General features: G+C 45.9%; 1 protein-coding gene and 1 long non-coding RNA gene across 6 annotated transcripts in view; one reads left to right on the top strand and one right to left on the bottom strand.

Annotated features, from left to right (window-relative positions):
* The window catches only part of LOC126545192 (uncharacterized), a 63,318-nt gene extending 6,671 nt beyond the window's left edge, over positions 1 to 56,647 (top strand). The window contains exons 2-3 of the long non-coding RNA XR_008615165.2: positions 27,737 to 27,854; positions 56,047 to 56,647. This is a non-coding gene — a long non-coding RNA (uncharacterized lncRNA). The remainder of the gene's footprint in view (positions 1 to 27,736; positions 27,855 to 56,046) is intronic.
* Positions 56,648 to 81,299: 24,652 nt separating this feature from the next.
* LOC126545188 (aldehyde dehydrogenase 1A1-like) lies at positions 81,300 to 141,095 on the bottom strand. 5 transcript variants are annotated; one of them, XM_055078289.2, is made up of 13 exons: positions 140,864 to 141,095; positions 140,733 to 140,798; positions 117,524 to 117,628; positions 115,602 to 115,742; positions 113,040 to 113,178; positions 109,090 to 109,151; positions 108,100 to 108,342; positions 107,402 to 107,504; positions 103,196 to 103,380; positions 99,999 to 100,321; positions 86,088 to 86,162; positions 85,927 to 85,966; positions 81,300 to 81,514 (listed from the first exon to the last, which is right to left on the bottom strand). In XM_055078289.2, the coding sequence occupies exons 2-13, from the start codon at positions 140,769 to 140,771 to the stop codon at positions 81,482 to 81,484; spliced, it is 1,488 nt and encodes a 495-aa protein (XP_054934264.2). In that variant the 5' UTR covers positions 140,772 to 140,798; positions 140,864 to 141,095; the 3' UTR covers positions 81,300 to 81,481. The 5 variants fall into 5 exon arrangements, with proteins under 5 accessions (XP_054934264.2, XP_054934263.2, XP_072141186.1 ...); XM_055078288.2 differs by having other exon boundaries at positions 140,929 to 141,095; XM_072285085.1 differs by lacking the exons at positions 140,733 to 140,798; positions 140,864 to 141,095 and adding an exon at positions 131,315 to 131,608.
* Between the last annotated feature and the right edge of the window lie 3,084 nt (positions 141,096 to 144,179).

Here is a 144,179-nt window from a genome sequence, read left to right as displayed (position 1 = left end):
GAAGCTTTGAGCCGTCGTCGCCGAGCGGCGTCTGACCACCTTGCGCATATCGCCCGGCGACCTGCCTCACTGGAAAGGGTCCGGAATGCAACAGGCGTCGCCCCGTCGAGATCAATGTAGCCACTGCGTTCGTGCCCTGTCCGTTTGTGCTTCGACGCTGCGCATGTTCGCGGCGTCTCATTGCATGTCTAGCACTTTCGCTTTCCCTGTGGCACAGCAGGCGTCGCACCGTCTAACGATGCGTGTCTATCCAAGCATAACCACAGTCATGCCTAGCCACCGACCTAGACACAGCCGTCATGTCTGGCTTAACGATGATTGTATTCCTGAGTATAGCAATTACAGCTAAATCAAAGGTTAATCAAGTGAAACCAAGACTTACCCAGGCTAAACCAAGCTTTTGCTTCATTTCCCGATTTATTATTTCACTTAGCGACGGTTTCCCGTCGGTCTTCTGCGCCATCGACGCGCGACGCTGCAACTCCACTGGTGACTATCCTGATCACGCCATTGTGAGTCGTCTGGCAGCTGCTAGGGCGGGCTTCGCTCTGCCTAGCATGGGAGCTGCCTTACGTTCCACTAACATATCGGTGTATTGCTAACTATATCTAACTATACACATGCCTGCGTATAGTTAGAACACCGTTTGAGCAGTTGAAGCGCAAACTTACACCTAGCTACCGCTGTTAAATGGAAGCTTTAGCTCGGGCCCAACTCCGATGCCGCCTACTCAAATACACGTAAAACGCAGAAACGATTTTAAATTAGTTGCATTCGAGAGAGAAAGTAACAAAAAAATTACAGTGCCCTTCCGCTCTTTGAAGAAGGACCAGCGAAGCTGTGTATGTGGGCCCCTTAATGGCGAACAGCACCATCGCCGCGGGTCGTCCCGGCATTGCACTATCTGCGGGATCGGCTCACGTATGAGAGTGCTTGATGCCTGCTTGACCTACGCCGCCGGTCGGGCCGGTATTGCACTAACTTCGGGATCAGTCCACGTATGGGGAGTGCGTAGCGCCTGCTCCACCTCCACCGTGGGTCGGCCCGGCATTGCGCTATCTTCGGGATCGGCCCACGTATGGGGATTGCTTAGCGTCTGCTTCACCTCCGCCGCGGGTCGGGCCGGTATTGCACTATCTTCCGGATCGGCCCACGTATGGGGAGTATTTTTCTTACAACGACACGAAAATTTCCTTGGACGGTAGAGGCAGACAGCGTCGCTGTAATTCTATTGCCTGTTTAAAGCGTAGTTTTGATTTAGGCCCTGAAATTTTTTAAAGGAATTCTCAAAAATGGGTATCTTTGAAAACAACAATGGAATAACGAAGTTTACAAATCTGTAGCTCTGCACCTAAAACAAATATCGCAGTTCTGTAAAGTGCATCCATTAGAGGATCCAAAGCGGAGAAATTCAGCATGTCAATTAATACCTTAGGTGAACTTTTTCTATTACTTAAAAGGGTTTTCAAAAATTGCACTCACCAATTATTACTCTCAGGGCGACGTATAATGTATCAACTTTGTCCGCTTTAGATGTACTATTAGGCACAGTTTGCAGAAATGTGATATCATTGTTCATTACTGAGTTACAGAGTTGTAGGCTTGGTAGTTTCGGTTTATGAAAATTTGCGATATTTGTAAACTTTTAATAAAAAATTGACAGCCTAAGTCAAAAATTCGCAACCAAGCGTCATTAAATTCTACCGTTTTCACTTAAATGCAAAAAAAACTTTTTATTGGTGCAGTGGTTTCCGAGGAAAATTTCTCCTTTCACGCGTATTTAGATAGGAGGCTCTGAGCAAAAGTTTCCTCTTAATGGTTCGCACGGGGTGAAACTTCAAATTTCCGCATGGAGCAGCTTACCATACGGAATATGTGTCTACTTAGATGTAAAGGCGAGAGAAACGTCATAGCTTTACATTGCACCTCCATGAGGTGCCGGATCCATGACGATTTAAACCGTGTTCACGACATGTTCAGTTTTGTTCACTAGCTCACTCGACCCACGTACTACCCCGGCCAACGTCAGTAACAACACACATACATACACACACACACACACACACACACACACACTATATATATATATATATATATATATATATATATATATATATATATATATATATATATATATATATATTATAAGATCGAGACCTACCAAGCTGTCAAGCGCTTTTTATGCCATAAAAAGGCAACGACCCAGCTCATGCGCGAAGAAGTTGAAGAACAGGGAAGATGATGATGGCTATGAACAAATGAAAACGACGAAATACTTTAATAGTGTTCACACTAACTTTCCCCCGTCATGGAAGCGGCCAGCCTGGCCGCAGATTAGAGATTATCTAAACGGGGAGTGAAGGGCTTCATGCGCGAGACGTGAACAATTTCGGCATTCCGGCGGCACCGGTCAGTGACGGAGTGTACTGGGCGGACGAGATAGTTCACTGCAGATGTTTGCTGCACAACGGTGTATGGCCCAATCTAGCGTTGAAGGAACTTCTCACAGAGGCCTGGAGTGCGGACTGGAGTAAGAAGTAGGACTTGGTCTCCAGGGTGAAAACGGTGGTCCCGACGTTTGTTGTCGCAGCGACGTTTGCGCTCAGCTTGGGTAGCTTCCGGGCTTTGCCGGGCGATTTGATGGCAATGTGCAACTCGGGCAGCAAAATCTTCTGGAAGGGACGCGTTAGGCGAAGAAGGTGCTAAAAAGAATTCTCTGTCGAATATGGTGGAAGGAGATCGTCCATACACAAGGAAGAAAGGGCTGTAGCCGGCAGTCCGTTGAATAGCAGTCTGATATGCGAATGTCACAAAAGGAAGAATTTTATCCCAGTCAATGTGGTCAGGATGGATGTACATGGAAATTATGTCAGACAGCGTACGGTGGAAGCGCTCAGTAAGGCCATTGGTTTGCGGATGATAGGTAGAAGTAGATTTGTAGACGGTATCAGCGGCCCGAAGAACTTCCTTGAGAACTTGGGAAATAAACGCCTTGCTACGGTCACTCAGAAGAAGGCGAGGAGCCACGTGGTGCAAGACGATGGAGCGCAAGAAAAAGTCGGCGACCTCAGCAGCGGTACCGGATAGCAGAGGGGCAGTCTCGGCATATCGTGTTAAATTGTCGACCAAAGTGACAATCCAAAGGTGACCGGAGGGTGTCAAAGGCAAGGGACCATAAAAATCAATGCCAACAAATTCAAAAGGTGCGTCCGGACAAGAGAGAGGTTGTAGTAAACCGGCACGAGGGGATGTCGAGCGTTTGCGGTGCTGACATGACGCACAAGAGGCAATGTATTTGGCCACCGTTGTGGATAGGCCAGGCCAGAAGCAGCGGGTCTTGATGGGGTCGTAATCGTAAGTCTTGTGGAAGCCTAGGTGGCCAGCCGATACGTCGTCGTGAAGTGCCTCTAATACTCGCAGGCGAAGGCAGCGAGGTAGAACTGGGACCCACCGGTGACCTGTTGGGTGGTAAACGTGACGGTGTAGCACGCCATCTTGAAGGCGGAATTGTCTAAGTTGGCGTCGCAAGCGGCTGTTGGGTGGTTTCGCGAAGCCACTAAGGCGATCCATGAGAGTTCGGCAGTAGGAATCGGCACGCTGAAGTAAGACGAAATCAGAGCGTGATGAAAGCGTAACTTGGTCCAAGGGCGTTGTCGAGAGCTGATGTGAGGCAGCCGTAGCATCGGAACGACGTTGTGGGGAAGACGACGGCGCGTTACCGGGAGAGAGCGAGAGTGGGCAGCGAGACAATGCGTCTGCATAATGATGACTTTTTCCAGACTTGTACTTTATTGTAAAGTCATATTCCTGCAAGCGGAGTATCCAGCGTCTTAAGTGTCCTGACATGTTTTTCATTGATGACAGTCAACACTGAGCATGATAGTCGGTGACGATGGTGAAGTGGCGGCCGTAAAGGTATGGGAGAAATTTCTGGATCGACCAAACGATAGCCAGGCACTCTTGCTCTGTAAGGGTGTAGTTCCGCTCAGCTGGACAAAGTGTGCGGCTGGCATATGCTATGATTTGTTCTTTAGAGATATGCATTACGTTGCAGAGGTACTGCGCCAATACCTTGTGCGCTTGCGTCCGTATGGAGTATGGTACGGTATGGTGGCTCGATCATCGAAGTGGTGAAGCACTGGTCCGGAAGTAAAATGTTGCTTAAGAGCCTGAAAAGACGACTCGCACTCGTTAGTCCATGTGAAAGAGGCACCGGTAACCAGTAGCTTGTGTAGATGAGCTGCTATTGCGGCGAAGCTGCGTTTAAATCGACGAAAATATGACGCCAAGCCGAGGAAACTACGTAGATCTTTCTCTTGCTGGGGGCGAGGAAACTGGAGAACAGCACTAATCTTTTCGGGGTCTTGCTGGATGCTATCTTCTGAGACGACGTGGTCCAATAATTTTGTTGTTTTGCTTGCAAATTTGCATTTTTTGTATTGATCTGGAGACCAGCATTTGCAAGGCACTTGAGAATTCGTCTATTCGATGAAGATGTTGGCTGAAGTTGGACGAAAAAAAAATATCGTCGAGATAACAGAGGCAGGTCTTCCATTTTAGTCCACGAAGTACTTTATCTATCATGCGCTCAAATGTGGCGGGAGCGTTACAAACGCCAAAAGGCATCACGTTAAATTCATAAAGTACATCTGGTGTAGCGAATGCGGTCTTCTTTTTTTGTCAGTCTCGTTCATCGGAATTTGCCAATATCCTGATCGAAGGTCAAGGCTGGAGAAATACTCCGCCCCTTCTATTGTGTCCAAAGCGGCGTCAATTCGAGGCATTGGATATACGTCCTTGCGTGTGATCTTAATGAGCGCTCGATAATCGACGCAAAAGGGAACGGAGCCATCTTTTTTTCTTGACCAGAACCACGGGAGAAGGCCAGGGGCTAGATGAAGGTGGTATTATCTTCCGCGCAAGCATGTCAGCAACCTGTCGTTCAATGACCTTTCGTTCGGACGGCAGTACGCGAGAGGAGCGTCGTCGTATTATAGCGGAACCATCGGTTTCGATGCGGTGTGTAGCCGCAGAAGTTTGGCTCAACACAGAGGAACAGCTATCGAAACAGGCTTTGTGCTTCGCCAAGACCACCAGTAAGGCTTCGGAGGGCGCGGCTGTTACGTCATAACCAGGAACGGCTGGGGGAGGGAAAGAATCATCCAAACCTGAGGTTGGTGCTGGTGATGAAGGGCAAAGCGGGACTACAGAGATAGATTGAGTGTCGGCGAGGGTTGCCACAGTCATCCCTTTGGGCAGCATCACAGAATCTGGGATCGTGTTGCAAGCAGGCAGAAGGGCGCAGTCACGGGAAAACCGGATGAGAAAGGCGGCAATGAGAATTCCGCGAGAAGTACAGCGGAAATAAGGGGCGACTAGAGCGTCTCCGTCGGCGATATGACCGGATGTTATGGCTACAGCGTCTTCGTGACCAGGACGCAGGACGTAGTCTACAGCGATGGCCAAGATCACGCATGAAGGTGAAGAAGTCCGTAACAGGTGCAAGCTCTGTATCCGTGGTATGGACAACTTCCTCTCTACATGAAATGACGGCTGAAGCAGAATGTAGGAAGTACCAACCCAGTATAAGTTCATGGATACATGTTGGAAGGATGATAAACTCAATATGGTGGCAAATTCCGTCGACGAGAACACGAGCAGTACACTGTCCGTCGGGGTGACTGAATGCATTATTAGCACCACGCAAAATAGGTCCAAGATAAGGCGTTTTTACTTTCCGGAGCCTTGAACACAGATCACTACGAAGAACAGAAACGGCGGCACCGGAATCAATCAGAGCTGACGCGGGAACACCTTCAACAGTTACATAAAGCATGTCGGCCGGGCGAACAGCAGGAATTTCTGAAGACCGATAGGAAGCAGTTTCCCCTCCACAAACTGCAACAGTTTTCCGAGTGCTGGTCGCCAAGATGGGAAGTAGGGCGAAGCGGTGATGAAGAGAGCCGGCAAGGCGAAGGAGAACGACGTCTGGCCGAACTGGAACTATGAGGCAGATTGGGAGCAGCTGGAGGAGACGGAGAACGCTGCTGAGGGAACGAGTACGATCCTGGATAGTAGGCGTCTGGTCGTCGAGTGCGGTCTTTCTCGTGCTCAGCATAGCCTCGTATTTCATCCTGCTATCGACGGCGGCAGAAGCGAGATATATGGTCGCGTATACCACTGTAAAAACAAACTGGACGAGGTGGACGCCACTCAGAGTAGGATGGCGCAGCAAGTGCTCTGGTTCCTATTGAAGCCAAATGGTCATAGGTAACGTCAGTAGGCACCGAAATCACGGTAGGGGTGGGCAGCGAAGCACCATCCGCGTAGGTAGGTGTGGGGCGCGCTACCGGAGCAAGATGCGTCGTGAGGGTAGTCATTGCTGTCAATTAACTCTTGCTTTACGACCTCTCGCAAGTCGAAGGGGGGGGGGGGGGGTTGGGGTACAGGCAGCAGGTGAACTCCTCAGGTCTTGTAATTGAAGCTCTTCGCGGATGATGGTGCGGCTAAGAGCACGTAGATCTGAAGAATGGGGACCCTGAGGATCGCTGCTGTCATGTGGAAGACGAAGAGACTGCAGCTCGTCTAGGCGCGGACATGTGGAAGTGATGTCTTGGACAGAAGCCCGATGTTGCACGATTAAGTCGTTGAACGCGAGAGACCCAGTGCCTTTTGATATGTGTCGAACACGTTCGGCTTCCGTCATGCTAGGATTCGCACGGCGACACAGAGCCAAGACATCTCCTACTCCAGGCTCCTCCAAGGCCTCCTCCAGGCTCCCTCTTGAGACCTTCTTTATCAAAAAGAAGAGAGTTAGGTGTATAAGTGAGCCTTCAATCTCATTAAGATGCCGAATTTGACTTCTTACGCAAGCGCCTTTGATGTGCATGTGCTGGTTCTCTTCTGCATGGTATGCGCATGCGTGACAAGAGGATATATATGTACTATCCTTCCTTCCATTGAACAGTTGTGAGTAGCGCTTGTCCTTGTCCACCTTTCTTGTTTCCGTGTTTTTATCGCGCTAAGTTACTACTTCAATTATGGACAACCATCTAGCCCAACAATCAACTCTTCTATAACTCAGTACAGCAGCCCCAAGGGACATAATTACTGAAAGTATCAAATTCAAGCCAAAGTGTTGGAAGCCTTCTTCTAAAGAGCTTTTCCTTTGAATAATGAACCGGCGGTATGTGAAAAAGAAGTGTTGCAGAGATTCACTATCATTGCATGAAAGACACAAAGGCGATATAGCCAGACCAGACCTGTGGCCGTAAAGGCTCAAAGGTGGGACTCGGCACCGTAGTCTCGTAATCTTTACTTCAATTTTTCTAGTGCAGCACCACCTGTTATTCCAAGGAAAATTGATATGCAGGAAATCAGATGCTGACAACGATGACTTCCCAAGTTATTTGTGGTAGTATATTTTCTGAATAGCGCCGTACTGATGAAAGCTGACGTAGCTAAAATGGAGATTATAGGATCATCGTGATATGCTACTGCGAGTGCATCTGAATTCTGAATACTCAATGCTAGACCTTTATGACTTGGCACTCACACTAAACGAACGAGTCGTAAATGTCTGAGGAACAGAGAATAGAAAGTTTTTAATGAATTTGAGAATTTGGACTTGGTTAGTGATGAACAGACCGGCAGACCATCGGTTAAAATTACGGCTGGTGACAGAGATGATGGCAATTTGCGTAAAGCTAAGACGATTGCCAATAATTCTGCCTGAAAGATGTCTTCAGGAAGCGTCAGAATTGCAACATGAGTGGTTGTTCATATTGGTGCTAATGATGATGATGATCCTAGACAGTGACAAATACCCGTATGAGCGGATGGACCGAGACGCGGGTGGTGAAATATTACCAGAGCCGCGGTGGCGCAATGCCTAAGAAATTATGCTCCTGAACATGACGTCGCAGGTTCGATTCAAAGTCCGATTAGCCTGATTTCAGCGCGCGACAAAATACAAAAAACACTCCTATTTGTATGTGCATGTTATTTGGGTGTTTGTTCTTTAGTCGCTCGTGTACTCTATGGTGTCTCTATAATGGCTGAGTGTTGCTTTGGGAGGGTAAAGCTCATGAATGGTGCATCAGTTAATCATTCAGTCAATAAGGAGAGTTTTATTGGTGGAAATTATTGACAAGCTCATCATCATCATCAGCCTGGTTACGCCCACTGACGCGCAAAGGCCTCTCCCATACTTCACCAAAAACCCCGGTCATGTACTAATTGTGGCCATGTTGTGCCCGAAAACTTCTTAATCTCATCCATCCACCTAACTTTCTCCCGCCCCCTGTTACGCTTCCCTTCCCTTGGAAACCATTCCGTAGCCCTTAATGACCATTGGTTATCTTCCCTCCTCATTACATGTCCTCACCATGCCCATTTCATTTTCTTCATTTCAACTAAGATGTCATTAACTCGCGTTTGTTCCCTAACCCAATCTGCTCTTTTCTTATCCCGTTAACGTTACACCCATCATTCTTCTTTCCATAGCTCCTTGCGTCGTCCTCAATTTAAGTAGAACCCTTTTCGTAAGCCTCCAGCTTTCTGCCCCGTACGTGAGTAGTGGTAAGACACAGCTGTTATACACTTTTCTCTTGAGGAATAATGGTAACGTGCTGTTCATGATCTGAGGATGCCTGCCAAACGCACCCCAGCCCATTCTTATTCTTCTGATTATTTCAGTCTCCTGATCCGGATCTGCAGTCACTACCTGTCTTAAGTAGATGTATTGCCTTACCACTTCCAGTGCCTCGCTACCTATTGTAAACTGCTGTTTTCTTCCGAGACTGTTAAACATTACTTTAGTTTTCTGCAGATTAATTTTTAGACCCACCCTTCGGCTTTGCCTCTCCAGGTCAGTGAGCATACATTGCAGTTGGTCCCCTGAGTTACTAACCAAGGCAATATCATCAGCGAATCGCAAGTTACTAAGGTATTCTCCGTTAACTCTTATCCCCAGTTCTTCCCACTCCAAGCCTCTGTATACCTCCAGCAAACACGCTGTGAATAGCTTTGGAGAGATCGTATCTCCCTGTCTGACGCCTTTCTTTATTGGGATTTTGTCACTTTCTTTATGGAGGACTACGGTGGCTGTGAATCCGCTATAGATAGCTTTCAGTATTTTTACATATGGCTCAGCTACACCCTGACTCCGTAATGCATCCATGACTGCTGAGGTTTCGACTGAATCAAGCGCTTTTTCGTAATGAATGAAAGCTATATATAAGAGTTGGTTATATTCCGCACATTTTTCTATCACCTGATTGATAGTGTGAATATGGTCTATTGTTGAGTAGCCTTTACGGAATCCTGCCTGATCCCTTGGTTTACGTAAGTCTAAGGTGTTCTTGACTCTATTTGCAATTACTTAGTAAATACTTCGTAGGTAACGGACAGTAAGCTGATCGGTCTATAATTTTTCAAGTCTTTGGCGTCCCCTTTCTTATTGATTAGGATTATGCTAGTGTTTTTCCAAGATTCCGGTACGCTCGAGGTCATGAGGCATTGCGTATACAGCGTGGCCAGTTTTTCTAGAACAATCTGCCCACCATCCTTTAACAAATCTGCTGTTGCCTGATCCTCCCCAGCTGCCTTCCCCCTTTGCATAGCTCCCAAGGCCCTTCTTTACTTCTTTCGGCGTTACTTGTGGGATTTCAAATTCCTCTAGACTATTCTCACTTCCATTATCATCGTGGGTGCCACTGGTACTGTATAGATCTCTATAGAACTCCTCAGCCACTTCGTCTCATCCATATTAGTAATGATATTGCCGGCTTTGTCTCTTAACGCATACATCTGGTTCTTGCCTATTCCTAGTTTCTTGTTCACTGCTTTAAGGCTTCCTCCGTTCCTGAGAGCATGTTCAATTGTATCCATATTATATTTCCTTATGTCAGCTCTCTTACGCTTGTTGATTAACTTGGAAAGTTCTGCCAGTTCTATTCTAGCTGTAGGGTGAGAGGCTTTCATACATTGGCGTTTCTTGATCAGGTCTTTCGTCTCCTGCGATAGCTTACTGGCATCCTGTCTAACGGAGTTACCACCGACTTCTATTGCACATTCCTTAATGTTACCCATAAGATTGTCGTTCATATCATCAACACTAAGGTGATTTTCCTGAGCTAAGGCCGAATACCTGTTCTGTAGCTTGATCCGGAATTCCTCTATTTTCCCTTTTACCGCTAACTCATTGATCGGCTTCTTATGTACCAGTTTCTTCCGTTACCTCCTCAAGTCTAGGCTAATTCGAGTTCTTACCATCCTGTGGTCACTACAGCGCACCTTGCCGAGCACGTCCACATCTTGTATGATGACAGGGACATTGCCAAGCTATAATTACAATACTATTAGCTCAGGAATGGTCACGCGCAGGCACGGCGCTTCTCCGGCGGCTAAGAGCAGGAACTCGCTCACATTTCCATGCGGCGCTGAACACCTTCCGATGTTTAGGGTTGGAATGGCCTAAACGAGGTCGCCTTGACCCGCCATGGTCTTTTTCGGACGTTACCTGCAGCTTCAATGTACCCCACCTACCGACGAAACGCACCATTTCAACTGCCGAAGCAAAATTTATTGTGCTGGACCACTTGAGCACTGTGTTTCAAAGCCATCTACAAGTGTACACAGACGGTTCGGTGTGCGCACAAACAGAAAGCTGCGCAGCGTCATTCTGCATACCATCCCTTGATGTGTCATGGTCTGGCCGTCTGGATCGCGTAGTTTCCTCTAGAACAGTAAAAAGCGCCGCAATCACCGCGGCTTTGCGGAAACTACGGGCCTTTTCTGCACGAGATAACGTGGTGCTGACGGATTCCACGTCAGCATGAAAGAGATTACATCGGGGCCTACCTCTAGAAAAATTTACAAGGCAGTCTCTGGCACTGATTAAGGACCTAACGAGCAAAGGACTTAACATAAGGTTTCAATGGATTCCATCACACGTAGGAATTGATGGAAACGAGAAAGCTGATGCCCTTGCACGCCTAGCGCTGACACGTGTCCCAAAAGTGAAAGCTCCAAAAGCTTTTCAAAACCCTAAGGGTGCAATCCGCCTTCACTTTCGAGAGATGCACAAGAGTCCACACGAATCCTGTGTGACTCATGGATCTACACGCGAACAAGCGACGCTTTTATACCGCATCAGGACTGACTTCGCGTACACCCCAGCTTGGTTATTTAAGACTGGGCTTCGCGCTTCCCCACTCTGTGTTTTCTGTGGTGACATTGACGACATCGAACATTTCATTTGGCTATGCCCGCAGTTTGACACAGAAAGAAAAGCGATGGTCGACAACCTACAAAAGTGCGGTCTCACGCACAGGACCTTTGAAGACGTTGTTAACCCCGGAGGGCCCGCGGCATTCAGGAAGAGTGCGCAACGACTGCTGATAGCCTTCCTGCGAGACACGGGGCTCATCGACACCTGGTGACACGCCCCTGATCTCAACTGGAAGGAGGATCAGGCGGAACAATTGCCGGCTATGTATTCCAGGCTAACCCCGCCTGCTTCAACATCATCACCACCACCACCACCACCTAGAGGAATACAAGAATGTATCATTTAGTAGTTATGTTACTAAGCAAAAGAGACGGCATACAAGGCTGAAAAAAAAAAGCAAGGAAATCTTGGGCACGCGATGGACCTTGTTCTGGTTTTCCAGCTACGGTACGTACCCACTTCAGGTGATTAGGCAATGCGCAGGGAGATTTAAAATAATATTAGAGATATCAAAAAGAGAACTTATGAACTGTATTCTAAAGGTGTCTCGATATACAGCTTTGGATAATGTAAGGAATGGTTGCGCATAGCTGCCAGTGAGACCTTAAAAAGAAAACAAGTTACGTAGATCCAACACATATCTTGGATTCTATGCGAAACCAAAACTTTGTGGCGCGAACGAACAAATGCTTTAAATTTTTTCATTTCTTTCCTGCATCTTTCGAGTAGACAAAACTGACGCACGATGGCGCACACGTGCTGCGCGAGACGGGGCGATCATCTTGAAGCGCTCACTGGCGTTGGCACGGTAGGAGTGGACGTGCGAGCGTACTTTTGTAATAAATACCGTAAAGGGAAAAAAATCGCAGTTTGCCCGAAAGGCGAAGCACCGAGTGCGATAGCAAATTAGTAGATAGCTGTACTACACTAAACATTCGCTTATTGAATAAATTAACAATCATAGAATATATGTAAGCGTGGCTCAAAGAGGGCGTCAGAGAAAGCGCTTTCTTTGTGCGTCGGCTTCTTTCTACGTCCTTGTTCAGTCGCGCTTACTCATTCCATCATGGATTTAAACCAACTAGCCCGCCGACGTGTTCTAACTAAATTAACCAGCACGGTGTCACGCGCGCACAGGTAAACATGAACACATCTCGCTCGATGATAGCCTTTCCATCCAACCCAACAAACCCAGCGATCTGTTTTTGTGCTTACAAACCGACTCGACCCGACTTGATTGGATTAATGTAAACGTAACTTACGTACGCCTTAAAAGTAATTACCGGGAACTGTTCCGTCATGTGATTCCCAATCACGGTTTGGAAGAAGAAAGGGTCATCTGTAACTCTTGCGCACGGCAGTAGATGACCCTTTTTCTTCACCTCCATTTGTACTGTTTTTTTACTCGGAAAGCGATTTAGTTTTTTTTTTTCTCATCTAAGTATGTGTCCGCTTACGTTAAAGCACACGGAGAATCCAACCGAGCGTTAACGATCTGTTACCCACAACGCCGATTTTGTGTGTCACTTCAAATGCCTTCTTGGGCAATTGTGCACAACTGCACACATAGGTAACTCAATGGTTTGGCAATTCGCACTTTCCAGCGACTATAGGGGCCGCGGAGAACGTTTCAATATGGCGGGGATAGAGGTGATGGAGCCGACACGAAAGCGTGCGCGTCTCCAGGTGCAGGCGGCTCACGGGCCTCTAGTGTCTCTAAGCGCGATCCTTGACCTTGCTAAGGAAACGCAGAGATGTGTTATAGAAGGAGAGGCTGCGTTTAACGCTGGCCATATTATGCTGCGGTATACGAGCGACGACAAGCGCGGCTGTCCAGGTCGAGTCACTATGCCTGCAGACAAGCGCCGTGAGAGGCCCCCCGCATACTATAAAAGTTCAAGTCTGCAATGAAACCGGCGCCGTAAAGGTCAGTATTTCACCTTACGTTTTTTTAAGATATACGTGATGTACGAGAATTGACACCAAGCAGTTAATTGACAAAAAAGCAGCGCTCGGATGTAAACAAAGCGCAGTACCCCTCATGCCGCTGCATAAAATAAACGTTGTGTGCATTGATGACGTTATGAGCATTCATGGCTCCCTGCAATGGCTTATTTGTGGAATGCTTGTTAAAAATGCCAGGTAACAAGGAAACATTTCAGTAGTGCCGATTTAGAAGCTATGAGCGAGACAATGAGGTGTGCCAGCGCGCCCCGTTTCCAGCATGATTAGCGTTTTCGCGTGCTGTACGGCGATTTCGCCAAAGTGCAACGCGTTAAATGCAATTTTTTTTTTACTTACTTCTTGGGCTTAAACGCGCAACTTTGTCGTTCTAGTGTCATAAAAGCACCAATGTGTTGTTTTCGGCTTCCAGAATTCAATGTGCATGTGGGAGCCTACGCATTTACCCTGTAAATAATTAGCGCGGTTTTAAGGTTGTTTGCGTGCTTAACATTGGTTTGATGGTTTTCAGGGAGAATGCACGTGCAAGGCCGGTCTCTCTGGTCAATGCAAACATTTGTTTGCCACTTTGATATATTTGAACAGGTAAAACTTTATACATCATGTGTTTATTTATTTTCATTAGTTGGCTTGCCTGTAATGTGCACCAAGTGACAGTGAATGTGTTTACCTTATGTCGAACTAAGAGCCACATTGTAAAAGGCGAACATAGAAGTCAGTGGCAATGATGCCTTTTCAATGCCATCTGGGGCTTGTTGTTGCACTCGGAACTGAGTTTCAAGTACATGTTTCTACATAGCAATCAATTGAGTATGTGTTGCTTCAGTCACTTCAGGTGGGCACAGGCTGTATTAATAACCACAGAATGCCCAGAAATGTTTTAAACGTTCTGGGCTTTTTTCTTTGTTCACTGTAGAATTTTGATTCTGAATCTGCTGTAAAATATTGTTGATGTAACTTACTAACACGGAAACAAAGGATGAAACAAAATGGAACCAATGTACACAAGCGCTAACTCAAAACTGAAATGGTTCCCGTCTGTCTCATTTTTTTTTCCGCACTACCAAGTTACATCATAGAATTCCAACTAGCCACATCGCGACACTGTTAGGAAACATTTTCTTGAATCATATGAAAGATGCAGAAAAAAGCCAAAACACAGAGTATTTCACCAAGGTATGTTTATTTTTATGTACAGGACAAGTGCCACTTCCCTGGATTCATTGTCATGCACGGATGTGCAACAACAGTGGGGACGTGCCAGTGCCGCCAGCATCTACAAACCAAGGCCAATTAGTTTGTTTTGCCACGTCGAGCAGCTTCAACCAATAAGTGTCCCTGAAGATGTTCAAGCCCTGATTAGGAAAGAACTTATTGATGCAGTACCAAATTCTGCACTGGCAAAACAGAAAACTCGTGCAAGAAAGTCAATCCCTTTCACTAGCAATTTGAACATAGTCCGCGCCATCGACACAATTTTCACACAAGGTTGCTACTTGAGAGAGCACACAAAATTTTCATTTTTTGAATCGGTGCTAGATGGTGAAAAAACAGTACCGAAAAGGTTTACTCTTGAACATCTCAATGAAAATGAAAAGAGTTTCTATCTTCAAAATGTGTGCCTCTCCTATGCCAAAGCTAGGGAAATATGCCGCGAGACAACTGATCAGTCATCCACTCTGTGGCACAGCGAAAGAAAAAAAAGAATTACTGGAAGCATCTGCAGAGAACTCTACACGCTTGAAGAAAGAGGTACACGCAGTTGGGAAGCAAAGCTGGACAGGCTGTACTGCAGGGAGCCTTTCAAGGGAAATGAAGCCACAATGTATGGAAAAGACAACGAGCCTCTTGCACTTGAAGAGTACGAGAAGACTCATAACGAACGCGTGAGCAAGCTGGGACTCGTCGTCATTCCAGATGTTCCTTGGCTTGGCTACAGCCCGGATGGAATAAGTGAGCAGAGGGGAACGAACATCTTGCTGGAAGTGAAGTGTCCTGTTCTAGGCAAGCACTCTAGCATACAAGACCTTGTAAATGCTAAGAAGCTGGCATTTATTGTGTGTGGTGGAGAAAAGTATTCATTGAGACGTGCTCACAAGTATTATTCCCAGGTTCAACTGGGCATGCTCCTCCTTAACATGAATCTGTGTCATTTTATAGTATATTCGAAAGTCGAGAGCCTTGTCATTCATGTGCCGAAAGACACCGAGCATATTCAGGCACTTGTAGACAGGCTGCAGTATGTCTACTTCAAAAGGGTACTACCTAAGCTTGTGCAGATTAGCAAGGCTTGAAAGTATGTTGGTGTTCATACGTTTCTTTCCTTGTTGATCACTTCCATTCAGTGGGAGGGGGATACATAGAAGAAAAGCTATACAGTACTTTGTAATATTTATGAATTGCAATATATTAAAAAATTAAATATGGGGTTTCACGTGTCAAAACCACTTTCTGATTACGAGGCACGCCGTAGTGGAGGACTCCGGAAATTTCAACCACCTGGGGTTCTTTAACGTGCACGTAAATCTAAGTACACGGGTGCTTTCGCATTTCGCTTCCATCGAAATGCGGCCGCCGTGAATTGCAATATATGTAGCAGCAATTAAGCAATTGTTAATTTATATTACTGTTCAATGTCTGCTAAGGAAAGTATAGCAAATTGTGAGAACTGAAATGGCAAGAGTTTTTGAAGCATCGAAGAAGCAAAATGAAGAGTTCAAGTTTGGTTCTAGGTTTTGCAGCATATGCATAAATGGCCACCTGCAAATTTTGCTTGTATTCTGTCATTTAGTGCTTTTGGATGTCTAGTCATGGAGTTTCGTTTTTTACTCTACAACCTGTGATGTTTTCTCTGCAAATGACACCTTTACAAGTGTCTGCAGTGCACATGTTGCAAAAAAGAGAAGAAAGCTGTTGATCTTTCTTTTTTTTAAGCAACTATTTATTTTGCATTCTTCGGAAAGCTAGTCACACAGCAGCTCATAATTCCTGAAGAGCTTGTTTGTAGTCACTCTAAAGTACTTGAGCGAATATAAGTAGTTTTTTACTTGAAAATTAGTGCTTCTGTGTTTAGAACTGGTCCTTTGTACCTGATATACTTGGCTGCTTTTTTTTTACTTGTCAGTACACGTATCACACCTATAAACATACCACAATAAACATTCCTCCTGTAAATGTGTCTGTGTTTTGCTATCTGATATTCAATATTTACTATTTGTTAGAAAATGTTGATATTCGCCCTCCTCTCAACTTTCATATGTCTCTTAACTGAATGTGTACACATCACTTCCATTTGTATTGGTTGTCTGAAAATAAATGTATGCCACATGCGAGGCTCTCGCATGCTCGTATATTTGCCACCTGCTCTCGGTTCACATTCTTCACGTCTTTGTGGTTGCAATGCCCACAAGTTCACAGCTGTACTTAGTCACACATTGCAATGTACACGACAAAGTGATGAAAAAATAAAAAAAAAATAACCATCACGCCTATTTGACCCAACAGCGCATACTATAGACAGTATGTATAATTGAACAGCTGATGATGTCGCACAAATTAAGTGGAAAATACACCAAAAGAGATTGTTCTGTTAAAGTAACATTAACATTCGCCAGTTTGTGTTCTGTTAACCATAGCAATATGTGTCTGATCAACACTGATAGGTTAGTGAGTGCTAGGATTCACCTCAATTTGAACAGGGAAAGATAAAAATTGGTCAAGAAGAAACAAGCCAATCTGGATGCAGTAAGGGTAAAAGCAGACCAATTGAGGCTGGTAGTTGCAAACAAATATGCAGCCTTAGAACAGAGATGAAGATGACATAGAGGTAATGAATGAAACTGTAACGAGGATTGCTTCAGAGGCAGCAATTGAAGTAGGAGGCAAGGCACCAAGGCAACCAGTAGGCAAGCTCTCCCAAGTAACAAAGGACCTAATAAAGAAGCGACAAAGAATGAAAGTGTCCAACTCAAGAGATAAGATAGAATTTGCGAAACTGTCAAAACTGATCAACAAGGCGAAAATAAGTGATTCGAAATTATAACGCCATAAAGACTGAAAAAAGCCGTAAAAGATGGATGCAGCATGAAATCAGTGAAGGAAGCTTGGCGTAGGTCAAACCAAAATGTATGCACTAAAAGATAAGCAGGGTAATAGCACCAGCAATCTTGAAGTTATAGTAAAAGCAGCAAAAGAATACAAATGGGTGGGAGCACATGCCAGATCCTGGCTGGAAGCTTACCATTATCATTAAAAAGAAAGGTGTACAATCAGCGCATTCCACCGCTGCTAACATATGGGCAGAAACGTGAAGACTGACAAAGAAGCTTGCGAACAAGTTGAGGAACGCGCAAAGAGCGTTGGAACGAAGAATGTTAGGCATATAGTTAAGAGACAGGAAGATAGTGGTGTGGATCAGAGAGCAAACAGAGATACCGAATATACTTATTGACATTATTAAAAAAAATGGAGCTGGGCACATCATGTAATGCGTAGGTTAGAAAACCGGTAGACCATTAGGGTTGCAGAATGGGTGCGAAGAGAAAGGAAGCGCACTCGAGTACGGGAGAAGTCTAGCTGGGGTGATGAAATTAAGAAATTCGCAGGCACTAGTTGAAATCGGCTGGCACAGGACAGGGATAATTGGAAGTCGCAGGGATAGACCTTCGTCCTGCAGTGGACATAAAATAGGATTGCAATGATGATGATGAATTGTGTCAGCTTTGCAAGCGTGCTTACTGAAATTTATCATCAGCCAGTATTGGTGCGCACAAGTTAGCCCACACGCAACTGTGAACAGCTCATTCATATAAGGCAGCATTTCCCAGGACAGAGTGGAGTTGAAGAGCTTAAATATTTTAACTCGTAGTATTGCTCGTTTCACATGAACCCGTGTCCTAGCAATATCAGCTGTCCTAAAGGCATCATTGCGGTCAAACTGGCAGTCCTTTTTAGCAAAAGGTGGCCGAATTACTCCAATTGCACGGGCAGTGCACAAGTCATCAATGAAAAAACCCCTATCGACCATAATGTCATCTGTGAATGACTCGAACTTCTCCAATATTGCGCACTCAGCTGTAATGGCTTTGTCTGAGGCTCGTCCACCAAATGCTTCACTGATGAATGTTATTGTGCCAGCTGGACTTACACATATGAGAAATTTTACAGTGTAAGTCGACTTGTATTGTGAATATGTCAGTAGCTGACATTTCACACAGCGAGACCTTTCAACTGGGATTTCTGTGCAATCTACAACACCTCGCACTCTTGGATACTGTTTAAAGTGCAAAGGCATATTGTTTAAAATTTCCTCCTTTGAAGGCTACTCAATGGCAGCTTTCAGTACTGCAGCAACAAGAGGCAGTGTGTGCACAAAATATCTGTGTATGGACGAAATGCTGCATTGAAAAAGTACACTGAGACAGGAAAATGACATAGCCTGTTGCAGAACTATGAACACCAAAATAACTCTGTCCCTCACAGAAGCTTCCATCCTATTTGCCGCCTCATACTTCTCTACGAGTGAAACAATCTTGTTTAGAAGTGCATGAGAAGGTACGCCAGTCAAAGTGTTTAGGTGAGCATCAGAAAGAAGCACGTCCGAAATCCTAAATTTTTGTGTCAAGTCCAGTGAGTTCACTTGAACGGATTTGTTTAGCTCAGGTGTGTGGCCCAGCTCTTGAAGTTCAACAAGTGCCCTTGCAGCGTCTTGTTCTGTAACGCAAGAAAAAATTTAGAGCGAAATTCGTACAGTTTTAAGCAAAAAGTTACCTGCTGTTGTTCGTGAGCAAGAGCTTGAAAGGGGGGGAAGCCAATCCTGCACAGGTGGGTCTGCAATACAATGATGGTGAACTAAATCCTTCATAAAACCATGTGAAGTGTCCTACAACACGGTGTATTCAGTCCTACGGCAAAATAAATCAAGATGCATTGCACTGGCTTGCCTTTGCTCTAAAATTCAAGAGCAGAGAGAGAAAGAATCAGATGCGAAAGGCGGGGAGGTTGGCAGGGAGGTTACCTGGAAGGTAAACATCCACTTTGCTAACCTGGTGCACAGGTGAAAGGGTAAGGGGGGTGCCGAAATATTACAAAGAAAAGCACAAAAAGTGAGAAAGATCATAGAAAAAAACACATTCACACACACAGAACACTATTGCATCAGAGTCACTCCAGTAGGTTACTTGCCTAAGGTGACATTAGAAAAGCCTTAGTCTCTTAAGAGTAGAACGTGTATTTATCTAGGTGCCCAAAATCTTTCGGCGATACCACTCTCGATATATTGCCCTTTACAGTTGCACAACCGGACTCGCCTTGTTTAGGTGAAACGGCAAACTTAAACCTGCAGTAACGCCTATGCATCATCAAAACTTGGGCGCGAGGGTCGGAAAAAAATTCTCACCATTGTATTCACTTTCTTCCAAATTATCAGGAAGCTCGCATGCGCAATCTTCATTAATGACCACTTCAGATACGTCGTCCTGTTGGCCCTCGTTTCCTGCAACATTGTTAGGTCAATAGAAGAGATGATTTAAGACCAAGCAAAACAAATACAAAATCACAAACGCTTGCGCAGTACCTCCGATCGGTACACAACTTTCACTACAGCCAAAAAAAGTAGCGAACGCCTTGCGCATTGACCGCCTGTTTGATTTTCACACAGTACAGATGCAGAATACGTTCCCTAGTGTGAAATGCTCACTACGCAGCGTCAGGCACCGTCGAGGAATATTTACCGAAACAGCGCGAGTGCAGGCAGAACATTTAATAAACGGTGACACTTGCGTACTTAAACTTACCTTGATAATCTGTGGGGGGCTTTCTTCGGGGAACCCTAGGCCTCACACTTGCTTCGTGGGAGCGCAGAGGGATCTTTTGCGAAGGCACGGCGTTTCTTTTCAGCCGCTTTCGTAAGGGCTTCAACCCGTCTTTAAGGCAAAATTTCACAATCAGCTCGCCACAAGAATAAAATGAAATCATTGAGAGCATCGCAACCGTCAATTACTCACCAAGGTGGCCCCAAAAGAAGTCGTCTTTGTTAAAATGATCGCTACATACGACCATTTCTTCGCTTACTTCCTTCCCGATGCGGAGCTTGATCGCCCACAACTTCCTCCGTTTTTTATCTTTTGGAAAGTGGTGCAGGCTCACTTTTCCGGAAATTGCACGATTTGTGCATTGCGGCACACTGCACATGCGGTTGCTCTTCGCTCGTCGACTGTTTTTTTCCATAACGAAGAGCACAAGTACGCCAACGCAGCTGCAGAAACCGCGTGAGCGAGAAATCCATCACCCCCTCCCGGCTTCCGAAAAGATCCGCGCGGCGGCGCTAGCGTTTCTGAAAAGCGCGAATAAACAAGTATCTCCCCCGTCTCGCTTCCCAACGAAGGTAATGCAGGCGGAAGAACGTGTTGTTAGTCTCCTTTCCTCTCTTTGTTTCCTCAGTATGGGTGTGTTTTCTGTTGGTCTGCACGAAGTCATTTACTGCACCCACTTAAAATGTTGTCATTGCTGCAGCCACGGCATTTAAAGAACAGGAAATTTTATTGGTAAAACAAGTAGTGTACCTAAGTGTGAAGTTAATTGAAAAAATGGAATTAAAATGCACACCTGTGGATGTGGAGCTACGTTGACGTTCTAGAAATCGAAGAAATATTCTTCAGACTGAGCATACTGTTCGCGTCTGTTTACATAGATAATCTCCCAGAGATTACCACTGAGTCTGTACTTCCACATGTGTTCCGCTTACGCTGCATTTCCAGTACGCACATGAACGCGCTCATAAATGCCTGTAAGCGCAAATGTTAATACTCACGCGCTTTATCAAGCACGTGGTAGATTGATTCTCGTCTCTAGCATGACCTTCCACACTCCAGATCAAAAATATTTTCCCGTGCACTAACCTATGTTTCTGTGTTTCTTTACACAACAGCCGGAGTTCTGGAAAATCTGCCTGCAACAGTTTACACACTTTGGCGATATCGGAAAAGTAAAGGACACTGGATTATTACGGCACTAGAAGTTGCGGGAGTGGTGACAAAATTTTGGTGCTGCCAGCAGAGAAAAGAGCTTTGATCAGAGAAAACCTGACTGGCGTTGTAAAGGATGTTGACAAATGGCATGGATGCTGAGAGGTAATTTCGCCCCAGAATTGTGGGAGATCGCCGTTTTCGGGCTTCGCCGAGAGTAAAACCAGCTGAGCGCTTGGGTAGTGAGTCAGGGGGCGCTCTTTGGCGGCAGATAGCCCGCGTCGCCACCTCGGGACATCTTAACCTGTCGCGCGTGCGGTCCGGAAACCTAGGAAAGGCTGTGATGGTGGGGCTCTTTGGCCCGGAAGCGCAGACGGAGGCGCCCTGCCTGGGACAAATCACTGGCAAAGCGTCATTAGGGTGCCAATGGGCATGCCTGGGGTACAAAGGGGCAACTTAAAGCCAGAGGGATCGGTGACCCGATGCGCGGTCTCTTGAAAGGCAGGCTGGTACCCTAGACATAATCCATCTCTGCACTTAGCTTTATGGGCCCGCCGGAAGAGACGAACCATGCACAAGACGGCATGGTGAATCGGTGGGTTCGCTTCGGCAGGGGTGCCCTTTGTGGCACGCAGTGCGCGACGGTTTTAATTAAGGTGCGAGGACGGGGCGACGCAGATGGTCGTTCCCCGTAAGTGTTCTTCAAAGTGTCGGAAGACTTTCCCATACTTGTCGCAGAGCAGGACGGTTGGGATGTTGTTTGTTTATTGGTTGTTTGGTGGTTTCTTTCTCTCCCTCTATCTCTCTGAATGTTCCGAGGAACGCAGGGAGAGGGTGAGAGAGAGTGTGTCCAATGAGTGACAGCCCAGTTGACCCAAACAGGTCAGTGGGGTGTCGCGATTGGCCGTGAGGGGATTCGGGAGGAGCAACTGAATGGTTAAAACCTAGCTCCCGACCTCTCACGGAGGGTCCGGGTGCAGGAAAGGTGCTCTGCACTTTCGGCTCTGCCGAGTTAAGGCGCCGGTCCCAGTGTAACCGAAGGGTCTTGATGTACGAACGGTATTATGCACTATCGGCTATGTTGAGTTGATACGTCAGACCCACTGTAAATAGCTGTCGATGTAAATATTGTGTACATAAAGTCTTTTCTCTAAATGCAAACGTCTATGGCGTCCCATCTCTGATGGAAGAGAGAAACGACGACAGCTGAAGAAAAGTTTCTCTACCAAGTAAGCTGGTTACGCCAGCTTGGAGCACTCTGTGCTACGAGAGTAGGAAGGTAGAAAATTTGATCGCGTAAAGTAATGTCGACCTCCATTGCAGGCACCCAACTGACTGAGTTTATCTCTGAAGTAACAGCGATGTTTGCACAGCAAAGAACTGCGAGCAAACCTTTTGTCAACACCCTTAACGAATAGACCGAGTTCGCGGTACGCGCCCGACTTGAGATAACAGGCGCTTACTTTCCGACGGTGCGCGACCAAACAGCTCGTGCTGCTTTGTGCCCCACCCACACGTGTTTACAGAGCGGGCCTCTTATTGGCGCCCACGCTTGTGGCCCAGCAATGCAGCTGAAGGGGCACGTGTGACACCGGCATTAGAAACATTGAAGCAACTTCAGTGGTGGGTTTGCGATAATCTATGTCTCGTATCGAGCTGAATGTGAATGCTGCACGACAAAACTGGACAGAAATTTTCACCATGCTCGGGCATGACGGTTCGAATACATGCTTATCTCAAATATTTTCTAAAAAATTATATTATGGGGTTTTACGTGCCAAAAGCACTTTCTGATTATGAGGCACGCCGTAGTGGAGGACTCCTGAAATTTTGACCACCTGGGGTTCTTTAACGTGCACCTAAATCTAAGTACACGGGAAATATTTTCTAGGCCTTATTTCCTTGAGTCTTGATTACGGTTAAGCAAATTCGGATGTGTTTTCCTACTCATAGCTCTTTCTGTGTGTTGTGCATCTGCTTTTGCACCTTTGTGCAACCAACGCATATGCTACCACCTCAGCGATAACTTGAGCATTGCCTTGCGAGCGCAATTTTGGCGATGTTGTGGAATTTATTTTATGGCAAGAAAAGCGACGTTGTGTCATTGCTGATCTGACTTGTTCAATACAGCAACGTATTAAGCTGATAGTGCTGACGTACACGTACGTGTTTGAAATCTGTTGTCCGAAGAAAACATTGTTGTCGTTGTGAAATTCTTGTCTGCATTCGAGCAAGTGGGCTGCGTCTGGAGAGGTTCCTCAGGTAATTAAACAGCAGCAACATAATTTTATGCCAGGCTCTTTTAGGCTTGATGCATTAAGCAGTGCACAGGACTAAGGTTTACATGAAGGCGCCGCCAAACCAGCGGGTACCGTGTTTGACGTTCTCATTGCTCGTTAGTGAACTCAGCCAACCTTTCCCACTCCATTGTCGGAAGAGTAAACGCTGTGACCAGACAGGAGCACAAGCCAAAGTAAATAAAAAGGTAGCAAGCACAACCGATGCCTTCACCTCGTACTGTCCTGGCATCGAAAGTTTGTCCCGAGAACAGAGCACGTAGTCGCAGGCATGGGTTGCCTCCGGGAGAACCATTCGCTTGACAAACATGTCGAGTGCATCGAATTTTGGCTCCAGATTACGATCGATCTGCCTTCCCGGCCGGCTTCTGGTGGCTCTGCTTGGCACAGTTCAGTTTTACGTTCACACACTGACCGAGCGATTCGCGAAAACTTTGGAGAGCAAGCTCATTGATTTGAATTTGAATATTTTACAGCATGTTCATGTCCGTGAAACCGTTTTACTGTGGAATCTGCGTTTCTCAGGACTATTTTGTTTTTATATATAAAAGCTGCTGGCATCCTTTCGACGCGGTGTTGGGCAATGTTGCAGTTTATAAGATCGACTGGCATATGTGATGATTTGTAAAGTCTGCGTGCAACCTGACCTGTGCACGCAGCTAGAGCACCCTTACTCTCTCCCTTTCTTTCTTTTACCCCATTCCACCATGCTTATGGTTTGACTCGCGGTGCTTCTGCACTGAAGGCAAAAAAGAGAAAGTAAAGAAAACCAAGAATGATACTTGACTATAAAAGTACAGAAGGTGGGAAGCACACGACGATTCAGAAGTCCCAACCTCTGCTTTTAAGAGGTTGCTTTACCTTGGGGCTAACTCCATTATATTTATTGCGATAGCAATTATATGGTCGCTCCAGGCGAATTTGTACCGTCTTCGTTGACGTCACCGTGAGGTTCCCTATATATTCAAGTGCATCAATTCTATATGCCACGCTATGCTATATGTCATGCGGTGTATGTGGGTTATATTGCCGCTCCATTCTATGCCTGTAGCTGCCCGTACCGAGTCTTACATTATTGACAACATAATTTCTGAGAACTTTGAGAATGGCATCGCGCAAACAAATATCATGAAACAAAACACCGATAGCGCATGTATTTTAAGTTAAATCTTCTCAGATTCAAATATTAAAGTTACGAAACAATCGCAGAGCGCAAGCCTGAAAACGATGTAATTTTATTGGTGCGACTATACAGAACCTCCGAGATCGACCCAGGAAAGAGGTTTGAAACATACCAGATACGGAAAAGTACCTAAGGAAGACGTTGACGTTGATTAATAAACATAAATGAAATTCGATAGCATGATTCAAACAAAAGACCCCTAGCACGACAGCTCGTCCTTACTTAGCTTACGTTTACTTCCATTCATACCGCCACTATAGCTACGAAAAAGAAAAAATTAAATTATGGGGTTTTACGTGCCAAAACCACTTTCTGATTATGAGGCACGCCGTAGTGGAGGACTCCGGAAATTTCGACCACCTGGGGTTCTTTAACGTGCACCTAAATCTAAGTACACGGGTGTTTTCGCATTTCGCCCCCATCGAAATGCGGCCGCCGTGGCCGGGATTCGATCCCGCGACCTCGTGCTCAGCAGCCCAACACCATAGCCACTGAGCAACCACGGCGGGTACTATAGCTACGAGTCTTACACTTTGTGTAATTTTCTAACATGTTGCAGTAGCATTTATTCCTTCACCCTTATGGCTAAACTGCGATATCTTTTTGTTGATATGCATGTGAAACGCACAAATTATCTCTTTAGACAACAGATAAATCAATTCAAATTATATTTGTTGCGTACAAGAAATAAGGGGAAATTACGTTGGTTGTAGCAAACGAAATTTTGCTTTAGAGCTTCAGATGTATTTCCTTGAATTTATGAAAAACAAGTTTAAATACATATATTGCACTTTTGTAAACTGCAGCTCTTAGAACGTCAAACGCGAACAAATGTGATGGATATGTGTAGCTTACTTGAAGTTGTCATAACACCTACAAAAATTATGCTAACTTTATTATCATCAGCTGCCAAAAGTTCTACTCACAGAATTGTGCGTTGCCCAACGAATGAGTTCCAGGGAGCCCACATTCCTGGGTATTATGTAGTACGTGCGGAAAATATAACACAGGTAGCGTTAACCAGCACCACTCCACTTTCAACGTATCATGAATACACTCGAATTGAAAGAACAAATAACTTCGCTTACGTGTTTCTTCTCTTCATTTACTAATAGCTTGAGAAAGTTGTAAACCTGATTATTGTTCTTTTTACTATGCAAATATTTTCCGAAAGAATGATGGCTTAATAATTAAACGCATACAACAGTCGATAAATCTGGAATTTTCATTTTAAAGGAAAATAAAACTTTTTTAAATGGTTGCTGCGGACAACCAAAAAAAATATTCGTATTCATGCATTTAGGTAGGAGCTCGTATGCTAATATCTGCTTTTAATAAATGCGACAAGGCGGCGGCCTTAGCACAGTATTTACGCTGCCCTTCAGCTGGCAAATCAACTTGCACTGACAAGTGAGGGTTGGCTACTGAGACAGGCAAAGGGAGGAGCTAATGTAGACTGTGGAAAGCACTGGCGGCAGATACACGGCGTTTTCAGGGACATTGGGCAGCCATCCTTCTGGAGACTCGGTACGTCAAATAAAGTGTCAATACCCGCGCGTAAACATCTCTTACAACTTTTTTTCCATCTTGCACGAAGCACAATATAGAGTGGAGCTATAGCTATTTGAATGTTCAGTTATGTGTCAAAGTAGCGGAGTCTAGACAAGAAAAATTACCTTTGATAACCCCCTCTTTTCACGTCATTTTTCTTGTGAATACAGCTTCAAATATTAAAGAGACCGGTGCACTATCGTTGTAGAAGCCAGGAAAAGCATCACCAGGGGCAACAGTGAGAACGCGTCGGTGTCGACATTAACATGGTATGTCCCAGATTGTGCAAACCGCTACGGGTGGCACATTATTTTACTTGCCGCAGGTGGCCGCTATTACCTGTGGTTATGCGACTACTGGCGTAAGCTTCTGCCGTGAACAAGGCATGCTTACTCTAACCGAAACTTATTAAGCGCTGTTGCCATTATGGTAACAAACGCGCCTGTCTAATTCGATTGTATTTGTGTTGGCAATAGTGCTGTTCAATCTCAAACGTACAACAGAAGCGACGATTGCTCTGCCATGTGCAGCCTTACATGTACATGCACGGATATGGTTTGAGCCACGCGATTAGATTCGACATGCGCCGATGGTCCTCGCCACTTTCATTGTTAATTCAGCGTTTGCTTTCTCGCATCAAGTGTGGACAATGAGAACATCTGTTCGTAGCAATAATAACTAAAGCTAAGCGAATTGGTTCGTCTTACTGACAGAGATATAACAGAGCAAATATTGAAGGCAGAAACCGACACAGCCGACAGCCGACAGGAAGCGCACAGTGCTTCGAGAAGCATTTATTTGAAACTAAGGGCTATTTTAGGTACTCAGCGCATCAACCACACAAAATATTTCGAAATTTAGATACATAAACTGATTTACAAGTACCTAGAAAAATGACGTAATAGTTGTATGGAAACCCGCAAGGTGGAGAGAGGTAATTTATTAAGGGAAAATGAGACATTCACCCAATCGTCGCCATTGCTACAAAAGAAACCCACACGGGTTCCTCGAAGGAAAAGCATCGCAGTTGCAGAAAAACTTGTCTTGGTACGGGATTCTAACCCGGAACCACCGCCCTACAGTGGCAGCCGCTCTCCCATCTGAGCAAACCAGGTGGCTAGCAGATGGCGGGGCGAAGTCGAATTTGTCAACAAATCGAAGCAAAGGCAAGAGTTTGACGTAATAGTTGTGCCGAAACCCGCCTCTTGCAGACGATGCCGTTGGTCTCTCCGCACTATCAATGACCATTCCGCCATTTTGAATCGAGGCGTTTGTGTATAGGTGCACTTTGTGTTGCTGTTGACAATTGCTTTCTCGTGGCGAACTATCGCACAATATCGTCGGCACTCGATGCCGGTGCCCATGTGGCGTGGCAGTGGGTGGTGGTTATGGGATTCCCCATGGAGGGAGAGGCAAGGAAGGTGGTTGGGTCATGTCACCAGGGGCATAAGCCACGCTGACAAAAATTACAAGAACTGGCATAATGCTGGTAAGAAGTTGCGTTCGGGCCTCGTTACCTCATAACAAGTCAAATTTTGTTTTCCAGAAACTTATGGATGGACTCCTGGGCTAAAAGCTGCAATCAGCAGCTTGAAAAATACGCAAGAGGCATGGTACATGGCAGAAGCAACAACAAGATCATTGCATTTGAAAGAATTACCAGAGTAAGTACACTCATGAACAAATGAGCACATTAACACAAGCATTTACAGAATGATTACCAATCTAAATGCTAAACCCCATGAGAGCGATTTTATACGCGACGTCGACGAGCGACGGCTTCGAGCGACAAAACGGGCCGTCGCTTGAACAGATCGCTCGGTCTTGTCGCTCGATCGCTTGGTTCAAGAAATCTAGAATTCGTCGCTTGTCGCCAGGAAGTGCTATGAGCAACTAGCCAATAGTGCGAAGCCGGAACTGAATGTACGTCACTCAAATACTACCGATTGTCGCACGGAATGAGCAAACTTGAATTTTATACCTGCAAGAAAAAACACCTACTGCAAACCCTCAGAAATATCTTAAGCTGCTGTTTACAGTTAAATACACCAACTTAAAGTAATAAAGCACACTGTCACGATAGTTTTGGCGCGTATGTTGCTGCCCTCATACCGGCAACACCGGGGAGACGTCGCTGACAATCGTCGATCGCATGTGGTACGGCTTGCAGGCGACGAGCGAACGCGACAGCCATCTCCATCGCATCACTTGTCGCTGTCACGTGCGCGATCGCTTGCATGGGGTTTATACTTACCACAATAAAATATGTCAAATGCATCACTTTGTTTCATCAGTTTCAAAAAAAGAAACACACCTGCCGGCACCAGACGAAGTACACTGGTTAGAAAAACAATACATCCAACGAAAACATATAAAATAATATTCCCAAGCAGGATAAATGACTTCTAACGCTGCCAGAAAACGCAGTGGTTACAAAGAAGTACATCAAACGGGGCACACAATGATAGCACGCTCAAGCAGCGACATTTGATAAAGAAAAAATTCATGCAGGAACTCCTCTGGTAGTTGTCTAAGTATGCGTAAGCATTGTGCCCCTTTCTCATTTCCACGCAGCCCGGTGTCATTATCCGTGTTATGTAACTTGATCGGTCAGTACAAACGACAGCGATGTGGCGATATGAACTCGTGCGAACGGTGGCACAAGGTGCATTGATAACGCCAGGAAAGTAATACAAGTGCACCTGCAGTACTTTGCAGCAGGTGCGCTGATGACGTTCAGGTCATCATAAGCAGCTATCGCTCTTTAGCACCTTATCCGTGTCGAACCATTACAAACCGTGATAAAACGTAAGCCGGTGGCGGCACGGACCGATCAAACGTACTCTGGCACGGCCGCGCGCACCGCATCTTGAAAGCGATCTGACATGCGGACAGACAATGTCGACTGCTGATATCTCCGCGCGCTGTGCTTTCGCCGCTTCGTGTTGGAGGGAAACGCGTGGTCCCATAACTTGAAAGCGATCTGCCAAAAGGTGCGACGTGTTCTGAGAGCTTCGTGAGCACTGTGTTCTCGCCGATTTGTTCACGTTGAAGCGACAAGCAGCACGAAGGTAAAGTATCTTGCAGTTGCAGGCTTTATATTGAAAGCGATCGTCTTACGGTATGGATGGACGGAAGGACGGACGGTTTTCGGGTTGGGTAAACATGAAAATGCTTACGCATTTAAAATACGGCCGTGGCTTAGCTTGGTTAAGCCTCATAATTGCGAAGGAATAGTGTGTTATTCTCGGATCAGCTGGTAGTAATTGAGTAAATATACTCAGTAATGCCTGAGAGGAGCGGGAGTTAGGCCGCTGTTGGTGGCTACCGCCTCGCCTCGCGACGGCGTGAGATGGGGCCCCGTTTTTACACAGCTGGTGTGACGTCACACCGACCGTAGAGCCCCTGGTGAGAGGAGCGGGAGTTAGGCCGCCGTTGGTGGCTACCACCTCGCCTCGCGACGGCGTGAGATGGGGCCCCGTTTTTACACAGCTGGTGTGACGTCACTCTAGGTCACGTGGTGTGACGTCACGCAGCGAGGTCACGCTAAAGGTCAATGGTGCCTACCACCGCCTCGCCACGGAACGGGCTGAAGTGCGACCTAAAGTAGTATTGCTTCGCAATAAAATAATCTATAGCTGAGTGAAATAGGTTTCTCATGGTTTCTTTTTGAAATATTCCCCATTTCTTGTTATATGTTTCACAAACTTCTTTCTTAGCATGGGTACTGAAATTTTAAACTGGGATGTCGATCTCTTCTGAGCAACCTTGATGATCGGGAAAGAATTCCTACATAAGTTTAACCCTAAGGTACTGTGTGTCCAAGAGGCATACCTTGCATCTACACATGCAGATAGTTGATGTTCGCCTCGATGTCAGTGAGGGAAACTTGAAGATGCTGTGGATGTCGCGAAGTCAGATTACAGTAGGCAAGTGAGTGACACTGATTGTAAAGGGGTTAACGGTTTATTAAGATAGAATAGGCAAGCCATAGAATGGAAACTATTTACATGGACATCAAACTAGGAGTCAAATATTGGAGGACGCTTAAGCTTCGCCTTCAAGAGTGGAACGCGACAGCGTTATCGCACCCCGTTCGCACCGCCTACTCAAATGATCTACGCGAGCCAAACGTCGCGATCGGCACGAACAGCCGGGCCGCGACGCGCCATGAAGGCGGACGCGATCATGGGGCGAGTGGCGCGCCACGTGTCGGGGCAGTGCCGTACATTGCGAGGAGAGGGTCTTCTGTGTTTGTCGCAAGATGGCTCTGCGTGTGCGCAGAGCGCACAAGAAGTGTAGCGGAAACGTACTTCGCTACTCGCGAAACTGCGACTTCTGTAATTTGCATGGCCATAATTACCGATTTACACCGCAGTATAACTTTCTACGGCACGTTTCTGAGGCAACACCGCATTCGCTAGAGGCGATTTTGTCCGGCTTTGAACGATCGAAGCCGTGGCTGAGTGGTAGCGTCTCCGTCTCACACACCGGAGACCCTGGTTCGATTCCCACCAGCCCATCTTGCAAGATGTTTTCTTATTTATGAAGTGCCTTCTGGGATTTATCGCTCACGGCTGACGCTGACACCGTCGCCGACGACACCGTCTTTTCTGCGACACAAGCTCCTTAACGCTGTCGCGTTAAAAGTTAGAATTTTGATCTTCTTTCTCTTATGCCCCAACCACTGGCACGCGCCGAAGCATGAAAAGCGTCAGTCGGAAACACGGCGAAGCGTGAGGACGCGCAGCGATTACGTCTACTGCCGATTCTGGAAGTTTACCGACGCGAGGCGACGCTGCGCCGGCGTGCACCAATGAGAGGCTGCGACGTGTCGCAAACGTCAACCAATCGGAGGCTGCGAATCCTCCGGTTGCTATGCCTATGATGGCCGCCCATTCGAAGGCGCCGGCACCAACGATCGTCCGAGTTCTTTGGACGCACGGCGCGTGCGACAGTGTTCCTGAAAGACAGTGTTGTAATAGTAGGCCGACAACGACACGACCGACGACCGTGGGTTGTGGCAGCGCGGCGTGGATCCGAAGCGACTTCGAACGACGCCGACTAATCCAACCTGCCCCACTGGGTTCCGCCGGGCTCGGTACGATCGTCTGCTAAAACAGCCAACCGAATCACGATTGGCGCAACGTCTGTGCTTGTTGTATGTGTATTTTCTTGTGCTCAAAACGAATGGAGACATGTTTACGAGCTCCGAAGTCTGGACAATCAGCACTCACCTATCGCCGATGTTGTTTACGTTAGGCGTAGACCTAGCGCGTCCATGGAGATCGTAACTGGCGAATGAACCAACCCAGCTGAGAAACTATGTCGAAGGAAATGAATTTTTCAGGTCCGTTTGGTGCCGCAGTGATTTAAAATATGGCACTCCTGACGTCGTGTGATGTGTGATGTGGTGAACGGACCGTGTGGAACTTGGGGTGGTCAACCGCGGCGTGTTTCGTGTGATGTCGGGTGACTCAAGTTTAACGGGCAAGCTCTGCGCTGTTTCCAGTCGCAAAGATAACTTCTGAAAGCGAAAGGCACTAGTAGCCGAACTATGGGAAGTATTTACATTATCAGCCGTGCCGCCCGTTTCAGCTGACACTGCGCTCTTCTATTCGGCATGTGAATCCAGTTCAGTACAAGTTCACTGTGCTCCTTCACTCACTTCTTTCAAGTGCATCCGCCTTTTGGGCTAGTTGGAGATAAATCGCTTGTGTAGCAACCAAGAACACTGACGCACTGAAGCATACGTGACAACGCAGTCATGTTTGAGTCAGGGTCTTTATACTTGAGCACTGCAAAAAGAAATCTGCTTGCAACGTGTGCCCTGTGTGCAGTGCACAGCGGGACCTGCATCATGCAAGACCTATGCATGTAGCAGCGTATACCATGATTGATTCGATGCCTGCTTCAGACGCAGCAAGTACTGAGTCAATGAAACTAATTGATTTTTATCTCACTTTTTGTTTATGGAAAGTATAGATGGTGTGAGTGCATTGTGTGAGTGCAGTCGGTATGCTTAAACTGCTGGAATCCCTTCAGCTTCTACTAAAATGTTTCTTGATGCGATACTATAAATTGTAGTCAGGACAAAGATCTACTCAAACCAAGTTACTAATGCATCTGTGGAGAATGTGTTTGATTAACAAGTTAAGACTTCCACAACAGCAATATGCCGATGCACAGCATATGTGCTTGCAATAAGTACATTCCGTAAAGGTGAATGACTGGGCCTACAATAACAAACTTTGGAGTAGCACTGCAAGAAGTGCTGCCATGCGTATCAGCGACAGCAAAACTGCTGCACGCCCAACCTACTTCCTTGAAGGCACCTCTATAAAGACGGTTCGGGCCCTTCACATTCTGTGTGTAACATTTAGCTCTTTTCTCAACATTTCCGCATATGTCACCAGCACTGTATCTAAGCATCGGCCCATTCTTGGGTTTGTGTCCCGTGTCTCCCTTCCTTGATGACGTAAGGTTTTCCGAGCACTCTACGCTTCTGTCATTATGTCACAACTTGAGTACTGCCCATCAGTATAGTTCCCGTACCAAACTCGCGATGCTAACAAACTTAAGCTTGTTCAACGCCGGACAACACGCACCCTCTACTCTCGTCTTTTCGGCTGTCGCAAGCTCATGCCAGCCTACGAGGATTGCCTCAAACCCCTCAAGTAATACACCCTGCAATACCAGCGCAACATTGCACTAGTCTATACGGCAGGGTGCTTGACGGCTCTCTGAACAGCACTAATCTTTCTTCAGTTCGTCTGAACAAGTGGTCAGCACAGCCCGAGCCCTCATCGTGCCTCAGTGCCCGACACCACAACTCCATGATTATATCTGGCATACAGAGCTTTCTTTTCACCCCCCATGGCCATTTGGATTCTCCTTCCTTGGAACCAGACTCAATTGGCACTCCTGTGTGTCGTGCACCCGCTGAATATGTGCGTGTGTGCCATGCTGTGTTATTGAGCAAGTGTGTGTGTGTGTGTGTATGTATGTGCGTGTGTGCGTGTGTGTGCACGTGGAGGGGAAGCAGGTGTCTTCTGCAACCTGCAAATTCCTGCTCTAGATGGCTGATTATCAGACGCTCTAACATACAGGCATCAGCCTTTTTTTAGTCTAGAGTGCCAAATTACCACTAAGACTATTATTATTATTATTACTATTATTATTAGAATCATCACTACGACCACATTGATTGTGTTGAAGCCAGCGTGACACATAATTCAAAATATTTCTGGAGCTTTGTGCGCTCTCACTCTTCTAAAAAGAGTGCCAAAGATTTACGTTTTCTTCATGAAAATAGTGGTGTTGTCTTGAACACTACTGATGCCTTTGCAGAACATTTCTGTTAGCTATATGGTGTGAAATATGCTTCAAGTAAGCTTCATTCTCAGTCTGGCACAGTGTGTACGCTATCAGTCAATGAAAACCTTGTTTTCAAGTGCATGAAGTGCCTTAAGCCTTCCCTTTCTTGTGATGTTGATGGTATTGCTTGCGCAGAGCTTAACCCTTTGAGACGCTGTCTACACAATTGTGCACAGCAGGAGAGTGCATCAATAGCAAAAGCACTGATGAAAGTAATGGTATTTAAAATGTGTTTCATACATCTTGAAACATTTATTATTGGAACTGTGCTAGGGGGGGGGGGGGGGGCAATTTCGAATAACATGCAGAATGTTTTAGCAAAATGAGTGGGAAGGTAGACGGCTGGGTGTTCTTACTCTGTGTCAGTATGTTGTATGTAGCGGGTTCACTTCTTTCATTGTTCTTTTACAACATCATGCACCAGGCATAATTTTCAAGTGGCTGGATAAGTGCTTTTCAAGCTTTTCAAAACACGAAATAGTACATGTTCTCATATCTTGTGTTCCTGTAGTGAGTTTTCGCATGGAGTTGAGATTTTGTAAACTTGACAAAAATCGCTAAACAATTGAAAATTCTTAATATTTTCTGCAGCTGTACACTATCTGCGATCCTGAAGATGCCAGAGATCTGGTGAAAGCAACTTTTCAATCAACGGGCTAAAGTGGCATCTGAAAGGGTTAAGACGTATGGAAGCATACTTGTTCCCTGTTCTCACAAACATCTTGAATAGTTCCCTAAAGTCTAGTACCTTTTCTAGCACTCGGAAGGTAGCATGGACATTGCCCATGCACAAATCAGGTGCTAGATGTGCAGTTACTAGAACACATTACTGCAAAAATTTCTGTGAACGTTAACTTTCTTGTGTGTCGCATGAAAAGTATTCCTTGACCGTTTCAAAGTTGTCATTTCTGCTTGTGCTCACTCTCTCTCTCTCTCTCTCTCTCTCTCTCTCTCTCTCTCTCTCTATATATATATATATATATATATATATATATATATATATATATATATATATATATATATAGATATATATATATACCAACCTTCGTCAGAGTACTCTGACGAAGTCCACCAGCCGAAAACGTTAAGAGGAATCTTTAGCTCGAGTGCTCCTATCTTAATACATGTAAAAGGAGAATTCGTTTTTCTCGGCAACCGCTGCATCAAATTTGACGAGGTTTGTTGCATTTAAAAGACAAACTTAAAATCTAGTGACTGTTGGTTTCGAATTTCTGAGTTAGGTTGTGAATTTTTTATTAAAAATTGCCAAACATTGAACATTTTCAAAAAACGAAACTATCAAGTTTACAGCTCTGTAACTCAACCACTAAAAATGATAATACAATTCTGTGAATTGCATCTAATAGTACATCTAAAGCGGACAAAATTGATATGTTACACGTGAATATAAAAAAAATTGCAAAACTTTTGCAAAACCGTTGTAACCAACGTAACAAATTCACGTAAGATGTAAAATGACATATTGCATTTGTCCGCTTTGAATGATCTAATGGATGCCGTTTACAGAACCGCGATATCAGTTCTTGATGCAGAGCTATGAATTTGTAAACTACGTGCTTCCATTTTTTTAAGACGGTCAAATATTTGAAAATCGATTTAAGAAAATTCAAGCCATAAATCGAAATTCCGCTTCCAACAGTCACTAGAATTTAACTTTCTCTTTCAAATGCAACAAATTTCATCAAAATCGGTCCAGGGGTTATCTCATAAAAACGTTTTTGCGTTTTACATGTATTTGAATAGGCGGCGTCGGAGTTGGGCCCGAGCTAAAGCTTCCTCTTAAGTAAACACGTCTTACTTCCTATAGGTAAGTCGATTCTTTCCTGCATATGTTGCGTCGGGTCCTGCGTGCTGAACTTTGAAGAAACCCGGAGGACGAATGTTCCAGTGTAATCACTGGTGCCCGCGTGCACTATATATATATATATATATATAGTCTTGCCACAAGCATGTACTACGAATATGGTGCCAAGATGCTGCCGGTTGTACACGGGGAGGTAGGACCAGTCAAGCTGCCGTTCTGCAACTTTTATCCTGCCATCTCCACCACTTACATCAGTGTAATTATGTGGTAAACAAACCAATTCAATTAAAAGAAAACATAAGGCGCTTTCATTTAGCAGGAATGTATATCGCCACGCTAAAGTTAAGGCAAGCTCAGTGGCGTGGGAGAAATATTACGCTGCTCAAGCTGCGACTTAATCGGAATTCTCGATGCCAAGCGAACCTTTTTTCACTATGACCTGCCAAACATTTTACTTACTAATCCAAGAAAATTCTGGCAGGGGATAAACCCCAAAGAAGCGCGTATTAATAATCTGACTAACGAGCTGGGAGAATCGGTGACAGATTTAACCTGCGCGAATATGTTCAACATAGCGTTTTCTTCAGTCTTCACTAATGAAATGGACACACTTCCTCCCCCGCCAACCACAAATATACAATGCAACATGTCAGCCATCACATTCACAGTACGTGGGCTCTCATCTGTGATAGAAAATATTAGGTTGTCTTCATTACCTGGCATCGATGACATTAACTTCGAACTACTAAAAAACACGAAACACATTTCTGCAGAGTTTCTCTATTTAATATTTTCGCAGTCGCTTTCCACAGGCACCATGCCAGACGAGTGGAAGATGGGGAAGGTTACTCCAGTCTGCAAATCGGGCAACAAGAATTCTCCCCTAAATTACCGCCCCATCTCATTGACAAGTGTTCCCTGCAGATCATGGATCATGTAATCTACTCTCATATTATGAACTTTCTAGACGCTAAAAACTTCTTTCATCCTTCACAGCATGGGTTCCGCAGGGGCCGTTCTTGCGAGATCCAGTTTGCACGATTTCTTCATGACGTTCATGCTAATGTTGACCGTACACTTTTAGAAAAATACCGAGAAAAACGGGAGTAACTGGGGCGTTAGTCCTAAAAAGGGTGCTTTCGTCCTTCAAAGGACTAACTGCTTGAATGTGCGTGCCGCGTGCAAATTTCGGAGGGTAAGTGTTTGGTCCCTGGTCGGAAAGAGAGCAATGGGAGGACGAACGACAACACTTACTCCCCATGCAGTTCGCTGTTTTCGTCCGTGTCATGGAGTATGCGGCGAAAACGGTATTGTCTATAAATCGTGAATATATAGTTCGAAGTTCGTGCACTGTCAATTGAACTACATGCAAAACAGCACCTTGCCTCTTCGTGAGAAAATTGCGTGACACTTAAAAGCCGGAATGCGAAGAGCCAGGCTCTTCGTGCGCGCAAAATTAAATGAGCGATACACATTAAACGCGCAACTCATTGATAGACGGCTAGCTTTTATTGGTAAATAGTACCTAAGTTCCTTCCGTTCCAAGGAGGTTGCGAACTGAAACGATGTGTAGCTCAAACGGGACACGCTAAGCAACAGAGAAATTGGCCTTCTCTGTCGTCTTCGGTGCCCCGTTTGAGCTCGCTACACGTATACATCGCGTAGTGCCTCAGTTTAAATTACCCTAAGAATACAAGGCCTGATTTCTTGTCGCAGTCGCTTATGGTTGCAAGTACACTCAACGTTACACTCTCATTGCATAGCTTGAACAAAATGCCAAGTAGCTTTTATATTGCAGCACTTGCGTTCCCATGCTTAACCTAGTCTAAATATACTGTCCTGTGTAAGAGTTGAGGAGGAGTTTGGGATGAAAACTGGAGGTTTATTTACATTATTTACAGTGAGACGACCAAGAAATTAACAGTCATAAAAGTCATTACGGGCCGGCAGCAACTCGGACCCTGCGGCCCGTGGCAAGAAGCTCGAAAGAGATCAATGAAGTAATGCTCCCTTGCTGCTCCCGGTCTCTGGCTTTTAAGCCCTTCGGTGTCTCGAAGTCACGTCACGTTCGGCCAGTCGGCGAGCCCGCTCAGGTGACGCCATTTTCGGCCAATCGGCGAGCCCGCTCAGGTGTCGTCATTTTCGGCCAATGGTAGGCGCCCGTGCGATTGTGTCACACCCGGCGGAGAGGGTCGCTCCTTGGGCCCCAATTGTCCGAGTGCTTACTTCTCTCTGCGGTATTGCCTTGCTGATTTGCAAACACCGTCACAATAAGCGGAAGGGGACGACGCTGTCAGGGCTTCAGGGTGCATTACAGCCGTCTTTCCTCGGGACCCACGTTACCTGGAACAGTGCCAGGCTCTCGCTTCACTTTCGGGAAGAGTCAAGCAGTGAATAGCTCCACCTGCGGCACACGAGGTGGGTGTCGCCAACTCGTTTGCACGTGCCGCGCCTCGGGAACGGGGTAGATGTGCTTCTGCGTTCCTTAATTAGCTGTGACGCGATTCGATGTGGTCTGGTGAACTCGAAGGAGGCTCAGGAAAAGGTCCCTATCTATGAGCTCGTCCTCGCCCCGGAAGTTCGGAATGGCCGGTGAAATCAATTCGCTGGCCATGAGGAACGCTGAAAGAACCTGCAGGGTACTGCTGTCGAGCCTCGTTTGACGAACTTCGGGATCCTGGGCCCTGGAGAACGTACGTCAAACAGACAAAACAACACAGCGCTGCACCACGCGTAAGCGCAGGCTCTTCACCCCTGACTCGCCAGGCTATTACTGAGTCAAAATATACCCTGATCTTTTATTTCCCCAATTTGGACAAAGCAGTTCCAACCACCTTTCCAAACCGCTATCCATTTCTCCCCGAATGCCGACAAGACCAGAATGGTATTGTTGTAGCAAAACAAAGGGTCGTTGTCGTTGCAAACAAATAATGAAAACAGCCGAACATACTTAAGTGGCCTAATTTCGCGAACAGCCTGTTCTTACCCTAGCGCAGTGGCGTACTTATCTCACGTATTGTTGCCGCTGAACAGTCTGGCCATCTTAACAGGTTCGTAATCACAAACGCGCTAGCTTTGTGGTCCCTATTCCGAACGTGTACTTACGTCGTACGTAAGCATTTCATCACGCTTACTCACATTTGTTCCTTTAGTCCCTACAAGACACGTTCCTTAAACGAACAACCAAACTTGCGTAACTTACGCAACACAGAGGAACCTTTGAACAAATGTGTTTTCTAATAACTAGCTCTACGCACGCGTACTAGAGAAGTCAGAATACGGCTGCCCTCAACACACACGAGCAACCCAGTCAAAAATCTGCTTCTTTCCGTCCGCACAGGACACGCGCTAATGGAGCTAAGAGCACTTCTCAGTGCAAGTCATGCACTTACTGAAAACCTACGCGCTTAAACTTAGAAAATAAAAACCCCACATGAAAAAAAGAAGGTTAACTAATACACACGCGCGTTACGATAGGCCTCTCAACGATAACCTTCGCACTCAGGTTATTCACACACACAAAAAAAGAAAGCCTCTATACTTATTAATGAACACCTCGCGATACTACGTGTTTACAAAAAAAACGCGTCTTTCAAATCTCGAGCTTCTCAAACAAAACATAAAAAAAGCTCATACCATACATACTGAAAGAAACTCTAGTCTAAAATCGCGAAAATTTGGAAATGTTCAAAAATAAAACAAAACAACACGTTTTCCTTCTACGGAAGTTCTCTTGGCTTCCCGTTTCAAATGTTTACGGCTGACTCATACTTTTGAGCCGTACTCGAGGTGGTCGCGGTTCAAAAGCTATTCTGGCTACCCAGGAGCAACAAAAGGGCTGATTCACTATCAGCTCCTCCAAGACGTTACAGTCTCCCACCAATTTGCGTCCTGGCGCCCCTCTTTTCTCACAAACTCGAGTGACCGCATGGCGATTCCCTACCACCTGGTTTCGTCTTGCCACCTTGCGCTTCCTCGCCCTGCACGCTGAGCTTGGAAAAGAACGACGGAACGACGAGGAATTTAACTGCCCCGTGCCCTTTTTCCGCGTCCGTGCCGAACATGCTTCTCGGTCTCTCTCTGACCGATGGCTCGAACGTGTTTGATGCGTCACCATCGTCAACGACAACCGCATCTTTCTTTTCCTCGCGCCCTGGCTTTTTGCGTCTTTTGCCGTCTTTGGCTGCGCTACCTTAGTCACCGCATTCCGATCTTTAGCGCGCTTCTTTCTGCGGCGTTTTTTCCTCGAACTCTCTTTCATGCCGTCATCTCGCGCCTCGTGCTGGCCGTTACACATCTCGTCGGCCCGGATCGGTCTCTTACCCGCACAGTCTGAGTGATTCCTAGCTAAATCACAACTCTTTTGGCTACCTAGACTGGCAGAGAGCCGCACCGATCCCTGAACAATGCAGCTGTTCTCTCGTGAGCTACGCAGCTCGCAATCCTGAGAGCTGCCCTCAACTGCTTCGTCCAGCTGGCACTTCACTTCGGCACGCAGATCTGACTCGACATGGGTGCTCGCGTCTGTCGCGTAGGCGGTATTCTGCACTTCGCTAACTACCCCGTTAACGTTACCTGCGACGCACACGCGCGGTGATTGTGCCAATTCATTCACAGCTGGCCTAGCTGTCTCTACAGTGCTCTGTTGGCATAGCACCTCGTCGCTCTCACTGCGGCCTTTAACGGCCTTTCTTGCCACTAAGGCATCGTTAGCAGCTAGCCTTTTCCCTTCACCTATGAATGTGCAGCCAATCTCACAGGCACTACTCTTCTCGTCGGCTTTTGGCGAAAATCTGCTAGATACTTCCTCATTCTATTGCTCTGTACTGCCTACAGAATTTTCAGACAGGCGTTGTCTTTGTTCCTTTAACTGCTGACAATATTGTATCTCTTTTTCCGATGCCGCCTTCTCTTTCTCGTACTTTTGCTTACGTTCATGACTCTCACGCTTCCGTTCACGACGCTCACGCTCCCGTGGTTCTTGTATCACCTCCCAAGCAATCTTAATGCTTTCATCATCATTGCCACTATCTTGAATCGCCTTTATAATAGCTGGAGTTTTCATCTGTTCGTCCGCCTCAACTCCCAAATCGTCACACACCAACAAGTCTAACCTCGTCAACCTCCTAAGATCCATGGCAGCTGCCCCAACTGGTGGTTAGAACTGTTTTTCTTAATTAATTTGTGCAAACACACAATATGCAACAAATTCCCGATTCCTAGAACTATCAAAATAAACTCAACATTTGAAGTCTGGCGAATCAGAAGAAAAAAAAATAAAAACGCGCTCACTTACGGCTGCAGCACCCTGCCATCTGGTTCATTGGTCCGCTGTTCCCGGTTCCTCACGACTCCCTGGGTCGAAGGCTCGCTCTTCTTCGCTACTCCCAGTTCCTCAGGACTACTTTGGACGAAGGCTATCTCTTCTTCGCTGTTCCAAGTTCCTCGGGACTCCTTTTTGGACGAAGGCTCTTTTTCGCTGTTCCGGGTTCCTCAGGATTTCTCTCGATGAAGGTTGATCCATAGCGCTGCCGCCAGTTGTTGCATTTGGAGGGGATCCCACCGCTGGCAACCAGTTGGGAGAGTTGAGGAGGACTTTGGGATGAAAACTGGAGGTTTATTTACATTATTTACAGTGAGACGACCAAGAAATTAAGTCATAAAAGTCATTACGGGCCGGCAGCAACTCGGACGCTGCGGCCTGTGGCAAGAAGGTCGAAAGAGATCAATGCAGGAATGCTCCCTTGCTGCTCCTGGTCTCTGGCTTTGAAGCCCTTCGGTGTCTCGAAGTCACGTCACGTTCGGCCAATCGGCGAGCCCGCTCAGGTGACGCCATTTTCGGCCAATCGGCGAGCCCGCTCAGGTGTCGTCATTTTCGGCCAATGGTAGGCGCCCGTGCGATTGTGTCACACCCGGCGGAGAGGGTCGCTCCTTGGGCCCCAATTGTCCGAGTGCTTACTTCTCTCTGCGGTATTGCCTTGCTGACTTGCAAGCACCGTCACAATAAGCGGAAGGGGGCGACGCTGTCAGGGCTTCACGGTGCATTACAGCCGTCTTTCCTCGGGACCCACGTTACCTGGAACAGTGCCCGGCTCTCGCTTCACTTTCGGGAAGAGTCAAGCAGTGAATAGCTCCACCTGCGGCACACGAGGTGGGGGACGCCAACTCGTTTGCACGTGCCCCGCCTCGGGAACGGGGTAGATGTGCTTCTGCGCTCCTTAATTAGCTGTGACGCGATTCGATGTGGTCTGGTGAACTCGAAGGAGGCTCTGGAAAAGGTCCCGTATCTAACATCTGTCAACCAAGTAGACGGCGTTCCGAACGGTCGCTTTTTTCATGTTCTCCGCTCCAAAGGATTTATCGGCCCCTGGCCGAGGTGCTGCTCAGGCTTCAGCCAGCAGCAATGACTACCGTGTTATGCTACCTCGTCTTCCTACCGGTAAGCTGGTTGTGGACTCCATTTTCCTGCATGCTGACTTGAGTGGTCGACCGTACAGAGCCCAAGACTTCAGAGACGCCCTTCGGAACATTATTGACTTGAACGAAATAAGTTCCATTGGTCAATTTCAGATGTCGCACGTGTGGATGGGGACGTGAAAATCAGCAATGACAAAATCAAAGCTAGTCACGTGCGCAGAATTATCCGTAAAAGGTAGCCGCTGTGTCGTTATTGACTCTGAGCCCACGGAAGTAAAAATGAAGCTTTTATGGCTTCCTGAGCGTTTGGAAGACGATTTCATTCGAGATGCGTTCCAGGCTAACGAGAAAGTGAAGTCTATATCAGCAGAAAGCTGGAGAGTATCGGAAATGGAACAAATGCGTACCCTAAATCGTGACATGGTGTTGACTCTTGCCGATGGAGTCGACGTGGGAGACGTTCCACATCTGCTACATGCTTATGGAGTGCAAAGCCTTGTACTGATTCCAGGCTGGCCCCCGCTTTATCTCTCCGCTGTAACAAGGTTGGGCACATTCGTCGAAACTGCAGAACCCCACGTTGTGAAGCCTGACTACGCTTTGGCCACACGGCTGAAGAATGTGTTGTGACATACGCCGACAAATTACGACACAGGACAAGGCCTCCGGATGAAAGCTTGCAAGTTCATATAGTGGATGTTACTGAGGTTCTCGACGCGGCTGGAGACGTTCCCTCCTCCGCGGATACCAGCTGTGCCAGTAAGGCTGCTCTACATGCTAAAGACAATGACATCGCAGAACTGCCCGTGGAAAAGGAAAGTAGTGAAGAGAAAGAAGCACCCGTTACCACGCAGCCAGTTGCTGCCCAGCCAGCGAATGAGGCAGCCGCTGATTACTAATCTGCTACACCGAAGCATCTTAACACGTGCGCTATGCTGGCAGAGGACAAACGAAATAGCGCGGATGCGTCAATTCCGAAGTGCCGTGCGACTAACAGATCGGAATCAAGCACAGAGAGCGAGACGGCCAGTACCACCAGAAAAGCACGTCGCCGCAGAACATCGACACACTCAGGAAAGAGCCGGCGATCACGGTCCAGGAGGCCTGGTGAGGGTTCGGAGGGAGCCTCACCGTTATCCTCTAGGACCGACCGCATAGAGAATTAAGTCTAAATAGTTGTTAGTCACCATGGCCCTGTCCCAGCAATAGTTGTTAGTCACCATGGCCCTGTCCCAGCAACTTCTCTTTGCAACTTTGAACGTACGAGACCTTAGGTCTTTGCAGAAACAGGCGCAGCTTCGCCGGCTTCTGTCTAGGAAGCGCCTCGACTTCGTCGCCGTGCAGGAGACCAAGATTGAGAGCGATGACGAGACAGAAAGGGCTTTGCGACCTTTTCTGTCTGAATATAATGTCTGCGTTTCACACGCTCTTGGTTTATCCGCGGGCTGCTTTCTGTTTCTGAAAAAGTGCCTACTTTATTCAGCATTTAGTTACCATGTAGGCACTGAAGGTCGATATATATGTTGTGATTTTGTGTTGCAGGGTGTGCCATGGCGAGTAGTCAACGTCTATGCAATTAATGACACTGCAAAAAGAATTCTTTTATTTGATACTAAATTAAATTATGGGGTTTTACGTGCCAAAACCACTTTCTGATTATGAGGCACGCCGTAGTGGAGGACTCCGGAAATTTCGACCACCTGGGGTTCTTTAACGTGCTCCTCAATCTAAATACACGGGTGTTTTCGCATTTCGCCTTATTTGATACTGTGCGTAGTCTAATTGACTGTGATCGTTGCACTGTGTTAATGGGAGATTTCAATTGTGTATGAGATCCGGGCGATCGAAGCGGCATGAACACCCAGCGGGACAGGAGTGGAAAATGCAGGGCTCATTGATATAGGAGTGTCGGGACAGGGAGCTTGCTCTTATACCCGAATTCAAGTTCGCTTTTACGCCCGCCTTGATTGGATTTATGTTTCTTGATGACTCCTTTCCCGAGGGCTGTCCTGTATTACTATCCCGGTTTCGTTCCTTGATCATTGCATGGTTATCGCAAAGATTGGTGAGAAATCTGTAACCAGTTTCCGACCACAGTGGGCACTCTGGAAGCTTAACTCGGAGCTCCTAAATGATCAGGCATTTATTAATCGCGTGCGCATGGCCCCAAAGAATTCTGTTTCTACAGACTTGCCTTTATTTGCAGCTTGGGAACTCTTTAAACAAGAGGTTCGTACAGTGGCTGTAGAAATTCGATCGCCGAAAGCATTCTATAGAAAGAATGAAGAAACAATACTTCTTAAGAGCCTACACAACCTTTATCAGATAGAATGCGAAATGCCAAACACTTGCATTGTTGACATAGAAAATGTTAAATGTGAGTTGCAAAAGTATGATGCACTGCGTTACAGAGGTGCGCGAGTTCGATCTTGAAATAGGCGAGCTCTGCAGTCTGAGCGGCCAACACGTCAAGCTTTACTTGACGAGCGACGTCACGCTGTTTGCAAAGTAATTCCGGAAATATACTCTGAAGGTAGTCTTCTACCAAATACGAATGACATAAATTCTAAGTTCGAAACGTACTACAGTGTGTTGTTTAGTGCCCGGCCCGATGATCACGATGCAAAAGTCTTAGACAGTTTTGTGTCTCTTGTAAAACGTTTACAGGATGATGACTGTGCATTAATTAGTGATACCCTTAGATACAATAAATTGAGCCAGCTATTGATCAGCTGCCTCCGTCGAATACTGTGAGCACTCTGCTCATTTAACACTCATACTGCCGACCTCTGATAATAGTGCACCTTTCAATATGCTCTTTCTCATCGGAATGCACAGTTTGTGGAAAACGCGAATGATGGACCGAAACGCTGAAACGGTTACCTACAAGGGTACATTTGATCCATACAGCTAAAGCAGGTTCATGATGGACTTGATACACAGCCGAACTGGTGCCCCATTTTGGTGAGGTGCCTATCCTTACCACCCTTCTAAAGTGATACCGACTTTTCTACCCACAGTATGAACGATGCCTTTTCACTGTGTGAGTTTCATTGTGCTCTCCATTCTCTGACTATGCACAACTGCTGACTGTCGGGTTGTTGGTGCTGTAATAAGTACCATGAAACAAAGAAAAAAGAGCTCCGTGGTGAAGTGGTTAGGAGGAGGGAGGAAAGAGAAAAGTAGAAGGCAGGCAGGTTAACCAGAATAACGTCCGGTTGGCTACCCTACACCGGGGGAATGGGAAAGGGGAAAACAAAGATCACAGGGAGAGAGAGGAGGGAAGGAAAGAAGGAAATTGCGGCAAGTTCGCTGACGCGTGTGGTTTTACAGAAAGTGCACACCCACATATACATCTTGCCACCAAGTCCGACGGCTTCTAACGTGCTAAGGATGGCTTCATGGGTGACATAATCATAAGCTCCTTTAATGTCTAGAAACAGAGCAGCATATAGTCGCTTACAGGCCTTTTGGTGTTGCACAAATGTTATCAAGTCAACAACGCTGTCTGTTGACGAACGGCCCCATCTGAATCCGGCCATAGCATGTGGATAGATTTCATAGTACTCTAAGTACCATTCTAGACGTGTTAAAATAATTCTTTATATTGTTTTTCCGACACAGCTGGCAAGTGCGATCGGACGGTATGAGAAAATGTCCAAGGGCGACTTGCCAGCTCCGAGAAGTGGAATGAGGCGAGTTGACTTCCACTCTTGCGGAACCGTACCCGTTCGAATCCTACTCTCGTGCACTTTTTTTTCAGCTGATTAATTATTTTATTACTGTATAAATGCCTAATTTAATTAACTCCACCTTTGCAGAGCACCGGAAAAAATTACCCTTACTCCCTTGAGAAGCATCGGAAAAGGGTAACTGTTAGTCCTCGAAGGAGTAAGCGCATGGGGAGTAATAGTTCATCGGATGTCAGTTAGTCCCAAAACGACTAATGGTTGTGGCAAATCAGTTAGTCCCCAAAAGGACCAACCTCCCTACTTCTTTTAGTCCTTTATTTCTTAGAGTGTAACATACAAACAGACGCCATATTTTTGGATTACGCGAAAGCGTTTGACAAAATAGCTCATCAACGCCTATTACTAAAACTTTTTCGTTTGCATTTGCATCCTGATATCCCAAAATGTCTTGAGCAATTTTTAGCTAACCGCTCACAGTATGCCTCATTTAATAACCACGCTTCAAATATTACACTCGTCACATCAGGCGTACCACAGGGGTCCGTCCTCCGCCCCCTTCTTTTCTTAATTTCAATTGCCGAATTACCCTTGCAGGTGTCCTGCCATATCCGTATGTTTGCCGATGACTGCGTTATTTACCGTGCAGTCAAAACCATCACTGACCAAATAACTCTTCAATCCGACCTTAACCGGGTACAAAAATGGTGGGATGTTTGGCTGATGACACTCAACTCTAATAAATGCAAACTTGTCTCATTTACCCGTCGTCATCACCCTCTTCGCTTTTCTTATCGGATTGGTGACGTCACCGTGGAATCATTGGAATCCTACAAATACCTAGGTATCACCTTGACTAATGATGTAACCTGGAATGCGCATGTTACTAATGTTATTTCATCGGCTAACAAAACATTGGGATTTCTAAGACGTCACCGTCGCCACGCTTCATTGCATGTAAAATTTTTAGCCGGTAGATCATTGGTAAGAACGAAGCTCGAATACGCACCTGTCATCTGGGATCCGCATCAAGCATATCTTACCAATGCCCTCGAGACAGTTCAAAATTGTGCCACCAGGTATATTCATTCCACATGCTCTTACAACGTCAGCATATCATCTTTAAAAAAAGAATCTTCCTTATCGCTTCTATCCCTTCGTCGCCGCATTGCCCCCCTTTCCCTCTTCCACAGGTGCTACTATTCGACACTTAATCGACCACCATACATTGTTCCCCCAACGCGCCTGTCACGGCGCATTGGCCATCCCCAGCAGGTAGCACAACCAGATTCACGCACAAATACATTTTGAGCCTCATTTTTCTACCGAGCATCTAAAGACTGGAATGGCCTTCCTCATGAAATCGCTGCCATTACCTGCTCTTCAAAATTTGTTCAAGATGTAACAACTTCTTATTTACAGAATTGAATGCATTATAACACTTGTTTGTATATGTTGTATTCGCGCCCCTTATGTAATACCCCTACTACGGGGTATTTAAGGAAATCAAATGAAATGAAAATGAAATATTTGGACGTGCCACAGCAACGCACGCATTTGTCAACCATTGCAGTTTGAGCCTGTGGTTAATTATTTAGGAACTGTATTTGATCAGCACCTTGCCTGGAATAATCATGTGATACACGTTTGTGGAAAGCTAGGGGCTGTCGCGGCCATTATGTACAGACTGCGCGGGAAAAGGGTTATCATCCTTAAGTTTACTGTATACAAGGCATTAGCGGAATCTGTAATTGCATATGGTATAACGTTAAATGCTACATGTTAATTCTGACCATAACAAGCAAGCTATTAACCTCGTAGTTGAAAGAATTGTCAATAGCATAAATTATGGAACCGAACTAGAACAAGCACACCGAGAAGGAAAGTATAGTATTATAGGTATACTTCCACTAAAGGAGCTGTTTGAGTGTGTGGTTGTAAGACGCTATTATTATTCAAATGCTTTTAAAGCATTGGTAAAAAAGACATTGCGTTTCGAAAAACAGAAAAATATTCAAGCCACGACCGTTATCAAACTATGGAGAGAAAGGAAATTATTACATCCCCGATATTTTTAATATACTTGATGAAACACTGTATGATATAAATTCAACATGTAAAATGATTAAACAAGTGAGGAAGTGGCATTTAACGTTTTATTGTAATATGTTATCTTTATTTGTATTCTTACGCGACTGGAAAGCTTAGTATTTATACCTTGTGTGTTGGAATATTTTCTTTGAAGTTGTACAATTTTGAACGTTAATTGTATAATGCTTCATATCTATTGAAAGATGTACCACCTGCTGCCTGGTCTTCGATCAAGCACGATGTGCTTAGATTAACCAGCAAACCTTCTCTGTGAATATGTATTGGAAATCAAGTCTGATTTGATTTGATCACAAACCAAATGGCCATATGTCAAACTAGTATTATAGAAGGCGTGGGACTATGACGATACGTTATTATGGACAAGCAGAGTGTACGCATTATTTTGTTATGAAAAGTGTGGTAAGCTACAGATATTTCTATACCTACTTGCACTGTCTTCAGCGGCAGAGAAACAACTACGCTTGTTCGGGACTGTTCTTGCTCTTCGCCTGTCTTTTACTGGCATGCGTTCAGAAACTTTTCCTGCTTTCAGTGTCCCTCCGCGAGTAGAGACGAATAAAAGGTTGAATATTTTAACGAAACGAGATAATTTTTGGTTGTCCATACAGGTAATTAGAATTAGCCCCTCTTGCTCGGACAACGTGTCTGCAACATTGACAAATACAAACATACAACAAGGCCCACTTATGTGCGCGTTTGACAAAGGAACTCATCCAAAGCACAACGCTAGCGTACGAAAGCGATAACAACAAAATCAACGATGAAGACGCCTGCAGCGGTTCTGCCACTTCTCTTGGGTCTCGTCATAAGTGAGGAGCCGCTAAGGCCACCCAGTCACATTCCATTCCGAACCATTTGTCTCGCGTGCATCAGACTGCGCGACGACAAAGGAAACAAGGGAACACCGTAAAATTTTTCGAGCTTTTTCGTCAACGCCTTTAGCTCCCCCCTTCTGCTTGAGGTTGGAAGGAAACGAGCACTCAGCGAACGTTGTCACACCCACTCTCGCCACGATGACACCTCGAGGCACCTGAAATATTGTATGTGCCGTCTTCTCGTGTGGACGTTGCTCTTTCTCCCTTTTATTCATTTTCTTTGGTTGTTGCAATGAAGGAAGCAGTCGCCTTTGGGAAGAAGTTGTCATTCTGGATTTCTCGCGCAAGGCGTCTTAGCAGTTTGCTGCTAACTACCAAGTATCAACATTAAACCCGAAATAAATGGTAGATGCCGCAGCTTCAATTGCATATATTAGCTGCAGTCCCGCAAGCGGGTACTTGCATCAAGTGGTTTCGACAGCTCTGAGCGGATCTCTCTGTGTCGTCATGTCGCTTCCGTTGCACTGCTGTATTGTGCACCTTAGCGTCGAACTTTTGTGATCGCTTCCCAGTGGAATCATGTTCCAGCAATGCAGCTGCCTCAATGTAGAGGTGAAAAGCGCTGTAAAATGTTCTGTTACAAAAGCGGGAATTAGTGCGTCTTATAGTGTTCACTTAAACTCTCACTATAATATGCGTTTTGATTAAAGAAGGTGCCAAGAGCAGATTTTGTGGCTCTGTAAACTGCTCTTGTGTTTCCTTTCGCTTTGAAGAACTTTAGCCCTTCTCTACTGAAGAAACGAGACGGCACGCCTTTGATAAAATCGGCAATAGAAAGCCTGCAGCATTTTGCAGACGGCAGAACTCCACGTGAAATGGAAGCTTGAAGTAATAGACGTAGACGTAGAAGTAATGCACTGACGAAGGGAAGTCTTCTTGTCAAAACGTTGAATCCAGTTATATAACTAGTTTACCCACTACTGATAAATGTATTACTTCCATGTAGAAAAGGCTGGATTGGGGATCAACAACTTTCCGAAGAAGGTGTATGCTTCAAGGCAATGAGGAATCCAAAAAGGCCACCACGGAAAACATGCATGACGAGTGCGCACAGGACGATGCCTTTCTGCGTTAGCAATAATACTGACACGTGTATTTGTTTATTCTTTTCTAGGGGACTGCGTTTCACCTGCTAACAAATTATAGTTAACGCTCAGCACAAGACGCGTCTGCATGATTGGAACTTAGTCGAAGGTTATCGTTGATTCTATCTGTTGTGTATCTTCTCGCCGAACCTTGTGTAATCAGATCGCATGCACGACGCGAATTGTGTAGTACTGTCTGGAACACACGCGGGCACAAGCGATTACGCTGGAACCTTTGACGAGTGATGCATAAAAGCTGACGCGCTTGACTCACAGGCCAGATTTCTACGTTCGCCGACTGCGCTCGCCGCTTTTGTTGCTTTGAGTGTCACTTGCTTTTGTGGGCACAGCCCAATAAAGTATTCATTTCGTTATTCACAGTTTTGCTACTGTGTTCTTCACAATCACTACAACGTGACATGTCGTGTAGGTGCTTGTTCGTTCATGTGCCGGATGCCCCAGCAAAGCCGTGAATCAAGGCCGAATCGCGAAGTAAACACCTACGCCACCCCGGACCATCAAGCAAGCCGCAGACTGCAAAACTTGCTCCCGGAGCACGACCTTCTACCCGAACAGAGCAGAAATATCAACACCAAGTCAGAAGCCACGATGACAACACTAGTGTCACCATCAACGGTCATGCTTCAGCAAACCAGGGAGCCGCCTACCTTCCGTGGAGCTTCATCAAAAGACCCGGAGACCTGGGTTGAGTTGTTCGAGAGGATGTCAGCCTACAACAAGTGGAACCCTGAAAATAAGTTATGTCATGTCTATTTTTAATTGAAAGAGCCCGCATGGACTTCGATCGAAAATAGAGAGTTTTCATCAAAGACGTGGTATCTGTTCCTAAAGACTTTCACAAGCGTCGTCAGAAGAAAAAGAGCCAAACTTCTACAGCAAGCCCGAGTGTAGCTCCCTAGACAGAACGTCACTGTATGCACGGAAGAGACGACCCGTCTTTTCCGTTATGCCGACCTGGAAATGTCTGAGGAGTAGAAAGTACGCCTTCTCATGCGCGGTATAGAAGAACTTTTCGCCATACTGATGCACTACCCGCTCAGGACTGTAGTAGAGTTTCTGTCAGAGGCAACGGTGATCTAGAACACGCTGGAAATGCCCACCAGACAATTCAATCGCCTCTCAATGCCAGACTCTGCAGAAGTTGAAGCTCTCTGTTCCGACGACTGGCGGGAGACAAGGCTTGTCTTCGTCGTTCTTTTTGTCCTTCGTCTATGTATGCGCTGTGACGATTGATACCATGGAATACCAACTAGCCCGTACCCAAACCTTGCTTCAGTATATTTCTAGTTCGTCGGACATCGTTAACACTGTTCGTCTTCACAGCGCTTGTCTTCGTCGTCCTTTTTGTCCTTCGTCTATGTATGCGCTGTAAGTGACGATTGATACCATGGAATATCAACTAGCTCGTACCCAAACCTTGCTTCAGTATATTTCTAGTTCATCGGGCATCGCTAACACTGTTTGTCTTCACAGCGCTTGTCTTCGTCGTCCTTTTTATCCTTCGTCTATGTATGCGCTGTAAGTGACGATTGATACCAGGAAGACAATAAAACCTGTTGTGCGCGAAGAACTACGAAAGATGTTCCCTGCGACTCAGCCCCAGGTGGATTCAATTCCCGACATCTTCTGCCAAGAGCTCTAGCAATCACGGCGAGTTCTTGAACCACCGCATCCTCAGCCAGTTTCTGTTTCCTATTGCGCGTGCGTGCGTGCGTGTTATACACTGAATCACAGCGGAGCTGTATATGGCTAGGGCACCATAGAATTTTCGTGTCTGCACACAAGAACTGTCACCATTAATGGCTCATGCCACCATAAGTAAGCAAAAAATGCAATGGTTCATATCCCCGTAAGGCAGAGGCTGCAGGCACTGAGCCAAATAAAGTGAACAGTGCTTACATTCCTTCTATTCACGCATACAACATACCGAACAACATGTCGAAAACTGTCATCATCAATGGCTCATACCGCCGTAAGCAAGCAAAAATACAATGGCTCATAGCCCCGTAAGGTTTATGGCTCTCAGTTAGGGTGGGTTACTTGCGATGACGCTACAGCTGTGGTCGTTGTCGGTGATTTGAATGTGGACGTGTCGGGATCAAAAAAGGAGCGTTTTACGCGTTTCGTGTTGCAGACATATCGCTTGCGGCGCCACACCGATCCGGCCCAACCGGTCGCCCAGTGGCGTTCATGCATAGATTTGACATTACCAAAAAACATGTCTGCAGTTGCGAGTTTGCCGATAAATGTATATCATAACGATTACAAAGAAATTGCAACCGTCGTTACTGACAGTGACTGATGTAATGAAGTCCTTTCCACAAGTTTTCTTACCACGATGTTGACAGCTCCGCTGGTCATCCACGTTCGCAGGGCGGAATGGCCTTGGATTTGTGGAGTTTGAGGGCGAAAATGTCTCGCCGATCGCATTTCTCGATGTATGTTTCTTTTCACAGGGTGTATTTTGCTTTCAATGAGCCACTGATCTGCACTGCGATGACAGGACAAACAACCAACACAGTAGACATTTTCCTAACTATGCTTGAAAATAAATATGACTTACTGGAGAAGGAAAGCATAAGGAAATTGGCAAATTGGCCACCTTCTCCGTGTTTTCACTGTGTCTGGGCGCGAAGGGCCAAGTCCCACAGCTGTGAACTCTATAGCTACACGTAGGCCTTCAAGGTGCTGACCAGCCATGGCAGATGATGTCGACTGCCATGAAGCTTTATTTCAGAACCACTAACTTCAATGGTGTTTCCCGTCTGCAATCGCAGACAGAAAACTTGATGACTAAGTGTTTGCTTCCATACTTTTGCGACTTCTGAGCATGAAATAATTATCCTCGTCATTCGGGAATAACACTGATTTAATTGCTTTGTCACTGCATCTTGAAATTAGACCCCTAAAAGAACTGACTTCTCTCTCTGTGGTCGACCACTTAGGTTTGTATTCGCCTCAACGCCAAGCTTTCACAACACACATAGGAAGGAAATATTTTGATACCAGAAATCGGGCGTTCCTCAATTTTCGTTTTTAGGCGACCTCTACAAGCAGACTTTTCTGATTTTTTAAAGCTATTTTCAAGCCACTTTAGCAGCCAGCCAATAAAGGCCGAATCGAAAGGAACCTATTTCACACTGGCTTTCAGCGTAAGCGTCGACCGGTCTCGACGCTCAGTGATTTCCCGTGACGTTTCACAACTACGAGATACTCCCGATTACGGCGCATTTAAAGCATGGAGCACCATACCTAGATCTTTCCACTACGTGAACGTTGAAAATCTACCAAATGAATCTTATGTAAGTGTTGCACGCACGTACACATAAACACACACGCGCGCGCGCCAGCACACACCATTATCATGATTATCATCATCAGCCTATTTTATGTCCACTGCAGGATGAAGGCCTCTCCCTGCGATGTTCAGTTACCCCTGTCTTGCGCTAGTTGGATCCAACTTGCGCCTACATATTTCCTCATTTAATTAGCCCACCTAGTTTTCTGCTGTCCTCCACTGCGCTTCCCTTCCCTTTATACCTATTGTGTAATTCTAATTATCGACCGGTTGTCTACCCTACGCATTGTACGACCTGCCTAGCTCTACGCAAGCGTAAATGGCCAGCTCGTGAATTCGGAAGTGTTCTTCTGAGCAAGCGAACGAGGAAGGCACCTGGGCCTCCGTGCTGGCTGCGGTTTGTCGGAAAATTTCGTCTGCGCATTTAAATAGCACTTTAGCCAACGACAATGCAGAAATTTTAGGATAAAATTGTTCAGCATCCTTCACACTCTTTAAACTAAAACTTTCAACAGAAAGTCTGACACGTATACGCCTGGAATTGCGGTGCTGAAATGTTTGCTGCTAATGGATAACGAAAAAAAATATGAAAGACTTCATGATGCCGCGAAGTAGGTTTATCTAGGCTAAATGTTCGCAGAAGACAGGAATCGTGCCAAGGAGGTCTCCAGCAAAAAAAAAAAAAAAAAAAAAAAAAGAAAAAGAAAATAACTGCTTGAGTGCACGTGGCAGGCACTCTCAAGTCATGGCCACCAGCTTGCCGAACACCGGGAAATAAGAGTATATAATATTTGAATTCGAACAGCGATGATCTATGGGAGTAAAACTTTGTTCATAAGAATGAAACTTGAGGAGCTACAAAGCTAAATAACGTACAACTTGTATGGAACGGGGAATGGTACACAGACGGAACTTCAGTGGACCGGCGATCACAGTGTGTAATAGCGAACGGGCATGGCATATATAGAGTTGAGTTTAAGCGCTGAAAGGGCACGTCACGCAATGCCATCATAACCAGTGGCCGGTTAGACCAACCAAATAGGTGCTAAATGAAGGCAAAGGTGGCCGAGGAGAGTGGGGGTTTATGTGGCATGGAGAAATTTCAAGGAATAGAGAGACAGAGAGACAACTTTTTTCTCCAAAGTGGGGGCTAATGGGCTCGTCAGGAAGGACAGATGGCCTTCAGGCGATGCGTGACGGCGACCTCTTCGGCTCGCTCCACGGCTCGGAGTTGCATGTTCGGGATGGGGCTAAGCAACGCTTTCTCCCACGATGAAGGTGAGGGAGAAGCCAGGGGATCGGGGGAAGGGGGTTCCTCTTAAGTCCGAGATGATGTGCCTAGGCGTAGCTAGGTCGCCGCACAGGTGACAGTGCGGATTTACTGTGTCCGGGTAAGTGTGCGAATATACGTAGGGGTTCGGGTGCGAGTGTGTCTGTAACCTGCGCTAGGTGATCCCCAGGTGATCGTTCTTGTTCCTTTGTGGTTGCATGTGTTAGCGCTTTTACATTTCTCAAATCAAGTATGCACCAACTCGCCCAGAAAGAAGGTTTAATGATCTCCGGGCGCTTGTCTAGTTTATTGTGTCGTGCGGGCCTAGCGTGTCGTGTAAGACGACAATATTGGGTTATGTCGTGATATGAGTGCAGGACATCGTTTGAGGTCTCCGGTTCCGGCAGGCCCTCTGCTCGGCTGACGAATCCTCGAGCATGTTGGTGGAGTAAAACTTTGATTTGGGCGAGTTGGTTCATGGCTATTCAAAAGGCGCAGCGCGACTGGGACGTAGACAAAGAAACCACAACACAAGCGCTGACTAACAACTGGTTTTATTTTATTGTTTTATTCCGTTGATCCTGTGTGACCATATCTGTGCTAACTGAGATGCTACATGGCAAGCCTTCTTGCGCATAAATAGGCCGGTTTCGGTGCAAATAAAACCAGTTGTTAGTCAGCCCTTGTGTTGTGGTTTGCATTTATTTGTCTCCGCCCCAGTCGCACTGCGCCTTTTGAGTAGCCTGTTGGTGGGCCGCTTTATTTCCTGGATTCCCCGCGTGAGCCGGGACCCATATCAACTCTACTGATCGTGGTTCTTCTCTGCTGTATAGTGACTGTAGGAGCTTTAGTGTGGTCTGCGCCACTAATCCTGGCGCAAGCTTTGTTATGGCGGTTTTGGAGTCTCTCATAACCATACAGGCGTCTTTTGAGGCCACGGCCAAGGCAACAGCGGCTTCTTTTGCTTCGGCAGCGCGTAGAGAGCTCGAAGCTGTCTGTGCCTTGAGTCCTGGAACGGCGCAAATGGCGTAGGTGTAGGGTCGATCAGAGTACTGGGCTGCGTCGACGCACGCCACGGCGAAGTTGGTCCCGTACGTCTTGTGTAGGGCCTGGGCTCTCGCTCTTCTAGTTCTTCTGGAACAGGGTAAGAGGCTAACGCAAGTAAATGGAAGAGGCGTTCGCCCTGCAGTGGACAGCAGTGGTAAATGCCCACAGTAATTTTGTTTTCGTAAACTTCGAAGCGCTATACGGGAGCGTTCTAGTGTTGTCAGTTAGATGCCACTAGATAAGACTGGCTCAGGTACTAGTTCACTGGCTCACGCAGTAATTCTGACTAGTTGATGCGCACAAAATATGTTTAGGCAACGTTATTCCATTCTAAATATCATCTGCATAACGTCATACTATGAAGTGCAAAAGAACACGAAAAGACCGTTTTCGCGTGGTTGTCGCAATACTGAATGTTTCTTTAACTCTTCAGCGCACATACTCTGACATCATGCGCAACAAAAGTTTGATTTCATTGTTCAGAGAAGTGTGCTACATATAAAGAATAATTATCTTATGGACGAAATGCCTTTTCTTGCCTCTTAAAGGTAACTGTATGCTAACGACTATAAGTTCTTAAATGCTTGTACAGGAGAGCCAGCCAAGAGAAGTTTGAGGCAGAGCCACCAAGACAAGTTAATTAGAGAAGTTGGGCATGGGATTAAGAGAAAAGAGAACACACTTCCCGAAAATTGAGCCTGGTCTGTCGCAGTTAGCCCGCATCGTGAAACGTGATTGCCAGAGAGAGACACGAACAGTTCTGTTCTGCGTCGAACACCCGTGGGACAAGGGTTACTTCCCTGCTTCGAGTGATGAATGAAGCACCCACTATCGTTCCAGGGCCAGCGCGGCACAACGGCGGATAAGCTAATGAAGCAGTTCCCGGCACTCCCGCGACGGAGAGACTCACGTTGGCGCTGTCTGTCGAATCCCACTGCAGAGCCCGCGCCGATTATCGAGCGCATTTGTTGCGATCCTGGTACGTGCTGCTGTTAGCTCGCTTCCAATCGTTCAGCCATCGTCGACGGCGACGCCGATTTTCGCCAGCGGCATCCTTTCGTGAATGGAAGCTTCATGTTTGTTGTCGCTCTGATTCTGCGAACGCAAGGTGGCCGGAGGTAGGGCCACACCACCAGGCGGACGTACAAACGACGTGAACAGTGTTTGTTGCACATATAAAGGACAAATTGCTTGTAGTGACTCCGAATACCGTTTTGTCAATCCGCACGAAGAAACCAGGTGTTTTGTTTGTGCTATACAAACTTTAACAAATCATGTCTGGTGCATAGCACAATTCTAGTTCTTGAGGTGGATTGCTCGAAAAGGCAGAAATTACTTGCACAACTCTGGGTCGTCCAGCGAGCCGAGGAAGCCGCTTCGAGACAAGGTGTCGGAACCGCATCCGCGGTGGGTGCCCAGACCCACTAAAAAGACGCCGGACACAAATCTTATTGATTTGAAAATAAAGTTTACGCTCTTTTGCATGAAAAATTCAAGTGCATATTTATTTTAACAATCGCTAATTAGTTTCCGGACTCCTTATAATGAGTCAGGAAACTAATTAGAGATTGCGACATAGGACGGAAAATATATTTTCCGTCACATATCGCAATTTACGACTTCTAGCAGCTTGGAACGCATTCTGAGCATTGCACCAATTTCAAAATACTCATTGCCAATGCATGCGACTAAATACATTGACATTCCAGTTATCTCGGGGCATCAATACATAATGCGATGATCTGTTTAGAAAGTAAGGGGATCAATCGGGCATCTTTGCTGCAAGTCTGACGGCGCATGACTTGAAACCAGACGCGAGTAAGCTGTCGGTTCTTGATCATGAATGCATGCGTGGTATCATGGATCCCGCAAGCACCTTTCGTGTGTGGTCGTGTTCTCTTCGTGTGTGTCCTCCTAGACCGCTACGGCCGATAAAGCCGAATAGGCGCAACTTCAAAGAATATGATATACCTGAGCAGGGCGAGAGATTCTCGTCCATTTCGTCTATAAGGCAACAATACGCGGCTTCCAAGTCTACGGCTCTTAGTTGCATGACCGGAATAGCCATCACTGATGGAAAATCTGAACTGCAAATTGTCGGAAAGAAAAACACAGCGAGAAGATGCTGAACGTCGAATGCCGGTCATGAGTGGGCATTCTTCTGCAACAATACCAGAGAATTCGGCATCAATTATGCGCAGACAGGACTAATAATTTCTCGCAAGCCGGGAAAGGTGCAGCAGTGGCACCGCGGGTGACGTGATCTAGAATCTTATTCGGCCAGAACAGGAAATTTGGTCAAGGACAGAAAGCCCACTTGTGGCATTGTGGCAGAAAGCCCACTAGCCTAAATTTCGTCTGTTCAGAAAGAGACAAGTGGGGCTGCATCTGCGCATCAGTAGAAACAAAGGTTGAAGGCCCTACGCAAGAGTGGCGCGAATGCAGCGTCATGACAGGTTAGGTGTGTGAGGCAAAGGAGTGGTGAATCACATTAATTTGTCCTGCGGAAACTCGGCATTTGATACCTTGCTTCCTCCAGCTGTACTGACTAGGACGTGTCGCAAGCTATCCATGGAGCCAGTGGACAGCTACAAAGATCATTTGAACTCGCATCGATAGTTCTGTTAGTTGCAAGTGGTCATCTGATAGTATGCAGTGAATATACATACGTTACCATGCTTTATAACGTATTCGGGAACTGCTAAAAGGAAAGAGCAGTAGCCACAGCAGTCGCGTAAACGATGAAACGCTCTAATTAAGAGCAGGAGCAGGAGCTTGAGCCTGAACAGCACGGAGTGCAGTCTCGAACCAAGTCTCAAACCAAGACATTCATTTCTTCCCCGATAAGAGCGGCGACTCTAGGAAGGCGTATTTAGAACAGCCCACAATAAGTTATTGCTGTGTTATGCAGATGCATAAGGACTCCAACTATAGCCATAAATTACCTTTCTTACAGTGGGGAAAACACGGGGAATGCGGGAGATGGAAATTCAAGACGATGAGCAAAACGTGAACAAGGTGAATGCAGGAGCCAACGTTTCGACCTTGTTTCACGATTCACCTTGTTTCACCTTGTTCACCTTGTTCACGTTGTTCACGTTTCACCTTGTTCACGTTTTGCTCATCGTCTTGAATTTTCACCTGCCGCATTCCCCGTGTTTTCCCTGGATTTCTACCGACGGAAGATGAAGGAACAAGGTGAGCGCCCTCTGCTTTCCTTGTCACACGTAGCACTAATTGGAGACAGTCACTAGAAGTACATGCACGAACACTTCCCACCAGGCCAACACTCACCACACATCAGCTTTAAGAGCGGCGCCACAACACACACCATCCGAGACCTCATTGCTGCAGCACCACAGCACATCACACATTTCGTCATTCACTGCGGGACTAATGACCTTAACCACGACACCGGTGACAACACGGTTGAGGCCATGAAAACGCTCATAAACAATTTGCACACCAACAGGCCAAACGCAGAAATCACCCTGACCACAGTACTTCCCAGGATCGCAAACAAATACAGGCCACTTATTCAACAATCAGCGACACTCCTAGCTCACGCACTAGGGACACGTAAGCTCAATGGTTTTCTTCTTGACATTGGAAACCAACACGAAAACGTCGATGTCATCCACCACGCTGAAATACACCAGGACCCCGACATCCTGCTCGCACGGACTACACCCCAATTTTTTTTGGCGTCAAGGTAGTGGCTAACAACTTCAAGTACAGGCTGAGGAACTCTTTTAAATTGACGCAACCTACAACACCAATAAATCCTGCGTCCCAGTTAGCTTCAACACAGAAACACACGCCCGAAATTTTCAACGCCAGCTCGCACACGCGTTGCACCGAAGCTAGAACCAAAGAAGCATCTACACAGACGGTGGACGCGGAACCAACACCACCTTTACAACATCCGCGCATACGGAAGCCCACAACCACCCGCGAATCCTTCACGCAAACAGCTACATACACTAATAAGCAAACCGATACGCAGACAGATACACATACAGACTTCGGTGCAGGCCTCGACAAGAAAATTAAGCGTAAAAAGACACCACCTGAAGATTTTTCGCCCCGGAGGTCTGCCTGAACCAAACAAAAATGACTACCACGCACTAGGGACAGCACACGCAACAACAAATCTCGCCCTTTCCTCCAATCCCACAAACTTGTCGCCAAACAAACAAATTACAGATTTCACCTAAAAACTTACACTAGCTGCATTAAACAGAGCAAATCCCAAAAGGTATCAGAATTAAGGTTAGATGCACCCTCGGTTCTTTGCCCTCCAGGCTATTATTAAAGTGGAATGCTGTCCTAGATAATGCATCGCTCTCCCTAATTGACATTCTCGAAGAACACTGCAAGGAACAACTTATGATAATTTCTGATCAACTCGACAGCATAAAGTTATCTGAACCGGAAGGAAGAGAACTTAAACAATTCGTCCAAACTAAGGAGGAAAAATTCCTAGATAAATACCAGCGCAAAGATAATAGAGCTGCAGATCAACCCAAAGAAACTAATGTAACCACTGCAGCACGTAGCTCCACCGACAGTCCTACAGGCGAGCATCCAGAGCACTGCAGCAATGTAGTATACATATCCCAGAGTCTAAGCCCCGAAGAAGTTGATCTCCTGTAACGTGGTCTAACGTTTTGTCCGACGAACAACGCAGTAAACGAATACAAACTCCACAAAGATATAACAGAGTTTTCACGACGCGTGCGCATCAAGGAGTTCTTTTTCGATAGACCAGATGTAGGAAAAGAAGATAGAGACTCTCTTAGACCACCTAGCACGTGGACACCGGAAAGCGAACAGTGCCCAGACCTCGATTTATACATAAAACTGATATCAAAGGAAATTCTAGAGCCACGCGGCATTGCCGGAAACGCAAAAATTTCACCCCCGCTCAACACCAAATCCTTAAAGAACTTGCGAAAAGGAATGATATTGTAATAAAACCAGCAGACAAAGGCGGCAGTATCGTAATCTGGCCTACAGAAAAGTATAAGAAGGAGGGCTTTTATAATATGGGCTTTTATAATTTATAATATGGGAACACGGCACAAGCGCCTTAACGGACTTAATTAGCCACTTCAATCACTTTCACCTGAGTATTAAATTTACTGCTCCCCACTCTCCTAGTCTGATCAACTTCCTGGACACGAAGGTCTACATACAAAACGGAAAACTGAGAACGACACTTTACCGGAAGCCTACAGATAGCCAGCAATATTTAGACTACAACAGTCATCACCCGCGACATTGCAAGCAAGGAATTTTTGTCGGACAAGCGAAATGTATAAGAAGAATCTGCAGCGAAGACCACGATTATATCCACCACCCTAATGACCTTAAAACAACGCTAGCAGAAAGGAACTATCCCCAAGTTGCTCTCGATAGAGCTTATGATGCCGCGTCAAGATTGGAGAGAGTCGGAATTGGCGAAGAGACAGCCCACCACCCTAGAATCTGACAGACCGCCGGCCTTTATAACAAAATATTCTAATGCACTCCCAAACATAAACAACATCCTAAGAAAATACCACCCAATATTACCAAGTAACGAGCGTCTGCGAGAAGCGCTGCCGGATGTACCTATGATTACCTATCGCCGAAACAGGAACGTTAAAGACGTTAGTGCACGCAAAAGTCAGCCAACATCATTCCCCCGTAATAAAAGCATGTTATCGCCCTAGGTGCAAAACCTGCAGGCACTTTCCAAGTGACATTAAAATTAAAAGCACCGCAAATAGTTATACATATGAAGTAAAATCTAGCTTCACTTGTACAAGTTAAATATGTGATTTATATGCTTGAATGTTCCTTCTGTAAGAAACAATATGTCGGTGAAACAGGACAATCAATGAGCGTCAGATTAAACGGACATCGCGCGGACACAGCTAAAAAGCTTCCCAAAGCCGTCGCCGAGCATTTCAACCAACCAGGTCATAACTTTGATGAACTTAAACTCTACAGCTCATGTGTCACTCTCTGGCAGAGGCGCATTTGTCGCTCCCCTTTAATGTTGATGAGAATTTTCGCGTGTGCGTCTCGCAGCTGGTTCCCTGTATTGTCAACTTATTCCACACCATTCGCGTCGATACAGGAATATTTTAACTGTTTAGCTAATGTCATAGACGACGCGCTACGCCTAAAATTTATTAGGCATTCCTCCTGAGCATTTTTATTGCAAGTCAATAGTTGTTACTCGCCTCCTTTCTGCGGGCCCACTTCGCACAATATGCATGACTTTGCAAGCGCTGTGTCATGTTGAGCGCCGTAACTTCCGGTCACGTGTCCATATCGTAGAACAATAGCACGTTTGACACTGTTTCACGAATTTTATTACCATTCCTCCCTTCACAGTAACTTCATTTCTCAACCTCATTACCTATCGAGCCGCATCGATCATCACCATAAGGTCAGACTTCAAACAGGCAACACCAACACTTTCAGTCAATCTTTCTTTCCCAGATCATCACGGCAGTGGAACCACCTTCCCTGTGAAATTGTATCTATTGTCGACAACAAACTGTTTCGTAAGGCTTTAGCTAACATTGTATAATTAGGAATTATTAACATGTTATTTCATTTACTTGCCGTACTTACAAGCGACTAAGGACGACACTGGTTAACATTGTAATAACAGGAATCATCATGATGCTACTTTTTTTACATTGTCTGTCGTACTTACAAATTTTGGGCAAGATATTACATAGTATTGTATAATTAGTAATTACTAGCACACTGTATTGTTTATTTTCCGTACTTTATTGTTATACTTCCCGTTTTCCCACTCCCCTCTGTAATGCCTTCGGGCCTTGAGGGTACCATAAATAAATAAATAAATAAATAAATAAAAAATAAATACATTACATTTTGCCGATAAAAGGTGTTTGCCCCCGCGTTCCAAGTAAGGGGCGCGCTCTCTTACGTGTTTAAATACAACAGCATGAATCATGCCTCAAACTATCTATACACTTTCACTTATTTCATGGCAAAATTAATTTATAATGTTCTCACTGTCTGCAAATGCCAATTTGTGAAGAATTGTGTGGTTCGGATTCTTGAACAATACTGAGGTTAGCCATATCCTTTATTGCTTGCGAAATATAGCGCAACCAGGTTTTATACACAGTTATTTGCATACAGTGGCTTGGGCCATTCTAACGCTTAAGGGAACCTAAATGGCTTCGACAACGTCTACTCGGACTCGGAGTCGTTATGAAATAACATTTCTCGGCCTCTGCAAGTTCTTCCGAACATATGAACCACGTTTTCTGATCCCTATGTTCACATTGGTGACCTGGCTAAGAAAAGGCGGATCTTTTTTATGCTTACCCCATGAGATATGATCAGCGTGCTTTTCCTGCTAGGCGCGTAACATCCTGCTACATTCCAAGCGTCTACGGGTGCGGAACACTTCGTCGGCCACTAACCGCAATTTTTGGCGGCGGGCACTACTTTCGTATGCAAATTGGATAGCGCTGTCCCAATTATCGCAGATCAGGCGCCATATTAGTCTAATTCATTTCTCCTCTTTTCTCTGCTCTCTACACTTTTGTTTCTCTGAGCTTTAACTTGAATCGCTATTCCAGTTGGCCATATTCCAAAAAAAGAAGAAAAATTGTGCCAATGCAACGGCGAGCTCCTTAAGTTTAGTTTGCCCCTTTTATGAGAATAGAAATGGAAATGATCCGCTTCCTGTAGTCGCATACTAGAAGCGCTTGCGATAATTTCGCAGTGAACCAGTGGAGATCTCGTTTATATATGTTTTCGTGTTTTTGTACAAAATAACTGAAATAGTTCTCAAAAGGGCGCTAAACGCCGTGTTATGCTTGGTTCCTTTTTTCATAAAATATTATGGCCCAATTTACAGATTTTACAACACAGATTTTAAGCGCGTTTAAAACCATATTCCTGAAGAAGACGGAGAGGAAGAAATGAGGCTTTGAATGTATGCTTGTACTTCTCATTACATCCAATGTGGACCATCCTCCTCATGTGTATGAGCCACATTTTTAGGCTACAGCAACATTTTCATATATGCTTTTGTTATAGTACCACCCAGTTCTCTCCCACTGTGGCTTTAACATTTTAAGAAATCAATATTGCAAAAAATCCCAATGTGCCTGGCACCTTTCCGATGAAGTTTAATGTCAAAGTGTGTATTGAGCAGCATCACACTGTGCGAGCGCTGCCTGCCACTTCGCTGAGGCCACGTTGGGCGGGCTCGCGTGGGCAGTCTTGATCAGAAATTGGTTTGGTTTGCCTCTAAATATACGCGCGTACCTAATAGAAACGACTGGCAAAAAAAAAAAAAAAAAAACTGTTGAGGTCATACTAATGAATAATTTTGATCAGATAAAAGCATGTAACGTAACACTTCAGCAAGGAAATGACCTTGAAATCGTCCTATATGGGGAGCTGCCAAAGGGAGTATATCAAAAATGGAAAGATACAGCCCAATGAAGTCGAGCATGCGACAGAAGCGTGTCTGGTCGGGACGAAACCTATTTAAAGGAGGAGGCTAGACACCAACCAAAAAACGATATCTCTTTTAGCGCCCACATTACGTGGGACTGCCAGAACAGGCCACGCAAAATTAATACACCAAAAATAGCCGGCAAACTTTCCGGAAGGGAGCAGTAGGAGACTTGGCTCGCCAGCGAGGATCGGGAGATGCAACTAGCGCTCCTCGACCAAGCACGGCGGACCGCTCAAGCCAGTGGGGCCCTGGACTAGGGGCTCCACCCACTCGCTTTCTGCATTTTTTTTCTTTTAAATAAACGTTTTGATATATATATATATATATATATATATATATATATATTTTAGCGTTTCAAACTCCCTCCAGGAGCCTTGTTCGCTATTGTGAACAAGGCTGTGTTACATCATATTGTATTGTATGTTTCTATTGTATTAACTGAAAGTTATTCTGAATAGCTTGATGCTGTTCGTTGTATAGTTCTTTTTCATTGATGTGAATATTGACTGGGCTTCCGCGTTCAGTCCTGCAACTATTAGATCCTCTGAATTTCTCTTCTTTGAAATGCATACTTCAGATTTACGAAAATAAAATAGAAATTGAAATTGAGGGCTCCCGTGGGTGAGCCTCACGGGGAGAGTCCATGGGGAGCCTCAAGAACAATTTAGATCCTTTTCTCTTTTTGTGTGTCCAGACCCCTCCTTTAAATATTCAGTCCAATACGGTGAAACAGTACTATTAAAATAATTTTACGTGATGATGAGGAATTTCGACATAATAACAAGTGAGGTATCGTCTCATCCTCATCAAATAATGGGCAAATGGGGGAGGACGCCAGGAACGGAGATGAAATTTAAAGCAGGTACTAGACAATCCAATTTAGCGTACAGGACCTCAATCCTTCGATTACAGCAACAAGTTGTTCTGCAAGGAAACATGAAGTGTAGACACTTGGACATATTTGCTAATGATGGGTTCAAAGAGCCTTTATTATTTGCCACCGTCTCAACCCAGCAGCAGTTATGTAAGCTGACGCAGGAAGTAGCGAGAGAATGGAACCACGCAGGGCCGCTCCCTCCAGACTATTTCCTTCACAGCCGATCGTTTATGACCACACACACAACTTCAGCTGAGGTAAGAGGCTCAGCGTAACGGGCAGTGCGGACAACAAAAACACAGGACGAGCGCTGTCTTCGCCCTCGACGCCCGTTACCACGAATCAACCCCAAGTCGACCAATTTTCCTTTCTTTTGAGTAAGAGTCTAGCAGATCATGGAATTACGTGAAAGTGAAAGTGAAAGTTTATTTTCTTTTCAACGAAAAGAGGGCGCCAAGACAAAAGGCAAGAGCTTGACAAGGTCCCGGTCACCCGTAAAACAGCTGGCATTGTGCACAAGCACTTCACAACAAATACACAATGAATTTCTAAAGTATTGGAAAAGCATGAAGCAGTAAGTTGACATGCACAAAATTTGTACAAGAAAAAAATAAATTGAATACAGAACTTATCGTATGAGCGGTATAAAGATACCAATATCTTTTTTACAAACATAAAAATATCACTCCTAAAACACACGAACAATATCACACAGCTTACAACATGTGCGTTATGGAAAAAACATTTGAAAGGTAGTGAAATAAATACAAATAAATACAAAACATGTCGACTAAATAAATATCATTCCGTTTGTTCCAATAGGTATTTTTTAATTGTAGATTTAAAACGTTTTTGTGGAAGGTAATATTCAGTTTCAAAGGGAAAGTTATTTATTACCGTGGGAATCTGGTAGCTTAGTGTTTGCTTGCCATAATTGGTGCGTGTGATAGGAACAAGCTTACGTTTCGTCCGAAATGCATAACGGCTGCTGGAATTATCTGGACAAGAAAAGAATAATCTATGATGATGGATGTACTTAAGTAGACAAAAGTTGTATACTTCTTTTACTTTAAGGATGCCATATTTCTGAAATAGCGATGACGTAGGTAAATCTGAAGGTCTGCCATGAAACCCCTCAATAGCACGCATAGCGCGTTTCTGAATTGAAATTAGTTTGATGTAATTGCTGGATGTTGTAGTTCCCCATACAAGGATACAGTAAGATAACCTTGAGTACAGAAGTGCGTAATACATGGATATCTTTAACCAGGGGGGCAACAAATGAGATATCTTATACAAACAGCCGACTGTTTTACTTAAATCAGACATTAATTTGGTGGTATGAAAATTCCAAGAAAGATTCTCATTGAACCAAACACCAAGAAATTTCTGGTTTGAAACACGCTTTAATTCAGTATGTTCGCAGAAAATTTTCAGAGTGATACTTTCTACTGTATTAATAGGATGAAAAATTATGTAGTTAGTCTTTGATAAATTGAGGCTTAGCGTATTCGTCAATAACCAGTTATGTAGCTTTCTTAAATATGCATTTGCCGTAGCCTCCATTTGGGACAAGGAGTGGGATGAAAAAAATATATTCGTATCGTCAGCGTACATGACCAGATTAGGCGATTCGGATATGCTAGCGATATAATTTATGTATACTAAAAACAATAACGGTCCTAATATAGATCCTTGAGGAACACCATGCTGACTTGCCAATTTCTCTGAGGGTATGCCATTAACTTGAACATACTGTAATCTGTTATTTAAATAGTTCTTTTTCAAGTCAGATGCAATACCACGTATGCCATAACTGTTGAGCTTGCGTAGCAGGGTGTTGTGATGAACGCAATCGACTGCCTTTCGGAAATCTAAGAAAAGACCAAGAGTGTACTGTTTCATTTCGATATTCTTAATAATTTTTTCTTTTACTGTTAAAAGCGCCTGCTCTGTTGATTTGTTTTTCAGAAATCCATACTGCGAGGAAGTAATAACACTGACCTTATGGAAAAAATTATCGAGACGAGTATTAATGACACCTTCAAAAACTTTTGATAAGACGGGTAGAACAGAAATGGGTCTATAATTCGATATGTCATTCTTTCCCCCACTTTTGTAAACTGGACATACACGTGCTATCTTCAGCTGATCTGGGTACACTCCGCTTTCTAACATACGATTTGCGATGTAACACAAGACGTCACATATTAAAGAAGCTACATGCTTCAAAGGTACCGCTAGTATACCATCATGCCCTGGTGAAACATGCTTTTTTACCTTATGTATTAATGAAGCTATTTCATGAGTAGTAGTTGGCATAAGCGCAATAGAATTTTTTAAGGGAGTGATTAGATTAGAAAGTGCGTCTGGTACTGATGACGTACATACAGAATCTGTTACATTAATGAAAAAATCATTGAAAGTGGTTGCGAGATCAGAGCCTGTAAGTTCGCCATTGACTGTCATAATAGTAAGGGGTGGGTCTGGATTACATTTATTAGTTAAAAAGGCAATTTCGCGCAAAACTTTTCTCCTGTCAAAATGTACTTTGGTAAACCGATCAATATAGTAAGTAGATTTAGCTATTTTAACATCCTGGTTAAGTTTATTTCTGTATTTTTTAAATTCGATGAGGGTGTTGGCATCACGGCTCTTGATAAAGTTGTGCTACAAATGGATTTTCGTTTTAATTTTTTTTATAGTTCCTGAGTCATCCATGGCTTTTAAAACTTTTTGCAAGTTTTAGTTTCCTTTAGTGGAAAGGCAGTGTCGTAGCACCAAAGAAACTGTTTAATAAATGCATTATATGCTTTGTATACGTCAGTTGTATCGTACACATTATCCCAATGTGAACTTTCTACTAATGTTTTGAACGTACTCATCGTGTTAGCATTAATTACTCTGTATAACCGTGGGACCTTCACATCTGTGTCGTGAATGACAGGCAGGAAGCAAAAGATTGGCAAATGATCGCTGATGTCAAGGGACAGGACACCAGAGATAATGTTGTTAGGCACCAGATTTGTAATACATACGTCTAGTAGACTACTTGTTTCAACAGTTACCCTTGTGGGTAAAGATATGCAATTCCAGTAGGCAAATGATGCAACGGTATCATTGAATTGCGTTGCACATGAATCATTCGACAATAAGTTAATATTTATGTCACCCATAATAATAAATACGCATCCGGTAGAAGTGAGATACACCAATAAATTTTCAAGGAAGTCGAAGAAGTGCCGTTTGTTACCGATGGGAGGTCTGTATATTGCAACGATCACTACATTTCTAGTAGATACAGTAATGCATTCCACATTAGAATCTAGTACGCAAAATTCATCTATTACAGTATGTTTGTACAATTTATTTACGTACACAGCAAGACCACCACCCTTGCAGTGAAGCCACGTAAAAAGTGAGACCCGCAATTTGCTGTGATAAGTGAACATAATGATAAAGATCACTACGACTGTCGAGATTAACTAACTAACTTTCAGTAGGGCCGAGACACCAGCAAGAAACTTAGCCAACAATTCTGGGTATGAAATCGAGAAGCCTTAGCGAAAAGGCTAATCAAGATACGGAGAGTGAGAGCAGATATACGATTATTCTTGTCTTTGTGAGACATCTGTCGCAATGGCAGTGATTTTTGTTGGCCCCATTAAGTGATGCCGAAATAGATTAGCTAATACATGGTAAGCAAGATAATTTGCGTTCTGCGGATACGTACAATCAAATATGATCCGAAGGCTCTCTTTTCTAACATCTTTCGCTGACATCTCTCATTTTCACATATTCGTAGAACCAAACGACCAACCATGACATGACAATAAAAAATGCGCAGCATTAAAATGACAATCACTATAGTAAAATAATCCTGTGTGCAGCTATGTTTGCGTGGAGTTGCCATCCATTTTATTCGTGTCGTCTCGTTTCACAAGGGCTGCTCTCGAGTCGCTGCCCACGATTCTCAAACCTATCAATTTCTGTTCTTTATTGAGTTTCTCGAAAACTGTGCATGCCTGTTGATAAGCGGTATTTGGCGTCTGTTATAGGCAAAGTTACCAAAACCATACATTTTGAGCGCAAAGTTTCTGTCACTCTGATCATTTAAGCTTGAAGTTGTGAGATATAATAGCCTTGGTCGTGCTTCAAAATGAAATATTAATTTGTTTCATTCAATGATTCTCATTCTGCTGCTGACTAGGCCTTTAAAATGAAAGTGCACGTTTCTTGGCGTATCACTGTCAAAGACGTCAGAAAGAGAAAGAGGCCTAGGTCGTAGTCTCACGAGTGCTACAGCGATATGTATTATGCTCGACCTAAAGGAAAAATGGTGATGAGAGTCTTATGGAGGCACAGCGAAGAACGACGCAGTGCACTGTGCACTTCATCAGTCAACATTTAGGGCTACACGCGTAATCTGTTGGGCGAGAAACTAGCTTGTTTACCCCAAATTCCAGCACCCCCCCCAAAAAAAAAAAAAAATTGGAAAGAGGGTAGGGGATAAGTGAACGAAGCTTTGCTCTAATATAAATGGAGAAAAGAAACTACATGGCAGCTCTCACTCTTGCGTCGTCTTGGTATCCGTTTACCGATTTAGTTGTACAGCCTCGTTTATATTCCTCCGCCAGTGCGATGATTCTGTTCATGCACTTTCATGCACGCGGGGCTTCCGACAAATATGCGACGGCTATAGTCAGGCGAAGAAAAATGGTCTGATATAGTCCAAGAAAAATAATCAAGAAGCACGTAGGCATAGTAGCTTATCTAGGTAATCAACTGCGCTGAGCTCTTCGCCAAAGCGCCGGGGCTTTCGGCAGGAACCAAGTGGCAAGAAGCTCGACTTGAGACTGAAAACAAAGTTCTTCTTTTTCTCCGAACTGCGAAAGTAAGAGAAATTATAAGGAAGAGCCATTCGGCTGCAGTCGCTCTGATTTCGACAAGCGAGATAATACTTTTTTTAAACAAAGGATTTGTTTTACTAGCAACCGTCGGAGAGAATTTGTATACAAGACTATAGGTCATAGTTCATGCCTCGGTTATAGTGGGCTTCCGTAAACTCTGTCGGGAGGACTGACCTTCGATTAGAACGCTTAAAGTGAAGTGCAGGCGACGCGACCCTTTGAATTAATCGTCCGCATTTTCACATTTGCTTATCGCCCTGAGAGGGGCGCATCGTAAGCCTACTCTAGCCTTCCGCTTTATACATCTTGGCTTTAACGCTTTGAAAATGTTGGAAGTACTGTACTTCTTTCTTGCGCGGTTGATTGTCACGTTGTAGCAATTAATTTTTTTTATTCTTAATGTACCATTGTTAAAGCAGCTCAGCTGAACCAGCGGTCTCCTTTACTACTCTGCATTTCCTTGTCACCTGTTCACCGTTCCTCATATATAAGCCTAGTTTGGCATCTCTGTGTCGTGCCTTGCTGCGACGATAGCATGACATGGATTTTGCATCTGGTTAGTGCTCGAAATAGAGCGTAAAGCTTGTTGAAATTCAAAGCTTGCATGTCAGAAACATCGCCGAGGAAAAGACAAGGGTACGAACTGGTGGATGGATGGATGGATGTTATGAGCGTCCCTTTTGGAACGGGGCGGTGGGTTGCGCCACCAAGCGCTTGCTATTATACTGACTAATGTCCTACCTAGGTTAAAGAAGTAATAAAGAAAAAAATATGAACTCGCACAACCAAATTTTCTGACCACCTATTATGAACTTTGCTTTGGTGTGAACCGTACCAGCTGCCATCTGTTTAGTCTGTGTCGGTTGTGGCGGCGTACCTTTTCGTTGATTTCGTGTGAACGTTGCCAATGCGTCGAATTAGGTAAATATGTTCATGTTCATATTGTAAACCAAAATGTGTGCCTAGCCACTTGCAGTGCCGGAAGAACGTACCGTCATCACGAGCTCCACCCATTTGGCTGCCTGTAGCAGGACGGAACTGTCTATACTATCGGACTGCTTTCTGTGGTAATCAAGAGAACGCTACAAGTGCGGAGGTTCTGCCCATGCTTACCTGCGCCAAGTAGTCCAGCAGAACTCGTCGGCATTTCGGTTTCTTCGTAGAGATACTGAGGAATCAGCGCAGATTCCATGTGCGACGGATCCTCATTTGGCTGGCCGCGGAATAGAAAAGCGGCAAAATAAGTCAAATTGAGTGGTTTACATTATGTCTTATATGAATATAAATGATGTACCGCTTTGTAAGATGTTTTCAGTTTCGCAGCTTAAAGTAACGCGAATGAGAATGTAAGATTATTTGAAGGAGCGCTCTCACTTGTGACCGCTTTGCTTCCATATGGCTTTTCCTTCACCGCCACATAAATTGGTGCGTCGATATAAGCGCTTCCTTTGCACGGTGTCCAAACACGCGATTTCTTTCCCGTTGGAGCTATGCGGGAGCCGCGGGTGTGGGCGTAGTGAAATGTTTCCATCACTGCTGTGCAATTTTTTCCCATTCAGGCAGCATGGAGTCAACCCCCCCCCCCAAAAAAAAGAGCTTCATTTTTGTTCAACGTACTTATCTGGAGCCTATATAAGAGGGCAGCTTATGAAAAAAACTTCCAATTCAGAAAAGAGTGACCGAGATTAGGATGGGGACGATCGGAATTCGGGAGAAGGGGAAAGTAGAATGTCATTTTCTGCGTTCGATTTCCCCGAATTGCATTACTGCACTGCATAATCAAGAGGCGAAGAGCACAGACAACGCAATCGGGCAAACAAGAATGGTTCTGTCGGAATGAACGCGCTGTGCGCATGGAGAGAAGATTCTCGCGTGCGGCATTCCACGCGTGGTAGTAGGATGGTGAATGAAATTCTCGGCGGAGTGCGCACGTTGAGAAGAAAAAAAAAGAAAGGCACACAGGGATCCGCCTTTGCACTACAATGAAGCTCATCTTATTCCTTCCCTAATTAGCCGCCTCGTAATTGTAGTTCATAATTAGGAAAAATGAGCCCCGCATCATTGCAGTCAGCGAGCTGCAAGTAGTGGCGCATTGCGAAGAAGTGAAGGGGCAGAAATGAAAATGGGGGAGGGCGAGAGATGAAGCGCTTCCGCATCTCCCGTCTGCTTGTTATGCCGTACTTTCTTTGTCGAAAGTGTTAAATGGCAATTTCGGAAGCCCACAATACTGTCATCTTTCGAAAAAAGAGCGATAACCAGCCAACGCTCTCTTCAAGTTTCTCGTGGATTCACCGGTGAGTATAAAAATTGTAAGCGTTCCGAGCCGTCCACCAATCAATGCTCTTTCAATTTCTTTTATCCTAAGTAATCTCTATATTCACTCTTCCGATATTTAGGATAAGGCACTCGACACCCCGCACATTCGATACAATTAGTCCTTTCTTATTTTTTTCATTAAAGAATTATTCCAAATAAGCCTCAAATTGAGGTTCCATTTTCTTCAAATTCTTCGCGATTATTGCCAGCAGCCATGCGCAAAATATAACACTGTTTAAATTTAACTTATTAGCTGTGATTTCGCCTTCAGCGGGGCTCGCCCCCTGCTGGACTGCGGAGTCAACGCGGCGCGCAACCGAGCAGCGATGTGGCAAGATCCGTGAGGAGAGTATATCGCTGTAGGAGAAAAAAAATTAAGAAAAGAGCACCAACTGGACACTGAGAGAAAAAAATGGCGCATCTGTCTTTCTCCAGTTGGTACGTCTTTATTCTTGATTATGCAATGCCAACTTGCCCAAACTGTCACGCTTGTGCCTTGGTATAGCTTAGTCTGCCATTATCGCATACTAACATCGCCATAATTTTTCCAAGCAGCTGGGTCTGTGGCTTTCTTGCTTTTTTCCCTTTTCCACAATGCAAACAAATAATCGAGGAGAATGGAAAGCAGAAAGAAAAATCAGTGGCACGCACGATTTTCTGTCCTGTGCAGACGGGTGCTAAATGCCCCCCTTAGGTACTTCGACTAATGATGGCATTTAGGTTGTTTTTTTTTCTGTATGTGTGTCGTTAGAGTACCTAATGTAGTCCCCTGTGGAAACAGGCAAAAGAAGAGACCTTTAGGTACATTTAAAGAAGGAAATTTCAGGAGTATTGTAATAATGAATCTTGCAATAACAAGTTGCCGGCTTTCTGATCATTGTTTTCCATAGTCGAAATATACTTCTCCCGGCCGACGTCAGGAAGTGTTGATCACATGGCGGTTAAATAAATTAAATTATGGACTTCTACGTACCGAAACCACGATCTGATTGTGAGGCACGCCGTAGTGGGGGACTCCGGAAATTCGGACTACCTGGGGTTCTTTGAAGAAAAGAGCGCTACGAAGACGCGGAATAAAAGAGGAACATGTACGACGGACAAGGCGCAAGATCCGTCGTACATGTTCCTCTTTTAGTCCGCGTCTTCGTAGCGCTCTTTTCTTCAAGTATGCAAAACCAACTCGCCCACATCAAGCTTCTGCTGCTGGGGTTCTTTAACGTCCACTTAAAGGGACACTAAAGGTTACTATGAAGTCAAGTTAAAGTTATCAAGCAATGCTCTAGAACGTCTAAGGCGTCAATATAATCGCGAACAGAGCTTTAGTAACCGAGAAATTGAGGTTAATGCATGACACGATTTGAGACCCCCCAGCGACATTCCGGTACTAGCCCGATGACGAAAGCACTCCTCATCATAATTTATGTCACTAGCGCTCAATTACTCGTATTAAAAAGATGGTTTCATTAGGTTATAAGGGGCAAAAAAATGCTACTTGTTTACTTCTGTTCGATTCTAAGAAAAAATAATATTTTGACGTTACCCTTCAGTAGTATGGGTGGTCGAGAGGTTTCGTTTTCGCTCGACTCTGCGCGCTCGACTCTGCGCCGCGCGCGCTTTGGAGTTTCAGTTGTTTCGTTATCGCGTCGTGCTGCACTTGTTTTGCTGGCTCGCGAAACTTGCATTTGGAAGAAGCAGCGAGGATGTCACGACCATGTGATGTCGTGGGATGCGCGAACGGTCCGCGGAACTTGGCCAAGGGAAGTTGCAGCGGCGAATCCAACCTTACTTATCACTGTGTGCCAACGAGTGAACATCTCCGTTCGAAGTGGTCAAGTGCCGTGCCTCTGCCACAGCGCATTGGCAAAGAGCCGAAAAATCGCATAGTGTGCTCGCAGCACTTTCGTCCAGAGGATTACGAGTTCAACGCCGACTTACTGAAGTCGTGTGAAGTGCCTTTCAAGCAATGCTTTCCCGTAGCGCTGTTCCGTCGGTCTTGCCTGCATTCTCCGAAGCGCAAGAACAACTGCAGGTCGAAGACGGGGCGGTGACTGCGGCATTTGGTTTTCACGAAGGAAAAGCTACAAATGTGCGAATATGTACAGCGATAACATACAGTTGCCGTCGTAGTAGCAAGCAACGACGCCGGTAGCGCGAGACCTCAGCAGCAGGTCACGTTCATCAGTGCTGAAATCGCTGAAGTCGAGCCCAGCATCGCGAGCCAATGTGTCGTTGTCAGGGTCGTCCATTGCTACGAGCGTCAAAGTTGGTGCCTTAAAATAAAGAACCAGCTTATCGTCGCCCGTTTTCTCTTCCGCTAGCCACCATAGTTCCGCTTTCGCGCTGCTGTCGGCTCTGTCTTGGCTGCTTCTGGCCACGCGTTTGGTTTTGCACAGGAAAGCCGTAGCGCCGTCTGCGGGCGCCGTTTCACTCACCGACGGCGCAATGTCACTATGAGACCATGATGTCACGACTCCTCGATCGGAGGGCGGGTGACTTGAACTGCGCTTGAAGTACGCGGACGCTTCAGAACGCGTTTTCTCTTAAAGTAAGTCTCTTCTTCGCATGAAACAACCATTTCGAGGTTTCTGGGATGGTATTTCAACCGTCCACGTTGACTTAATATTAACCTTTGGTGTCACTTTAATATAAGTACTACGGGTGTTTTCGCGTTTCGCCACCATCGAAATGCCGCTGCCTCGGTGGGGATTCGGTCCCGCGGCCTCGTGCTCAGCAACTCGACCCCGTAGCCGCCAAGCAACCACGGCGGGCAAACTCGATGGCGCGCCTGCGTGCGCATGTTGATCTCGCGCCCTCGGGCTGAGCAGCGCAACAACAAAGCCGCCACCACGGCTTTACCGGTTGTTCACAGTTCGGTTTATATGAACCTGTGATGGGGGCTTCAGTGCATTAGGCTCAAGTAGTACTTAGTGCTGATGTTCGAAGGATATGGTTTCCTTTTGTTGGCTGAGCCTTAGAAGGGGAGCATGTCAAAAAGTGTGTTTTTTATACGAACAAAAAGCATCGTCAATAACAGCTCTGATTGCTTCTTAATTTAGTGCATCACGGCCTTTGTTTTTTCAAGCGGGGAATAGGAGCCAGCCCGCACTAAACTTATATATGCATTTACTATAGGTGTTCCTATAAAGCGCAGTTGCATGTAGATAATCCATTCCTAGGGTGTGAATATACTGCATTCGTATTCGCCGTGACATCGTTCCGTACTGCATAAGCAAGGATTTTATTCAAAGATCGAGCCCTCAGTAGACCGAGCTTTAAGTCTATTTATTATATTTGCGTATTTTATGTTTGTTATGGGTGCACTTTCCACGTTTTTAAAGATACGCAGCGTGCTCGCATTTCGGAGCAGTTACCTGTCCCATTTATTATTTCACGCACGGCAATCCGACGCGTCTCGAACACGTATAGAGCCACGCTTTTTCACGAGTCCGCGCATCTGTTCGTGTAAGTCGACGCTCGCTCGCGCCCGCGTTCCGTCCGCCGCTGGCTGGAGCGGGCAACGAGATTTGTCGAGAACGCCGGCACCTGAAGGCAAGGATTATGCCTGCGAGTCGAGCCAACGCCACCTTTGGCTGCCTTCCCCGCACTGCTGTCTCCTGGTGAGCTTCCCACCGCATTCAGCCGCCGACACTAGAGCAGCACAGCTTGGCTCCCTTCGCTGCCACTTCATGTACCAGTATTTACTTGCGGACATAAATACAGCGCGCCTCTCAGCATCTGTGTCACCGCCAGTAGGGCTCTACATATGGCTGTAAAAGAATGGTTGCAGGGTGGGGGGGTCGAGTATTCTTAATTACTTGTGGCACGCATGCTTACGGGAGTGTGTACGTTTTAACAAGGTATGCACTAGCAATAATTACGAGCCGCAGAGCACACGAAGGAGCCCGTTGTCGTTGTCCGGGATGAAAGCAGACATGCATCTTAGTGGGCCTGTCCGTGCCAGTACTTTGTGGTTGCCTCGTTCGACCTATCATGGCACGTGCAATTTGCACGTCTGCACGTATGTGAAGCAGCCCAACTATCACGTGAACCTGCATACTGTGTTTTCAACCGCTTTCTGACCCTTTTGTGCAATGGCCGGCCCTGATTCCAACGCCTATGCTTGCTTTTCTTCTTGCGTTCCGTACAACCGTTTGCCGCACAGATGGCACTTTTCTTGTGAGTGAGATCTGCAGGCCGTGGCCTGGCACGTCCCCGTAGAACAAAGCTGCAAGAGCGACGCGGATATTTCCGGTTAATTGGGCTAACTGACCAACCTGTGGGTTGAATAACAACACACTTTCCCTGCGTTTCCAGTGTGCTTGAACACGCTGCCATTTGTTCTGTTCTGTTTTAAAGGAGTTGCCGGGGAGAGTATACCTCGCCTACTCCATTTTTCTATTTCATGCAGCAAAAGATATTGCAATAATCGATCATGCTACAATAGATAAACGAACATAAAATGAAATGGCACAGATAAATATAACATCGTAACGCAGAATTCCCTGACGTCTTTCCATGTCACTTCCTGAATAATATATGGACTTTGTAGTCTTTGCTTTCTACCTTGTTTTCATCTTCTCTCGCCGGGTGTATAGAGTAGACAACCAGGTACAGTTTTGATTAACCTACCGCCGCGTTCCTTATTTCGCTGTCAATTTCTTATAGTTTCATGTTTGACTTGCTTCCGCGATGTAACGTTTTCTTCATAGCGTTGATATTTCGGATTGCCACAATGACCGGCTCTGAAAATCGGAATGTGGGCGTCTACATTAAAAAAAAGTGACACTGATACGAACAAATAAGGGCGAATATAGAAACCTCGATTGCTGCTCTTGTTGACTACATGAGTGTTGACTACATGTGTGTTTCTCTTCTGTGTGTCTCGTCAAAATGTTGCGCAATCCAACCTCTAATAGACTACATATCGGTTCTGCGGTTTTATTTGCATGAACTCGACGCCAACGTTTCGAGTCAGAAGGCAGGCTGCCCCTGACCAACCTGATCGATTTTTACGTAAATTTCCTCAAGCGGGTCGAGCAAGTCAACCCGCCCCTCTTGGAAATTGGGCTGACTGTACCCGTCCCGACACTGGCTCGGCCCAAACCCAATAAGGTTTCCTGTTTCAGTCCGACAAGTAGAGTTTCCGGGACTTCGTTGGGTTGATGTAAATAAGCCTAATGTTTTGCTTTCTTGACTTTGGAGTAGTACGTCTGCGCTTGCTAATATTTAAGCGTTGTCCCTTTCTTTGTCCTTGGGGTAGCTCTTTTCGGAAGCCTTCCGCGTGATCTACCTGACCATTGTTATTTCAGCTCATATAGGCATTTGACTTCGTATACGGCTAGCTGCCCTGTTTTTTATCAATTTCTCTAAAAATAGTTCTTTGGAATCTTCGATGGAGAGTCGAACTTAATTTACCGTAGAGAAAATTGGATGACCAACGGAATGAGGCTATAACTTGCTACCCCTTTTTTCTCTTGGGGGTTTTTATTTAAAGCTGGCGCATGGTCAAGGCTAGAAGATTTTGCCCCACTGGTAATGGTCCTTGTTTTGCCTATTAGTATACAAGAGCAGAGCGGAAATAATTTAATCTGAAGCAGGCGACTGTCCCTGTCGTACGACAGCCGCTGTTTATAGTTTAGTTGTGGAACCTATGTAAAGTACGTAGTCACAAAAAGAAATATATAACTAAATAAATAAATAAACACCAAGTACGCAGCGCACGACCGTCTAGAATGTATGATAAACGTAAATCAATGTGATTTACAAGAGCTGCAAAGTAATACTTGATAAACTAATTCATAGAATAAGCTAATCGTGCTGTATGATTAATATATATTGGCCTAGTCGACCTTTCTTCGTGGCAGTCTTTTGACAATCCTAACGACCACACTAAGAGCACCTTTGTGTTGGTGCGTTGAGCTTCACCACGTGCACGTGGACCGTGGACAAGGGCCGCCTTAGTGGCCGTGGTATGCGAAGGCGGTTTTAAGTTTTCTGTGGGACACATGTAGTCTCAACGAGGTACTTTAAGCTTGTACGTTGTGTTGTGTGCGCATTTCCGTGGAAGTAGAATACTAGACGTGCCGTCACGGAAATCACATCTGCTTTCATTAGAGAACCTCTCTCCCTCTTTCTCGTTCCTGGTAGCGTTAGAGAAACCTGTCATACTTTCAGCATTATGGAATGTTCAAACACACATTCATTAAAGTAACGGAGGCGCTCAGGCTATAATTTTGGACATACTTTTGCAGGGCTATATCCTCATTTATGACTAACAGCTTCCTACTCCTCCTCGTCGTTGTCTTAATTTGCGATGAAACCACAGGTATACATGTAGATGTCATTACTGTTTCTTCAACAGCGCCTCCACCGTAATCGTTCTCATGTGGCGTAGCACGCTGGAAATACGCCGACAAATCTATCTAATTTTCATTAAATAATCCCTCTTTCTTTGTCGTGTCTATCTTATTAATAAGATGATGAAACATTTATTTTCAGCTAATTAGTCCTGTAAAGTTCAGTTTCAGTGCTCGACGTCTTCAATTTAACTAGTGAATTCCCCAGCGTTATTACACTTAAAATCCCCGCAGCAGTCCCCATGGTAGCAAGCGACGAAGTTTGCTGTGCCTGAGCGACATGAATAACTTGCATACTCACGAGCAAGTCTCAACCGAAAGGTCTTGCTCGAGTTCAGACAGTGCCGCCAGACTAGTCCAAAAAGTACTGTGGGGTTCAACAAAGGCCATTCGTTCACGCGAGTCCACTCATTCGAGCCTATTGTGAGCTCGCACTTCAGCACTCTCACCTGGGAATCGCTGATGAAGGATATCGAAGTGCAGTGATCCCATCTTCGGTAGACTGCATGAGCTAGGATGCCGACAATTTTTAGACGAAATGTCCAGTGGAGTAGAGTCGTGTGTAGCGCTGTTAGGTATAGCGTCACACCGCGTATATAAAAACTTAATGACAATGTTTACAACATCGCCCCTGAACGTATTCGCAACTAAAATGAACGTCGGCGGGCGTCGCGAAGTTTGGCTACCCTGTGCAACATGGCAAATGCACCAAGGTCTCCCGTCACGCAGCCGCTGCCTTTGATGAATTTCTTGCAGTGTGATGTCAGCTCGCGCTATTAGTGGAAGGAAAGCGAGTAGCTGGCGCCGAGCACCTCATTTTAGTAGGTAGACGAGAGTTACAGTGAGTAATGAGGCTGAAGTGGCTGCGCTGTGTGCGCGAACCTCCGGCGTTACAGCGTACCCGCACGAGATTAAGGTGAAAATCACCGATCTATTCCGGGACCCATTGGTTGTGGAGGCAAAGTACTGGTGTCCTGATAAATTGTCGGAAAAGCGCAAGCACCTGTCAGCTATTTTTACCTGCACTCGTCAGGCATTTGGAGCGCACGAGGCAGCGGCCGGCGTCGTCGGATGCGTCACGCAGGCGACGCCAGGGTTGATGCTGCAGTTTGGCGCGGCCCGCGGCAGCGCAGCGCTCCATCAGCTGTTGTCGCCATGCATGCGCGCACGAGCAGGGCCAGCGACCGCTTTTTCGTTGTTGTGGTTGCTTAAACACTGTTTCTTTTGGTGAAGGCACAATTTGCACGCTCAGTCTAAAGAGCGTGCGAAGCTGGAATGTAGCTTTGCACTTTATCGGGAGACCTAGTTCGGCTTTCGTGAAAAGTCTGTGGCGAAGCATTCCAGCTACTTTTGTGTATCTATGTTACATTCAAGATAGGCGCAAGGTGACTGCTGCTTCGCTTAGCCGTTGTTATCGCGTTATGTTGCCCATTGTTTCAGAGCATAGAACTTAGGCGGCCGTTCTTGCGGTGAGCGCCGGCGTCGGCGTTGTGCCTCCTAACCGAGCGACCGAGCACAGCGAAGGAGGAAAGCGAACGCGGAGCGTAGCGGGAAATGAAAGACGGCGACAGCGAAGAGAGTGCGACGAGAAAAGCGGAGGAGGAGGAGGGAAGAAAAGCATAGCACCGCGCAAGACGAGGTTTACGGTAATGATGGCTACGAGATGGCGCCAGAGTAGCGCGCGTCGTCTGTATGGAAACAAAGCGCTGGATCAGCGGAGGTCTGTCTGCGACAGCTGCTGTGAATCACGCCCACGCGTCACCTACGCCCTGCCTCTCGTGGCCTTCCGATTAGCGAGGCAATCGCACCCCACTTCGCTCCACTTGTAACGTGCTGCACAAGACAGATTGTCCACGCCAGCCAATATATCGTGAAATGAAACCGCCTATAGAGCTGCAGTCAAATTTCGCATCAGGGAGTATCGTAATCGCCGGTGAATTTTTTATCATAGAGAACAGAAACGAGAAAAAGGAAGACGAAGGGTCTGCTTACAATAAAAGCACTTTTGCACACCATGTGCAGGTTTGGCTTGTGATGCATGACCTAATCGTGACTGATTACTCCCCGCTCTCTTCGTACCACTGTCGATGGCTCCTGTGTAAACTAAGAGAAAAATCTGTTCTTGTGTGAATTATGTCAACTCGCCTCTTGCGTTAATCTAACTAATTTTGCATTTTTCTTTACAGTTGAAGCTACATTTCAAATGGCCAAAATTGCGCTCGCCTGTGAACTGCCCATTTCCTTCAGACGTTGACGTGATATACCATTGATTCGATAATTACATTTTCAAATGAGCGCCTGCTAATTTGCACTAACTAATCGAAGGGCGTGTCGACGTCGCAAAAGAAGCTTACTACTATGCCACCCTATACGCGGGGGGGGGGGGGGTATCCGACAGCTATGTTGCATGGTGGTGCGTACGTTTTCTGTTAAACACAACGGTTTACCGACGTTACTCAGGAGCACCTGAAATTCTGGTGTTCCGATTTGCGCCGATGTACCATACGCGATGGCCCCGCGCTGTGAGCTGCATGTATCCAATATAAGAGCCTCGTTCAAAGAAAGGTTCAGCACCGTGGAGACATTTGTATCACAAACTGCATTGTCACGCCCGCTATCACATGAAACTGTACGTTGCAACACGCATACGCTGAACGTTACGATGCCGCTAACAACCTCAGCGCAGCGCTTTACTGCAATTGTAGCACAAGGAACATGTTCGCGTTCTCTTCACACCACGAACAAACGGATTCTCGGGTGGACAAAAGAAAACTGTCTCGAGCAAAATGTCGAGAACAGAACCATTGCCGTCGTAATATGTCTTTGGGATGCGAAGATTCGCATTCCCTGTGGCTCTTTGGCGCCGATACTTTGATGAAAGGAAATACCCTTGTCTTTCCATGTGACTGATGAACGAGGCACAATGCAGCAAAATTACTTGGCCGTGAGCATTTTCTTAGGTGGGGGCTCCGTCGTTCTAGAAGCGATCGCAGATTCTACGACTACGGAGGCTACAGACCTTCCTGCGAGGTTTCCTGCTCTCACCGCTAAGTGTCACATGAATTGCTGTAGTCGCGAAAAGTGCTGAGCTTTCGCCGAGAATGCAGTTGAGCGTTTCAATCCAGTGCGTTTAGCTCGAAAAGCTTGCCTTCTTTATTATTTTTTTATAAACCTTGAATGGCATTCTATGTGTCGGCATTGTATGATAAGCCAAGAATTTATTTGTAACTTCAACTCTGCCCCTATAAGATGCAAAAGTAGCGCAAGGGAAGCTTCGAAGATCAGACCACGGCTTGTACCAGCTTGTTCACGAATTCTTTTCGGATATCTTCGTCACAATCTGTTGGAGTGAAAAGAGCACGCACATGTAGTCAGACCTTGGGGTAAAGTAAAAGAAAGGGCGTGTCTTGTTTATATTTTTAAGATGTGATGGCACAGATTTCCTCGAATCGTGTGGCATGCATTATAATATTGACTTTTTTCGAGTGCGTTTACGTAGCACTGTGGATTATATTCTGCTCCCGCATTAGTGCGCTATTCATGAGCATTGTATGCCAAAGTGCACGTCAACACATTGGAAAGAGTTTCGATAAGAGAAGGTGCGATAATACCTCTGAACCAAAAAATCACGTTGAAAAGAATATGAGATTGGCAGTTGTATGATAATCTGAACAACGGACATAATATACATCGAAACTGCGTAAGCGAGTTCTCACATCACACTGTCCGCTATGCCCGTCGCAATTCTTTCTCCATGCTTTTTCAAGCGCTTCGCTATAACCGACCTTTGCACTCCTATTAGCGGCGAGAAGTTGGTGTGGCGCCTTGTCGCGTGTGACGTCAGGCCAGGACGCCGCTCGCTCCGGCTCGCTTGGCTGCCGCGCGCGCTCGTTCCCTTCGTGCATGCTTGGGGTGTGGGTGGTTCGAGCCGTACTTAATGATGGATATGTCGGCTTCTTTCTCAGCACGACAGAAAGCTGAGCTAGTTGGTAAGGATTAATTAAGCAAAAAAGGTGAGGCGTGCAAAGCTTGCGCAAATGAGTTTTGTGTCTTCTTTCTTTTTTTCGCCTCAGTGCTCCCTTCAGTTGATAGTCGTCGTTCGTGTTGTCCACTTCTCTACTCTTGTGTCCTATCTGCACGCCTCACCTTTTTTGCATAACGGCTTCTTTCTGCTGCCATGCCTGAACCGAAGCTTCTTCTTCAAAACCACGTGAGTCGAGAAAATTTGCGGCTTGGATGTCGCAAGCTATGTAGCTTTGAAGGGGTCTACTGGCTTTGCAATGCATATATGCGCCTTCCCTGTCCATAAATTTTTCGTAAAAAGAATGCCCGCGAATTGAACACGCGAACATTTGTGTGATGCTTGGCTCAACGCTTATCATTCCCTTACTACTTAGCTATGAGGGATTGCATTTCACATGGAAGAAAAATCATGGTATTTGGCGTCGCTATTATAAATGCCTAGCAGAGGGCGGGTGCACTGCAGGCCAGTTGGATATTCATTATTTTAGGAAGTTACCGCAAAAAAAAAAAAACAAAAAAAAACACACGAGACTTGAAGAAAGGGACAACACAACACTGCTTGTGTTGTCCCTTTCTTCAAGTGTCGTGGCTTCTTGCGGTAACTTCCCAAAATAAAGAAAAAATGAAATCCGTATTAGGACACTGCCCAGCGAAGCTCTCATTATGATTTTGATTACACTGGTAAGTTGTTCTAGTCAAATATGGCCACTTTATTGATGAGTCAAAAGAAGAGTTAGACGCGTTTTGTATGAAAAAGTCTGCTACTATACTTTCACCGTTCTCTGAAACAGGCACCCAGAAAACGCGTTGCCCATGGCAGTTAACACGACTGTGGGTCATGTAAATGCTTCACGAATACCATAACAACAATCACCTGAAAAAAAAGTTTCGTGATTAAGGTCGAGAGCCAATCAAGTGGCGCTATGTATATCGTATCACAGTGACCTTCGTAGTGGTCCTCAGTAGCCTTTGTCGACAATATGGCACACCCCTCACGCAACGGAAGCAACCGACTGTCGTTATGGTGAGGCACGCATTGTTCGCGAAAGCCATCACCTCACTACAGCGTAGAAATCAAACCGTGATGCTGTTTTTACAGCGCCTATTGCAATGCCTAAATTATACTCGAGGCACTAAAGCGTTGTATAGGCTGCCTTGAAAACGAAAATTCAAATACCTTCTGCATCACCATGCCGCGATCTCGTGTTTTTGTAATTATACAAACTGGGAACTATTCGCTTCGTCAGTACATCAAAGAGAAACTCGCATAACAGCCTCATAACGAGGACACCACAAGCATCACATGAATTAACTTGATTTTCGATCTCCACGGCGAAATAATGATATCTTCAATATATCTCATACTACTAATAAATCAGGTTTCGGCTTCTTTCTGGCTGCAGCCATGCGGTCCAAAGGCATACTTCACTTAAAAATTCGGGCCGAGCAGCCTGTGTGAGTTCGCCAAACAGATTCGTCATGTCTGTTCCTCAAGAAACAAGCGCCAGTAAATTGTTCAACTGAATTGAACGCGTAGCACGGGAAATGAAATAAATATTGGTGCATTCCTTTCCGTATCCCGCAAAGAGCTTTAAGCCTCAATTAGCTTTACTTCAAGTTACCGCCGCTTAACTTTAACCAGTGAAGAGGGCCCTAATCTTGAGACGCAGTTAAAGAATGAACTTGTGCTGGTAGAATCTAAACTGCAGTGTTGCTATTGCAGTTAATAAACTAGAACAACGTCAACGTGATAAGTCTTCGTGTTTCTGCCGAGCGCTACTGCGAAGACATTCAAAAATTCGTTATTGTAGCATGAACTACTCGTCGTGAGCCAAAATAATTTAGCGGGTTAAAATAAGTTAAATGTTGTAGAAATCATATATCGCCAGCGTTTCTGATATGCCTGTTGCATCACGGTAGGTATGATTTTCTAATTGGAATCTTATGTGCTGTGTGTTTTGTTTATGTTCTTATTATTCACGTGAACTACCGCGGTAAAGTGTAGATCCGCGGATGAAAAACCCGCGGTTGGTTGGTCTGAGCTCCTTCGGCTGGCACTGCAGCGTTACCTTTGAGAAATATATGGTCGTAAAGGAAATAAGCTATTCGAATAAATTTACGCGAACGAAGACGTCATAAAAATATATTTGAGACGACCGTCATAAGCATACAAGCATAGGCAACGAGAGCGAACAAACGGAAACACTGCCCGAGCTGCAGCGGACGTCACGCGTGACGTCATGCGAGCGGCGCTTGCAGCGCCCCTGCAGGTCGTTCTCGGGGCTAATAGCCTGCGTTTGGGCTACGTTGCTGGCTGTTGTTGATTGTTAAGAATAATCCCCGAGTGCGCGTGCTTGCCGACGCTGTGGCCACGCGGATGCTTCCACGCAGCCTGCGGGCTCCTCGCATTTGATGCCGGCAACGGCGCCAGCTTTCATTTCCGCAGCCGTGCAAACTAACAGCAGACCTCCAGCGTGGAGCCAGTAAAACGCGACTTGGGAAACAAAAATAACGGTTTGCCGGCTAACATGATCCCTGCACAGAAGTTGTTGGGCTTTCAGTGGGGTATATCCAAGGTAACATTTATTTTAATACGTCAGCATTAGAGCGCGAAATTGGGAAAAAATGTATGTGTGAAGTCTTTGATACCAGTCATGTGGCAGAGGTGCTTAATAAGTTTAATGAAGTGCAAGCGCATGTTTAAAATCAAAAACAAACATTAAATTTCCACATTTCAGCCGCAGTCCAGCCTTGATCAAGAGCCCAGACTAGTTCATAGAGGACGGACCCCGGCCGAAACGTCGAAATTAAATATTCGTTCTTGCTTTTCGGCGTGCGCCTGCACTTTTTTCATCTTATTTATATAAGTGAACTCATCGAGTTAGCTCCTGAATAGCCCATTGCAATGTGATGAACGCAGTTTAAATCATAGATCCCGGACCTCAAAGAGGTACGACTTAATTCTAGGGCATTTCTCTTGCATTTACGGCTAATTTGCCACTCTATTTTTATAATCATTGATAACTACGTTTTAAAGAAACTTCGGGGCTCAAACTCAGTTTGCGATAATGTATGTTCTTTGTTACCGTAACAAGGAAACTTGAAGTCCTAGGGATCCGAAAAGCAGCGACCACGGACAGACACGGACATGCGCTCGTCTGTGCCTGCCCGTCGTCGCTTGCTTTTCCTTCGAGTTTGCAAGTTACGTAGTACAACTAGACCGTTCTCAATCCTGGCTTAATTGTTGCCATACCGACCAGGCTGCTGCGCACCGGTCTTCACCTTCGCAGCACGAGAATCATTGTGGAACTGCCGTATCTCGCGTGATGTAAAGAAGAAAGCTGGAGCCGTGCAGTAGCACGACCACAACAAAAATGCTAAGCGTCTGTACAACAGGAAATTGGGAGAGTTGGTGCAAGCTGACCACGTAGCGCAAGAAGACGGAGCACACGGAGAGGGGGAGACGCACACGATCGCTACACCTACAATTAAATTTTCATGAGAAAAAGATGGGCTTTAAATAAATCTCAGAAACGTAGGTGTATGCGCAGTACAACATTAATATAACATACGAGCTCTGGTTTGTACATAGGCTCATAGTTTCTTAATAACAGTTCACCTGTAAATGCAGCGATTGCGTTTGCGTCCTTCTCTTTTTCGCGCTACAGTTGAATGTTGTTGTGAAAGGCACACAAAGTATGCGGAGAAATTAATTTAAATTTTTCTCACCGTCTTCACTTCCGTGTACGTCAGGATGCCATCTTCGCCCCTGTAATACAGTACAAGTAGAAAACGGGTTATTCTTCATCATTGACTTGAATCTGTTTTCCGAGTTGATGACGGGAGCAAATACAGATTCACTTTTACAATGCCTCTTGCGCGAAACTTACATTTCACGTGAAAGTCCCGACATCTTGTAGCCTCCAAACGGAGTCTGCGGGCCCAATTCCATGAACGTGTTGATCCTGGGCGAGGCGAAGGAGTACATACAGGGCACACTCATTCGGCGCATTTCGTCGCCTTAAACAACTGCGACAAAAGATCTCGAAGGAGGCGCGACAGCTGCGTTTATTGCAAATGCTGGTGACTGTTAAAAGTCGATCAACGATTAACAGCGCTTGAAGTGAAGTCGACAGAAACAGAGGCTTAGTTTGAAGCGCGCGCAAGATATGCTGCTAGAAGGCACTCGAGGTCCACATTGCCTGCCACAAGCCCTTTCTCATTGCTTCGACCAGTTTACACCGACAACACTTGGGGAGCTCCCCTAGCCTTACCCGCCGTGTTTGCTTGGTGGCTATGTTGGTCTTCTGAGCACGAGGTTGCGAGATCGAATCCCGGACACGGCGGCCACATTTCAATGGGGGCAAAAACACCCGGGTACTTAGATTTAGTTGCACGTTAAACAACCCCAGGTGGTCTAAATATCCGGAGCCTCCCCCAACGGCATGCCTCCTAATCAGAAAGTGGTTTTGGCACGTAAAACCTTTACGTAAAATTTATTTCTCCCCTAAGCTCATAAATAAATAAATAAATAAATAAATAAATAAATAAATAAATAAATAAATAAATACGGAAGATAAAATGTACAGAGAACACAAATATGGCAGACGAAACAGCGTGAGATAGGGAAACATAAACAAATAGGGACGCAGAAAACAAGAAGGCGGGCGTAAAAGGGAGTAAATCGTGCAACATGATTGTTTAAATATATACAAGACACAGAAAACGAACTCTTAATAATATTAATATTAATACTTATTACATGCTTTCTGGAGTCGAGCCATACGAGAGTCTCTAATGCAACAAGGCCGCCTAGAAAACTCGGATACTGCTTGGTATACTATTGCGGCAAGGAAATTGCGCATGATGAAGCTTTGGGCAATGTATAACGTCATGAACCACCTTATAGAGAAACGGAAGATCTGATTTAATAGGTGATGACCTTAGAGGTGTGAGTTGAGGTATATTTGAGAAGGCTTGGATGTGGTCGGCAGAACGGCAAACGCGGCCGCTTGAAGATTGATATAAATTTATTCTGGAAGAATTCAATGATGTCAGAATTAGATTTGCAAGCTCCGCCCAAAATTACAGAGGCAAATTATTGTAGTGGAAGGCACACAGCAGAATACAAATTTAGAAAGGCAACAGACATATGGAAGTCATGCAGTATACGACAAACAATTCTAAGAGCACATAAGGCACATTGTTTCGTATATTTAGAGTGTGAAGAAAGCGCAGCGTTTTGTCAAAGTACAAACCAAGATATTGCAATTCCTCGACTCTGGGCGATAGAGCATCCCGAATGATGGATGAAAACTGCACATGATGTGTTTTCAGGCTATAACTTGATACTATAGCTTCTAAAGCATTCAAGAGCAGCTTATTGTCCCTGCACCAGTTAGAGAGTTAAAAAATGTCTTTTTTGGAGGTCAATGCAGTCGTGAACCCTGTTGGCGGTGTTAAGCAGCTTTAAGTCATCAGAATAGAAGGAACGATGACTGTTGAATTGCGGACGAAATGTAGTTTATGAACAATAGGAAGGAGAGGGGGACAGTAATGGGTCCTTGAGGAGCTCAGCTAGTGACCTCGCAGCTAAAAGAACTCTGTTCATTATTGCCATTACACAATTACATACCAGGCCAAGGAGAGGGAAATGCCCATTCGCGTGAGCTTTGTAGTGAGGTGGTTATGGCAAAGCACATCAAATGCTTTACTTCAAGTAAAGAGCGTCTAATTTACCTCTTCTATGTTGCACACTAGAAGCAGGGGTTATAATAATAATAATAATAATAATAATAATAATAATAATAATAATAATAATAATAATAATAAATCTTTTATTGCACATAACGTATACAGGGCAATGAAACGGGCCTGTCAAAGCCTCTAGGGGCTTGAGGGACTTGGCCCGGCAGAGTCGGCAGACGGACGTGCAGTAAAACATAAAATATGAACATAATATAAACGCAATATATCAACACAATACAAACATGCATCTCTTAACGTCGACGAGATGGTGCACCGCAAGAGTTGCACTTTAATTGCGCCCACGCGTAGCTGGGGATGTCCATCGTGTTCTGCGACAGTGCTCCCGCCATAAAAAAAACAAAAAAACTTTATGAGCAAAAACTGAGCCTCCATGACACCCTGTGAAAGTGGATGTACAGTGGTGCTCACGTTGGGCGACGTTACACAAGCGCCACCACCACAAGCGACGTACGTCACGAGCGCACGCAAGTGTGCGCAAGTGCAGCACACACATCCTCATTCTTCTAGACGGCCCGCCAAGCGCCTTGTTGGACTAAATTAATCTTTAAAACTAAATTGCGTCTGAAGTGCGACTTACACAAACACTGCAGACATGATAGCTTCGTATTGTAATAAAGATATACGAGAAAACATAATTCTGTTACGCGGAAACAGAGACAGAACCCTTTTCCATCTGCCGTTTGACTCCATTCTCATTCCTGCAGGCCCTCCGATTGGCGCAAATGTGTTATTGAACTAATGAATTTTTCAACGTAAAGCGTCTCACCAAATCCGTGATGTTCGACTTAAAACAGACAGGATGGCGTAGGATTGTAGTTTGAATACAGTTGAAACTCGATTTAAGAAAGTGATGACCACGCTCGAATTATTTCGTTAAATCGGGAAGTTCATAAAATCGAGAAAGGAATTTTTCGTTCCTTCGAAATGTAAAATTGTAACGCAGCAATGCGCAAACGCAACCATGGCATTGTATATGCCGCTAATCCAGCCACCTGTCGCAAAAATCATGAAATAACGAAAGCAACAACCGCCTCCCTTACCGAGGCGGTGTTCAGTCGGTTGTTCTGTGCATAGGTGCGGCGTGCAGCCTCGTCAAAATAAAGCTAGAGATGTGATCACGGCGCCTAGATGTTTTAACGCGATAGCTTTAGAGCGCACGCTCGGAGAATAACCCATCTGTGTCAAAATTAGAAAGAAATCCCCGCTTTTTTAAATCATTTATTTGAGGAAAAATTTCGTTAAATAGAGTTCAACCAAGTTTGCTTCGTTAATTCGGGTTGATGATAACATTGAACCTACGTGTACCTACCGGGGAATGTAAAGACCTTCGTTAGATTGGGAACTTCGCAAAATTGGCTTTTGTTAGATTGAGCTCTTACTGTATACGAGAACATAATTCGGTTACCTGGAAACTATAACACTAACCCCTTTTCCAGAGGCCTCGGCTGCACTGCTGTTGGACAGTGTTTGCCATAACGTCGAATATGGTCGCAGCACACGCTGGGCGACAAATGCAACGGGCAGAGTGCCCACGCATCAAGTACAGATACATTGTGTGCACACGTTTGTCAGGCGCGCACACGCGTGAGAGCAAGTGCAGCATACTCTTGTGGCTCCAGGTGGTGTTTGGGCCAGCAATCCACCAAGTCCATTGACGTGTACGTCCGGTGGTATGAATGAAGGAAAAAGAATTGGTTATACATTGTTCACACTGGCTCCAGACATGAAAGCCTACTCCATGTAGGAGCATATTGTCACGTGACGTTGAATAACACAGCAGCAGTACTGTGAACGACAAAACTAACTTTTATTGGGCGAACCTGTGCCCACAAAACAGGCTACACTTATAGCACAACGATAGCGGCGAACACGCTCGGCGATCGTCGAAAATCTGCCCAGCGGGTCAAGCGCGTCGGCTTTTATACAGCAGTCGTCGAATGTTCCAGACTAATCGCTGGGACCCGCGCGTATTCCACAATGTTCTACGCCATTCGCGCCAGGCGATGAAATCAGATAACATAAGGTTCGGCGACAACAGACAGCCGGGTAGGATCATCGATAACTTTCCAGAAACGTCGGATACATGCAGGCGCGTCCGTCGCTGTGCGATTACAGTTGTTAAGCGGCGAAACGTGGTCGCCCGATAAAGATAAGTACACGTGTCATTATTAAACGTCTCTGTTCACATCAGGACGCGCCAGCGCACCTCCCTTACTGCACCAAATGTTTCCTCTTTTAATATCATCGTCTTCCCTAGGAGACTGGACTAGGGAATCTTATGACTGTACCGCGGCCATTAACAGTCGTCGAATGAGTCGCGAAATCTCTCTCATGATGTCGCAGTGTTCCGCCGGACTCCTATGTTGCACCTTCGCCCCCGCATATGGTGCAAGCGTGTAGCAATCTGGGAATCCGGGGTCGACCCTGTCCCCACGATGGCCTTGGACGTCGGCACCTTTGATCACTTCGTTCAGCTTGTCAGGGTTCAGGTAGGGTGATCTTCGCGGTAATCACCGCTTCTCCGGAGCACGGCGGCTGTTGTCAACTCCGAGTGCGCCCCTGTGTTTGCGCGTCATAGTCTATGTCGGGCTGGCGTGCGTCTATTTGTCGTACAAAAATCCCTCACGTGACCTGATCCTAGGTGCCTAGGGACAGCATCATTTAGGGATTTTTGAGAAGGCGCGATGCTGGCGCCGAGCGACGCCGTGGCGTGTTCGTCCTCGGCGTGATCGTTCTTTGGACCGCGCGTTGTTCAACATTGCTCATGTAATCGTGCGTGCGTTGCTTGTGTGTTGGTTGTAGGTTCTGTGTTACTTGGCGGAAAGCCGTGAGTAGTGGCGGTGCGGCAATGCGGCTTTAGCCTCGATGAGCTCTGGTACTACAGAATCTGCGTTGTGTGACCCGTGCTTTCTTGAGAACCCGGCGGTGGTGACAATTGAAATATCGAAGTGGCCTAGCGCCTCGGCAGCGAAGTTCTGCGAACCGCGATGTGGCGTCGCCGTGTCCGACTTTGCTTAACGGACATCGAGGGATGTGCTGCTCGCTGCAAGTCATGTAAATGCAACTGCGTCGACCGCCCACTGTTCAGCGCTGAATGTGTGTTTGGTGTGCTGTGCATGAAACGATTGATGCAGCCGTGCAGCGGGGGTGGCGGAGGAGCAGAGTGGCTTAGGGTTTGCGCGTTCACAGACATGTGCTCCCGTCTTGGTCTCATTAGTGGCTGTCGCGGGATTGTGGTGTGCTAGCTCCTTAGCTCCTTGCCTAGTATGAAGTTTACGACGCTAACACACAGCATGTTCACGTTTTTCCGCGCTATATGTCATTTGCATGACGGCCGAGTTGAAAGCGAGACATATAGTGTTCTTTGCGTTTATGTGTTGTAAATTACTTTCTATTGTGGAAGTTCTGGGAGTCTTATTACGCAAGGAGTGCAAACGTAAACATAAACAGATATGTGTGTCTGAAATTTTGAATTACCCATAATGCCCTTTACGACTGATAAGTAGGCTACGCGGCCTGTGTGAATCAGCTACCGTATGTTGCGACGCTCTTTCGTGTGGTAGAATGATGCATGGTGCGCGTTTATTTCTGTACTGTTGTAAAAACCATTTGTTTATTCACTCAATACAAATGTACGGCCTCTTCGCCGCAGTACAGCTTAGTTGTGCGGCGAAGCATACTAAAAGTGGGAGGGGGCCGCTATCGGCCAGCATAGTATGTCCACATAGGCGACCTCAGAGGCGGCGGGTGCGCGAGTGTATAATTTAAGAAGTCTTATTATGTCCAGTGACAGTGGAGATCATTAACTGTAGCACCAAAGTAGTGGACCACTACCAGAACAAAGGCATGTAGTATGCCCATCTCAATTCCTGTGATTATGCCAGTCTTCTTTTTTACAGCAATAGCTGCTATGGGCTAACTCCCCTGGTTGTTCCGATGTCTACTGGTGTTGTTACTGGAATTCCCGAATTTCTTGCTAGAATATTGCAAATAAAGTTCTCATTGTGCTGTGAGGATTCAAACATACGATCAAAAGAGTGGCAGTCCACAATTCTACATTTCAGCCACTCTGCTGAAGGTACAATCGTGGTGAATACTGATACCGGATAGCGTGATATAGCCAACAGGTGCCTAGATTGGCTAACACCTGCTCAATGTCTGCGTACTGTATATAGAGCTGGCATCCACACCTTCAAGTTCTTACACATGACCTTCCCACTTGTGAAGCCAGTCCTATGTTAAGTTTTCTTGTTGCATGTGATGACAATGATTGAGTGCATCTGCTTCATTAATCTTCTTCTAGTGCTTGGCTTCTCAGATTTACTGGATGGAGCTGTTGGTGTCTTGTTTTCCTCAAGCAAAGTGAGAGGCCTAGCAATGGGTAGCCAAAATATAGATTTGAGAAAACCAAAACGAATTCAGCAGTAAGAAGCTAAAGGGTTGTTTTGGTGTGGATCAGTGGCTAAGTCCGGATATGAAAGAGGAGGAAGAAAAGCCAAGTATTTCCACTTCAACACTGAGGCACAACTCCCACAAATTAATACGACTCTTACTTATTTTACTTTTTTAAGGAGATTACCGACTTGCATTGGCAAGTGTTCGCGTCAACAAACACTGCATGAAGTAAGCTTCCTGCGCATATTTCACCAGCTACTGCATCATTGTTTCACATTATGAGTGAAACTGCAATTTTCTTTATGCCACAACTTGCCCAATTTTGTGTTTTGCAGTAGGATGTTAGCAGTGCTATTAAGGCACTTAAATACTCATGAATAGTAGTACAGAGAAAATAAAGAAAGCAGTGGCTTCTTGTGCGTAGACTATGCATACACCTGGTGTTCTTATGGTCATTTTTTCCCTATCCGCTAAACCATTCTAAACAAGAAAAGTGTATACACAATTAGTTTATACACAGACCACAACTAAACCACGGGTATCGTTGGTAAGCAAAGTATATTTATTCGGTGACATTTTCTGCAGCCCTGCTATTGGGCTTTCCTTCCTTCCTTTTCAGCTGTGCAGGTTCATTAAGAAGTGATAATACAGTTTGACAATTTTAATCATTGAAAGACTTAGCGAAACCTTTTTCGGGTTGTTTTTTCTTGGTTTCAGACTCTTCACATTGCATTTTAAGGCGTGCTTTCTGTGTTTGTTGCTTTTTCTTTACGGGTAGGGCATGTCAACATATTTTACACCATTTCAAGTATGTGGTACCATAGACTGTTCTTAGATGGAGTCTTGCCCTTTCATTCTGTACAATATGTCGGTTTTTTGTGTCCAAGGCCGTTTTACAGCGTGATTGTAGCATTTTGCTAAGTTTTGCCTCTGTCATTCAAGCTTGAAAGATTGCTACCCACTGGTGGTGGCATGACACATGTCGCGTTTCTTCTTCAATAAAAGGAAGTCTATCACTTATCCTGTGCACTGGTTGTCTTTTGTGTCTTTGAATTGCAATTTGTTGCCTATATTTGCTCTTTTGTTGCATTTCAGATTAGGAATGGCTATCATAATTGACATTTAACCATATTGCACACAATGTGGATATGTAATTGCAATATATGGCCACCATAAATATAATAGAAGTTAATAATTCAAGAATAGTGCCTTTGCATGGTGGTGCAGCCACGAATTGTGGCTATAAGGTACCAGCGCTGCAGATAGCACTGCTTGTGCAGAATGTAGTTCAACTCTACTACTTTCAAATATCATTGTTTTTATCTGCATTTGTATAGCTCCAGTTTCTGTGAACAACACACATCTGGTGGAAGAGTGGCTTGCACCTGCAGTTGGGTCCAATGAATAGCCAAATTTCTGCCTGTTTTCATGTTATTAGCATATAAGTAAAGGCAGTCGTTTTTATAGTAGCCTGTTTGCCCAGTGTAGAAGCCGCTGCAGGGTGTCAGGATCTCATACACATCTTCAGCTTTGCAGGGGACACAGCATCTGGCACATAGTTTGTCACAGGCCATGTATTCGGGGCAAGTTGAGTTCACTCACTAGCAAAGGGAGAACCAAGCTTCTCGGATATGAAGTAAACCGCCTGTATACTCAGTGGCCTTCATTTCGTGTGACATATGTGGTTATAGCGACCCTTGTTTTAAGCACTTCTTGTCCAGCAGCAGTCGTTTGCTTTTGAAACACTCAGGATAGCTTTCAGCAAGCTGGACAGGAATAACACTGAAAAACCAGCAGATGTTAATTGTCGCACTTATCATGCGAAGCTTCGTACAGTATGATGAGGGCGTAAATAAATGAGGGTGTTCCTCAAGGCCTTGTAGCACATGTCACGAGTTTGGAGCAACATGATGTATAGCACTTTTTTGATCGCATGCTATAGGTTTAGCAGGTGTGGCCATGGTTGAAGTGCAGTGCAAGGTCAAGAAAACAGATATCTATGAGCAGCACCCTGGTAAAGGAGACTCTGGGAAAACTAGTGCGAAGCCTGTTGAACATCTGGTTGACCCACTTGCTGGCTCCATCAGGCAAAGTATGATAAAGAAAAGGGAGTCATCAACACATCAGAAGGTTTTTACATATAAACACTGCTAAGGTCATAACATGCCAACAAGTCTTAGTGCGCAGGCTATGCACGACCAACTACATATGCCTTCTGTTCGGACATTGCTCATTGTAACTAACAAGGATGGAGTGGACAAAAAAAGAACAGCAGCTCCATTAATTTGGTTTCACTGGTATCAACAGTTTTTTTGTAAGTGTACATTGCCATACTCCCCCCAATGCCTTCTTGGGTGGCATCAGCAAGGACCAGCTTGAGGCAAGGGGTTAACAGACGTCTTTACAAGCTAAAAATGCATGCATGCATGGAGAGCACATTGTGTCCAAAAAGTAGGCACTTCACAGGGGCACTGGAGAAGGAACAGGTTATTAACAGTGGGCAAAGACAAGCTACTAAACACCCAACACTGTTGCCATGTAACAACCTCTGAAACAATCCCTCTTAAAGAGGAAATCATCTTTGTGTATCCATAAAGAGGGCAGATGGGCAAAGCCCCTTCAGTAATGCTGCCAGCTTCAAAAGCCCATTTTGCACATCCTGAATGCTTCCTTCTTAAGACTTTGCTGGGTGCAAGCATTCCACTGTCCAAAAGCTCTCATTGAGAGCACTGTTGGTTTGGTGGCAATAAAGTTCAGAAGCAATTGCAACAAACCTCCCTTCTTAGTTGGCCTGGATGCTCACGGTGCTTATGAAGCAGCACCATGAGGCAAGCAAGGTGAACCGATGCCTCCAAGCCCTTGTTCGTTTATCACACTGTTCTGTTAGTAATAACCATGAGACTTGAAACCAACAAGCTCAAGCTCAGCACTTGCATGGTTACTGCGGAGGATCCATAAAAAGCACAAAAACAAAGAAAACTCAAGGGAAAGGATAAAGCGCCATTTAACACTTAGTATTGCTACAGCCCACCCCCTTTTATTTTGTCTGGTCGTGCTACATCTTTTTACTATATATAGGCATGAACTTAGGTGATATTCCCAATCAGTGTCCAATTTTTATATACACTATGTGCTGGTTCAAAGAGGTTCGAAACACTGCAATGGAAGCTTCAAGTAGAAAAGGTGCCTGGAAGAAAAAAAAAAGCTGTGCTGCAACCATCTCGGCAACATCTTGTCCCTTTAATAAAAATTGTGCTTCCATATTAACTTGAGCCCTCCAGTTTAGAGTAAAGTACCAGTGCACTTATGAACAATGAATCAATTCTCAATGAGCATGTGCAGTCCAGCCAAAAGCAGGGGCAAGAATCTGCATTGTGCTCCTGCATTGAAGGTGAATAACACGTACCATAATGGCGAATGTGCTTTAGTAAGCTTCCCTGCAATATGAATTTATGATGTACAAAGAATTGTCAATGAAGCTTACCACGAGCACAGATGCACTTGCAAATTAGGTCACAATTGAAAATAATGAGCACAGTGTAAACCTATGTGCCCTTTCCACTCTTAGTATGCTTTACTGCATGACGCTAATTTTCACACCTGTATTGCGGTGTAGCAAGCTACAATAGAAATTTTGCATAATTAGGCTTTTTAGGATTATCTTTCTCGCAATACACTAATATTTCGCGGTGAAGCCTAAGCAATGTACGGTGAAGCATACTAAAAGTGAAAAGGGGCCACTGTCACTGCACATAATAAGAGTTCTTTAATCATACGCTTGCGAACCCGTCGCCTCTCAGGTCGCCTAAGTGGACATACTATGCTGGCTGATGGTGGCCCCCTCCCACTTTTAATATGCTTCACCGCGTAACTAAAATGTACTGCGGCAAAGAAGCCGTACATTTGTATTGAGTAAATAAACAAATGGTTTTTACAACAGTACAGAAAAAAACGCGCACCATGCATCAGTCTACCACACGGAAGAGTGTCGCAACATACGGTAGCTGATTCACACAGGCCGTGTAGACCACTTATCAGTCGTAAAGGGTACTATAGGTAATTCAAAATTTTAGACACACACATATGTGTTTATGTTTACGTTCGCACTCCTTGCGTAATAACACTTCCAGAACTTCCACAATAGAAAGTAATTTTATATGTCTCGTTTTCAACTCGGCCGTCATGCAAATGACATATAGCGCGGAAAAACGTGAACATGCTGTGTGTTAGCGTCGTAAACTTCATACTAGGCAAGGAGCTAGCACACGACAGTCCCGCAACAGGCGCTAATGAGAACAAGTCGGGACATGTCTGTGAACGCGCAAACGGAGCCCTTAAGCCACTCTGCTCCTCTGCCACCCCCGCTGCACGGCTGCACCACTCGTTTCAAGCACAGCACACCAAACACACATTCAGCGCTGAACAGTGGGCGGTCGACGCAGTTGCATTTACATGACTTGCAGCGAGCAGCACATCCCTCGATGTCCGTTAAGCAAAGTCGGACACTGCGACGCCACATCGCGGTTCGCAGAACTTCGCTGCCGAGGCGCTAGGCCACTTCGATATTTCAATTGTCACCACCGCCGGGTTCTCAAGAAAGCACGGGTCACACAACGTAGATTCTGTAGTGCCAGAGCTCATCGAGGCCAAAGCCGCACTGCCGCACCGCCACTACTCACGGCTTTCCGCCAAGTAACTCAGAACCTACAACCAACACACAAGCAACGCATGCACGATTACATGAGCAATGTTGAACAACGCGCGGTCCAGAGAACGATCACGCCGAGGACGAACTCATACGAACTCGCCACGGCGTCGCTCGGCGCCAGCATCGCGCCTTCTCAAAAATCTCTAAATGATGCTGTCCCTAGGCACCTAGGATCAGGTCACGTGAGGGATTTTTGTACGACAAATAGACGCACGCGTCGGGCTGCGCCGTCGTGTGGGCGCATGTTGACGACAGGACGGCATCATGGGAAACGTCCAAGAATGCTCATCGGCGTATTGAGACGTAACGATACATCCTTATTCTTCTTGGCGCAAGTCTGGCGCAAGTGCATTATTTAACTAACTGAATTTCTCAAAGTAAGCTGTCGCAAAATTCTTAAAGTACGACCTGCACACAACCTACAGACATGAAACGAATATCTGATACTATCGTGTGTCCGACTATCGTATATTCGAATATACGAGAAAACATAATTGTGTTAAGCGGAAACTCAAGCACAAACCCCTTTTCCACCTGCCGTTCTTGGGGTGAGCACGCCACTAAAAATCCCGACCAACTATTGGCTAACAGCTTCGCTGTAAAAAACTGCGCGCCAATTACATTCGACTCTAGTCCATCAACGAGATCGAGTGGCACCAAGACACACTTCAGCCTTCCAGCAGTGACTGTCGCTCCACACGAGGGCTTTGTGCATGCCATCGGCTGATGTTGCCCGTTTGCATTGCTGAACGTACTCATTACAAACTTCTCAGTGAAGCACAGACACGAGAGGTTTGGAAGTTAGAATACATTGCTTATGTGATGCGGTATCGCGCGCCTACATAAGCAACCCTATAAATAAAGAAAAAGCGTTTCTTTTTTTTCGGCCATCTAGCTGTAGACGTCTTGTGTTGTGTCCATGAAAGGCTGTGCAAGGTGGTGTCGATAGTTTGTTGATGGACTCGGTGTCCAAAATAATTAATGCTCAATTTTCGCTCATAAAGTACTCACCTAACAAGAACACTGCGGCTGCACTCTGAAACAGAACTTTCTCTGGAAGTTTCATCGGTGGACATCACTGAAGAAACTTCAATGTCAACATGCTCTGTAAAGGCATGACCATAAAACACATCTGTACACTCGTCTTTGTCGGCATTGCAAATACTTCTGAACGTCGTTTATTGTTTCGAAAATACTTTTAAGAATGGCATAATTGCGGACGAATCTAAACCAAGTGTAGGCAAGTGTGATGTTAGGAGAAAAACGGATAAGCTGCTTCACGAAACTAATTAGGAGTCATCGCCTGGCATCACCACCAAGAAGAAAAGAAACTGCACCCTGGAATCCGGCGTCGACTAACATAATTTTAACAGCGTAATGAAAAGGAGCGAATATCAACTCCTTAGAATCCATGACGCTCAGGCTGAACCGCGCTACCACAAACACATTTAGTCTGTGGATTTAAAGAATGTGTATGGGCCATTGAACTTGTCGGCGAAGTGGACCACAAAATATTTTCCTTTTTCTTTTGCTTTATTGCAATGCAAAGACATGCAGAAAGGCAGGCTCACCAAAAGTGACATGCGCCTGATGTGAGAAGAGGATATAGTTCTCGGGCACTTTATTGATGACGCCGACGGCGAAATTCTCCCCGACAGAATCACAAAAACGGACCTCATAGGTAAGTTGGTCTCGGTATGATGCAAACAACAGACTTGCGAAGGTTCAGAAAGGGCGCTTTGTGATCGTCAGCACCACGTCGAAGTTTTTCCAGCGCCTGCGAAGCATACCATCCGTGGTTGCAGGAGGCCTTGATGCCGTTTGTTGGGTGTTGACTTACAGGCAGCATCGTACGTGAAAGCCCGTCAGCATTTGATCTAACTATCATCAATATAAATCTGGAGAACAATTCGTGCTTCCAACTGCTGTACGCAAGCGTTTACTCATATAGCGGCTATGAACAAATGAATTGCCGATGGACGTGCAAGGTAATTCGCCACTTCGCGCCCGATTTATTCTACCCAAACATTATTTCAAGTGTTCTTATCTACATAAGCTCTATATTTTAAGTTTAAAATTTGGAGGACGCTTAAGCTTCGACATTAAGAGTGGTACGCGAATAGCATCCAAAGATCCCTGACAGCTTCTCACGCTACCCGGCAAACAGAGCGTATGTAACCGCAATGTTTACTGGGAAAGGCTGGTCGCGAACGCTATGCACGTAGGCGGGCTTTCTGGTAGAAACGCGGCCTTTTGAGTGGGCCGCGATGCGGCAGAGACGACCGCCATCTGGAGGTATTGCAAGGAATCGGGCGGGCTTCTCCGTGGCCCCCGAGATGCTCGCGCGCCGGCGCGCGCAAATGGCGGACGCCGTGGCTCGTGTATGTATGGTAGAAACGCTGGAGAAGGGGTTTCTTTGACTTCTCGCGTAACAGAATTACGTTTTCTCGTATTGTCAAAATATAATCCCACGCTATCATGCCTCTAGGTTGTGTGTAAGTCGTACTTTGCGATTTTTCTACGCATTTTAGCTTGAGAAATGCAAGTAGTTCGGTAATTTCTTTGCGCCGCATGGAGAGCTTGGGCATGGGTGCTTCGAAAATCTTATTTGGCAAAGCGACGTTGGAGACCGGATTTTCTGCGTCACGGAGCCCTTAACGCTATCGCTATATCAAATAAAGCTTTGCATAGCACCGGCCCAAGTAGTATTGGATTGTAACAACCTGCGGCCAAAGACAAATAGCGACAGGTAATGCTTCTGCCTTAAGGCCACAGCTGATAAAAAATTGGGTATAGGATAGCATCAGGAGTCATACGACGTTATACTATTCTGGATGACACTCTCGTTTTTCAAGGGGAAAGAACAACGTCCATGTAAGAACTGTTTTCCATGCCCTGATTTGCACCGGAATTTCGCGCACTGGCTTACCACACGACGCCTGCTTGGAGGGCGTGCGATACGGTGTGCGCCGTGTCTAGGTCTCGGGTGAAGAGTCCAGCGGCGAGTCCGTACGTGGTCCTGTTGGCGCGCTCGATGACCTCCTCCGTGGTGCTGAACTTGAAGAGGCTCTGCACGGGGCCGAAGATTTCCTCGCGGGCGATGGTCATGTCGTCGTGCACGTCAGAGAACACCGTGGGCTGGACGAAGTATCCACGGCTGCCGTGGCGCTGCCCTCCGCACTGCAGCCGGGCGCCTTCGCGCTTCCCGGCCTCGACGTAGCCCAGCACGCGCTCCATCTGTTCCTTGCTGACCTGCATAAGGCGAGGGGAAGACCCTTGAAGGAAGCGTGAAGGGAACCTACTTTGGCGGGTTAGCTCCTGAAGTATAATATGGTGCAGCGTCTTGAGAAAACCGTTGCAGCAGCTGTATGCGTCTCCAACGAGGTGAGCTGATCAAAAAGAGTGTCAAAACTTCTTAAAATGCATTCCACACAAGGCCTCATTGAGCTGAAACACGTTCCTTCGATGCCGAGAGTAGAGAGAGCGGATAAATATACATACTAAGGAAAATTGACTATCTGTATTTTTAGAACTCTCAGATTACAGCTGAAATTGATGTCCTAGCGTTTGTATGAGATGAAATTAACAGGACTACTTAGTCATTGATTAGGGTAAGAACTCACGGCCAAATTGGGTGAAATGTTAAAAACAGTTCTTTGTTGCTTCTCCGTTTCAAAAAGCCTGCCTGTGTGGGAATGTAATATAATTTAAACTGCCCTGCATTGCGTCGCAATCATTTGGCACAGTGGCCTGGCATGCGAGCCGAACTCGCGAGATCTGCACTCGCTCGTGGGGTCGATAATAACAATAATAATAATAGTAACAACAACAACAACAACAACAACAACAACAACAACAACAACAACAACAACAACAATAATAATAATAATAATAATAATAATAATAATAATAATAATAATAATAATCTTTATTTCACTCATGAAGTGAGGGAGTGCGGGAAAAAAGCTGACAGGTCAGCTTGACTAGTTCCCAGCTCCTCGGAGCACAAAATAGAAGAAACAGAACACTTTTCTCTTGGCAACATAAGAACCACAAACAAATTGTAATAGTAATGCAGCAATAACTTGTCGATAACAGTGAGAATAAGTAAATATAGAAATAAAAAGCTTGTTCACTGCGTGATAGGCCAATGTTAAAGGAAACGTACAAACATGTAAACACTGCAAGTAAAAAGCGCTACATAATGAAGAAAAAGACGAAATATAAGACAGCACACATTTGTGTAGTATGAAACAGTACATTGGTACATTGCAATGCGTATAGCGTACATGCGCAGAGATGAAAAAACTACATGAAATTCTGTCATGGGAAAGGAGCTATGCCACAGAAGAACAATTTCAGTTTCTGGTTCGATGCTAGCATGTCACTAGCATGTCACTAGCAATCTAAAATTAGTCTAATTACTGAGCTTTTTGCTTCTTCCTTGCCAAGTCATCTTTTTTTGGCTTTTTTGGAATAGACACGATTGCCAGTCACGCCGCTTGGTGCATCCACGTTTTATCTGTAATCCACATCGCTCTTTTCTCTTAAGGGGACGCTAAAGTGAAAAATTATTTCTTCTGCATCAGTAAATTACCGTTCTACAACACCAAAAACACCACTCTTACAACAATAAGACGTCTGGCGAGCCAGAAAAAGCGCAAGAACGAAATACGGGTGGCGACGCCTACTTAAGTTCCCGCACCTGGATGCTGTGACGTCTTGGATTTTGATGGCATCTTCTAGGGCCTACTAATTATATATAGCGGTACAGATTGACTACATTGTGTTCTAAAGGAACCAAATATTAAACATGCCAAGTTTCGGGAACCTTTATTCAGCCAACGCGGCCCAAATGCGAAAACATACTTTGGAATCCCTGACGTCACGCTGACGTACCGGCGCTGGGGTTTCGGCGCGAAATTCAAATACTGATACTTGGACCTTCATTTTCTCAACTAATAATCAAACTACTCTTTTTTTTTCAAATGATTGCCTGTAGGGTTCTCAAACAATGCTTCATTAGTCTAAACTGATTTATTGTTTCGCTTTAGTGTCCCTTTAAGCTGCACCTAACATTTTCGGTTCAATTCCTCGTTGCGCAGTACTTAACTTCCCCTAAGCGCCATTGTTAATCTCCCAGTTTCGGCCCCATAGGCTCGTACTGGTAGAACGCAATGATTATACTTTTTTTTTCTAGGATATCGGTAAGCTGCCGGTTACGACTTGGCAATGTCTGTCCTATGCGCTCCATTCCATCTTTGTTCTTCTGTAAATTTACTTCTCATGATCAAAGTCCCATTTTAAAAGAAGGGGGTAAATGGCTTCAATAAACGTAATCTTGCGGAAATTCTAGATGCTGACTGTCAATCGTGAATTATCGTTTTTCTTTTTGGGCAGGCTATTGGACAGAACATTTGCGTGCTGCGTATTAATATTCAACCTTACTCTTACATTTTCTTGGCTAAGGTCTTTAATCATCGGCTGCAAGTATCTCCAGTGTTCCTAAACAGGACCACGACATCTGCAAAAGGCAGGTTACTGAGATGTTCACCATTCATCCTGACTCCTGATCGTTACCAGTCTAATAACTTAAATACTTCTAAGCATCGAGTGAATAGCATTGGAAAAATTGTATCTGCTTGTCTGAGCTTTTTCCGGACCGGTATTTTCCCGCTTGTATTGTGGAGAAATAAGGTAGCTGTGGAGTGTATATACTGTAAGTATTCGCTAAGATAGTCACGTATATGCTTCCTGTACTCCTTACTACGCAACACCTCCATGACTACTGGTGTGTCTACTGAATCGAAATCTATGAAAGCCACACAGAGAGGCTAATGTGCCTATAGTTTTTCAATTCAACAACGCCTCTCTTCTGGTAGATTTCTATCACGTTGGTATTCTTCCAACTCACTGTACGTTTGAAGCCTTGAGGCATCGTAGGTAACAGATTTCAAGCTTTTCGATTCAGTATGACATACCCTCCATCGTTAATTAAATATCTGGTCAAAATATTACCTTAGTTGTGCTTTAACAAAGTAAACACTTTGCATTCGAGCTTATGGGCCTTCAGACAATAGCTCCACATTATTTAGACAACACTAGAAGTTTAGGAAGAGGTCCTACCTGCGGTCCCTGTTTGGTGGTCTCTTCGAAGGGGTCTCCCAGCACCCGCGCCTGCGCCATCCTGACAGAGGCGGCGACGAACTGCTCGTACACGTCCTCATGCACGAAGGTGCGCGTCGGAGCGCAGCACACTTGGCCCGTGTTCACGAACACGCAATGATGTGCAACGGCCACAGCCAATTTCACTGCATAGACAGCCGTTTGCTTGGCACTCGTCACATCCCCCTGGCATGTTATGAGCACCGCAATTACTGCCGTTCCACCAAGCATTGGCGGCTATCCAACGGACACATTGAATAATGTACTCCCTCCCATTGTTGTTCGTAAAATTTTAAATTATGAGGTTTTACTTGCAAAAACCACTTTCTTGTTCGTAAAATATCACCACTTGTTCTTTTCTTTTTCCTTGTTTTACCTCCGCTTTCACGGAATATCTCCACACAACTCCCTTCATTTTTCTGGTCTAACAGCCACGGCATATACAGAATTGTCTTCCCCGCCCCGCTTCTTTCCACTCTTTCTATCTAAGTTGACGACCAACACTGAAATGGCAAAATTGTTAGAATCCGAACTTTCGCAACGGCCCAGAATCCTGAATATTTTGGCACATCTACCCAAGTGCGACTTATGCTACGAATGGAAAGTATATTAGGTAATAAAAAAATAACTAGGCAGGATTACACGCTCTGGAAGATTATGATTCAAGTGTACGATTAAGAGCTCAATGACTAATTTAGCCTAATGTGTGCAAGCGATAATCTGTATTTCCCACCGCTTTGTTCCTCCGTGCATTCTGCACTCTTTATTTACATAGGCGCTGCAAAAATGCGAATTCTGGGCCGCATGAAATAAGACACTCTCACCACCAAGCGCTCGAGAAGAAATACGGCACTATTACAGCTCTTGCCGAGCGATTGTGGCATTGTTGGCAACGATAGTGCCGATGGAGCAGCGCGTTTGCTTCATCAACGAGATCTAGTGGCGTCCATACGATTCTCGGTAGCGCATACTGCGCGACAAATTCCATTATTTTATACTTCTACGATGAAATTCACATAGTTTCACCAACTCCCACTTTTATTATTTCAACCCTAACTAGCGACTCCACCTGCCACCCATACTCACCAGTCGCAAAAAAAACTTGATTATGTCACCCGCGGTTTGGCGTCGCGTTTACGAATGCCTATTCATTCCTAATAGGAATGAACAATAGTGCTGCGTGTAATTTGTGTGGGTGCGACGTGGCAACACAGCACTTTCTATGCCACTATATGTCCTTCGACGCTCTATGACGGGCTCTGAGAGCTAGTCCTAGCCACTTGGATGACCCACTGCTTCTTGACCTAAGCATTCTTGTACGCACAAGTCTACATGCCCTACTGTACTCATCGAAGGCCACTAGACAGCACGAACGCGTGTTACTGTTAGCGAAAATTTCTCCGCGAGTGTATCCAAACTGACTGCCTCTTTCCGAGTGATAGCTCTACTACTCCAGGTACAAACCCAGAAAACGCGTGGTTCCACGAATGTGATCTCCGAGCCCAGCCAAAATCATTTCCTTCCCGTCTCGCCTCGCGCGCCATCGAGGCGCAAGTCCCGCAACGCCGCTGGCGGTGCTCGTCATCAGGCCAGCGTTCTGAGACGCCAGAGCTGCTCATACCGCTATGCAGCAGCATTTGGTTCACGTGGTGCGTCGCGCCAACTTGTCTCTCCCGCGTATTGTTAGAACACTGAGGCTAAACCTTGCTGTCGCTCTCAGTGCTTCGCCCTTGAGGCGAAACTTCCCACTGATTTTATTCCAGCGAAGCTTGTATTGGCTCACAAGTGCGCTTGTATTGGCTCACAAAGCAGCTTGGGGAAAGGGTGGTTTGATGAATGGACAGCTGCGCCGGCGCCGGAGCGTGAGTCATTAGCTAGGATCCCAGCTGCATAGGCGCGCGCTCACGCCATGCGCGCAACCAATCAGAGGCGTTTGGCTTCCGCCGGGGAGGGAAATGGCAGGAAATGGTTTCGCGTGCGCTACGCCGGCTTCGTTTCCGTTCCCTGCAGTCTCGGAAAACGGATGCGACGGCCACGCGTTGTGCGTTCTCCCGAGAAACGGGCAGCGTTTGCCGAGCGGCGGCGAGAAGTCGCCCGTGAAAGGGCTCGCCGTCGGCGCGCCGATTCAGCCGTTAGAGCCGCCTGAGCCCAGGCAATCCGACAGCAACGAGATCCCGGGCTGAGGGAGCGGAAGGCCGAGCAATGCGGCACCATTACCTGTGAGTTACATAACTGTGACGAAGGTCAGGTGCACGCAAGACAAGCTTAGCTTACGCCTATTTTCCGGTAGGGGAATGGTTGGTCATTTATATTTTTTTACAGCGAAAGCTGTATATGACTAACCTTCCGTAGCTTTTTTCGGCGTCCGGCCCCATAAACGGACTTAGCGGTTTCTAACAAACTCATACACAATCGGTTTCATTGTTTGCTTTGTGTGTGATCACGTACGGGTGCAGCGGGGCAGCGCAGATCTCACAATGCGGAACAGATTAAAGCACTCGCCGCGAAAAATGGCGTGACGTGAACGCTGTCGAAATACATAAGCAGGAGAGGTATCGGCGCTAAAAACAGCTGCTTCATCGATGGGGCGGACACGTATAATTCGTACACCCGAAGAACAAGATGCGTACGAGGAGCGACGGAGGGAACAGCAAGGAGACCGTAACCGGCGCCGGCGTGAACCGACCACCGACGAAGAACGTTCCCGCGATGTTGAACGAACAAAGGACAACCATTCTACTCAGTGAATATGGAATGGCAGCGAATTTCGTTTGAGAGCTTTGACTGTCGTCAGCTTTCTCTGCCATTCCATCTTCATAGAGTGGAATGTTTGTCATTTTTTATCATCTTTCGTTTTTCTTCTATATCTTCCCGCCCTTCCCCAAGTGCAGGGTAGCCAACCGAAAGCGTCCTTTGGTTAATGTTCCTGCCTTGCACTTTTCATCTCTCTCTACCTTGCTCTTGCACAAGAAATGGGCGAAACACTTAAAAATCAGTTGTACGATCCTCCATAAACACCGCTAACGTAACATTGTCAAACTTTTTTTTTTCTTTTTTGCGCAGGAATTCACATCAGGCGAAGTTAACATGCTTTGAGGGGAAGCGTAAGTTTGGGGCGGACTCCAATTTTCGTATTCAAATATATGTAAAAACCAGAAATGCTCATATGTGACACCTGTTGGACCCATTCGAATGAATTTTGTTGCATTTTTGAGAGAATGTTAAATCACTGCAACTGTAAAAAAGGCCAAGGTCGTGATTTGGGTGAATTTCTTGTGCATTACTAATATCGTTTTTGTGCTAGAAGACGCGGGGAAAGCAAGGGGGGCCAAGCCCCGTCCCCGCCTTTCCCTTTTCATCTCTCTCTCTCGCGCGCTCAGGACGCGATTTATATGGCCTGTACGCCCATTTCTTTGTCCTCGTCTTCTATCGAAAGAACCATTTTTGTGATGTAAAAAAACGAGAACTTTGATTAAGTACCTCATACCCTTTTTAACGTAAATTGCCAGAAATTAGTAAGTAAAAAATTCAGGCACGAAGTTTACAGCTCCGTAATTCTGCATCAGAATCAGATGTCGCAGTTTGTAATGAACTGCATTTGTTAGAACAAATAAAGCGGACAAATTTTACTGCTTGTATGAAATGGTTACAATTCTTGCGACGGTAGAACAAATAACCCGGACAAATTTTACTACTCACGTGAAATGGTTACAATATTTGTGATGGTTTCGCCGAGGTCAATGTCATATATTAGTATATTTGATAGCGGTGCGTAATACATCAGTTTTGTCTGGTGTAACTATCTGAATAGGTGCACGTTGCATAATTGTGATACCTCTACTTATTATTCACTTTTTGTAATTTTCCAATCTGGTAATATTCAACAATTCTATAAAGGCATTGCTGGACTAAAAAAAAAAAATATGCTTCCTGTAGTCACTAGATTGTAACTTTATTTCGAGTACAAGAAATCGCACCAAATACGCCGCAGTAGATGCCGAGCAACATCGTTGTTCGTATTAATTTGTATAGGGGTTCCCAGAGTAAAGCTTAAAGAAATGCTTCGTTTTCTCGTTAGACATGGAAAACTTGAAGCCAGTGAGATATAGAAAAGTAAGGGCGCGTTCATGGAACACTGAGCACATCGACCAAAGGCTGCATACTTACGGTCAGCGTCAGGAAATATTATCAGAGGACTTTTTCCACCAAGCTCCAGGGATACCCGCTTGCAGTTCGTGTCGCCAGAAGCTTTCAGTATCATTCGGCCAACCTGAAAGGTTACAAGGAAACCAAACATTGTGCGAGGTCATGCGTGAGACCGTTACTGCTGCAACAGTTGATTGTGGCAAAGCGCTTGATATGCTTATTCACAAGTTGTTCCTACAGAAAAAAACATGTGGCTTGAAGAAACACAACGACAGCCCCTGAAGCATGCAGCGATTTTTTTGTTCATAACTACTAGATAGCTGAAACTAATGAGTGGCATACTGCGTTCTGACGTTTCGGTTCCTTGCGTTACGAAAATAATTTCAGGTACTGTGCATCTCTACACCGAAGAAACGCGATAAATTCAATCTCACAAGTAGGAACCAATCACCTACGCATAAAGCAAGACCTTTCCATGAGACGCGGAATAATATTTCGTAGCCCTGAGCCTACACACCACTCAGTTGGGAAAGTCTGGAGCAGAAAGTATTCTTACGGATCAATTTCCGCTGAGCTTTGCCTCTTTATGGAAATCGACACTAGCTCATATATAAGAATACCGTGATCAGCTGACAGTGATACCTAGGAACCGAGAGGCCGAGAGTAACTCAAGGAGAGCACGACTGCTTCATAGCCTGGCTCGCACAAAGGCGCTGTACCTGTGTTGATCCAGTGAAAGCGATCTTGTCGACATCCGGGTGGTTGGAGAGGGCAGCACCGGCAGTCTTCCCGAATCCTGGCACCACGTTTACGACGCCCGGGGGAAACCCGGCGTCGCGCACCAGGCTGGCCGCGTACAGCGCCGTCAACGGCGTCTGCTCGGCCGGCTTCACGACGACCGTGTTTCCCGTGCACAGGGCAGAGCCGATCTTCCAGCAGAACATCACCATAGGTGCGTTCCACTGCGAGCAGCCGTTTTCAACTTATTGGCGTTATGCGTACGCACAATGTGGACCCCGAAAATTCCTAGAAAACTTCGCTCGGGACATATGTGACGTATTGGTTATTGACACATATCGTCTTGCATGAGCCGAATAATTTATCTAAAGCACCAAATTAGTAGCTTGGTCCTTCTTTTTTTTAGATTTTACCGTACTAACGTTTGGTGCTATTGAACAAGAAGACATTACTTCTCTCATCAGCTTACCTAACCACTACTAGATTCACGAGAGATGCAATTGCTCTAGATTTTATGAATCCAGCGACAGCAAATTTTTCAGAATATCGACACCTCCTATTCGCTTGGAACAGAAATTCCTTTCACACCAGAAAGACTGAAGTAATTTTTACACAGTTACGCTGTCGAACACGATTATTAAACGTTTATCGTCACAGGGCTGATCTGACACCCTCTCCTCTGTGCCCATTATGTACAGTAGATGATACCATAGATATTTTTTTCTTATTCTGCCGCCGTTTTCCTTCTTTAACGAAAACCATTTTAGAACCAACGTTCACGCAACTTGGTTGGCACATGGGTTCGCAGATGACACTTTTTACCAGTTTTTTCGATACCAACAGCTTCCTAATACCATCCACATCTTAGCCAATCCCCCGCAGTGGGTACGCGCCATCGAAGGAAGATATCCTATCCTATTCTGCTACAGTTCAGTTGTAAAACAAAATACGTAGAGAGCATGACCTCTTACCGGAATAATTTGTCCGACAACTCCGACGGGTTCACGCCTCGTATAAGCAAAAATTTGACCATCTGAAAGAAAAAAGTGAGAAACAAATAATTCTGATTTTTATTGACGAATCATATTTGCTGTGTAGTCTGTTGTTTAGTTTAGGTGCACACCCGTTCTCCCCCTCACATATGAAAGGCGACATGACGCACGCGCCAATTTTCTCAAACAGTTGGTGTCGGCGGGACAAAAACAGATACATAAAGAACTAAGCCAAGGAGATCACCCCGACGCAAGTCCGGTTTGCTACTCTGCATTGGGGAAGGGGATATAGAGACTAAAGAAGAGGGGGCGAAACAGCACCAGTGTAGTCAACGCGGTGAGGTGGGCTATTATTTGCTGGAGCTCGCAGTCATGTTTGCCACGGCGACTAAATAAGCACTCACAGAGAAAGAGGCAAGTGTGCTGGGCGGGCACTGGACATCAACTAACTTTATTACGCAATTACACACATACATAAATATACAAGCGCGCAAGCGCAAACACTAATCTAGCTGGGGTGCGAGCGCAAGTATCACCAATAATTTTCGTATTCTACAGACACAAAAGGCTCATAAAAATTATGCTCAGAATCTCCTGCGGGATCGAGTTATTTAAGTTATGCGTCCGCATTTGCTACTAGCTAATCACCTGCTATTTCGTCGTCTCAAGCTGCTTTGTTTGGTATAATTGCGAGAAACAGCGCGAAAGATTCGCGAAACGTAGAAGCGCGGTTGCAACGCCGAAATTTTAACTGAGGCTAGCATAAAACGACGAAGAGATCAGTAGTAGCAATGTTCACTCATGTTATATCATGGTGCGTTTGGATGATGCCGCTGCTACGTGGAAGATGAGCACTGGCCGATGAGTGTTGTACGAGACGTAATTGAAGAGCGTCACGTTTGGTAGACTTCGAACGCAGACGTGGTCGATGACGCTGCCTCTCTCGATGCGAACCATTATCAACCGGAACCAAACGTACTCCGGTTGCTGCTATGTTACGGCCGCGCGGGCATTATATATCTTTAAAGCGATCTACGATGGAGACAGAGTACGCGGAGAGCTGATAGCTTCGTGTGCGCTATGTTCTTGCCGCTTGGTTGACATTGAAGCGAGAGGCAGCACGAAGGTTCATTTGTTCGCTGCTGCAGTGCCGATCTTCAAAGTGATCGTCTTACGCGACAGACGGACGGGTTTCCTCGTTGGGCGCGCATAGAAACGCTTATGCATTTAAAAAGCAAGTAAGACTATCACCACTACGCGTGTGCTAAGCTTTCCTACAGGTTCTCGAGCTATATTTATGATATTGGTCTGGCATTTTGCGCAGCTCTTAGGCGCCCGTTCCTGCGGCGAGCGTCCACGTTGTCCCTTGCAACTGAGCGAAAGAGATGAAAGAAGCGAGCGCGAGGAGGAAAACGGAGGAGGAGACTATGGCGAAAGAGTGAATAGGAGAGCATAGTGCCGCATGAGACTACGGGACGGAGCCATATAGTATTTGTAATCTGACTGTTAAAAATTAAGTTATGGGGTTTTACGTGCGAAAACCACTTTCTGATTGTGAGACACGCCGTAGTGGAAGACTCCGGAAATTTGGACCACCTGGGGTTCTTTAACGCGCACCTGAATTTAAGTACACGGGTGTTTTCGCGTTTCGCCCCCACCGAACTGTGGCCGCCGTGGCCGTAATTCGATCCCGCGACCTCGTGCTTAGCTGCCGTACATGTACATGCGTGACGCAAATCCTGTAGAACTTTCTGGAGGCCACGCAAGCACCAGCGATTACACTGAAACCTTTGACGAGTCATGTATAATGCCGACGCGCTTGACCCGCAGTTCAGATGTTCGACGATTGCCAACTCTGTCGCCGCTATCGTTGTGCTTGAGGGTTACTTGTTTTGCAACGCTTCGCTCCGTTTGCAACGTGCCGCACGAGACATTGTCAGCGCCAGTCAATATATTGCGAAATGAAGACACGTAAGAGCTGCGCTCAAATTTCGCATTCGGGAAGTATTGTAATCGGCGACAAATTTCTTTCTCGATCCTTTGCATCCAATTTATTGAGTCTCCTTTTCTCGCTTTCTTTCCTATTATCGACTGCTGGTTCTATGTCTTTGATGACTCCGTGTGTGTCTGTTTCATGTTATATTAGAACTTCTCCAGCTTGCGTAATACCATTCTTTTTTACAGCACGTACTGCGCGGCGGCTGTTTAACTCATTACGTGTTCGGCGTGTATTCGGCAAAACTGCAGCCTTTATTCAATCACTGTCACCTATTGCCTTTGACGGCTGCAATAAACTCCCAGATGAAGTTGTAAGACGAGAGCCGGAAATTTGCAGAACTAGTTATTACTTGTTACAAGTGTTAACATGCAATATTCATGCATGCAGTATATTGTTTTCCGTATTATGCTAGGTAACCCTATCGTTAAATTTTCAATTTTGTGGTGGTATTGTCGTACACTTCTAAATTTGTGCATTTTTTGCCGATTAAGGGTAGAATAAGTTAGGATAAATGATGATGATAAAGTTACGAAGTGATAAAACAAATAGTACCTAAATACCTACATTGCACCAAATATACGTCATAAGAAGCGCATTTTCTTTATAAAGCAAACTTTTCTATGCATACTTTCCAAGCCACGTTGCATGCACGAAGCGGCAAAGTATGACTGCAAAAAACACCACCAAGCATTATACTATCGTTGCAATCCTTGTATGCGTCCAAGCTTCCAGCTACATTTTCGAGAGAATACTCAGCGTCAAAACAAATGATACCGAAGTATACTCATTGTAACAAATATACGTCAAGAGCACAATTCCTTTATAAAGCGCCCCTTTCTAACCTATCACTACTTTCGTAAACATTAGGTAGGCATAAAATGGCAAAGTATCGTGACCTCAGGATTTGCGTTATGATGACTGTGTGATGTACGTACACAGGACACATATTCGGTGGAGCACGGCATAAAAATTCTTGCCTAATGCTTAGCGCATTAGACTGGTGTGCTTGGAGGTAGATGTTTGATCCCACCATCAGACACACAATTTGTTTATTTTCTCTCTGTGGGCTATTCGACAGGACAGGACCAGCACCCAGAAGTAAGCAGTAAAAAATTCGTGTGAAAACTTTTTCATCCCAGCTTTTTCACCTACCTGTTGACAGTGGAACACAGTAGATGACATCATAGCTTAAATGAATGAATGAAAGATAAAGAAGTGTTGATGGCGTGTTCATGCCTCGTCGGGCGATTTTCATCGTGAATTATTTGTGGCTGCGATAGCTGATAGTGGTGTTCGCGCGACCCCCGTGATGAATCACTGAATAGAGCTGATTTAGTGTACTAAATAAGCAAAGAGCATCGTGCTTAATTGTTTGACGCCAGTCACTCCTATCAAACCATCCAATCAAGTCAGGAGGCGCATAGCTTGCAAGCTAAATAGCACTGTTGTAGGCCATATTGGTGTTAGAGCTATTGCAACGTGAAACCAGAAATACGGGAGCCCTACATTGCACAGAGCGATGGGCGCAATGTTGACGCTTAGTATCACCTTGTGCCGTAAGCGTCAAGACATGGCTAGCCTTGCAGACTCTATAAGCTCGTGTTCACAAATACTTACTTGAGACAATAAGGTATACTTATTATTTTAACAAATAGTTCGAGCGGTATACTAGAATCCCTTGGCCTCACTACCGCCTTGATCGATGTCGCACTGAGCAGTCTTCGCGTGCCGCCGAAGAACAGAGCACAATCACGCAAGAGAAGTTTTGTGAGTACGTACTCCCGGTGTTTCTCTTTACACCCCACTTTACGGCAGCTCTGCTTAGGCTATAATTTCTTCATACATTCACTTTCTCCTGTGATGGAAGCAGGTCGCAGCGAAAGACTGCTCTTACAGAATGCGCAAAGACAAAACAATGCATATTATATACCTGCCGGAATGGTCAGCCCATGGATCTTGTCGCTGTATCCAGCGCAGTATCGCAGGGATTTCACGCTAAACTTCACGTCGTTCTGCGCTTCGGTGAACGGCTTGCCATTGTTGAAACTCTCCAAGCTCTGTAAAATGGGCTTTATGCCTCCATTCAGAGCGCAATCAAGTCCAAGCCTCCCCGGTGACATTCACGCATAGCACTAGCACGAAAACAATTAGCAGCTTAAAAGTAACAAGGATAGCACAGGCATTCTATGTTACGGGACCACAAATGAGGATCCACTGGTCTGTCACGACATGCGGCGCGTATCTATACCGCCTAGCATTAATCAGGAATAGCAATGGGAAGCGGAGGATGCGAGTTGACTCCGCACCTGCGGAAGGGTATTTTTAGTCAACTTCCATTTCCTTTTAACTGGTCATTTATACACTTCAATAAAACGCAACAATTACCTTTCCGTACGCTTTCTCAGGTTTCATTGTCTGTCTCGTTGCATTGCTGTTATGAAAAAAAAAATGGAGCCCCTTGGATTCCCTTATTATTCTCGCTCAATAAAATATGCTGCAGTCGGAAGAGTGTTTGACATGGCACTCATTGTTCTTCTTGTTCCTCTTTGTTACTTGTGAATTACTGAAACGGTCGACACTGACTAAGTAGGCTGTCGTCAATTGCCAGAGGCAAAATGAAAAAAGGAAATAATGGGGCACAAATGGTGGTGCACTAGAAAAAGAAGTCTATATACTGCAAGAAAAAACTGAGAAATACGTAAGGAAAAAAAATCGCAGCATGCATACCTTTACAATACGCTATCACGCAACTAACGCTCACTATGCCGACCTAGAAACAACTTTGCACACACACTTCAACTTGAAAGAGTAATGAACAACATAGGCACGAACACTTTATGGCGATAAAAGAAAAAGCAAAAAAGAACACCACCCAATTGCACACACGAAGAAGCACAACTGCTACATATTATATATATATATATATATATATATATATATATATATATATATATATATATATATATATAATATAATATATATATGGTGGCTCAGCTAACTTTAGCAAGAGCTTAAAAACATGCCGATACACTCTAACCCGATGCGACCACAAGCACTGTATGGAGTAAGTGACACTATTACTTTGTATTCTGTTTAGTCATAATTAGTCAGATATAAATAAAAGCAGCACAGTTGGGATAAAAATTCTAGTTACAAAAATGTAGAGCGCTTTGCAAAACGTCCGATTAAACAGTTTCTAGCTTTCTATTAGGTATTAGCGTTTTTCCGCTTACTGCATATGTGGACAGAAGCGCAGACAGGTGTAAAAGAAAACTTACAAAAGCCGGCTATAATCTAACTGGTACATGATGTCTCACGTGGAACAGCGGAACTTTTGCCAAGGGAGTGAAAGAATACAATTTTATTTAGTGTCTCAATCTGTAGTTTTCTGGACCTTGTCCAGTCGAAGGAACTCTCAGGAGATCCCAAGTCCAGGATACCACAAGCTCGGGCTTTGTTTCGCTCCCACCGCACCAGCTACTGCTGCTGGTCATCCAGGTTGGCATTAGACAGCGTTGCAACGTTTATCGAACATCATTAAGAATGTTGACCTGAGTGTGTATTTATTCCTATGAGCCGTGAGCACTGTGCATGTTATTTGCTTTCTGTCCTAAAGTTATTATACTCTGACTTCAGCATTAGTAAAAAAAAAATTGAGGCAGTCATTTTTATTGTTAGACTTTCTGCAACAGCGCGCTCGACAAAGTACAAATAGCGCAGTAATTTACCCTATGCTGTGTCACCTTTTCATGCTAATGCATTATTGCATTATATATAGCTAGTTAGCACTCACAGACGGCACAGTGATAATGTTTACTCCACTGAATTTCCAAGTTACGGGATGAAATGAACACTTGAGGATGCCCAGAGCGCGGACAAGCTACCGCATTCAGATGTTAAAATACCAATTACCTGCGCTGCTTAATAGGTCATAGCCTCATGTAAAACAGAAATGTTACCTATGCTTTTCTGTAATGATCCCATTTTCTCTCTTTTCTTTGTATTTTATCCTGCCGGCTTTCTTGTTTCTGTTTTTCATCATTATTTATTTATACATATAACAATTATTTATGTTTGCATCCCGAAACGATGTGCAATCCAATATTGACACGTGTAGTCAACGAACTTGTTTCATCGCACAAGCGTTCCCTGCACGATGGATTGTTATTATATTTATTTCGTACTGTTATTTTAGAGATTGTTAGTTTATTTGTGGTCTTCTCGATTCAGACACATGACTTCTGTATTCTCTTCAGTTTATTTTGCTTATGTATGGTATTATGACGAGCTCTGCTCGCCAATGTTCGGGGTGCACACCCTGTTAAGCCTGATAGATCACTTTTGTCTGTACACACCAACTGTCATTGATGCTGGAAATACAATTTATTTATTTATTTATTTATTTATTTATTTATTTATTTATTTGTACGGGTGACAATGGCTATACACGTACGTGCGTACAATATTGTTAAGCGCCCGAGCACGGCCTTACCGCAATGTAGTCAGCATTCTTCTCCAGCAAGTCAGCCAACTTGTTGATGAGGATGCCGCGCTCAGAAGCGTCCATGGTGCGCCATTTAGAGCCACGTTTGAAGGCCTGCCTTGCCGCCTTCACAGCCTCGTCTATGTCTTCCTGTAAGGAGTGCGCAGAAAATATTGAATCGCGCTTGCTATGATGTTAAACGCAGAAATTGACACCATATCGTTATGACGTCATCGTTACGTGCGTACCGATTAAATAAATAGGTTCACGGTGCGGTATTATGTTCATGCATTTCTGCGATTCTCAGCCCCCCTTTACTCATCATGAACAACATCAGGCAGCGCTTGTCCCGGGTGGTGGTTCCTGCGGACAAGCGCGGTTTCACTTTGTAATCAAGATGAACACTGATCACTTGACAGCCCACACTCTTGATTTACAACTAAGGTTTATAGAAGCGAAGCTGCTATGGGTATGAAAAAAGACAAAGCAAAAGCAAAAGGCAAATGTACAGCCTGTGGGTAAAGCACAGACATTTTTTTTTTGCTTTTGGACGTATTTGGGAAAGGTAGCAGATATATGATTTTCGCCTCGTGTGGACTGCACAGACACAAATTCATGGCAGGTTTTTTTTTTGCGTTGTTCACCGTAACAGGAACCTTGCCTCAGTAAACCTAAGTTGTGAGACAAGGGTCTTTTTTGTCTGTCTTCTTTCCTAACCTTTCCATCGTTGAAAAGCAGGGTGAAGGAGGGTCCGTAAACTAAAGCGGTCGATGTGGGACCCAGACGGGCGAATAAATAAGTGAAGCGCTAAATAGGCAACAACGATTAATTAACTCATTTCTTCGTGTACCCAAAAGCCAAGAGTGCTTTTCTTAAAGAAGGATATTGTGGCCTGCGCGTATGAGAGCCCCTTAGGCCCCGTTTCCGCATCTACCTCTTGGTGGTGCCAAATAGGACGCCCAATAGTTCAACGCACCGTCATTTGTAATCATCATCATCAGCATCATTATCATCATCCTATTTTATGTCCACGGCAGGACGAAGGCCTCTCCATGTAATCTCCAATTACCCCTGTCCTGCGCCAACCGATTCCAACTAGCGCCCGCGAATTTCCTGATTTCGTCGCTCCACCTAGTCTTCTGCCATCCTCGACTGCGTTCCCCTTCTCTTGGTACCCATTCTGTAACCCTAATGGTCCAGCCGTTATCTAACTGGCGCATTACATGACCTGCCCAGCTCCATTTCTTTCTCTTGACGCCAATTAGAATATCGGCTATACCCGTTTGCTCTCTGCTCCACACCACTCTCTTCCTTTCTCTGAGTGTTACGCCTAACAATCTTCGTTCCATCGCTCTTTGCGCGGTCCTTAACTTCTTCTCCAGCTTCTTTGTCACTCTCCAAGCACTGGCAAAATGCACTGATTGTACACCTTCCTTTTCAATGACAATGGTAAGCTTCCAGTCACGAGCTGACAATGTCTCCCGTATGCGATCCAACCCCATTTTTATTCTTCTGTGAATTTCCTTCTTATGATCAGGGTTCCCTGTGATTAATTTACTTAGGTAAACGTACTCCTTCACAGACTCAAGAGGCTGACTGGCGATCTTGAGCTCTTGTTCCCTTGGCGGCTATTTATCATTATATTTGTCACTTGGTACCCATTCTGTAACCATAATGGACCAGCGGTTATCTAACCGGCACATTACATGACCTGCCCAGCTGTTGCTGATCATCCAGGCTGGCGGTAGACAGCGTGGCAAGCCATTCTGTAACCCTAATGGTTTATCTCTTGAAGGAACAAAAATACTGGCAGGGAGGGGGTTGTGAATATTGGAGATGGATATGCGTCTGTTACGATGATGAAAGAGAGTTTAAGGAATGCGTGAGCATAACCTCAAGAAAGAAAAAAAGGATGCAGGAAATGTTCTTACTTTCAGCCCTTCCTGGACTTGGGCGATTTTTTCCTCGTTAGCTGGGTTATACGTGACGAATGTCTTGCCGGACTTGGAGTTGACGAATTCATTGTTGATAAATATCTGGCATGGGGAGGTAGAGACGAAGACAATAAATGTTTATACAATATGTACAGAATTCTCTGTTGCAAGACACTTAAAGTAATAGCCCAATTGCGGTGGAGAGAAGGCTTTATAGTACCTGGAGAGGTTATCCTATCAACAGGCTTGGCCTCGTGTTCGGGGTTAGGTAACGAGGAATGTTTTTTTATGTTTATTTTCATCTTGAATACAATTTCAAGAAAGGCGCAGGAGCAAAGGGCGCGCTGCGCCTGACAGGGGCCTCTGTAGCCGCAAAATACGCGTGTATTGTACATCATTTAGTGGCAGTTCATTGGCAGTGAGCGAACACACATAACGTTACATATTTTCACACATTGTACATGGGTTTACAGAGAAACTTACAACAATAGAATTTACCAATTATTGGATTACAGCTTCTTCTTAAGACGGTGCAATAATAAATGTTCCCCTTTTTCCTTTTCCTCTCCCTGTCCACAAACGGTAAAGTACAGGCTGTACATGTAAACTACAGTAGTATACTCAAATGCAGCATAATACCACGAACGTGTATGTATCCACGTAGAAAAAAAAGCGATTTTAATATATTTATGTTGCCATAATCACTCTCTCAAACACTGTGTTTGTAACAGTTCCTTCACGTGGTTTTTTTTGAAAGAAGGGAAACGAGCTAAAAACAAAGTACACACACACACTAGGGCATACACGCGACAAATGCGCTAACCCAGAAGTTGGCTTGCGGAATACAGGCCTCCGTAAGGCAAATACTCTAGTGGCAGTACTCTGCTTTACGCGGAACTGAATATTGAGCAGGTCGTCTGAAAAAATACTGCACGAGGTGGCGGGTTCTGTCGACCGCGACGGCAGCGCACTGATGGTTGCAGAGACACTCGCGCACCGTGAATGGATCGGAACGGATCCCCCCGCTGCGGCGTGCCTCGTGATAGGATCGGAGTTTTGGTATGCAAAACCGCCGAATTTATCCAATTAAAAAGATACAGGCAGTAAAGAAAAGCGCTTCCGGTGTTTCATTTTTTACCTTTATTTGTTATTATGTGCTAATTGTAGCTTTTATTACGTGAACTTCTTGCTGGGCAAGTTGGTATTGATTCATTATACCTATTTTAAAGCCGCCAAAAAACTTTGTTCTATCTTGTGTGCTGTGTGTGGTTTTTTTTGGCGCCTTAAATCTTGGTATAGCTCTTTACTCGGCTATGTTCTATGATTAAGCTCACATTGATTTCTCAGTAGACAAGTAAGAGAAATGAGGAGCTCCTAATTATCAAGAAAGTTCTTTTTTTTAGTACTTTGCAGAAGCCCCCATACCTAGTGCAGTTATTAAACACAAAGACTTTCTTAGCGAGTTACCACTCCTTTTCCATATCAAGTATGTATCTAGCGTCTTACGGTGGGCCAACGTTTTAGATAATTCACCCTAAAATTGTGGGTCGTCACGTGCTAACGGGTAAGTGCCTCTGGGAATGTTGGTCACCCTGATGTCCAGAATATGATTACATGTGTGTGTATTGATAACTAGCGCTCACGTACTTTGCGTGTGCCCTCAATATGCGGCCGAACGAAGAACACTCAAATCTACTGTTGACTGCTTGGACTCCCACCTCTTTTGGGAATATATATTTAAGGAATATCAAACTTTTGCCGTTATAGCGAAGGAATGAATGCGATAGCAACATTTTGGGATGTTACACTAAGTTAGGATTCGTACCTGCAGTGGCTGTATGAATTTAAGTAAACGTAAGCTAAGTAAAAACGAGCCGTGGTCGTAGGGGTCCTCTGTTTGAATTCTGCCATCCGACAATTTCACTTATGTGTATTAATCAAAGTCAACGTCTTTCTTAGCAACTGTAACACTGCTCTGTTCATACCGGGTACGTTTGAAGCGTCTTTCCACGGCCGATCGCGGAGGTATAGCGCACCGCCGCGCCAATAAAACTATATCATTTTCATGTTCGAGATGAGTTATTGTTTGGCAGTTCTAATATTGAATAATGAGGAGATTTGAGATAAAAGGAATGCACTCTCGGTGTTCTGTTTCATGACAATTGTTTCTGGGCTGCCATTCTCAAAATTCTGAAGGGAATAATTTTGTCAAGAATGCAAGACCTGGTATGAGCAAGTTTAGTGATAGAATGGTGTGGCAATATAACCCGCATATACCGTATGTCATAAAGCAAGGCATGGCATACAGCATACATACATATACAAAAATATACGGAACGTCACGGTGACACCGACGCCAACGACAAAAAGTTGCTTGCAGTGTCCATACAATTGCTATTGCAATAATGATAACAAGCACACACAAAATTGTCCGGCGGCTGGACTCGAATAGAGGACGCCTAGCTCAGCAGCCCGATCTCTGACCAACAGACCAGAGGCACATGGCCCAGCAGTGGGAATAGAACATGCTTAAGCATTTCTCGCCTGTATGCCAGTGCGTTGAGACACTTGGCGCGTTTTATTTGAATATAAATTATGTGAACACTCCATGCGATCTTTCGGTGTCATCGATAATTGCACATAAATGTACTCTTTTCCTTAGTTTTATTATGTTATCTGAACAACATTACTAACATTAACTGTACGCTTTCCCTTTGCGTCATGAACGCCCGGTGGCAAAATATGTCTGGTCGTGTTCGTGCTCCAATCGCACAGAATGTTCCACACAAGCAGCTGTATTTAGGAACTCAGGTTAGACAGCTTTTCTTGCTGGAACCAATGGTACCCCACTTATGCAGGCCCTACCAGCTTGTGGCATCGTTTTCGCCCACGCAGTCTCAGTCGATCCAGGGTTTACGCAGCGAAGCACCACGTCCTTCCTATCGCGTTAACATGCCTGCGTGGTGTTAATCACGGCACCACGGCGCATGCGCCCAGCACTAACGAATTAGTCGGGGAAGGTTTTGGGAAGGACGCGCGCGCAGCCTGAAATCGGGGGAAAGTCCCCCGAAAAGAAAGGAAAAAAGTTCATGGAAGCCCACTACAACAAACACTCGTGCGGTGTACCGCGTCGGAATTCCACTGGTAACTCTACGTCGATGCGGTGCCGAAAACGTGCGAATAAGACTGCAACTCCACTTTTAAAACAGAAAGCGGTCAGGGCTTCGTCCGGACTGCACCGTGAAACACGTAGTTGCCGCCTCGCATTGATGACTAGCAAATTTATTGAAAAACTTCTGCGTTACACTTGCGTTAACTTCTGCGTTACACTGCAGACGCAGGCTTCTTGTAGCGTCACACCTCTCTCGCCGGTGTTGGCAGCGCATGTCTGACTTCACGTACTCGTTTAAGGCCCGCTAACGCTGGGTCAATATGGGACCGACTAAATGCTGACGCCAATGATTGGCTATTCATGACAGTGTGTCGATCAGACCATTTTAGCATAATCGGCCGACAACGACGCAATTACTCGATCTCAAAATTTCGCAACATGGCTTCGAAGTTGAAATGAAGAAGCTGCAGTATCGCAAGCCGCGCACGTGAAGAGTGAGCGAATGTTGATCCTGTTTAGCGAAAGTTGGGTTAGGCTCGGCCCCGTAGAGTTCGCGCACCCGCGACCGGTGAACTTAAAGATAAGCAGTTACGACGAAAGAAACTCTTATAGTTCAGCTGTGGCTCTTTAGCGATTTAATGTCAACTACAGTTCACTTCTAGAAATCTAGGAACAGCAAGGGAAAGCTATTATTAGAGTTTGCAGAACAGAATAATATGCGGATAATGAATACCTTCTTCCGCAAGCGGGATAGCCGAAAGTGGACGTGGAGGAGCCCGAATGGCGAGACTAGAAATGAAATAGACCTTATACTCTGTGCTAACTCTGGCATCATACAAGATGTGGACGTGCTCGGCAAGGTGCGCTGCAGTGAGCATAGGCTGGTAAGAGCTCGAATTAGCCTAGACCTGCGGAGGGAACGGAAGAAACTGGTACATAAGAAGGCGATGAATGAGTTAGCGGTAAGAGGGAAAATAGAGGAATTCCGGATTAAGCTACAGAACAGGTATTCGGCTTTAACTGAGGAAGATGACTTTAGTGTTGAAGATATGAACGAGAATCTTATGGGCATCATTAAGGAGTGTGCAATAGAAGTCGATCGTAACTCTGTTAGACAGGATGCCAGTAAGCTATCGAAGGAGACAAAAGATCTGATCAAGAACCACGAATGTATGAAAGCCTGTAACCATTCAGCTCGGATGGAACTGGCAGAACGTTCCAAGTTAATCAACAAGCGTAAGACAGCTGACATAAGGAAGTATAATACCGATAGAATTTAACATGCCCTCAAAACGGAGGAAGCCTAAAAGCAGTGAAGAAAGAAATAGGAATAGGCAAGAATCAGATGTATGCATTAAGAGACAAAGCTGGCAAAATCATTTATAATATGGGAGAGATAGTTCAAGTGGCTGAGGAGTTCTATAGAGATCTACGCAGTACCAGTGGCACCCACGGCGATAACGGAAGAGAGAATAGTCTAGAGGAATTTGAAGTCCCACAAGTAACGCCGGAAGAAGTAAAGAAAGCCTTGGGAGCTATGCAAACGGGGAAGACAGCCGGGGAGGATCAGGTAAGAGCAGATTTGTTGAAGGATGGTGGGCAGATTGTTCTAGAAAAACTGGCCACCCTTTATACGCAATGCCTCATGACCTCGAGCGTACCGGAATCTTGGAAGAACGCTAAAATAAAAAATTAGGTTGTTTTAGGTGCCAAAACCAGCTTCTCATTATGAGGCGCGCCGTAGTGAAGGTCTCCGGAAATTTCGACCACCTGGGGTTGTTTAACATGCACCTAAATTTAAGAACACGGGTGTTTTCGCATTTCGCCCCCATCGAAATGCGGCCGCCGTGGCCGGGATTCGATCCCGCGACCTCGTGCTCAGCAGCCCAACACCATAGCCACTGAGCAACCACGGCGGGTAACGTTAACATGATCCTAATCCATAAGAAAGGGGACGCCAAAGACTTGCAAAAATTATAGACCGATCAGCTTACTGTCCGTTGCCTACAAAGTATTTACTATGGTAATGGCAAATAGAATCAGGAACAGCTTAGACTTCTGTCAACCAAAGGATCAGGCGGGATTCTGTAAAAGCTACTCAACAATAGACCATATTCACGCTATCAATCAGGTGATAGAAAAATGTACGGAATATAACCAACCCTTATATATATCTTTCATTGATTACGAGAAAGCGTTTGATTCTGTCGAAACCTCAGCAGTCATGGAGGCATTGCGGAATCAGGGTGTAGACGAGCCGTATGTAAAAATACTGAACGATATCTATAGCGGTCCACAGCCACCATAGCCCTCCATAAAGAAAGCAACAAAATCCCAATAAAGACAGGCGGCAGGCAAGAAGATACGATCTCTCGAATGCTATTCACAGCGTGTTTACAGGAGGTATTCAAAGACCTGTATTGGAAAGAATTGGGGATAAGAGTTAATGGAGAATACCTTAGTAACTTGCGATTCGCTGATGACATTGCCTAGCTTAGTAACTCAGGGGACCAATTGCAATGCATGCTCACTGACCTGGAGAGGCAAAGCAGAAGGGTGGGTCTAAAAATTAATCTGCAGAAAACTAAAGTAATCTTTAACAGTCTCGGAAGACAACAGCAGTTTACGATAGGTAGCGAGGCCCTGGAAGTGGTAAGGGGATACACTTACTTCGGACAGGTAGTGACCACGGATCCGGATCATAAGACTGAAATAATCAGAAGAATAAGAATGGGCTGGAGTGCGTTTGGCAGGCGTTCTCTGATCATGAACAGCAGGTTGCCAATATCCCTCAAGAGAAAAGTGTATAACAGCTGTGTCTTACCAGTACTCACGTACGGGGCAGAGACCTGGAGGCTTACGAAAAGGGTTCTACTTAAATTGAGGACGACGGAACGAGCTATGGAAAGAAGAATGATAGGTGTAACGTTAAGGGATAAGAAAAGAGCAGTTTGGGTGAGGGAACAAACTTGAGCTAATGACATCTTAGTTGAAATCAAGAAAGGAAATGGGCATGGGCTGGACATGTAATGAGGAGCGAAGATAACAGATTGCCATTGATTGTAATTAAGGGTTACGGACTGGATTCCAAGGGAAGGGAAGCGTAGCACGGAGCGGCAGAAAGGTAGGTGGGTGGATGAGATTACGTTTGCAGGGACAACATGGCCACGATTAGTACATGACCGGGATAGTTGGAGAAGTATGGGAGCCTTTGCCCTGGAGTGGGCATAACCAGGCTGATGATGATGATGACGACTATTATTATTATTATTATTATTATTATTATTATTATTATTATTAATATTATTATTATTATTATTATTATTATGACTGTTCACTTCGCACGGCGCGTACACTATAAGAGGCAAGCGGTGACACAGCGCTGTGCCTATATCTGTGCGTCACCGTACCCGAATGCTGCCGGTCGCTTTGGCTACGTATATGGGCGGGCCTGTACATGTTGTTTGCTAACACATTTCTTAATTCCACAGGAGCACTGTTTACTTCTGCGTCAAACGGGGAACAAGAGACAGTGCATTCGGTACAGTAGCACAAACAACCGCCTCGCTCAGTTACCAATGGTGTCATCGATGGCGTCGGCGTTTTGGCCAGAGATCTACGCGGCCCATAAATGAGCGCCTATGCCGAGCACCGTTTTCTCTAATAATACTTGATGGCACGGACAAACTTTAACTATGATCAATTTAAAGGAAAGCGAGAATCGTACAGCCCGTAACATATGTGTCAAGATCACAGTCGCCGTTGTTTAAGTTGCTCGGCCGCTCATATTGACTCGCCTCAGGGTGAAACAACGCGGCTCATACGCGCAGATATGTTGTTTCGACATTATTTCATTTCAGCGATGCACCGTTTCCCCAATATTCGAAGCTAACAATGATCTGTGGTTGCATACGTCGATGTAAACAAATGTACGGCTTTGGTGTTGGGCTGCTGAGCACGAGGTCGCGGGATCGCATCCCGGCCACGGCGGCCGCATTTCGATGGGGGCGAAATGCGAAAACACCCGTGTGCTTAGTGCACGTTAAAGAACCCCAGATGGTCGAAATTTCCGGAGTCCTCCACTACGGCGTGCCTCATAATAAGAAAGTAGTTTTGGCACGTAAAACCCCATAATGTAAATGTACGGCTTTGGTAAATTCGACGTGGAAGGCTGCGCTCGAAGGCTTCTTGAATGTGCTAAATGTTTAATGAATGCGTAAACGGAATAGATTGTAAAACCGGGTGAGTTGGCTGATCTGCATGGTAAAAACAGCGCAGAAATAACGGCAACACACAACAGAGGAATGCGCAGGACAGGCGCTGCCTAACAACTGACTGGTTCATTGCAAACAGGAAGCAGCAAATACAAACAGCCCGTGTGCGCGCGCACGTGTGGCAAATACCAGTAGCGCGAGGGTGCGCGCAAAGACGGACTGTTTGTACTTATTCGTTCCTGTGTGCAATAAATTATATAAACAAGTCAGTTGTTAGTTCAGCGTACTGTACTGTGTATTTCTCTGTCTTGTGTTGCCGTTACTTTTTCGCTGATTTTACCACGTATAAAAGCATTACAAAATATCGGCCGTATAAACTTGTAAGCATTCGCTTACTAAATTAATAATGATACAATATGTAAGCGTGACTCGACGATAGCGTAGAAAGAAACATACACACACAGACAGCGCTGCCATTGCTTGTCTGCTTCTTTCTGCCTCTTTGTTCAGTCGCGCTTACCCATTCTATCATGGATTCAAACCAACTAGCCCGTCAGCATTTTTTAATTAAAATAACGACCACGGTGTCACGCGCGCACAGGTAAACATGGCCATATCTCTCTGGATGAGCGAGGAAACTCGCTGTGAAAATTCTGGAGTAAAGAATCGTGGCAGCAGCCGCGAGCCAATTGAGCTCCGTGCATCTGTTGCTTCGACGTGAACAAAACGTAGAAAGCACAGCGCATACGAAGCTACCGGCACTACGTGCACTCTGCAAACATCGCGGATCGCTTTGAAGATGAGGCGCACGCAGGGGCTCACTTTGGCCACCTCGAAGATAGCTTTCAACACACGAGCGCCGGCAACGCGTCCCTACGGCGTCCGCCAAAGGCATCTACTACGGCGTCCGTGATTCGCGTGACCAACGCCGTAGTAGACGCCGCGGTTGTCTTCACTCTATACGGAGTGACGGGCGAGGAGGACATCGAGGCACCCTAGCAGCCGCCGGAGAAGAACCATAGAGAAAGGAAGAACGTCCTTTATTCCTCGAGTCCCGTCCCCACTCTCTCTGTGCGCGGTGTTTCCACTGCACTCTTCGAACTGCCAACTGGTGGAACACTTTGGACCACACGTGGACCGTTGTGTTTAACTACCGAAGCTAGCGTTTAGCGCCACTCCTTCGGCCACAATGCAGCGATGGAGCCGGAGACGCCCGCCCCCGCGGTATCAACTGCGGAAGGAACACGGCAGTCAGGTATGCGTTCATAGGAGCACAAGAGCTTGGAGAGCTTTGCGTGCCCGCGGTCTCTTCGGCACATGAACGCCACGTGCGAGGAGACCCTTCAACGCCAGGAGCACACACGGCGGCTTTGCGCGGCCGCCAATTGGCCCAAGCGTTCACGCTAATCACCCGCTGCCAACGCGATTACCTGGACGATGCCGCAGTTTGCTCTGGCAGCGTCGGTGGCTTACGAGACCGGGGCACGAGAGACACCAGCTGCGACCGAGTGCCAAGCTGCACCACTGGACGCCGGTGCAGACGCTGCCTCGCTGATCCTGCCTGTTGCTGCGTCGGTTCTCGCACCGCGTGAGACGCCGAACACTTCCGTTCTACCGTAGCTTCCACCGCCATCGTGAGTGCTACCGTTAGCGCTACCCCAGCTGCGGAAGCCACGAGCTATCGAGCAATCCACTCAGTGGAGCGCAGTGACCTCACTCGTGCCGGCGACGGCAGTCAAGCGGAGTGGTCGCACCCTGACCCTGCGCTTCGCCGCCCCGAGCCCCCCGGCCCGCATCCTCCTTTTCCGACTGCCTTTTGATGTGCGACCGTCACGGCCCCGGCCTTTGCAGTGCCGGCGGTGTGGGCGCCATGGCCAAGCGACGGCGGCGTGCAAATGGCCGAAGCGGTGCCTGCGCTGTGGCGGTCAGCATGTGAGGGATCACCAGTGCACAGCCAAGCCGAAGTGCTTGCACTGTGCAGTTGCAACGCTACCGACGCCCCTACCTGTAAGCTGTGGCAGGCTGAGAGGCGCCAAGCCACGATAAAGGCTACAGCGCCGACCCACATGCTTCACCGGGAAGCTCGAACAGCTATGCGTGCTTCCACTAAGGCAAGCCTTTTGCATCACTTCGGGGGTCCATGCACTGTAGACGGCATTGGATAGGCCCGCCCCAGCTATGCAGCTGTGGCCACCGGCTACGCTAAAACCACTTCGTCGAAAGGAACCCGGCGTTGTCAAGAGAAGCTGGGGTGCAAGGCGCCTCCCCCTCCCCCCCCCTCCGAAGGCAGCAGACGCACCCCCAGCCGCAACTGCCATGGCACCAGCCAGCCACACTTCTGTGCAGCACTCGGAAGCCACCAGCCTAAGGCTCCTGCTGCGGCCTGTTGCTGACCTGCTGCCAGACGACAAGTTGCGTTCAATCTGCTTCCAGGCAAGTGGGCAGCCTGCTCAGCAGAGCCACTATGGCGAACGCCCCAGCTGGGAATCACCGCTGCCGGCAGAGCGTGCTTCAGTGGAACGCGCGCTCGTTGCGGCGGCGCCAAGCAGACCTCCCTTTGCACCTCCTGCAGAGCGACTACGACGTACGTGCGTTGCAGGGGGTGTACACGACTGCAGATGATTTGCGTCTGCCTGGATATGTGGGCTACAGCAGCCGCACTTCGTGCTCGCTGCAACCCTGCACGGTGACCCCATGTCTCAACAAAGAACATCCACAGGGACTTCCCCGCTACGCGGTGTACGGGCGGGCGGATGTGCTGCAATCTGAGGTCGACGTGGCGGATCTGACTGGAGGGCCACTCGAATGCTGCGCTGTTTGTGTAGGTCTTTGGGGCACTGACACCACCATGGCCAGCGTATATATTCGACCATGCCGGCCCTGAGATCCAACGTGCCTGCTGCAGCTAGTTCGACGTTTTGGCACAGACTTTGTCCTCTGCGAAGACATCAATGCTCACCACACCATCTGAGGCAGTCGCCGCTGCTGCCGGCGAGGTAGCAGCGTTATGGACGTTGTTAACCAGCTGGGTCTGAATATTCTCACCACTGGGCCTCCCGCTTTCGTCCGTCACACAGCCCGTGCCGTCAGCACGGCAATTAACGTGAGCCTGGCCACTGACGGCTGCCGATACACTTGGACACCGCAGCCGGAGACCTGGGGTTCTAACCACTTCACTATCGTGTTGGCCCCATTCAGGGGCAAGATCCCCAGGACGCTGGTGTACGCCACTGTCGATTGTAGTGCTTTCCGTAAGCTGTTGCAGCAGGACACCAGTACCAGGGACTTCCTGCAGCTTGTGGCGGACAGCGGCCGGGCAGCCACAGTATGGTCCACTGCGCCGAAGGGCCAAGCAGCACCAGACATTCGCCACCTACAGCTACGAGCTGCCAGGCGCAGGGCTGAACGTAGAGCACTGCGAACCAATCAGGCGGAGCACTTGACGGACACCGTCGCATCGACGCCGCCTCCAGAAGACATTCTCGAAAACGCAGGCGCCAAAGCTGGCAGGGCAGCTGTGCCACGATCATCAAGGCGCCGGATGGAGCCCGTGCCTGGCGCCTGCTCAGGGCCTTGCTGAAAGGACCTCGTGTGCAACGCCAGGTGCTCTCAGCAACCTTCTCAGCAACATTCTAATAAAACATGTCTATCGTTTCCCTAGCGTTACCGCAGCAAGCACATGCTTATTCTTCGTTCTTATATCTCGTTTTATAGGTGCGTGTACTAAGGCATCCTGATCTCGCTTCGAAAAGTAGTGAGCTTCCCTTTGAGTTATCATAAATTATTTTTTTCATGATATCGTGTTTTTCCTTTTAAGTAGTTACTTATGGCAGGTTTCTTTTCCATTGTCGCCACCCATGAGATTAGTTCAGCCTCCCTGACTTTTCGCTTGACGTGCTTTGTTGCTCACCCTAGAGGCCGCATACTTGCTGGTACGCTCCCTAGTTCTTTTCCTCCACTGCGAATCAATGTTTCTTTCTGTACACTCAACACTCTCTCAGCCCATACTTTCTTCCATATTCCTCAGTCGTTCTTCATAATCAATTTTACTGTGAGCTTCCTTCACTTCAAAAACCTGTCCAGCCCATATCATCCTGCACAGCTTCATTTGTAGTCTTCCCGTGAGCGCCCAATGCGAGGCGCCCCACTGACCTTTGGTTGCCATCGAGTTTTGATTGTACCCCTGATTTCAAGTAAACAAACGCATTTCCAAAAGTAAGTCCTGCAACCATTACACCTTTCCGCATATCCCGGTTCAGCTCGTACCTATTGTATACCCATAGCTCTCTGTGCTTCATTATGGCTGCATTTCGCTTCCCCTTTACTGTTATCGTTTTTTCCTACATTTCCATATATCTATTGCCTTCGTTTATCCATATACCAAGATATTTGTATTCTCTCACCCGAGGTTTTTCCTGGCCCTGTATTGCCACTGTCTGTTCACTGTTTTCATCGAATACCATAAGACCCGATTTTATAACGCTAAATTTCAGACCTAAATTCTCGCCTTCCTGTCCACAGATATTATCCAGACGTTGCAAATCACTTTGCTTCTCAGCTAAAAACACAATCGTCCGCATCAAATAAACCCGGAAGGTGCTGCTCTACTATTGTACCCGCCTGTTTGTATGAGAGCTTAAACCCAATATTAGTTCCGTCTAGCGCCCTCTCCATCCTCACCATATACATCATAAACAGCAGTGGGGATAAAGGGCACCCCTGCCTAAGTCCCTTGTTGATGGATGGATGGATGCAAAACTTTAATGGAGGTGCTGAGGTACGCGACTCAGCGCGCTGCGGGCCGCTCCCACGTTGGGACAGTCGGGCCATGCTCGACCGCCGCATCGTGGGCCCTCTGGACAGCCCATAGTTGCGCCCCGGCATCGGGGCTCTTTAGCGGAGAGCCACTTGTCCTCATTGATTTGTTCTGTGCCTCGTAACGAGGGGCAACGCCAGAGCATATGGTCGAGGCTAGCGATGTCATTGCAGTGCCTACCAGGGCATTCCGAAAGAGCAGAGAGATAGCATCATCATATCGCCCGCCCCGCGCAATATGCTTCCCCAGCGCAACGTAGAAAGAAGGAAGGCCAGGGCGGTGGCGCTCCTACGCCGCGCGACAGAACTCTCTTGTTGATATCAACTTTTTCATCGCTCCTCATCCCTTCCCATTCAACGCAAACAGTATTTTCTAGGTAAATCTCTCAAATGCTGTAGGCAGTCGTCACCTAAGGTTTCCCCTTGAAGAATATCCCACAAAAGGCTGCGGTCTACATTGTCATACGCTCCGGTATTGTTTAAAAAGGCCACATATAACGGCCTGCTTTCTACTGTTGATATTTCGATACACTGAGTAAGAACAAATAAGCGTATCAAGAGATTTCTATGGTGAACTACCACTATTTTTTGTCTTTGATGTGTAAATCAGTGAGCGAGCACAATGTATCATTGTTACTTATACTGTGCGTTTTCTGTACATCATTCTTACCTCCTTTATGTTGCCTCTCCCCTTTATAATGTATACTTACTCTGAGGGTGCTGTAAATAAATAAATAAAAAAGAATTATCATCCAAACACCTACCTACCCTGAAGCCATTCTGAAGTTCTTCCAAAATGTCATTATTCCCTGGCCATGCTTGCAGTTTCGATTTTATTGCCTGCATTCTAACCTGTATATTACCGATGTAATGGTCAACGGTCTATACGAGTGAATTCTACCTTTCTCCCCATTACCTTTATAAAGTAAATTAATTTTACTTTGTCGCCAACTCTCTAGTATTCTTCTATCTTTTAAAGCTTATTACACTGCTTTCACCAGAGCTTCCTTCCTTTTTGGTCCTAGTTCATTAATCCGCCTAACGGGAACCTCGTCTAGCCTTGTGGCTGTGCGCTTAGGAATTTTCGCTTCGGATTTCTCCCAGTTGAAATTTGTCAACACCAGATCCATTTGCATATGGTTCTCTTTCACGCTTTTCTTTCTTCAAATACAACCCCGTCACTGCCCTGGAAAAATTGGGCTGTTATTTCTTATTATGTTATTTAATGCCGCTTCTCCTTCCAGTTTGTTTCTATATTAATCTAGGATATGTTGTTGCATTGTTGTTGACTGATAATTTTATGTGGTTCCAAAAGGTTCTACATGTGGCCTTCCTTTTCACACGTATTTCTGACAACCAACGTTTACTTTCACCTTTTATCTTTGCTTGTGCAGAGTAATAAGGTAGACCGTCAAATTTGTTGACATGAGGTGCGTTCAGGAAGGATTCGAGGTGATAGTCGGACAGGTTGCCCCGGTGGACATATATTGAACAACACTTCACTGATACAGAACGTAAAACGAAGCACTAATTAAGGATGTCCTCTAATGCGGCGCGGGACACGTCGACGCGGCACACTGCTCAGTTTCCGTACCTCGCCCACTAACACGCGAAGACCTGGCGTACGGTCCAACTAAGTTCCCTCACGTGTGGCCGTAATCGTCGCTGGCCCGCCGTACGCGGCGGAGACGGCTCGGGTTGCGTAGGCTGTGACGGTGACATGGCGATAAGCCGCTGGGGTAGTGGCTCAGGATCCCTGGTAGTGCCGGAACTCCGAAATAACAGGAACACTGGAACCAGCCAGGCACAGGACACGGCGCACCTTGCCTCGATGGCCCGTCACGAGGCTGCCAAACGGTACATCCCGGGAAGCCCTCTCGAAACTCATTGTTCAGACTTCCTCGGCTCGTTCGATCCGTGCCCACAGCTGATGTTGCTGTCCTGAGTGGCCGTGGCACATACCCACAGTGGGGGATTGGCCAAGAATTGCGTGGTTCAATTAGGTGCGTAAAAATAGTAAGCTTCCTCCTTTTCCTTCACCAGCCCTCGAGCGTGTCTCTTATTTTCCCGCGTCGTGCCGCGTCTGCCTTCGTCGTCTTTCCCGACATCAGCCCCCACACAAGAAAGTTACACTTCAAGCAACTTTGCCATGCTGAGTGATCTCTCAGCTGGACGACTCGTTGCACTGTTACACAGCGCACACAGTTCACAGATTGCAGACAGTTTACTCAGTGCGGAAAAAAAGGACAAAACATGCACGTGTACATAAACAATAACAAACAATACGTACATACACATATAAGCTTGAAGAACTAAGACACTCTGCTTAGGTAGTCCGTCCCAATATTGTCACTGCCTTCTATGTATTCGACAGTGAAGTCAATTTCCATAATCAATTAACTCCAGCGCGATACTCAGTTGTTCCCCTGTTTGGCGGAGTTAATGTATGAGAGTGGTTGATGGTCCGTTTGCAACAAGAAGCGCTTCCACAGAGAAAAACATGAAGCTTCTGGGTAGCCCAGACAAGAGCGAGACCTTCCCTTTCTATGGTAGAGTAACGTGCTTCTCTAGGCAGCAGTTTCCTACTTGTGTAGGCGACCGGGTGCAGAACACTACCGTGGCGTTGTAAAAGGACAGCTCCGAGGCTTGTCGATGACGCATCTGTACGTAGGACAAACGGCTGTTCTAAATCTGGAGACCGAATAATGGGCCGATCAGAGAGTAAACGCCGTAGTTTGCCGAATGCTTCCTGGTAATGCGGCTCCCAGACCAGTTTGTTGGGCGCAAGCTTGCGGGTCAGTTCTGTGAGGGGCGCTGATACTTTTGAATAATTTGGCACGTAGTCTCCGTAGTATCCAGTAAGGCGCAAAAATGAACGGGCTTCTTTTTTAGTAGTTAGCTGCTTCGCAGCTTCAATTTTCTCGAGGGTCTCGATTTGTGGCCGGAGGGCACCGTGGCTTACAATATGTCCTAAATATTTTACAGAGGTAAAGCCAACTTCACTTTTGCAGGGCTTGATGGTTAGACAGGCGTCTTTTACTTGCTGGATGAAACGCCGAAGAGTGTGATTATGTTGTTCCCACGTTACGGTGGCAATTAAGACGTCGTCGTAGTAGCGGCAGATATTGGGCATACCGTCGACTACTTTTCTCACAAGCCTTGTGAAAACAGCTGGAGCCGTCTTAATACCAAACAGCATAAATCGGAACTGATAGAGCCCCGACGAAGATTGAAAGGCTGTCATGTGTTTGCAGTCGGACTGCATTCGCGATTGCCAATACTCTTTCGCAAAGTCGAACTTTCAAAAGTACCGACTCTTACCCAGCTTGGCTAATATCATGTCTACTCGTGGTAGTGGTTCGTTGTACATTAAGACCACTCGATTTAGTTGTCTAAAATCAATGCACAAGCGCATACTGCCGTACCTTTTCTTCCCTATCACCGCCGGCGACTTGTAGGCAGAGTTAGACGGTTCAATGATCCATTGCTTTAGCATTTCTTGCACTTCATCTTCGACGGCCTTTTCGATTGCAAAAGGTACCGGATATTGCCGGACATGCACCGGTGTGTCCGTTGTCACTCTTAGCTGGCATTCTATGGGGTGTGTTTTTCCAGGCAAGTCCGAGAAGATGTCTTGGAACGCAAACAATGTTTCCTTTGCTTCTACGGCTTGCTCAGCAAGCAATTCAGTGGCAATTTTTACATCCTCGAAAGCTTCTTTCTGCTTCAGCACAATAAATTGCAGGTCGTTCCCTTCATCTTCACGTGTGTTCACAGCTACAGCGGCTTGGTGACCAGCCGACGGAAATGGACATCTTTCATCATATTTTTAAACAAGTTTATATGAGCACTTATTCGCTTGCCCAAGTCAACGACGTAATCAAGGTCGCTTCTCTTCTCAAGAACGGTGAACGGCTCCTTCCACGTTGAGATTAAACTGTTGTTCTCGGATGGTAGCAAGAGTAATACTTTGTCTCCCACGGCAATGTGGCGCGCCTTTTCCTTGCGATGATAATATTCATTTTCTGCAACTTTCCCTTTTCGAAGCTCCTCGTGGGCGAGTTGACATGTCTGCGGCAGCCGTTCTTGCAGCTGTACTACGTAGCTGTACGTCGTTTTGGTCTCTTCGTCCAGATGCTTCCATGACTACAGCTCCTTGAAGATGGTCATAGGTGGCCGTATGTAACGGCCATAAAGAAGCTGAAAAGGCGGGACATACATCTCTGTATGTGAATATCAGTAGGGCCAAGTATCAATCCTTATTTTTGGGGCTTTCTTTGCACATTCGCCGAATCATTTCTTTGAACGTTCCATTGAAATGGCCCACTAAACCATTTCCCATTGGGTGGTACGGGGCAGTCGGTAGTTGTCTGAACGAAAGCAGCCAGCTTAATTCTTTCATGAGTTGCGAGGTGAATTGTGTCTCTCGGTCGGTAACTATTTCCAGTGGAATTCCAATGCAGCAAAACATCCTGAGCAACGCCTCGGCAATCCTTTCCGTGTCAATACTTGGCAAAGCAACTGCGTCTGGGTAATGTGTTGCAAAGCCCACCATGGTTAGAACAAATGAGTTACCATTAGCAGAAGTAGGGGGACAGTGGTCCGATAATAGCAGTAGCAACCCGCCAGAAAGGAGTGTCGATTATCTACATGTTTCCAAGAGGTACACGTCCTACTAGATGTTTTGGGACGGTTCTCTAACAAACGTTGCATGATTTCATGAACCGGTGGCATCTGGTTGACCGCCACGCCAGTAAATTTTTCTGCGATACTGTCGGCCGTTCTCTTTGTCCCTTGGTGACCAGAGAGAATTACTTCATGTGCTATCTTCAGGACTGATTCCCGAAGGTCTCTCGGAACAACAAGCTGTTCCACTTCCCTCTTTGCCGCAGATTTATAACGCCGCAAGAGAATATCATTGAGGAGTATAAATGTGACAGTCGCAGATCGCGTGGTTTTGGTCTTGCCCACGTCCACGATGCAACCACTGAGACCTCGATCATCCTTCTGCAACTTTTCCAATGCATCGGGACTGACATCTATCTGGTTTACAAGAGTTACTTGAATCCTTTTTGTAAGGGAACGTGATGCAGCAACTATAGGATTATCGAGAACTGGGCCGGTATTTTCCTTGGCGAGCGGGCCACCCTCTGCACTTCCTTGTTAATGTAGCGCGGTAGGCTCCACCTTCGATCTGCGGCTCCCGGTAACTCAAGAGAGGGGCAAACACCGTTAACATTGCCTAACACAACATCATATAGTGGGCGCTCTATACATATGGCACGCACGGTTCCTTTAAAGAATGGACAGTCCACTTGGACTTCAGCTTCGGGAAGGCATTGTACAAAACTATCTAATAAATAGACAGTGCGCGTTTCCCCAGTAAACTTGTTGGCTGGCACAACAGAGCCCTTTACTACGACAGTGTCGCAACCAGAATCTGGAAAAACAGATACCGGTTGTCCTTCGAGACGCCCTTTTGCTGTCGGCAAACCTTCCTGTCCTAATTCTTGCCCAACGGTGCTTTCTACCCCTAATCCAATCTTTTCAGAACTGTCTTCTTCGGTGTTTACAGCATGTGTGTGCTGTTCGTGCAGCCTATCTTCTCGGGTTGGTTGGTCAGGTTCAGAAAGGGAACACGAGGCCTCGTTGCGCTCCTTCGTATGCTTGGTAAAGCCTTCCGGCACATTTCCAGGCTTCTTTCCTTTCCAACCGATCGCAGCCTTAGATCCGCTAGCTCTAGACTAGCAGTCTGGCGGCTTAAGTCCTCGCTTGTTGCATATGAAGTAATGGGGTTTTGCTTGACCACTTGATGGCTCACTGGCTTGCGTTCCACTCTTCACATACACCTTTTCTTCTCGACCTCTAGCCAGATTTCTCAGACCTTGAGCTTCGAGGTAGTCATACGCTGTTTCTGCCAAAGTGTCAAGATCTTTGCAACCTCGCTCCTTCAGAAAGGTGGCAAGCTTCTGGTCACATCCACACAAGAATTGTTCCAAGACAACCTTGTTTCTCAAGGCGTCATAAGTCTCAGTTTTGGCCAACTCTTGCCAGTGACCCAAATAACCAAGCAGCCTACCCACAAACTGGCGGCCTGTTTAGCCACTGTTGGGCTTGGTCTCTTGAAACTTGATTCTATAGCCCCCTTCAGTATACCGGAACCTCTGGAGAAATGTCGCCTTAAGCTTTGCAAAGTTCGTTGCGTCTTCAGCGGACATACGTCCGAGGACAGTGACACCCTCCCCCGTTAAACACAAACTCAGAAACAGCGCCCACTAGTCGCTAGGCCACCCTTCGTCTGTGACCACTCGCTCGAACCTTTGAATATATGCGTCCAGCTCATCCCGAGCTTCATTGAAAGCTAGAATTAACTTGTGGCGACTTCGGAAACCTTGATTATATATTTCTCTATCACTTGGCTAGGCTGCGACTGCTTGACTTGGCTGTTGCAATTCTTGCACGCACAGCCGTAGTTCTAACAACTCGAGTTCTCCAGCTTGCCGCTCCAACTATCGTGCACGGTCCTCTCTGGCAGCCTCACGCTCTTGTGCGCGGTGCTCTCTTTCTTTGCTACGCTCCTCATCCATCCACTGCTGGAGTGCCTTTCCTGTGAGTTCCAACTCTTTACCAATGCCTATCAGTTTTTCGGCATCCATCCTTAACCGCTGCATCTGAGCAAAGTGACTCTCAGAGGTGTTTCGAGAGTCTCATCCTGTCGTGGACACCACATGATGTAGATTAATAAAACGCACCGTCACGTTCGCTGTCGTGAGGTGCGGTGAGGAAGGATTCGAGGTGATAGTCGGACAGGTTGACCCGGTGGACCTATAATAAACAACACTGCATTGATACAGAGCGTAAAACAAAGCACTAATTAAGGATGTCCTCTAATGAGGCGCGGGACACGTCGACGCGGCACACTGCTCAGTTTCCGTACCTCGCCCACTAACACGCGAAGACCTGGCGTCGCAGCATATGGTCTAACTAAGTTCCCTCACGTGTGGCCGTAATCGTCGCTGGCCCGCCGTACGCGCCGGAGACGGTTCGGGTTGCGTAGGCTGTGACAATTACAAGGCAACAAGCCGCTAGGGTAGTGGCTCAGGATCCCTGGCAGTGCCGGAACTCCGAGAGCACAGGAACCCTGGAACCGGGGCACAGGACACGGTGGACCTTGCCTCGATGGCTCGTTACGAGGCAGCGGTACATCCCGAGAAGCCCTCTCGGGACTCGTTGTTCGGACCTCCTCGGCTCGTTCGATCCGTGCCCGCAGCTTCCCGCTCGCTCGCCGCCCGCTTCCTCCTTTTTCACCAGCCCTCGAGCTTGTCTCTTATTTTCCCTCGTCATACCGTGTCTGCCATCGTCGTCTTTCACCACAGCTTGCACCAGTATTTGAAGCATAGACTTTTTCTTCCGGTATATTTCCCATTTAGTGGCTACTTCATCCTGCGGCCACTGCGCCTTCTTTGCCTGTCGGTGCTCTCGGGATGCTTTCTGCCGTTGGGCGATCACTTCGCGTGTCTCCCTGTTCCTCCAGCTTTCTGGTTTCTTTTTTCCTTTCCGACGAACATGTTGTTTCTCTTTCCGCATTTCTGTCGTTATTACACTTACAAGCTCAGTATATTCCCACTCTTGGACCTTTGCCAAGTTCTTCCTTGACTCTTGTGACTATATTTGTTATTTGTTCAGCGTTGAAACTTGGACTGTCCATTTTGCACTCATTGCTCTTCTTCCCAACTACATATCCCATTTTCGAAATGACGCGTTTATTGTCACTGCCATGCTGCTATACCCTTCCTCGTCAATGAGCATTTCTCTCAACTTATCATGAATTCTTTCGGTCATCAGATAGTAATCAATGGTGGATTGCCGTTTCCCACTTCCCACGTGATCTGCCCTTCACAGTTAGGCCCTGTATCCACGATAACAAGGTTATGTTGCTCACAAAGGTCTAGCATTGACTTCCCGTTGTTGTTGGTATAACCAACTAAATCCTGTATGTGGGCATTCATGTCAACTAATAGGATAATTTCGGCATCATTCCCAAAACCCTTAATATTATCACTAATGCATTCCCCTCTCTATTTTTCTCGGTCCAATTATTTCCGGTCCACAAATACGTAACGCCCAGCCAAGTTTTTTTTCACTGATTTTATCTGATAACCAAAGAGGCTCTTGACATTCTGAATTTACTCTTTTACATTTGGCTCCCTGATGGATGAGCATTCTGACTCCCCTCCCATTCTATCCGACCTTAGTTCTGTCGCACCCTCCTCAAACATAATCCTGAATCAGTGGCGGCTCTTCCGAGTCTCTAAGATGCGTTTCTGTAACCGCATGCATCCCTATTTGTTCTCTATTTAACTGCTCCTCAATCTTTGCCCACTTTTCCTGCATGTTAATGTAGCCTACTGCATGCCGAGCTCTCTTTCTTGTTTACCTCCTTTTGCTGTTATTGACGGTGATGCTGTTCTGAGGTTCCCCTAGGGGACCTTCATTTTTACTACCTACTCTGGCCTCCTGAGCGCCCGCGGGCCTCTAAAAAAAGCAACAGCGCGACCAGCAAGTCGCCATCCCACTTCTCGTCCAAGCCTGTAATTGAAGGCAATTCCGTCTCACTCAAAACCACCACATCTTTTCACTTCCCGGTTTACTTCGACAACCTCGAAACCTTTCTCTCGGCTCATTTTCCATATCGCCTCATTAGCAGCCACTACGGCTCTTTGTACATGATTGTCACACACAGAAACCTCCGGCACCATGCACACCACGATCTGCCCCTGAGGGGACAGCTCGCGCAAGTCCTCTACCCCCTTCGCCATGCGCTGGACTAGTCCTGTCCATTTCCTCAAGGCAGTACCTCAAGGCAGGTGGCGCTCTTTCCAGCTACCACCTCAACACGCTGCACGCATTCTACGTACTTTGCTCACACTCACTCTCCTGTCACGTCGGGGGACTGCGTTCCATTGGCACGACCATTCTCGTTCACAATGGCGGCACTGTTAAGCTTTTCCTCGGCTTCTTGAAGTCCTTTTTTCCACTACTTCCCGTGCATCACGCTCCATATTTACCTTATTTTTCAGCTCTTCGACCTGTTTGACAAGCTCATCCTGTAAAGCCTCCATTTTCTTCAGCCTAGCATCGACATCACAGTGTGGGCATATTGGTTCGACTCCCTCTTCATTTTCATCCATCCCCTCGTCTGCCTTGCGGGACCCCCCGCACACTGCACGCTTTCGCGGCTTTCTTGCCATGTATTGCACGGCTTGTTCTAATGCAAATACTATAATACTATAATAATGCAGAACACGTGCCTTCTACCAAAACCGATACAGACAGCATCTAAATCTTTAAAATGCCGCAAATTAATTCTCACCAACGTTTTAAAAGCACTCAATGTCGCACAGACTTAAGGTATGCCACGTTTTCGCACGTGTTCAACCACGAGGCCGCGCTTTCACTTTCCTACCAAAGCAACATTCCCGACACCAAAGCACACAGTAAAACCACTAATAGCTGCTAGTCTAGCCACTTCCAAGCTACTAATTAAAGGCTATGAAGACTTAAAAGTCCCACCCGGTTGCACGTGCTGAAGCACGTGGCGCGAATGGACGCTCCGACTATCCTGCAAAACCAAACATACACGAAACACACCCGCGCACACGAAAAGCGAGAAAGAGAAAAAAGAAAACTGCCCAATTATTATTTGAAGGCTACAAAAATCAGCAAATCAGAAAGAGAAGCAAGCTCAAAGCATGCACAAAAAACATGATTTCCTCGCAGCCACGGAGTCGTGGAAAAACACACAAAGCACAAAGCGATGCGGCGGAGGTGAGCGCCATCTGGAAGTGTTTCAAGGAAGTCGGTGCGCCGTTCCGTGGACTGATATATTTACGCGCCAGCGTGCGCAAATGGCGGACGTCGTCTCCGGTCTCTGCATTGTATAAATGCTGGAAAAGGGGTTTGTTTGAGTTTTCCCGTAATAGAATTATGTTTTCTCGTATATTCAAATTACAATCCGACAACTATTATGTCTGGAAGTTTTGTGTAAGTCGTAGTTTAGGATTCTTGCACGTATTTTAGCTTGAGAAATTCAATTAGTTCAGTCAATTCCTTGCGTCACATGGAAAGCCTCGGTATGTGTGGTTTGAAAATCTGTTTGCCAAAATGACGTCTGATGCCGGGCGCAGGACACCGACGCTAACACCGGATTTTCTGCGACACAGGCTCCTTACAGCTGTCGCGTTAAAACATCGTATCAAACTCCCATCTGTCGTTTTCTTGTGTGCCTGAGGTGGTTAAAATGCTTCGCATTTAAAATTATCATTGCAACAAACTTAGGTCAAGAGCACAATTCCTTTAATAAAGCAACTCTTTCTATCCATATTTCCTTAACCATTCTGCACGCACATAAGGGTAAACTACGACTACGAAACATTTCCAAGCACTAATATTTGCGCTATGACATATGTGTGCAGGCTTCCGGTCATATTTTCTACAATATACGCAGTTACAAAACGAATGGCACCGAGAAATTCCCATTGGAACAAATATATAATGTAAGTCACCAGTTCATATATATATATATATATATATATATATATATATATGTCATCAGGTGCGCTGGCTTTTATTGGAACTTACTGCACATAGCTGAGCTAGTTGGATTTCTGATAACTGATACATTTCAAGTTTCTTTCGAAGCATTGGAAGTGCATCACCTTTCAATGGAAAGTTGGCGCTCCATTCTTGTCGCTGTTTATGTCCGCGCCGCTTAAAGGTTATGGTCGCAGTAGCCATACAAGAAAACGGCCTGAAACCTTGGCTGGTTTCCTGGACGTTGTTTTGCACAGCGACAAACAATAAAACAGCGAAGAAAGCTAACTTGTGCAGATAATCACACCGAGGGCAGACACAGAATGAAGGTCACGAATTCTACTTTATGCCAAGGTCGCCGAAGTACCAACTTACTCCAAGGCAAGCCTTCAAGGTAGGCGGCGAATCAAGAGAGTTCTAACACCACCATTGACACTTTATCAACACTTATACGCAAAGGAATCGTTCTCACCTGCGTAAACTTGACCTCGGGTTTTCTTGTCGGTCCCATGACGCGTTCGCGTGTCTTCAACTGAACCTGGAAGAAGAGGCGAAGACAAATGTAAAAGAACGCAAGCTCTAACTCTTTCGTGGGGAGCGCACAAGGGCACAGGCGCTTGCTGCAATGGCTGCCGTTTCCAGCTCGGTGACCAACGTGATTAACCTACGCTGCAGTGCTGCACGCCAAAAGTGGGGCCAGCGAACACAAAATTTTGTTCGGTAGGAGTCCAGTGCGCCGCACAGTGAGCAGTGACAGGCTGTGTATTCGCCGCGCGACCGAGAAAGACGAGAAAGCTGGTCGCCTGCCTCTTGCAAAGGAAGGTTTGGAGGGAAGCGCGTCACTCTGCATCACACAGTTGCCTCCTTTGTTTTGGCTTTTTGTTTTCTCAATCGTCCGCACGTGGGTAGCGCTTACGCAACCCACGTACTGAGTTAATAGAGGAAGCGGCAGCTCCTCTGCAATCTTGGAGGCAACCGCTAGCGTTTGCGTGACTGCGGCCATGAAGGAAAACCGGTCCGGCCTGGCTGTATAATAACAACATCCTCACTTTCCCACTTATAGTGTCCTTTCACATTTGGCGCACGAACACCCGTCACCGTAGCCCATAGTAGCTATGGCGTTGAGCTTCCGAGCTCCAGGCCGCGGCTTCAATGCTGGCAGCGGCGACCACAATTTCATGGAGGTAAAATGCAATAACGCTGGTACACTTGGATTTTCGTGCACGTTAAATAACTACGGGTGGTCGCAATTATTTGGGAGATCCCTTGTACGGCCTACCTCATCATCAGATTGTGGCTTTGGCGCGTAAAACCCAGGAATTTTTTTATGTATACGAAGTATTGGCTGAAATCAATGAAGCGATTGCACAGATTACACAACAAAAAGACTTGAAGATTGACAAGCTGGTTGGGAAGGGTTAAAATAAATATAAATGGAGAAAAGTAACTAGTTAACTTGAAGCTTGACAAGACGGACGCTAACAAGCTCCAATTCCCAACGAAACTTTATTTTGAAATGGCGCGATTATATAACTGGCGAAAAAAAAAAACTATTTGCAACAACATTGGGGGAAGGGGGCACCAAAGCTGCAAGCTCATCGTCGGGTCGGCACGGCACGTGCAAGGTTAGCATTCAGGAACGTTAGTTCCTTTCGAAGAAGGCGAATTGATGCCACAGTGACTTATAGATTCAGCACCCGCTCAATCCTTGCTGCATGTATATTTCTTGCACTCGCTGGAAGTTAGATTCGTACATCAGGGTGCACTTGATAATTTGAAATTTGCATTCGCACGGTGGGCCGCTAAGTGATATTCATGTGCTCGGCTGACATTGTTCGCGTGCTCGTGCAGACAAATGCTCAGGCAACGACCAACCTGACCAATATATGACATGCCGCATGTTAACAGAAAGTAATAAACAACACCAATCACACGTTGGACATACTAATGGCGATGCCTAAGTTTGCGATATCGCGTCGTTTTGTCGATCGGACTTGTTAAGGGGCAGATTCTTGACAACTTATGTGGGGCGAAGAACACAGCCTACACGCCCGCTTTACGGGCAAGTTTTTTTTAGGTTGTACGATAGTCTATGTAAGGTAGGGTGTTGCAGCCATGTTCTATTTATTTCGACAGCGAACATATGGGCGCTCGCGGCACATTTCAACCGTCGCCGCTAGGTGCTGTCCCGGTATCGACACACATGCTTTGCTTGCAGATGGAAAGTCTTGCATCAACCAACCGCGCAGTGCGTTTGGTTACAAAAGCGACGAAGTCCATTGAACGTAGGCGTATTGCTTTACGTGGACCACGGAAATCAAGTCGACACATTAGCAATACTTGAGAAGTATATACTTCGGACGTCGGAAATGGTGCTTCATAATGACGGCACAATATATCTTCGAGATATTTTTTTTTACGGGATGACGGCGTGGCGACGACCGTTGTGGCCCGACCATGACAGCGCGACGACGACGGCATCATGGACGAGACGGCATCACGACAATGGAATAATGAAAGTAAAAGTTCATTTGGGCCTAGTTGGTACATAATTCTGAACTTAAACTTACAGCGCAAACACCTAAGACGGACCACAAAAGGAAGATACGGCACACACTAGCGCGGACTACCTTATTTTCTGCTCTGTGAACGCCCTGTGTGTTGGGCGTGTCATCCCCGTGGGAACAAGGAACTGTTGTCCTTTAAGTCTGCGCACTCGAAAATCGTGAAAAGAGGCATTGCGTCGTCATGTATGTAATTGGCTCTTAAGAGCTCGTGCGTGCACAAGATGCAAGAAAGTTTTGATAATCATATCAGCCGACTTGTGGCAGCTGGGTTCCCTATGTCGCTTTTGACTGCCGTGGTTGAAGCTCTGATTCAGAGAAGAAAAACCACAATAAGGCCGGCCGCCGAACGTGAAACGCGAAGGCCTGCAATGGTCCCTCATATACTTAAGGTCACCCATCAACTCAAGAAAGTTGTTTGCAGGCATGGTGTTCCTTTGGCGTTTTCTGCGCCTAACAAGCTTTCAAAGCTATGCTCCCGCATCTGCGGAGAGAGCAGAGGAGGATGCCAAATTCGGCTTGGTGCCTCATACGTGTCGTGCGCTGTCGGCGTGGTTTATGCCATTCCACTCTCATGTGGTAAGACGTACGTTGGCCAGACAGGGCGTTGCGTCAATGAGCGACTCAGGGAACATGCGCAAAAAGCAAACAAAAATGTAGGTAGAGGAGCGCGCACCTTGTTGCGCATATAAACTCTTGCAGCAATTGTGAGGCGCGACTTGATCGGACGTTGATTCTTGGCAAAAGCAGGAATGAGCATGCGCAGCTTACCTTAGAGGCCTACCACATAAAAAGACAAGGCGATAATCGCATCAGTGACACATCTTTGTCCCTGTACCCATCTGAATTTGAATTCCAACGTTCGCGTATGTGATAATTTCGCAGATCTCAGTAATGAAATCTGTGCGCCTGCGCGGTTGTGTGGCCTTGGGTTTATATATGCATCGACGACGAAGAAATAAAGAAATTGTTGGTCAGCGCCAGTGTGTATCGCATCTTCCTTTTGTGGTCCGTCTTCGGTGCTTGCGCTGTAAGTTTAAGTTCAGGAATAATGACAGCGTGACGTCGATGACCAGACAATGGCAGCGCAGCTCGATTTCATCTCCAAATGTTCTTTCCGTCGAGTCCCGATACTCCTCCGCCTTTTCTTTTTATTATCGCGCAGTTCTACGCACTGTGGGAGCTGGTATAAGCGAAGTCTAGGTGATCTAGGAAGGCCAAACGACGCATTTCGACAAGAGACGCGCAGCAAACTTGAGCGATGGGCGTCCCCCGTAACCATCAGTCCAGGCGGCGGAGAGGTGTGCCACAGCGTCTAAACCGTCAGATGCCACAAGGCTCTCCCACAACTGCAC

The sequence above is a fragment of the Dermacentor andersoni genome, chromosome 10 (genome assembly GCF_023375885.2).
Source record: "Dermacentor andersoni chromosome 10, qqDerAnde1_hic_scaffold, whole genome shotgun sequence".
Classification (NCBI taxonomy): Eukaryota; Metazoa; Arthropoda; class Arachnida; order Ixodida; family Ixodidae; genus Dermacentor; species Dermacentor andersoni.
This window is presented reverse-complemented; position numbering and strand designations above follow the sequence as displayed.

Bases quoted from the DNA above. Each gene is read 5' to 3' on its own strand.
- LOC126545188 (XM_072285085.1), bottom strand. From the start codon at position 131,389: ATGTCACCGTCACAGCCTACGCAACCCGAGCCGTCTCCGCCGCGTACG. The intron at 115,743-117,523 runs GTAAGAACATTT...CACTCCTTACAG, and splicing joins AAGTCCAGGAAGGGCTGAAA to GAAGACATAGACGAGGCTGT. The intron at 108,343-109,089 runs GTAAGAGGTCAT...GGCTGCTCGCAG, and splicing joins TTGTCGGACAAATTATTCCG to TGGAACGCACCTATGGTGAT.